The sequence below is a fragment of the Trichosurus vulpecula genome, chromosome 9, assembly GCF_011100635.1.
Source record: "Trichosurus vulpecula isolate mTriVul1 chromosome 9, mTriVul1.pri, whole genome shotgun sequence".
NCBI classification, from domain to species: Eukaryota; Metazoa; Chordata; class Mammalia; order Diprotodontia; family Phalangeridae; genus Trichosurus; species Trichosurus vulpecula.
In genome coordinates, this window is record NC_050581.1 from 151,369,512 (window position 1) to 151,513,690 (window position 144,179).

A 144,179-nucleotide genomic window follows, 5' to 3' on the forward strand; every position below is an offset into this window, starting at 1 on the left:
AAAGAAAGACAGTCTTTGCCCTTAAGGAGCTTACAATCTAACAAAGGTAGTCAGAAATTCTAGCAGGCAAAGGTGAAGAGAGAGTATTCCAAACATGGGAACCGTCAATGCAAAGGCAGGAAGAGAGGAGATGAATTATCCCATTCAGTAGCTGGAGTGCAAAGCTTGTGTAAGAAGACTGGGAAGGTCAGTTCAAAGTTATGCCGTCTAGTTTCTCATCTAGGAATTCTAGATCGGGGGCCTAGAACACAGGCAAAGAAGGGATAGAACTGACCCACCTCCCAGAACAATTGGAGATTTCCAAGGACAGCTCCTACTAGTAACTTGAATGCTTGTGAGATACCATGAGGACTCTAAATACCAGGGGACTGGAGGGTAGGTAAGCAATTGGGCCTCAGATAACTTGCTAGCCGTGTGACCCTGGGCAAGTCACTTAACTCTGCTTGCCTCTGCTTGCCTCATCTATAAAATGAACTGGAAAGGGAAATGGCAAACCACTCTTTGCTAAGAAATCCCCAAATAGGGTCATGAAGAGTTCGATACAACTGAACAACAACTAAAAGGCCATCTGTGCCTGGAAGGATGACTCTTTGTCAAGGTGATTGGGGAAAGGACAGTAAATACTCTGGCTCCCTTTAACCCAAGAGAAGAAGGTTGAGTATTTCTTGGGGAGGACTGGGGAGGGAATTCTGCAGCCACTCCATGATGTCAGTGTCCCCTTTGTCTCATTTTCATAGCGTAGGTGGCAGGCTCAGATGTGGGGGAATGTGAGTGAAGAGGAGAAAAAAAATCTAGAGAGTGGAAAATATACTTGGATTTGGAGTCAAAGGGTTCAAATGCAGCCTCTGTCACTACCTGTGTGACTTTAAACAAGTCACTTAACCTCTATGGGTCTGTTTCCTTCTCTATAAAATAATGGTATTGAACAAGAAGGCCTCTAAGGTGCCTTCCAGTCCTAAATCTGTGATCCTATGATCTCTTCAGTTTCATCTGAAATTACAGATTTAGAAAATGGATAAACATTGCCCTGACATTAACACCCAAACAAGCAAGCTCTGGGGCCCGTCCTGGAAAGTGATGGCTGTGCTGCGTGGGAGGAAGATCAATCAAACAGAAAATAAGTTACATCACTTTTTCCATGGGTTACACCAAACAGAATTCAGAGCTTGGGGAGACTGTAGGAGGGAAAGTCACTTTCAAGTGTAAAACTGAACCTTAGATCAAACAGTAGAACCAGACCCGGGAGTCAGAGAGAGTCATAAAATCCTAGTGCTGGGGGAGGCCCTAGGGATCATTTAGTCCTACCTTCTGTCTGATCTATGAAACCCCCACCCATCACCTGTCTCTAAGCTGCATATTAGAAGAGGAGAAACCCTAAACATCAAGAGGTTCGAGGGTTTTCTCTGTATCACTATAAGGCAGTGGGAGTTTCATTTTCAAAGAATTAATGTATCGGTCTAGATGAGCATTTCCCTTTCAGAGTAGTCACCTTAGGAGGCTTCCTATGAATTCTAGTGATGACATTGTCACTCAAGCCACTGTGGGCATTCATCCAGGTCACTGAGCCTCCTTGGGCCTTAGCTTTCCCATACATAAATGAGGGTGTTGGTATAGGTGGCCCATTAGGTTCAAATCTGACCTCTAACATTGATTCTCTGTGTGACATAGGGCAAGTACTTAATCTACCTGGGTGTCAGTTTCCTAATATGTAAAATGAGGAGGTTGGACCAGAGGGCCTTGGAGGTCCTCTGCAGTTCCGGATCTGTGGATCTAAGTTCAAATCCTGTCTCTGGCTACCTGTGTGACCTCGAGCAAGTCATGTAACTTCACTGAATGTTAGTTATTTCATCTGTAAAATAAGGAAGTTGGAATACAAGTCCCTTCCATCTCCAAATCTATGATCCTAGGATCCTCACTGGGAGCTTCAGAGTTAGTGTACCAGGTATCTTAATTGTTAATTATTGTATATACGTAATTACAACAACATATTACATGTATACATTGTATCTATGTAATTAGTGTATGTATGTAATTGTTAACAAGTCTACCAGCATCTTCAGAGCTAGTCTACCAGGTATCCAAGAAAAGCCATCGCGTTACTTCATAGTTGTACCTTGTTTTGGACAGAAATAGAACCCGACCCCCCAGCATCACCACCTGCCTACTCCACCAGACTCGGCTCCATAGGACTTTGGATTGCTAAAGATAAAATGCCATCTGAGAGGATGGAAATCCACCACCACTAAGGACATTTAAAAGACTGGGCTGTATTAGTGCTGAAGGCCATTCCTGAAGAGGCATTCCTATAAGATCTCTGGCTGTGCTAGAATAAACACAGAGTCTGTCAAGGGACCTATTCTGAAGGGGATAATATTCATTTGAATGTACAAGTTCTGGTGTATTTGGCAAAAAAAAAAGAATCATTGCATTTTATAGTTGGTCTTATCCTATGGTTCATCAGCTCCTGGTGAGGAAACTCCCTTTATCAATGCAGGATCAGCTCTGCATTTTGGAGGGATCAGGTGCACCAAAAAGTTAATTGATTTACCTAGTCACATAGCTTGTATATGTCAAAAGCCAGACAAACCTACAATTATCCTGATTCTAAATCTGGCTCTTTTATCAGTTAACCTCCCCCTGCCCTCCCTGCCACGTATATTTGAGTTATAACTCATGTATTTCCTCCCTTTGGCATTGATGGTGAAAGTGTGTGTGTGTGTGTGTATGCATCTGCTAAGCACATACATGTATATTTACTGCTAACATGGATCACTGGAGAAGAACAGTCTGGAGACAGCTGCTGGGATTTTCTTTCCTGACCATCACAGAGGATCTTTTCTTGGAGGGGACTAACTTAATTTGAGATGACAAATAGTTATATAGACAAAACTCTTTTCTCAGTTGAATAATTAACAATTAAGAACCATAGCCTCAGGGAAAGGTGCTAGGTGGTTTGAAAACTCTCCCTGTAGACCTAGACACAGGAGATAGAGAAAGAGATCACTCTAAGGGAAATCAGCAGTAAGAAAGTATACTTAATGTGGGATATGGCTTTGGATCTGACATTGGTGTTATCTATAGGAGCTGGACCCTAGTTCAGCCCAGTTCCCCTTGAATCATCAGCATATTTCCTCCATCCTATTCCTCCCCTTTCTCATCAAATTCTCATTTCATCCCTTTCACAGAAGCAGTGTATGTATATATGTATGTATGCATGTGCGTACATACATATATATGTATGTTTGTTACACATGTATGTATAGTATATATCATAAAAGGGCACGTGAAAGAAGGTGAAATGGAAGACCTGGGTTCTAGGACAGGCTTTGCAACCAAAGAGCTATGGCATCACTGGGTTAGTCATTTCACCTTTTGGAGGCCTGCTTCTCTGTTTGGGAAAAGTGATGGTCGCGCTAGATAATGTTGCTTCTAGCTGAAACATTCCTGAGCCTGTGAAATTTGTGTTATATCATTCTTCCTGTTGAGAAGCCTCTTACTTATCCTTTCTGCTTATTGAGGAAATGGAAAATGCTCCGTCAGTGCAGAGACTATTTCTTTTTTGCCTTTGAATAGTCCCAGTTTTCAGGGAGGGCAGTGACTTTCTTGAACATAGTAGGCACTTATTAAATGATCATTGAATTGGATACAAATCTTGGCCATCCTTCAAGGCCTAATTTGCATCTCATCTTCTTGGTGATATCAGCTGTGGCCAACCCCACTAGAAGTGAGGATTTCTTCCTCTGTTAAATTTGAGAGGGGCGTATGATGCTATTCGTTTGGCATCTGCACATGCCATCTTGAATTCATGCCAAGAATGATGGTTTCTACATTTAGAGCTGGAAGAGAAATAAGGACTTATTTAGTCCCACCCCCTCACTTTAGAGATAAAGAAACTGAGGCAGAGAGAGAGAGAGAGAGAGAGAGAGAGAGAGAGAGAGAGAGAGAGAGAAAGAGAGATGATGGTTCTGGGATGAAGAAAAATGGTGAATTAAGGAAAGTGAAAATTTCAGAAAGAAAAAAGAAAAGAAAGAAGAAAGTTTTTCCCCTAGACCTTGAAGGTATTGAGTTCAGAAAAAATAATAGATATTCTGGCAAGAACCAGGTAGATACACATGTGCATAAGGACATGTATTTAAATATATACATATAAAAACACCATTTATACATAAACTCGTTGCCAATGTTGTAGAAGTATGTAGGAGTAGTATCAGTCAAATTCCATTCAGTCAAAGAAAGTTCAGTCAACAAACATTTATCTATTGTGAGCAAGGTACTGTAGAGGAAGCAAATAAATAAATAATAATTATTATTATCATTAATACCTTGAACAAATCATTTTCTCTCCCTCTCCCCTTTTTCTCTCTCTCTCTCTCCTCTCTCTCTCTCTCTCTCCTGTTTATCCATTCATTCATTTAACTATCCATTCATCCATCCATTTGTTTATTTGTTTAAAAGCAAATGAGGTCATAGAATCATGGAATCCCCAGATCTTATGTGCCCGCCACAAGGTAGGTGCTTAAAAAATTCTGGTTGATTGATTGAATCATAGACTATTGGTATTGGAAGGGAGACTACAAATTATGTAGTCCATTACTATCATTTTACACATGGACAAACTGAGGTCCAAAGAGATAGAGTGATAGTGCCAGGAACAGAACCCAGGTTTTCTGACTCCTAATCTTTCCATTTTACCATAATAATAAAGACAATCCTTTGGGCTTCTTTTAGTTAGTGGTGTTACTCGCCAGATTCACTTGTGTCAGCACAGTCTCTGGCCTATAGTAAATGTCTGAATAACGCATCTCAATCCATTGATTGTTGAATATCCAGTGTGGTATAACTGTACTGAGAACACCAGAGGAGGCACAGGCTATCATTTGCCCTCTTCCTGCTGCCATCTTCATTTGTTTCTGGATTACTCCTCTTTTGTTTCTTAGGTAGGCCTTTGGCTATCTCCTTAGTTTCTAATACAGTTTCTTGCACAAGATAGGCACAAATACAGTGCCTGATCATGAGAGGAGTTGTTTTTACTTAGTGGTAGGGTAAGGGTTAAAAATAAACAGTCAGGGTAGGGAAGGAACATTTTACATAGTAAAGACAGGGAGCTGCTGGTGGTGGTGAGACAGGGAAGATAGGTAATCTCAATAAGGTAGAGTGATGGGGTAATAGCTGTGGCATCTCACATGGAGATCAACTGGGCAAGGCTTTACAATTGACCCATCTGTCATCATCAACCTGGAGTGGAGTCCTGTTTTCACTCATATTAGTACAACCCTTTGCCTATGGCAGGTGGTTGAAAAAATGCATATTAATCAATTGATTGTTGATTATCTAGTCCCCACAACCATTTCCAATCTGGAACAGTTCTATTTGGGGTCTTGGGTGGTCTTTACATGGAAAGAAGAGGTCTCTTTCCTCTGAGAAATTCTCTGGACTGAATGCCCAGTCCTAACTTCCCTTTCAGCTGCTAGATGGAACTATATTAACCTGTAGCATGGAGTAGAGTTTTACATGTGAGGTTGTTCCTCTCTCCCCTCTCTTCTTTCCCTTCTATCATCCCAGCTAACAGTTTAGGCCTGACTCATTTTTCAAATAAACTACCGTGGTTTTCTGGTCTGACATCACATGTGGCAGGATGAGTAATTCTCTAAGAACCAGTTGGGGATGATTGAAATAGGATGCATAAAGTCTGTTATTCATGGCTGGGGGCATGGGGTCAAAGCCAAGGCTAAGTTTTCTCCTCCATCTTTTACCCTGGAGGCAGGTCTTTGGGAGGCATCCTGGGAAGATCTCTTCTGTTGTCTTGTGCAGTCTTACAGAATGTGAGGTCTTTGAGCAGAGGGGCTGTTTTCACTTTTTATTTGCAGTTATGATATCTGCCTCCTCCCTGCTCCCATGTTCTCCTGGGTTTCTTCTCCCCTTAAGCTCCATGGGGTCATCCTGGCTTCACACAGTGCCTGACATGTGGCAATACCTTAATAAATGCTTGAAGGTTTGCTTGTTGCTTTATTGAATGAATGAAGTAATGAATTGTAGGTTGGTTGAATTCCACTGAACTATTTTTATATGGATAAATCTCATCTCTTCTGATAGCCAGCACAGAAGGGAAGGGACCCTAACGTTAATATTTCTTTCCAGCCTTCACAGCATCTCACTTGGGATGGACACTTATAGGGGCTCAGGATACACTTGTTCAATGAATGAGTGTTTATTTCATAAAATCACAGAATTTTAGAACTGGAAAAGACCTTATCATCAAATCTAACCATGTCATTTACAGATTAAGAAACAGGCCCAGAAAATCTGATAGCCATGGGCTATAAAATTATAGGGAGGGATCTTGGAGGTCACCTAGTCCAATGCCCTTATTCTACAGTTGAGGAAAAAGAGGCCCAGAGAGGTCAGATGAGCTGACCAAGGTCACAACAGATGTGCCAGGCTCTCTCCAGCTAGATGGGTGGTGGGTGGGGGTGAGGACTAGAACCCAGGTCTTCATTTCTATCTCCCAATCTAGGCCTTCCTCTACTCAACCATGTGTCCAGAACCATTGTTGCTTTTCGTGAGCCCAATACCCATTTCATTATGAATCATTGATGAGTAGAGGTTGGTCAACTCTTCTTTCCTCTTTTCTGACCTCTACAACTTTGCCTTCATTTTCCTGTTTTGCCTCTTAAAAAAAAAGAAATGGGATCCTGGGAAGGGGATGTCATAGGTCCTCTACTGAGGTTATTCCTCTGCCTCTGGGAATGATGCCCCCTTTTTTTGACATATTATCCAGATTGAGCGCCTCTATCACCTAGCTCAGTGGACCATTTTTGAGCATCCTGGGGCTCAGCAGAGAACTGGACTGAGAGTTCAGTGATCTTCCCTGAGTCTGAATCTCCATCAGGGTTCATAAATATGAGATCTGCCCCCTCCCACTGCCATGTTCTCATGGATTTCTTCATCTCTTGAGCTCTATGGGGCCATCCTTGCTCTTTTCCCAGTTAGAATTGGTTAGAAAGCACCAGGCCCCTTGGGATCATACACTTAGAGATGGAGGTCATTCAGCCCAATCTCCTCATTTTACAGCTGAAGGAACTGAAGTCTGGGGTGAGGTGTTAATGGCCTTGTCCAAGGTCAGATATTCCTATATGGTTTTTTTTCCTTCAGTGCACAAGGCTGGTCCTATACCAAGTGAGTGTCACCAAGAGGTGAAAAAATGACTTTTCCTTAGCACAGAATATGGCTTCATGATACCCTGATCCCAAGGGCCAGAGCATTCATTCTTTCTCTCTCTCTCTCTCTCTCTCTCCTTCCCTCCTCCTCTCTCTCTCTCTCCTTCTCCCTCCCCACTCTCTCTTCTCTCCCTCCCCACCTTCTCCCTCCTCTCTCTCTCCTCTCCTTTCTTTCCCCTTCTTTCTTTCTCTTCTCTCCCTCCCCCTCTCTCCCTCCCTTCCTCCCCCCTCTCTCTGTCTCTCTCCTCCTCCTCCGTCTCTGTCTTTTTCTCTCTCTCTTTATTTTCTCTCTCTCTCTCTCTCTCTCTCTCTCTCACACACACACACATACACACACACACACACACACGCACGCACGCTTTAATTTCAGACAATCATAGAAATATCCCTTTGGAAGAGACCGCAGTGGTCATCTATTCCAACCTACGACCAATACATGAATTTGTCTCATAGATACGTGTGTGTATCAATCAGTCAAACAGTATTTATTAAATCCTAACTATGTGCCGGTCATTCCGCTAAGCACTGGTGCGTGTGTGTGTGTGTGTGTGTGTGTGTGTGTGTGTGTGCAAAGTGTGAACTTTGCCAGGTACAACCAAGTTGAAGTAATCTTCCCTGTCCTCTGACTTACAGATAAATAGGCAGATCCTGATCATTTTAGATGCTGACGAAACCCTGACACCTGGAGATATTGAATGGTAGATCATAGAATAATAGACTGAAAGGGACAGAGCCTCAGAGATCAGGTCCAAATCCCTCCTTTTTAGGTATGAGAAAGTTGACACTCAGAGGGCTTAAGTGACTTGCCCAAGGCTTCATAGGTAGTACTATAGGATTCAAACTCAGCTCCTCTGATGTCAAATTCAGGGCTCTTTCCATTGAACTTTGTTGCTCTCAACCTTCAGCTTGCGAGTGACAAGTGGTGGTGCTGAAGAGACCACACAGTTACTTGGCTAGGTGAAGGACTATGGATGGACTCTCCCATTTTGATGAGTATGCGGAATGACCACTTGTCAAGTCATTGCTTAGACTCTGTTTGCAGTGTGTCAACTTTGACAACAGATTTGTTGGAGCACGCATCACTGGACACACTCTTTGGTCCCAAGAGTCATGTTAGCCAAGCTTCAGGGGGCTCCTATCCTTGCAGGGCCCTGCCCCAAACAGAGGAGCTCCTTGAAGAAGCCAAGGCAGAGTCACTTGGACTCCCCCTACTCAGCACCAGCCCCCTCTAGCTTCCCTGGACCAGAGGCTCTAGTTTCAGCTAAGGGTCATGACTTGACCCAGGCTAACAGTGAAGGCTAACTCCACTGGCACTGGGGACTTGTAGTGAAAACCAATTTTCTTTTGGCTAGACTGGTTAGGTGGGACTAGGTAGAGTCCCTGAGCTGCTGAGCAGGAACTTTTAAGCTGGCATCTAGGCCTCTTGATGGCAGCAGACAGATTCCTCACCAAGGATCTGGCAGGATGCAAGGGAAAATCCCTTGATAATTAGAGCTCTCCCAAAGTAGAATGAGCTCCCTCAGGTGCTCATGGGTAATCCCCTTCACTGGAAGACTTCAAGCACAGTCTGGATGACTGCTTATCAGGTATGTTGTTCAGGTTCAGGGTGGGCCAGACAGCTTCTGAATTCCCTTCCAGCTCTGAAAGTCAGTGATGCAGCATTCAGGAGGTATGGAGTGAGCAGAATCTGAGGATTTCACAATCACACACATCCGCAAGTACTTGTACACTCAATGCACACACACATCTTCACATTAGAAGCACCTAGGTGATAAGAGTGTGCAGTCTGAAGTCAGTAACACATGAGTTCAAATCCTGCCTCATATATTTACTAGCTGTGTGACCCTTAACTGTGTGACATTTAACTCAGCCTCAGTTTATTCAACTGTATAATGGAGCTAATATCTATCTCCCAGGGTAGTTATGAGGCTCAAATGAGATCATATTTGTCAAATGCTTTGTAATTTTTAAAGGACTATATAAATGCTAGAAATCTTTATTAACATATATATGTTCTTTTTCATATCCCTAGTCACCTATGAATATGCTTCTTTTGTACTCGCATGCCTACGTGTATGTATTCACACATTGTTATTCCTGTGTATCTCTTCAGTCAAACATACATACATATGTTCCCTAATATAAGCATATGTCCTAAAGAAATTAACACAGAATCCCATATCTATATTTTCATAAGTACCTACATACATATACTTATATACACATATGCTGCCTTTCATTCAAAGGCCCGTACATGTGTCCTTATGTGTAGTATGTAGTCAAACACAGGCAAATCTCTCTTCTATCTCCTTCCACTTCTTTTTTCCTTTCTTCTCCCCTTTCCTCTTTCTCTTCCTTTTCCTTCCTTCCTTCTGCTTTTCCCCTTTTCCTTCTTCCCTTTCTTCCTTTTCCCCTTACTTCCTTCTTCCCTCTTCCCTCCCTCCTTCTCTTTCCTGATTCCTTCCCTCCTTCCTTCCTTCCTTCTTTCCTTCCTTCTTTCCTTCCTTCCTTCCTTCCTTTCCTCCCTCCCTCCCTTCCTCCTTCCTTCCTTTCTTCCTTCCTTTCTTCCTCCTCCTTTCTGTCTCTATCTCTCTGTGTCTGTCTGTCACACACACACACTTACACACACACTCACACTCACACACACCCCCAGCACGCATCTTGGCCCTCACCCAAATAAGTCAGAATCTGGGGCACACCTCACTGCTGAAACAGACACTGTTGACTACTGCTTGCTTTTTCAGTTGTTAACCACACGGCTTAGCATTTATTTTGGAGGTGAACACAGAACTAGCCTTGGTGCTATTACACTGCCATGCATTTTTCTTCACAGTGTAGCTTCAAAGCTTGGTTCTCCCAGCACATGGGCCAGGAAAGAAAAAAGGAGAACGTGTAAGCCATGGGTTTTCATTTCAGGAGGCTGATAATGCTTTAGAAACACAACAGGACACTGTAGCTGGTGATAGACACTTAAGGTCACAAGGAAACTGGTTTCTTTTCTTTTTTTCACAATTAAACTGACAGGAGAATTAGGTATGAATGGGTTCCTAAGAATCTGAGGGTAGAATATTTCTGTTTACTCTCCACATATAAAGTATCGACTAAAGTATTGACTAAAACAAAATATAAAGAAAATAAAATTAAAATAAACAACTGAAAAGAAGCATGCAACTATACAGCATCTGAACTAGCTAAAGCCACCCAGAGCCCTCCAGGAAAACTCTCCTGGTATCACAGGGGACAGAGTCAGATATGTTTGAGCAACACAATAAGGCCACCAAAATCACAGCTAACTGGGACCTTGAGATAGAGGTTTCAGGGTAATGGGAAAGGCTGTGCTTTCCTCTCTACTGACATGTGCCTGCCCTCTCAGGGTCCTTTAAAAGCTACATAAATTGCTTGATACAAAGGATGGAACAGAGAAGGGGGGAGGGGCACAGAATGATGGTCATATTATCACTAAGCAGGGCTGGGAGCTGTCGGAGGTGCTAGACACATTGGTTGGGAGAGATCTGGGAATCCAAGGGCTTAATCTGAAAAGAGGCTGGCAAAGGATTTCCTCAAGTTGCGGATGGTCTCGGCTTTGGCTTCGTCCTCATTCGTTGATGACCGGAAGAAGGAGGACTCAGTGAAGCTGAAGGCATTTGTCAAGGACTGGGACTTGCTTGAAGATAAAAAACAGAGAGAATGTGAGAGAGGGGCTGTTCCTCAGGTAGATGGAGGAGCAAGGAAACATGCTGAGCCCCACTAGGGAGCCCGAGAGCCCCTTGTGGGCAGGAACAGAGGGGATGGGAATGATAGGAGAGGCTCCAGGGTCAGGGTTCAGGGGGATGGAACGACAGGAGGACAGGTGGGATGCAGACCCTGGGAGATGCTGTAATAACACGCATCAACTCCACCCCTGACTCGAAGTAGTTTGGGAATGTCGTGGTTCAAGTGTAGACATACAGCCAGAACCTGTGGGAATTAGCGAGGGTGAGTGCAGGGGTGGGAGGGAAGGTCCCTTAGCCAGAGGCAACTGAAGTGTTTACAATGGGTACTTCTTTCCTCCCCTTTCATTTTCTGTGGGCATGTGCCTCTAACTTTGGCCTCTGGCCAGGTCAGGCTCAAGTCAGTCTCCCAATACTTGCTCTGTAACTACTGGCAACTGCTAGACCCTGGGTATCCCTGACATATGGCTGAGAGATCCCTGGATTATTCTCTCTATTCTAATACTGAGGAAACTTCGGGATGTGTTTGGGATAAGAAAGGCTAGGATAAAAAAAGAAGAAAATAGAGGAAGGGAAGGGAAGAGAAGGAAGAGAAGAGAAGAGAAGAGAAGAGAAGAGAAGAGAAGAGAAGAGAAGAGAAGAGAAGAGAAGAGAAGAGAAGAGAAGAAAGAAGTTGTCCTATTGGCCCGGGACAACTGGAGAGGAATGCTAGACTGCCTGAGAGTCCGTCTGAAGGAAATGTCACTTACTAGGCATCAAAAAGTCCATCTACTCTATCTCTGTCCTTTGGGAACCAGTATAGACCATGGATTTCCATCAACTGATAAGAACCAGAAAGTTTAGTACAGTTTCTCATGCCTCAGCCTCAGCTTTCTCATCTGTAAAGTGGATCTGATTATGCTGGCCTCCTCCCTCCAAGTACACCAAGATAACATTTGCAATGTGCTAGGGGCTCATGAGTCACAGTTCTTTTTGTCTTGAGCACACATATTTCAGGATGATATTCATCCCTGGGGTCCTTCTGATTTGGGCTAAGGAGACCTTGAGGGCTAGAAGATTCAATCTGGAAGGACTGGGATGACATTTAACTCAGCCTCTGGGGCTGCCTCATCTTTCTTTCCTTGCAGTTTTCCACCCAATGCACTCCTTAAATGTCTGCTTGCTAGGCCTGCAACCTGGGAAGTTTCCTCTCTCAGAGATCCTTAAAGTTTCTGTCCTTTCGAATAGAGGTGAGCAAAATGCCCTGCCTTCCATTTAGGGTTGGGGAGGAGTCCTCAGCAGCTGCTTGGCCTGGGGATATGTCTCTACATGCCATGCTGACCTCCAGGGGGTGGGGGACTCCTTTGCATGAACATGCAGAGGGTACCAGGAATGGTGACTCCTCCCCACCTGTCAGTGGCTGCCCTGGAAGGCTTCAGCCCAGAGGCAATGAAAACTCACACCAGGGGCTAGCCACAGCCAGAGATGATGGCAACGGAGTGATTAGGAAGCCCAGCATGAGAGAAAGAGCCCCAGAAAGGGGGATGAGGAGAAGAAAGTCCAAGAAGGTAAAAATGATCTAGTTGGTCACCAGTCGGTCTGGAAAGTGTCAAAATCATGTGTTTAGGAGCTCAAACTGGAGACTTATCTCTTGCCACACAGGAGGGGGAGACTGGGAAATGGCAGGCTTGAGGCACTTGGAATTCAAACTCTTTCTCAATACACCATTAGAACCAGGGCTGCTCCTAAAACCACAGTGGCCTAGCACCCAGCCCTGGATTCCGTTCTTAGCCATGCCGCTTAGTGGCTGTGTAACCTGGGTTCAAATTGTTACATGTGTGACATTGGGCAACCAAGTCATCAGTTTCTCTGGGTCTCATTTTTCCATCTATAAAATGAAGTGGTTAAACTAGACAATCTTTTCTAATGTCTATGACATTTTGACCTTGAACAAATAATTTCATTTTTCGGGACCTTAGCTTTCTCATCAGTAAACTAAAGAAGTTTGATGAGATGGTCCATAGGGTTCTTATGACTCCACAGGTCGCCATCTTTCCTTCTCTCCAAAACTCCATCAAACATGTTGGATATCTCCAGAGATTCCCAATCCCCCAACTCAGAAATGAAGTAATAGATTACCCCCAATATATCTGCTGTGTAGAACCACACGGTGCAGCTAAGAGCAGTATGATAGCAAGAGCATTGGACATGGGAGTCAAGAGACTTTGGTCTAAATCCAGACTCTGGCAGTTGCTGTGTGGACCATGGACAAATCACTGACCCTCTCTGTGCCTCAGTTCCTTTATGTGTAAAATGAGGGAGCTGAACTCTGAGACTCCTTAGAGGTCTCCTGACCTCAGCTTTGTCATCTGTTAAATGGCCATAATCATATTAGCCCAGTCTACCTCATGAAGTTTTAACACGCTAAATTACATGAGACATCATTGTCCCTTCCCTCCTTCCTAAGTCTATGGTTGGTCTGCCATGAATCCTTCCAGATTTTGGTTGAGCTCAGAGCTTGATATTTAATGGTGATAGAAGTAGGGAAGGAAGATAATGAGCAGCATCCCTGTACAGAAAAAAAGGCAGCATGGGATGGTCAATAGGATTAGGGCTCAGGAGACCCCACTTCAGATTCATACTGCCTGTGTGACCCTGGACAAATTACTTCTCTGTGCCTGTATCCTCATCTGCAAAATGTGGGAGTAGGACTCTTAGGTTCCCTCAAATATCAAAAAAAGGTCTTCTGAATGTTGTCTCTCTCACCCCTTCCCCACTCCTATCCCAAGTCCAAGGCCTTCACTCCATTACCTTCATTCTTGTTTGTTTTTTTCCTGGGTCAGAGAGTGAGGTGGGGAGTTTGGGGGGGGGGCAGGGTGACTTCTGGATAAGAAAAGCTCTGAGGATAGGGGAGACCAAAAGGTAGGGAGATGAAGCCCATCTTTCTTTTCAAGAATCTTCAGTTGGACTGTCCTTCAGATTCCTACCCCAGAGACTAGCAGCTCATTAAACCACAGAGCTAGAGTAGAAAGAGACCATGGAGGCCTTCCAGCCTACCTTTCACCCATTTTACAGTTGAAGAAACTGAGATGCCAGAAGGCTAAGTGACTCCCCAAAGTCACACAGATGGTATCCAAGGCCAGATTCCTTTGGTCCAGTCTTCCCACTATAAAAAAGCTGAAACTCATCCCACTCCACCTTTTCCCTTTTGGGTAGCCTTACTTTACACCCAAGATCATTAGTCAGAGTTAAAGAGAAAGAGAGAAAAGAAAATGAGCTTGGGAGGCAGGAAAGCATTCACATACACATCAAAATGATCTTAAAACAGGGTGGTTTAAGGTTCTGGAAGAGGCATAAGACTGGCAGTGAGGAAGCCTGGGCTCTGATCTCGGTTCTGTGGAATAATAACTTTGTGATGTTGGCCAGGTCACTTCCCTTCCCTGGTCTCTTTTTCCTCCCTTATGAAATGAAGGGTTTGGACAAGGTGATCTCTGAAGTCCTTTCCAGCTTTGACTGACTGTGGTTTTAGGGAAGGTATTCTGGTGTGGGGCTGGTACTGAGCAGCCTATTTCCCAGGCCCAGGATTCTGATTCTGAAGAAAGAAGGGTATTAGGGGAAGGAGAAGACTAGGAGTTCCTGGGTTTAGTCCTCTTCCTATCCTAGGATTCCTCCTCTTGCTGATAATTCAGTAGAAGGAAGCTTTTAGGAAGATGTTGCTCTAGCAACCCCCAGAACTCAGGCAGGATAAACCAAGGAAAGGGAGGGGGAGGAGGAGAGGGAGGGGATAAGGAATGAAGGGAAGGGTGGGGGTAGGAAAGTGGAAAGTTCAGTGGTCTCTTACTTTAGCTGTGGATGAGGCTGGGATTTCCGAGGCTCCGTCTGGGGTGGCTGGGACTCGGTCAGTGGGCTGGAAGTCGGACTGGCCTGTGCGGCTGGGCCGCCGGGATGAGGAGCCGAGGAAGAGGAGGAGGAAGAGGAGGAGGAAGAGGAAGAGGAGGAGGAGGAGTGTGGTGGTGGTGGTGGTGGTCCCGGGGAATATCGTCGTGAAGGCAGAACCTTGCTTGGGGACTGCATTCCTTGGGGTTGCCCAGGGCCCCCTAGGTTCAGTACAAGAAAAACTTCAGAACTCGACCATCTCAAAAGGGTTTCCTTATTAGACTCTATGCCTTAAAGAGCTTGGCTACCTTCTTACCAAATACACGATATCCCAGACTGAGTGTGGGAGTAGGAGGAAATGAGAGTCAATGCTCACTCCTCACCACCCCCTCCCCAAAACACCTTTCCCTACTTTCCCCTAGAAACAGCAGAAGAAACGGGTTTATCATCAGAAGCTGGGATCAGGGATTGGGTAGAAAAAGGGGGGAAGGGACCCTAAAGTATCCACATACTATCAGAGGGAAACTCCACAGAGAATATGGATAGCCCTCTTCTCCCAAAGCTCCCTGGGGTTTTGTGGACATAGAGGGCAGGACTAGATGTCCTAATGCCCTTGGTGACAAGTTCAAATTTCACCTCTTCTCTCTGGGCATTCTATCCCATCTCCTCCAACAAATTGCCCCTTCTGTCACTTATTTTCAATCTCTCCCTCTCTATTGGCTCATTTTCCGCAGCCTATGAACATTCCCATGTTTCATCCATTCTCAAAAAACCCCTCACTTGATCCTTCCATCCCCAATAACTACCATCCTGTCTCCTTTGCCCTTTGTGGTATAGTTCATCTAAAAGGCCATTTACAGTAGTTGCCTCTACTTTCTCTCCTCCCACTCTCTTCTTAACCCCTTACACTCTGTCTTCTGACCATATCATTCCACTGAAACTGCTCTCTCCAAAGTTACCAATCATCTGTTAGTTGCCAAATCCAATGGACTTTTCTCAATCCTCCATGATATCTCTATACTGTAGAGCTCCCTCTCCTCCTTCATCTTCTCTTCTTTCTAGGTTTTTGGGACACCCTCTCTCCTGGTTCTCCTCTTACCTATCTGACCACTCCTTCTCTGTCTCCTTTGCTGGATCCTCTTCCAGACCGCAGCCTCTAACCATTGGTGTCCCTCAGGGTTCTCTCCTTCTTCTCTTCTCCCTCCATGTTCATTTGGTAATCTTATCAGCTCACATGGATTTAATTACCATCTCTATCATACTGATTCATAAAAACTATGTTATCTTCCCCAAACTCTCTGCTGACCTTCATCTTCTATCTCCAACTGCCTTTCAGACCTCTTGAACTGGATGTCCAGTAGACATCTTTAACTAAAGGCATACAAAACTGAACTCATTAGCCTTCCCTCCAAGCCCTCCCCCTTCTACCTTCCCTGTTACTGTCAATGACAACACTATCCTCCCAGTCTCCCAGGCTTTCAACCTAGGAGCTATCCTCAACTCCTCACTTTCTCTCATCCCCCAAATCCAAGCTGTTCCCAAGGCATTTCCATCTCACCTTTAAAAAATCTCTGGAACATCCCATTCCCCCTTCTCTCCTGTGACACTGCCATCACTCTGGCACAGACTCACATCATCTCCCACCTTGATTATGACAATACCTGCTTCTGGGTCTCTGCCTGTCTCATCTCTCCCTACTCCAGTTCATCCTCCATCAGCCACTAAAGTGATTCCTAAACTGCAGGTCCAAACATGTTGCTTCACTACTCAATAAACTCTAGTGGCTCCCTGTCACCTCCAGGATCAAATATGAAACTCCCCTGTTTGGCATTCAGAGCCCTTCAGAACCTTGGCCCCTCCTTCCTTTCCAGTCTTCTTATACCTTCCCCACTATATACTCTTTGATCCACTGACACTGGCCTCCAGGCTACTCCACAAACAAGACACTCCCATTTCTCAGCTCCAGGAATTTACCTGGCTGTCCCTCATACCTGGAATGCCCTCCTTCCTCATCTCTGCTGACCATCTTCCCTGGCTTTTTTTAAATTCCAACTCAAATCCCACCTTGTACAGGAAGCCTTCCTCAATACCTCTTAATTCCAGTATCTTCTCTTGATTAATTATTTCCTATTAATTCTGAATATAATAACTTGTTTGTTTATATTTGTTTGCTTGTTGGATCCCTCATTAGATTGTAAGCTTCTTGAGGGAAGGGACTGTCTTTTGCCTCTTTTTGTATCCCCACTAAAACTCTCTGGGCTTCAGGTTCCTCATCAGGAAAATGAGGGGCTAGAACCAGATGACTTTCAAGGTCCCTTCCATCTCTAAATGGATGGATCCTGAGATCCAGGAGTTCCACATGCCATGAGTGATGAAGGAATTGCAGAGTATGGGACTGACCTCTAGTCTGTCACTGACTCTCCTTGTGACCTCAGACATATCAGTTAACATCCCTTGTCTCAAACTTACCACCAGTAATATGGGAAGAAAAAAACAAACAAACAACTTCTACTTTCCCTATCTCACAAGGTCATTGTGAAGACGAGGAAATGCTTAGAAAAGCTATCTAAGGATAAGTTATGGTTGTTCACTGTTAGGCTATTTCAGCTGGTAGTCAGAAGGTTTGACAGCCACACTCAATACCCACACTACCATAGCAAGATGATCCCTCTTTCCTAGATACACTCTGGTCTTTTGATACCATACCCAGGTGGTTCATCACAATGGGGTTTTTTGTGTGTGTTTTGAAGGGAGGCCACGGAGAAGCTGGGGTTGGCAGGAGGCAACCCACTCCTCTCCTTTAAGAAACTTAAAATTAATCCTTCCTAAAAGCCAGCAGACCCTTCTCCACTTGGTGGTTGGGAAGATTGTATTTGGCAGAGAAAGGGATCCATTAAAAGAGTTGGACATTTCCCTTCTGGAATGGATCAAGTAAGAATCTAGAAATCCATTTAACCCTATGGAGTGATCTGAAGGGAAAACAGCCTGTCCAGTCACGGAGCCAAAGAGTGCACCCAGCCCTGGGCAGCAGGGGTCATGGCCAGAAGCCTCAGCACTTTCTCTAAAGCTGTTGGAAAGATGATCAGATTTAGAGTCAAGGCAACTGGGCTTGGGGCAAACCCCTTATCTTCTGGGCCTCAGTTTACCCATCCGTAGAATGAAGGGATGGCCTCTAAAGTCCCTTCCAGTTCCAAATCTGATGATTTTACTCTAATCCATGCTCTGAAGTTACAGCCTAGGGTTTAGAGCTAGGAGGAACCCCAGAAATCATGCATGTACCAACCAGGATCAGGGCCACATGACTCTTCGACCCCAGTACCAGCATTTTTATCCACAGGCCCTTTGGAGGAAAGAGCTGGCACTGTAACTTAGGCCTCTTAAAAACAACTGATGCTGTTGGACCAACACTGGGTTAGTTCCATGCCTCTTCTAGCACCCATCATCCATCCTTCTGCTGACCTCCCACCTGCCACAAGGCATGGCTCCCCATTTGTCAATACCTCAAATGGGCACCGAGTCACCACAGATGGCCCTTTGATCCTTCAAAGACGACTCTGGCAAGTTCAAGAAGCTCTAAGTTAAAAACAAATGTTTCCAAAGAGAAAGCTCTACCTTAGTCTCCCAGATAATTAGGAGAACCCTTTGTCTATCAGCAACATAGTCACGTTCATTCTTTTGTTTTCACCTCAAGAAGGTAGGAGAGGCACTTGGCATTCTTCACCTCAATATACTCCCTTTGAAAACAACACGGTTGCCTTCTCAGCCTCCCTTATCCAGCACCAAAAACTCAGAGTCCTCGCACTTGTACAGACATGCTTGAAGGGCCATAAACTGTACAACTTTACACTGAAGACAGATGTAACTTTTTTATTACACATTGAGCTGTACAAGAGATTTCACAGAAGAGAGATGCTGCAGTCACACAGATACTTCCACCATTTAGCTGAGAATCTCTCAGCTGGATCAGTACAAAAGAAAGGGGGACAACAGTCAGAAAGAAATGGTACAAACACCCTGGACAGCAATCCTACACTGTGGACATGATTGTCCCCCGACCCACAGTTATTGGGGTTGTCCCTAAGCATGCTAACTGATGGGCAGAGGACGTCAGGCTGGCCCATCTGCTGGGATTCGGCAGGAGGGGCCGAAATTGCGTCTCCCACCAGCTTTTAAGAGGCTTTCTGCTTACGCCACAATCTGCAGCCTGACCGAGTTCAAATGGCCACTTTATACTTTGCATACACGGCTCACAAATGTCACGTGGAAAGCACCTGTAAATGTTCACACTGACATGCAGACAAGCACCACCCACCGACCATCGCCAGCACCACCATTTAGACAGAAAAGTAAGGAAATCAAAAGATGTACTCCTCCCTCCAGGGCATTTTTTTCTTCACTCCCTTCTATGGTATCTGGAGGTATTTTTGCATCTGATTCTATACTACCCCCCAAAGTGTGTGTGCGTGTGTGTGTGTGTGTCTGTGTGTGTGTGTGTCTGTGTGTCTGTGTGTGTGTATACATATGTACATATACGTATACACACAGAGAGACAAAAGGATGACTATGGTCACCATCTAAGGGAGACAGACCACTGACCATACTGCAATAACACCCAACCCATTTCTCATGGCAAACAGATATACCAAAGAGAAACTAGGGCATGGGCCCCTTATTGGAGAAATGCCTATTGACTACTTGTAGAAAAGTAATGCCAGCAGTCTCAACTCATCCATCAGACTTGGGAATCCAAAGAGGGTGCCCTAAAGTGTAGGTCACTGGCTTTTTGTGGTCCTGGGAGGGGAATGTTAACATGGACCCCAAGGCCAAGGGATTGGCGTGAAGGCCTCAGGGACCAGAGTTTGCTCTGTCAAAGAAGGTTTGGTAGGGGGTCTGCCACTACTGCACCTTGTCCCCAACCCTGTCAGAGGATGGAGTTGGGAACACTGCAGACAAGGCTTAGGTTATCATAATGTTGGTGTCATCCTGTACCTGGAGAAGTAGTAGACTCATTGGTGAAAGCCATGCCAACAACTATTGCTATGGAGAAGGCCACTAAGATTGCTTCTCCCCTTCAGCTTTCCTCTAGAGCTACTGGCCTTAATATGGACCAGTTCATGTTGGAGCAGGAGGAGGTGGTCACTAGGTTGCATCTCCCAATGGAGAAGGTCTCCCCCAGGATAGAACTCTTGGTCCTCCGGACTTCTGAGGGGATGACTGGGAATCCGAGGAGGAAAATGGGGGGCCAAGTCAAGGGCCCTTTCTCAGGCAGTGTAGCCACTCCAAAGAAGTGGGCTTGCTTTAGATTTGGTCTCAGTTGGCAGTGCCCCGAGAGGCAGAGTGAGTGAATGTATGTATGCTGGGTGACTTCCCAGATTTTCAACAATTCTTTTGTTCAGTATCACTAAAGTGCTCATCTCCAAAGACAGGGAGAGCTGGGAGATGGGGTGGGTGTGGGGGAAAATAGATCGGTTCCCAGTTCCACAGAAGCCCAAAGACCATCAACTCAGAAACAATGACAACAAAGAATGACTTAGCGGAACCAAGATCCGCACACAGGAAACACTCATGATTTTACTTTGGATATTGCACGTCAGTTTTTTTGAGTTTGGAGCTATAATTAGGTTAATGAGAGAAAGAAGAGGAAAAGAAACAAAAGAAGAGGGAAAAGGCTGAAGCAGAGAGAGGATATAGAACCAGTTTGTGGAAAGAGTTCTTCTCTTTATATCTCATTTCATCACTTAAAAAAAGGAAAGGAGGAAAAGAAAGAAAGAGAGAAAGAAAGAAAGGAAGGAAGGAAGGAAGGAAGAAAAGGAGAAAGATGGAAAGAAAGGAAAAGAAAGGAAGGAAGGAAGGAAGAAGGAAAGGAGAGGAGAGGAGAGGAGAGGAGAGGAGAGGAGAGGAGGGGAGGGGAGGGAAGGGGAGGGAATGAAGGGAAAGGGAAGGGAAGGAGAGAAGAGGAAGGGAAGGGAAGGGAAGGGAAGGGAAGGAAGGGAAGGGAAAAGGAAAGGGAAAAGGAAAGGGCAAAAGGAAAGGAAAGGAGAGGAGGAAGGGAAGGGAACGGAAGGTGAAGGGGAGGGAATGCAGGGAAAGGAAAGGGAATGTAAGGAAAGGGAAGGAAAGGGAAAAGAAAGGAAAGAAAAGGAACAAACTCAGGGGCACAGATACCCAGGAACTCAAATCATGACAAATGTTTGCAAATGAAAAAAAGAGAATGCCTTTGAAGTCAGTGGACAGAGATAGCGCGATTAGACCCTGAAAGTCTCTGAAACCTCTATCTACACTAGTCATGCAGAAAAAAAGAGAGGAGCAGGGTCACTAAATAGCTCACATACTCACAGAGGTAAGCAAAGGGGTTTAGATCCAAACTGGGCAGAGTGAGTAGGGTCGGGGTGGGGCAAGGTGGGGCTGGACAGTTCATTTGTGTCTCTGCTCCCCACCACTGTCTAGTCTCCCACCACTTCTGTGGCCCCTGATTATCTGGAATTCTTCTTAAGGATATTGTCTATCCCATCCAGAGGATACATCGCACTGGACTTGGGAGAGGGCACAATGTTTTTTTTTTTTGTCATGTTTTTTGTGTCTTTTTTGTACACTGTTGACAAACAGCCCTGAATCACAAGTTATACAGAGAAACGTAAGTAGCATAACACAGCACAGACAGGAACAAGTAAACAACAGACCCAAGAGCTGATACTGCATAGGAAAAAAAAACCCCAGTCCAATCAGAAAGAGAAGAGGAGCACTGAGATTGGGGCATGGGGGAGGGGGGGCTTTTTTTTTCTTTTCACTTTCCTTCTCTTTCATTTTTTCCTTCCTTTTTTTCATTTTTTTTGGCTTGAAAATTTCTGCTTTGAAAGAAGAATGCACTAGCAAACACTTAGGAAGCCCTGGACTTGTTGGGCCCTACTGCAATACCGTTACAGTCGAGAATATACTGGTAACACAACCTTGAGGGTGGGGCGTTGGGGGGGTGTCTTGCTCAAATCCGGATCCTTCAAACTTTCCCACTCTGGAAGACAAAAATTTGAGACAAATTAAAAATCACCACCCCTGAACAGTACCAACATCGCCATCACTGAGAAACCCCCAAAGCTCTCTCCCTCCTCCTTCTCTACCATTTTTCCAAAGGCCTCTGGGATTCTGATGCAACTCAAGTTGAAGAGGTTTATTGGTTTGGGTAACACTATTTCTTCTCACCAACTTTTTAACCTTTTCACTTTCGTACCACTCTAGGGACATTCAGCTCTGCTTAGACCCATCTAACTTACCTTTTCTTCTCTTGAGGGTAATTTTCTCAATTTTGTCTTTGTCAGGAGACCAAATGGACTCTGGGATCTCTTCTGGCTCTAGCTGAGCAATCCTGGGAACCCATGAACCTTCTAATATCTTCATGAAGGGAAAGGAGGGCTACCTGTGCCAAAACCCAAGAATTGGTTGAGCTCCCAGGAAGGGGTTACACAGGGGAGATTCATCATTTCAGAGCACTGCCTGGCTGCCCTGCTCTGGACTCATCTGGGGCAAAGGGAAACGGGTTAGGGATCAAGTCAACCTGTGGATTGACTGGAGACTCCATGGGAAAAGGGACCTGAAGCCTAAGTAAATTATAGGGAATAGCTATTTGCTCCTAGGTTCCTCAGGCTCTTATGTTTGTAAAAAAAATTGCTCAAGGCCATGTTGCTTTATAGGACTATACTCTATGCAACATGGTGACTGAGATCCAGCTGGGATTCTGATTGATGTTGATAGGTGTGAAGGTCATCTGTTACTTTAGTCTTGGTGACTCCAGTCTGTGGAACAGGAAGAAAGGAAGGAAGTAGGAAGGGAGGAAGGAAGGAGGAAGGAAAGAAAGCAAGGAGTGAGGAAGGAGGAAGGAAAGAAGGAAGAGAGGGAGGAGGAAGGAAGGAGGGACGGAAGGAAGGAAGGAAGGAGGAAGGAAGGAAGGAAGGACGGAAGGAAAACAAGGGAGGGAGGGAGGGAGGAAGGAAGGAAGGAAGGAAGGGAGGGAGGAAAAAAGGGGCTTAGGAAGAAGGACAACTCTCTGGATGTACAGATGAATGTTCCAATATGAAGGACAGAGTAATGGTTTTGTACCCTGGACTGAAAGGAAAATGTGGCTTTTTTCCTCCCCCTCTCATCCTAAAGATATTCAGAGCCTGGTACCAACCCAACCACTCTTTCTTATCCAGCTCTTCCCCCTGTGTCTTGAACTTTGGACCAATGCCCATCCCCGCCCCCATCTCTCTCTGTCTCTCTCTCCTTTCCTCTCTCTTCCTATCATAATCTACTCTCAGCTCCTTGGAACCTGGAAAAGTCTGACAAACCAGGCCCACCAAAGTTAATATTTGATTGATGTTCAGCTGAATACGGTACCTCATCTGAAGGGGATGACTTAAAAAGAAATTGTGGCATTTGGTGAATCCACATAGGTCACTCATGGAGCCATCTCAGAAAAAGGGGAGTTTTCTTAATTTAAGTCTTTTCGATGAAAGTTTTCTTCTCAGAACGTAAGGTCTTTGAGGGCAGGGCCTTATTTTTTACGTCTTTCTGTCTCCAGGGTCTGGCACAATATATGGCATAAAGGAGTAGTTAAGGAGTGGCTTCTTGATTGATTGAGGTGGCATAGAGTAGTGGGAGGCATGATGGATGTGGGCTCCATCCCAGCGCTGCCACTTGTCACCTGTGTGACTTTGGGTGTGCCACTTAGCTTTTGTGGGCTTTTCAATCTCTGCGTCTCTAAATCTATGAAATATGGCACTATAAGAAAACACAAAGTCTGTCTTTAAAGCGCTCTACTACATACACCATACCATATATGTGTAATGTGCATATCTATATTTATAAGGCTATACTATGTTATACTTTGTTGCTGCTGTTAGTCATTATTCAGTGGTATCTGACTCTATGACCCCACCTGAGGTTTTCTTGGCAGAGATACTGGAGTGGTTTGCCATTTCCTTCTCCAGCCCATTTTACAGATGAAGAAACTGAGACAAACAGGTGAAGTGACTTGTCCAGGGTCATACTGCTAGTGTGTATCTGAGGCTGGATGTGAATTCAGTCTTCCTGACACCAAGACCTGATGCTCTATCTACAATGCCACTTAGCTGCCCACATTATACCATATTATATTATGCTATGCTATGCTAGACTGTATGGTTTATAGTATATTACTAGACTATTCTATGTTACAGAAACCATACCATACCACTTACCAGTTACCATACCACACCCACCAACAACCATACCATATTATTTATACCATACTGTAAAATCCATACTATTACCACGTACTATACCATATAAGCCAAAGTAATGAAACCAACCGCTCTCTAAGACATGATGAGGATACACAAAACTTGATTCTGGGCTCCTTGGGCTGGAATGAGTTTCTTCTTCCAGTCATTAAGGCCAAGACAATCCTCCTCCCCAATCCCGGGCATCACTCATCCCAATCGATTCTCCCTCAATAAGTCTTTCACACTCACTTTCCCCTCTCCACCACGAGAGGACTAATCCCTTCTCACCTCACAGGTGGGTAAGTTTGGCATCTGTTGTTGGCCTCTCTGCCTCCAGCCTTTCCCCAGCTAAACCATCCCAACAGATCAATCTTCCTTAGATACCTCCTTCATTATGTTGCTCCCCTGTGTTAGGAGCCTATGGTGGTCCCTGAATGCTTTTTCATAATCAATCCAATTCCTGCCTAGCTTTCGAGGCTTTATAAAACCTAACCTGGGTCCCATATCTTCCTGCTTTCCAACACACAACCACACTACGGATGAAATCTTCACTCTCTTGAGGAAGCACGGAACTCTGATATTTTCTGCGTCCTTCTATTCATTTTGGTCCTCCTCGTTGGTTTCATCTCTGAAATGAGGGAATCGGATCAGGAGATTGCTGAGGTCTTCTCCGGCTCTAACATTCTCTGTTCTCTGTTCCAAAGCTCCCTTTATCTTAGGCATTCTAAAGTTCTGTAAGTAGAATGCCCTCTCTTCTCCTTTCTGCTGAGCCAAATTTTATCTTTCCCCAAGACCTCATTCAAGTTCGATGCCCAGGAAGCCTTCCCTCCTAGTTAGTTCAAAACAATTTTTCTATATAGTATCTCCTCTAAATTCCTTGCAGTTCATTACACACACACACACACACAACACCCCAAAATGGATTTAGGGTCCAATATAAGTAAGAATTTTAACTAGTGCTATTCAAGAATAAAATGGCCTGTTTGGGGAGATGGCCCAATGACCAGCCATCAGTACTGAAGGGGATTCCTGCATGCAGAGGAAAGTCAGACTAGATCACTTGAAACATTCCTCTCACCTTTCGGATTCTATAATTTTACATTTTGCGTGAGGTCTGACATCATTTTTATCTCCTGCCCTAGGTCTGATTTCCTCACACTGGATTGTAAGCTCCCTGAGAGCACATGCAGATCGTAGTCCTTTTTCTAGTCTGAAGGAGGAACTACCTATGATCCAGCTGGAAAAGGTTGGGAGAAGTTTTCTGAGCCCTTCTCCTTAACCCTTGTCTCATTAGAATGTCAGCTCTTGGGAGTGGAGATTGTTTCATGCTCTGTATTTTTATCTCCAGGTCCAAGAATATAGTAGGTAGCTTAATAAATATTTGTTGATTGATTATTTTCATGGCTCTCTCAGAGGCTGATGGACTCGGGCCCAGCCGAAGGGACAAAACAGGTTTCCTTGGGTTTCCAATGGCATGAAAGCTCTTTGTGGTTCAGTGGGAAGAGTTCAAATCCTGACTGCCACCTACTAGCTATGTGACCTTGAGCGAATCACGTAACATCTCGGAGCTTCAGTTTCCTCACCGGTAAAATGAGAGGGTACGATTACATGACCACTAAGGTTCTTCCCAGGTCTAGATATATGAGGACACAGACTAAGTTTTTTATTTTTGTATCCCCAGTGAGAATCACCTAACAGATGCCTAATAAATGCTTGTGGATTGATTGATAACAACCCTCAAGACTGTAAGGGGTTAAGCTGAGGGATGGCTATGCGATGAGCTAAGATGCTATTCCTGGGGCTGGCGTAAAGCCCTGAGCTCTTCTCTAAGGCAAGGAGCAAAAAGTCCTTTCTTTACTCTTACCCTCCTAAAGCCTTGGCTGGGTTAATAGATCTAAAAGAAGGAAAAGCCCTTCCTCTCCCCACTCTGCCTCTACCCACTTGAGTTGTTGCAGGAGGTGGTGCCTTAAGGTGGGACCTGCAGACCAGGGCACAAAGGGACAATGGGGTTTTTTGGTTGCTGCTATTTGGGGGTAGGTGAAGGGTAGGGTTAGAAAAAGAAAGAGCATAACAATCTTGTAGGTGGGTTTGTGTCTTCTCTTAATCACAGGTCTAGGGGGTAAGCAGCCAGAACTCAGAGCTCTAAGGTGAAGGGCAGAAAACTCATCCTATCACCCCTAACATCCCGCACAGATGTCCTTGTACCTGTGTTGGGATGACACTGCTCCTTCCTATTTACATCAAGTTTCCATTTATTAGAGTCAGAATTATTAGAATATAAATTCCTTGTGGATAAGTATTACCCCACTCTTGTATTTGCATCACCAAATTTTACCACAAATTCTTGGCACACAGTGAATGTTTAATAAAGGATTTTTCATTTGTTTCGCTCCACTCCAAGGCTTTCAAGGTTATTTGGACTGGAATAGGAGGTCTAGAGGGTATTTTGCAGGCTAATTCACTGGAAGGCTGAAAAGACTTCAGACAGTGGAAGCTGATTGTCTCGGGCTGCAGCCTCTCATTCAAACAAACTTTAGGCATAGGTGAAGGCTAACATGGGGCTCCAGAGAAACTACATGACTTGTCCAAGATCATGCAGCTTGGGTGCTGCCCCACTGGGGTCTCCAGAACACTCAGCTTGCCCTTTCAGCTATGTTGAAGTCAGGTTAGGGAAAGGATACCCCAGTCTGTGAGAACAGACCCTCTGCTATGCAGTCCCAAGCCATTTGAATTCCAGCGCTTCAGACTCTACGTTCCAAGGGCAGTGGTCAACGAGAACGGCTGTGGCCTCTTTCAGGTGGCTTTTTGGTATTTCCCAGAAATGGGGAGGATGTGTGGAGAATACATGGTTAGTCTTCCCACGGCCCTGAGAGGGATGCTGGAGTTCAGTAAAGGTCATGTCCTTGCCTGGGCATACTGACCCTTTCATGGGGTCATGAGTCATCACCAGCACTGGCCTTCTGCCAGCCTGGAGAGTATGGGCTTCTCTCTATGTCTCACCTGCCTTTCCTTTTTGTATCCTTTCTCCCCTCTTGGCATGGTCTCTCCTAGATGTCCATCTTGGTTCTTGTTCTCATCTGGTTCCCAACTGATATCTGTGTTGTCTGATGAGATCTTCAGTTATTTCCCTCCCAGAGAATAAGCATTTTCATGGAGGCAGGGGGAGAAGGTACCAAAAAGCCAGAGGGCAAGACTAATTTCTATTTAACTATGCTGTACACACTTGTATTTATTAATTTTACATTCATGCCATATGTACTATATGTACTCATCTTTGCTCTTAGAATGTAACGAAAAGAACAAGAAGCATGTATTAAGTGCTTACTGTTTGCCATGGATACAAAGAAAGACAAACATGGCCAGTGAGAAGGAATTGTTTTCTTCATTGCTTTTGCATTCCCAGCACTGGGCACTGTTGGTGGTTCTACATCTGGGAGGGATAGGATTTTATCAGTAGAAATGACTGAAGAAGAGGCACGACCATCAGCTCTGCTGCGGCTCCCTAAAGACCATGGGACTTTCCCATCTTTAGCTGAATCTTTCCATGTGTGTTGTGTTGGAGAACAGGGACTGTTTTTTTTTCCTACAGTATCTCCAGTGCTTTGCACATCATAAACACTTAATAAATGCTTTTTTTCTTTCATTTATTCATTAAGGAATACTTCATTGATTGACTGTGGCTCACCATGAGGAAGACCATTCTAACAATTCTGGGCTCATAAGAAGTAGAACAATCTCAGAGCTCCATCTTATTATTTTACTAGGAAATTGAAGGTCAGAGGGGCTAACTGTCAAGGCCACATGGGGATTAAGTATCAGAGCTGTACTGAGGTAGGATGCCTCAGGAAGGTTCTGAGCTCCTCAGTACTCAGAGTCCAAGCTGAGGCAGAATGCTATCCAGAGAGGCTCAGGCACAAGCAGGGGATGAGACTAGAGATTTGAGGGCCACGGATCCTGAGCAGGAGGGCCTTGGAGGTCACTGGTTTGCCTGAGACATCTGTAAGTAAGCCAAGTTTCAAGTTCAGCATTTTTTCCCTGGCAGGCTGTTTCCCTGTTCTAAGGTCCCTTTCACCTAAGAAAGTCTAAGAATCCCGCTTCGTGCCCCAAGGAACGGACTTGTAACAACGAGGCAATGTGTTGTCACTAAATGTTCGGTCTCAATTTCTTCATCTTGAAAGTGAGAGAGCCGAACTAAGTCATCTCTAAAGGTTCTTCCTCTTGCTAGGTCTAAAGCTTTCCCTATTTAGAGGCAAGAGAATTTCAGGTAATAACAGCCCCTCCCTGTTTACAAAGCTGGGATAGGGGTGGGGAGGGTCAGCCATTCTAGAATCCTTTTCTCACAAAAGCCCTAGCATGGAGATAAAGGCAAATCTCTTTAGCTCTGGTTTGGAGATGAGGAATCTTAGGCTCAGAGAGTTTGCGTCCTGCCTGTGGTCACACAGCTATTAAGTGTTAGAGATGAATTCAGACCCAGGACTCCTGATTCCAGGGCAATAGAAATAAGCATTTATTAAACACCTGTTCGCATGACAGAGGCAGCTAGGTGGTTCAGTAGATAGAGTCGGGAAGTCCCGAGTTCAAATGTGACCTCAGACACTATTTAATTGTGTGATCTTGGGCAAGTCACTTAACCCTGTTTGCCTCAGTTTCCTCATCTGTAAAATAAGCTGGAGAAGAAGGAAAAGGCAAACCACTACAGTATCTTTACTGAAAAAAAGCTCATGGGCAGTAGGTGTGCGTGCTATCGTCCACAGACTCACAAAGAGTTGGACACAACTGAACAACAACAACGATATACCAGGGACTGCACAAGGTGCTTTGCAAACGCTTGATCCTCACAACAATCCCATTAAGTGCTATGAAGATCCTCATTTTACAATTGAGGAAACTAAGGCAGAAGAGGTTAAGTGACTTGTCCAGGGACACACAGTTAGTAAATGTCTGAGGCTGGATTTAAACTCGAGTCTTCATAAGTTCAAGTCTGGCACTCTAACCACTGAGCAACCTAGCTGCCTCTCATAGTAGGGAGATGTTATAGAAGTCATTCCAGCACCCCAAAATCACACCAGGTAGGCTACCATCTGGTCCACCTATATGCCAGGCCAGCCTTGTTGTCCCCTATCACAGAACTCCCAGAATGTCAGAATTGTAAGAAACTGGCATAGCTAATAAGTAACAGAGACAGGACGGAAGTACGGGTCTTCCTGGAGCCAAAAAACCTGAGTTCAAATTCTACCACTGCACCTGACTACCTATGTGACCTTGGACAAGTCATTACCTTCCCTCAGCCCTGGCTTCCCTCTCTATAAAATGAGGGAGATGTACTAGAGACACCAGACGGCCCCTAAAGTTCCTTCCAGCTCTCCAGACCCAAGCTCTTCCTAGGACCCCTGGGCTGCTCTGCTCTGTCTTTGGTGCCCTTTCCCTTCGCCCTCTGACACTGAGGACAGGCTTGGAGGTGAGGGGTTGGGAGAGAGAAGGCCCTAAATAAGGGCTAAGATCACCAGCTCCTTTCTAATCCCCAAACGGGAACGTCAGGAGAGCCAGGGAGCCGGAGCCTGGGAATGGCCGGGCTGGGGAGCTGCCGGCCTCCCCTGGGCTCCATCAAGGCTTCCTCCTGGAGGTTTCTGGGGGGGCCGAGAGGGAGGGAGCATTCCTCAGGGGGCCGGTCATTGCCAGGCCGAGACATTCTGGCTCCTTTCGCCTTCTCTCTGCTTCGGGCTTCTTCCCTCTGGGGTTTGGCTTCGTAGAGGATCTATCTTTGGTCCAGGGACGCCTGAGAACATCAATTCTTGGGGAGCACATCATCCCTGCTGGAGACGACAATCAGAGGGTGGTTTGGATGGCAGGAGTGGAGAGTTTCCTCACTGGCTCTGCTCCCCATGCTCTGGACCCAGGACAAAAGGTGGGGCATTGGTTTCAGGGTGTGAATAGTGCCATAATGGGACAAACCAGGAGATATTGAGGCTGGAGATCATGGGATTACAGACTGAGAACTAGAAGGCACCTCAGAGACAGCTTGGTGCAACTCCCTCATTTTACAGGTGAGAAAACAGAAGTCCAGAGAGGGTAAGCAATTTTCCCAAGGTCACACAGCATTGCAGATGGGATTTGAACTCAGTTCCTCTGACTCCAAACCCAATGCTCTTTCCACTGAACCACATCCCATTGGGGAAGGGCAGAGGAGCAACAATTCATTGCCTAGTAGATGCATGATTATCTCAAGTCTAGAGGGCAAAGCTGATGTCAGAGTGTAGTCTACATTCAGAGGTTAATCAAAGCATGGTGTGTCTACAGGTTGAAGGCCAGGACTCAGAGGTCTGAGTCAGGCAGGAAGGCCTAAGGAAGACAGTCTGGAGCCCAGGCAAGCACAGGGGGCCAGGTTGGGGTTCAGATTCCAAGCCAAGGCCCAAGGAAACAGGTGGGCAATGGAATTTAGTATCTCGGGATCTAAACCAGGCAGACCAGGCCATAGACCAGCAGGAGCAGGGTCTGCCTGCGGTTTCCAGGACAGAGGTTGTCTGCCCTCTGGCCCAGCTTTTAAATAGCCTTCCTGATGGGGGCAGCGGCAGAAAACAATTAGGCCGGCAGATTGGTGATGGCCATCAGAGCCAGCAGCATTGTATGAGGTGTAGGGATTGGAGCAGAGGCCTATGGTCTCCAGGGAGTGCTGAACACTCCTGATGGCAGAGGGGAAAGGCAAAACCGGACAGTCAGCAAAGTTTAAATTGGTGCCCTCCCAGGCCCTCTCTAGTATCCTGTATCCCATTCCACAGGGTCTTGCTCTTAGGGGCTCTCAAGATCCCTGGCTGGAGTCTTAGCTCATAATGGCTCAAGGTGTTTCCTCTTCCAACATTGTAAGCATTTTTCAGAAGGCCCCCTAAAGCCTCAGACCCAAAGGAATGAATTTCTAATGGTGGAATTGCAGACCCTTTGAAAGGAAATAGGGGAGATATTTTTGGCTGCTGGGCCTGGAGCTATCTGGTGTAATGCCAACCCTAGCAGGGGGTCCTCAAAAGAGGCAGAGGTAAAGTGTGAGAACTGTCCTACCTACCTTAACAGTTCTCCAGAACTATAATAACCAGAGAGAATTGAGAAGGTGCCCTAAGAGAGAACAGACTATAGACACTCTTAGTGGCAGGGCCTCCTTTCTCATAATAGAGAAGGGCATCTGCCTGGAAATAATATGGTGATATCTTCTTAAGAATGGGGAGGTTGGGGGTCAGGGAAGAAGTGTGCCAGTGAGCAGAGGACCCAAGGGAAGGAGCGGTCACAAACCTTCCTAAAGTGTCCCCCAGAAAGAGGAGGTGGTCCCAAGTCACAGAAGTAAACCTCCCTGACCTGGGTGGAGCTCTGCCTTGTTACCTGAACGATGGCTGGAATAGGTCCCTGAGACCCAGAGCTTCCTCAATACCATAATTAAGTGAGGATTTGAGACCCAGCACCTAGGCCAGGATTTCCAAGGGGTGGGTGGCCTTCCTTGTCTTCCAGCACACAGATCAGAGGACTGGGAAACAGGGAGCTTAGATTCTAGGCCATGAATTCACTGTGTAACATCAGGCAAATTACTTTATTTCTTTATGCCTCAGCTTTCTTATCTGTAAAGTGAGTGGGTTTGGATGAAACAATCTGGTCACAAGACTATGAAAGTTTAGAGGGGAAAGTAGGGAGGGGGAGCTTTGTTTTTTTGTCTTTTCTTGTACACCCAGGGCTTAGTTAAGGGCCCAGCACATAGTAGGTGCTTAATACTAGCACTGACTTTGAGATCACCTTGCTGGACTCCCTTACTTTGTAGGAGGAAACCCAGTGTCTGAGAGGGAGAGCGGCTTGAGAAGGATGTGATCTTGGACATGCTTCAAGTTAGTCGCAGAGCTGGAATTAGAATCCAGGCCTTCTGATTCCCTTGGTTACCACCCATGCTCTGAGGTCCTTCCGGCCTCTAATCATCTAATCTATGATAAGCTCCTGAAGCTGTTCATGGAAACTATGAACTTTTCAGTGGTCCCCAGGGAATCTGGGAGGGGAAGGGGACCCAGCTTCCAGCCAAAGAGATTTGGTAGAAAACAAGTTTCTACCAGCCCACCAGGGAGAGGTGGGGGTTGGGGCACGGGGGACTACAGCAAAGACAGGCCCTTCTTCCCTCAGGTTATCAGCAAACAGGGCCAGGCAGAGGGGAGGCTCAATTGTTGTCTCGATTCTATCTGAGGTCCTGGCAGGACGCAGGGCTCAGCCTCACCTGACAGAGGAAGGAAAGACACCGAGTGAGTCAACTGCTGAGAGTGTGTTAGTCTAAATCCAGATGCCCCCCTCCCCTCACCACCTCCACCCGCTCCCCCTCCATAAAAGGACCCTGTGCTTGCTCAGCAGTATTTGAGACAGGAAATTGGGAAAGGGTCCCAGGGTCTGGCCCCAGGAAAGAGGCCGGGCTCCTGGCCGGACGATGATGCAGTACCTTTCTGATTGGCTGCCTCAGGAGTCCGGCTTCCCCCCAGGTTCAGGACCCCAGGGAGAGGGAGGCAGTGTGAAAGAATGTGGTCTGAAAGGTTGCAGGTTCAGCTCTAGAAAAAGAGGGACAGTGGCTCAACATGTTCTCAGGGCACTTAGCGTCCTTCTGGGCTTCATGCTTTGTGCTGCTGACTCTCGAGAGAGTATATACAACCCCTATTCTCTGGATAAGCCAGTCCCTGTGTGGCCCTGACACTGGCCTCTTCCTCCTCCTTCTCCTCTTCCTCCTCCTCTTCCCCCTCCTTCTCCTCCTCTTCCTCCTCCTTCTCCTCCTCTTCTTTCTCTTCCTCCTCCTCTTTTCTCTTCCTCTTCCTCCTCCTCTTCCGCTTCCTCACCTTCTCTTCCTTCTCCTCTTCCTCTTCCTCCTCCTCTTCCACTTCCTCACCTTCTCTTCCTTCTCTTCTTCCTCCTCTTTTTCTCTTCTTCTTCCTCCTCCTCCTCCTCCTCTTCCTTCTCTTCCTCCTTCTCTTCTTCCTCCTCTTTTTCTCTTCCTCTTCCTCCTCCTTCTCCTCTTCCTTCCCTTCCTCCTTCCTCTTCCTTCCCTTCCCTCCTCTTCCTTCTCCTCTGTTTTTCTCTTCCTCTTCCTCCTTCTCTTCTTCCTCCTCTTCCCCCTCCTTCTCCTCCTCTTCCTCCTCCTCCTCCTCTTCCTCAGGGCTTTGTGACTTCTGAAGTTCCCAGAGCTCCCAACTAAGGGTCCAGCTCAGGACATCTCCCTTGGAGCACTTAGAAGGAGATCTTGCACAGCCAGAGGTCTGGTGGGGACACCCCACCTGTGGTCCTGAGGACAGTCGTTCTCCTCCACCTGAGGCAGAGCAGTTGCTAGCCATGGTGCCCAGAAGTCTTGGCCTGAATCTCGCCTCTGGTACCGGCTCCTGTGATCAGGGGCCTTAACGTGTCTGACCCTTGTTTTCTGATGTGTGAGATGGAATTAATAGTACCTTCTCACAGGGTTATTATGAGGAGGAAATGAGATCATTTAGTACTTTGCAAACATTTGTGGAGTTTACAGGATGTACCAAAAGTCTTGGTTCAGCTTTCAGATATTCAAGATTTGAACTGTACTAAGACTTTTGGGACACCCCATGTAATTGTTAGTGATATTACTCACACATTCTTTGCTGACTTTTATGGGGGGAGGGGTGGATTAGAGCCCCCCCCACATGTGGCACATAAGCGGATACACAGTATGTGGCTGAAGGGTGCCCCCCATCCCTCCAAAAATCTTCTCAAGTTGCTTGTGTCCCTGCCTGAAATTCCAACATTAGCAATTCCTCTCTTTGACTCTTAAATTTTTTTTGGCTCCAGAGAATCCCTTAGGAAAATGAAAATGCTCCCTTGAGAAGGAGAAACAGCATGGGGGGGAAAAGGGCTGGATTTGAGTTCAGAGGACATGTGCTGGAATGTCCCTCTGCTCCTGACTGTGGGGACCCTCGGGACAATCCCTGTACCTCCTGAGAACCCTCAGTTTCTCATCTGTAAAATGAATTACAAAAGCCCATATTCCATATAATGACTAGTAGGGGGGAGGTGATTTCTCTTCTTTCACATAGGAAAGCCACTCAGCTGAGCCAGGAAGAGTGGAATCCAAGGACCCCTTCTCTGCTGTCTTCTAGAGTGACCTTGGGTCTCATTTAACTTCGTTGGGAGGGGGTGGAGCTCCCAAACTGCCCTCCAAGCTCTGAATCCCTGACCTGTGACTCTGCGATGCCATTTGGCAGTTATCTGGAAGCGAGACCGTCGACAGATGAGATGTGATTTTCTAGACCCCAGAGTGGAATGTGGCCGGTATCATAGGAGTTAGATACAAGCACAGCGCTAGGCACACAGCTTGCAGAGGGAGAGATAAAAAGGAGACAGGACAGATGGGAATGCAAGGAGTGGGGGGAAAACAAACCTTCTTAGACTCCAGCTAACTGGGGCTCAGAGAATCATAGCTCCAGAGCTGGGAGGGAACCTCGGAGACCATCAAGACCATCCCCCTTAGAATCTGTGGCCTGGGAATTGAGGTGACTTGACCAAGGCCAGACAGGTGGTGACCATCAAAGGCAAGGTGTGAACCCAGACCCCAGTACACAGAACAAGTCTAGTACAAATCTCTTTCCTGGAAGGGGGACTCTGCCAAGTCTAAAAACCACTGTTCTCTCAGCTAAGAAAACTGAGGGGCAGCTGGTCAGACTGGGAGGTGACTCAAGCCAGAGGGGTAGGGTGAAGGAGAGTCTGGGGAAGGGTGGAACTAGTTACAAGGATGGAAATCTCTTAAGAGCCAGCAAGCTGGGACCAATGTTGGCCACCAGGTGTCACTGTCACATTGAGAATGGGAGGCTCTACATCTACAGCAAGGCTCTGGTACCTGTCCCCCTTCAGAAATGGAGTGTGGGGGGGATCCTTAATCCACACTGAGGTGAGAGCTGATAAGGGATCAGGGATCTGAAAGAGACCTCAGAGGTCATCTGCTCCAGGCTCTCTCTCCCCCTACTCCTAACCCCATCCCCATTTAACAGATGTGGAAACTGAGGTCTAGAGAGATTATATGACTAGTAAGCAGCCGAGTCAGAATTTGAACCTGGGTCCCTTGACTTCACATTCCTTCCTCTGTACCACACTGGCTTACTTAAGATGGACACCCTCCCAGAGGGGTTCAGATTTTATACTAATGATGGTAATTTTGTAATTTGCAAAGTGCTTTGGGGACATTATCTACTTTGAGATGGTTTTACCAGAGGAATCAGGAAAGCCCTCAGAGCCTCCAAGACCCAAAGGAGTGAAGAAGGTAGGATTTCAGGCGCTGTGATAGGCAGCAGTAAGAGGATCTGCCTGGCACCCTCAATATGGAAAAGGAATAATTATTTCTATAACATCTACTATTTGCCAGGCGCTGTGCTTTACAAATATCATCTCGTTTGAGCCTCACAACAACTCTTCGAGGTAGGTGCTCTTATCGCCCCCATTTTACAGATACTGAGTAAACTGAGGCAAACAGCTATTAGGTGACACACCCATAGTAGGGCGAGTTCTGGCCCCGACTCTGCCCTTTACCCAGACGTGGTCGGGAAGAGGTGGTTTTCATTCCAGTCCGAGTAAGAGGCCTATTACAGGTGGTCATTCGAGAGGGGCCAGGAAGACTGAGCCCCCTCAAACATCTCCCAAAGCACCTGCCTCAGGGCCTGACACAGACTCAAAGAACGTTAGAAATGGGTGGAGGTGAGGGAGAGAGGGGAGGAACACTTGGAAGTCTTGGAGTCCAATCCTCTTATTTTAAACATAGCAAAAATAGCAAAAGTAACAGTAATGATAGCGACACTTGTTTGCAAAACACTTTAGATAACATTTCAGGGAACTGAGACTAACCATGAAGAGAGGCTAGTGACCTACCCAAGATCACTGAGGGGTTGGCTAGGCCTCTTCCCAACCCGCGGCTCCAGGATCATCGGATCTAACTCTAGGCCTGCTCTCCCCATCTCCCTCCCCCTCTAAAGCAAGTTTTTCATCACTTCTAGTTAAGTGCAATGCTGTAATGGTAGGCTTGCATCTCTAATAGGCAATTAAGCTTTGTTCTCCTAATTGCCCTGCTCTAATTTTCTAATGACTAATATCTTGAGGAATGGATTTTCAGCTCTTTTGCAAAAGGTGCATTTCTAGGAAGAGGCCAACTAGAAGTTGGTCAAGGTGTAAGTGAGCCTGGTAAGACCTGTGCCAGTGACAGAGAGCCAGGAGGGCCTGCTCACAACATGGCGGCTATTGGGGAGGGAACACCACTGTGGGTATGGGGGGCTGGTTCAGAGGTCTGGAGAACCTGTGCCACTCACTCGAGTCAACGCCGGCCTGCCCTTGGTCGTAGGCCCTCCCTATTGTACTTGACACCTCCTTTGTCCAGGGTCTTGGCCAAAGCCGACAATCCATATAATGGGAGTTTCTAGGACAAATAGGACCAGAGAAGAGCCCATAGAATCCCAGAGCTGGAATGCCAAAACGTGAACCGTAGGTCACAGAGATGTAAGGTCATGGGATGTAGAGGAGAAAGGAGTGTCAGAGAACACTGAATCTCCACTCTCTTCATTTTGCAGAGAAAGAAGCAGTCGTGGAATCTTGGCACAGGAAGGCACCTTGGACATATCTATTCCAAAGTCTTTCATTTTACAGAAGAAGAAACTGAGGGAGCACGAGGATTGTGCTGGATTGGGAATTGCATAGACCTGGGTTTAAATCCCACCTTAGACACTTACCAGCAATATGACCCTGGGCAAGTCATCTAACCTCTTGGGGCCTTAGTCTTTGTAAAATAAAAGGGTTGGAGTCAGTGGCCTCTATGGTCCTTTCCAGGTCCAAATATATGGTCCTATGAAGCCCAGCAAGGGAAGTGACTCAGCCAAAGTTCCATTTAATTTAATTCAATTCAATTAAGCATTTAATCTGGGCAAGGTAAAAGTCAGGGTGGTGTAATGGAGAGAAAGCTGGCTTCAGATCAGGAAGACACCTGTTCGAATCCCACCTCTGACACATAATGGCCAAGAGACATTGTCACTGACTGACCCTTTCAATCCTATAGAAAAGCGCTTAAGATTACAGAACCAGTGGCAATGTGCATGGGTAGAAAGTTTTCTTACTGAGAATCCCCTCCAACAAAGAAGTCATCAAGGTGCTGTCCATAAAAAAGTACCAAAAGATGTATCTACAGACAATGTATCCATGAAATACATACATACATATATGTGCGTATAGATATATGCACATACATACCCACATATATGTCTTTGGAAATACAAAGATGAAACAAAAAAAAATTTCCCTGCCTTCAAGGAGTTTATATTCTATGGGAGGGCTAGAACTTGTGGACAGATAAATAAATATGATAGAACTGGAAGTGCATGAATAACTAACATAAGGTCATATGATATGATAGGATATCACATCACTTCTAAGTTCCATTCTGACACTTGGGTTGGCAGAGCAGAAACTCTCTGAAGACAGGAGTTAGCTCCCAGGGTCTGGCTCACAGTATGGACTTAATGCCTATTGAATAACTGACTGACTGATTGAACCTATGTTGACAGAACTGGTTTTGAAAGGGGACCCTCCCTGCCCTTGACATAAAACAATGTACCCATCTTCTGAATGATACCTGAAACCCCTTTCAAAGGGGATGAGGAGTGACCCAAATACAAACATAGACACACCACAGGCATAACTCAATAGAATAGAGCCTTCCCTACAAGCGTGCTTTGCCAGGGGTACACCAGGTACCTGAGGAAGGGATGGGGGACTGCAGAGGAAGGTAAAGGGGACGCTTTTTAGATATACTTTGGTGACTTCCCAATTGTGTCAGAGCTCAGTGTTGGCTCTTGGGAGTTCAGAGCCAAGTTCTTGGCTGGCCACTAGCAAGCCTTTTTCCTGAAGGTGGTTGACAAGATGATTCCAGCTCCAAAGAGGTGTCATTGTCTCCTAGGGCTGTCCCTTCCAATTGCCTGAGGCTCTGAGAAGGGGGAGGCATCTTAGCGTCAGTGTCTGCAAGCAAGAACCACTCCCAGGGATGTCTCTCCCATGAAGACAGCATCTTTGTGGATACAAAGGTCAGGTATGGGCCACCCAACATTGGCAGCTTCAGAACCGAGAGAAGGTCTTTACTCATGACTCATGGAGGGAGGATTCAGAAAGGGTCAGAGGTGGGAGAACGAGGAGATGCATGGTTTAGATTTCTACTTCCTATCCTCGGGTCCCCAGAGGAACTTTGATGCTTTTTTCAGGAATGTGGCAGGACACCCTCTGGAGAATGTGAACCAACCTAGTCCAGAGATGGTTGTCCTTTCTTTTTAGACCTTGGCAAATCATCTTGATTTGAAGCTGGTGGGAAGGACCCCAGTCAGTGGGAAGTCCAAATCCCCCATGATTCTCTGGGCTAAGTCTAGGAGATTCTCATACCCTAGAATGTGGTCTTTTCAGGGTGTCCAGAACCCCTCAGGGCCAACGGGAACATTATTATTTGATATAACATAACACATGATATGATACATAATATGATATAATGTGATAAAATATAACCATATAATATAATAATACAATATGATATGATGAAGTATGATGTAACAGGACATGACGTAATATGCTATACTATTCTAATATAAATTCTAAGGTGATGGAAAAACCTTCTATACTTGATAGTTCCATTGTTGAACCCTGAATCCACCAATGTGCACCCTCAGTCCCACCAACCCCATATACCAGCTTCCTTGACCTTGTACCTTGTAAGGAATTAGGGTACTCATACAGGACATACCAGAGCCCAACTCCATGGGCTCCCACATTCACAAGTGGCTCTCCAACAACTCTCTGAAGCCAAACTTACCTGAGGTTGCTGGGTAGTTGAAGGTCTCTGGGGAGACAGGGCAGGGGTCCGAGAGAGCTGCTGGTTCATTTTGCTGATGACCAGTTCGGTGATTAGCTGTCTGTCCTCTGCCTGGTGTTCCCCAATTAGAGGCATTGCACAATCCATGACCTGTCACAGAAAAGATCATGTGTTCATGGACTCAGATCAAGGGTTCTTGGCCTGGGGTCTGAGACTGGCTTTAAAAACATTTTGATGTATTTCAGTATAATTGGTTTCTTTTGCAATCTTGTGTATTTCAATGTAGTTGGTTTCCTTTATAATCTTATCTATTTTATTTTATGCATTTAAGAACCTTTTTCTGAGAAGGACTATAGAGGCTTTACCAGACTGCCACGGGGGTCCCTGACACCAAGAAGGTCAAGCTCTCCTGACCTATAGCTAGAAGATCTCTTAGAGGAAATCTAATCCACTCTTTCTCATTTTACAGATGACCCAGGGAGCTTGGTGGAATTTAAACCTAGGTCCTGTGACTACCGAGTAAGTGCTCTTTCTTTAAATTCCCAGACTCATAGAAGGTTAGAGACAGAAGAGACCTAAAAAATGGTCCATTCCAATATCCCAACTTAGGCAGGAATTGCTTCTTGACAAGTGGTTATCCAACCTCTATTTGAACATCTGTAGTAACAGGGAACTCATTGCCTCACAGACCAGTTCAGCTCATAGCTAAATAATTCTTATCATTAGAAATGTCTTCTTTTTTCATCTTAAAATAATTTTTATGGATATTTTTGTCTTTGCATCACCTAGCCTGCGGGGAGGTCCTTAATTTGGGGTCCATGAACTTATTTTTAAAAATTTTGATATTTCAATATAATTATATTCCTTTGTAATTCTATGTATTTTATTTTATGCATTTAGAAATGTTTTCTGAGAGGGGGTTTGTAGACTTTACCAGATTGCCAAATGGGGTCCACGACACACACAAAAAGGCTAAAAACCCTGCATTCTAGAGAAATGTCTTCTTTTTATAGATGGGGCTGAAAACTAACATCTTATAACTGCTACCTCTTGGTGCCCAATTTAAAGAATTCTTGACTTAAGAGTGTAGCTAGGTAGTAGAGTGGATAGAGTGCCAGGCCTGGAGTCAGGAAGATCTGAGTTCAAATGTGATCCCAGACACTTGCAAACTGTGTGGCTCTGGTCAACTCACTCAACCCTGTTTGCCTCAGTTTCCTCATCTGTAAAATGAGCTGGAGAAGGAAATGGCAAACCACGCCTGTATTTTTACAAAGGAAACCCCCAATGGGGTCAAGAAGGGTCAGACAGGACTAAATGACTGAACAACAACTAAAGGCTTAGCAGGGACCTCTGGATCACCTCGCCTAATCCATAAGTGAAAGAAGAGTCTCTATAATGTTCCTGACACATGACTGCCCAGCCTCTGATTAGAAACCTCCATGACAAGGAGCTCCCTAGTCTGTCTTGGGACAGCTCTGATGGTTAGAAAGTTCTTAAACCAAGTTGATATCTGTCTCATGAGAACTTCCTCCTCTTGGTCTGTACCCTGATTAGGGGACTAGGGGCAGCTGGGCATTAAAGGGTCAATGTGTGACAATGTCACCGTTGGCAGCATCCAACAGCGCTGGGTACACAGTCCTGGTTGACCGGACTGTGCTGAGCCAAAGTGGCCTCTCTGTCCTGGGGAGGGATACAATGCGCAGTCAGAAAGGCCTGTCTCTTTGGAGAGCAGCTGGAAGGAGGAGCCTTCACACAAGCCCTCTCTTGGTTCCCCCTAGTGATCGGTCAGCTCGGGTATTCCTGAGATGAAACAGACGAACATTGACACCATCAAGACACTTATTACAGTGTCTGTATCACAGGTTCCAGTCATCAGGGTTCCAGGGTATCTCACCGAAAGGGGAAGCACATTCATAGACTGCCTACTATGCACCAGGTGCTGTGCTAAAGTACTTTATAAATATTAACTCATTTGATCCACACAACAACCCTGCAATGTGGGTACTGGGGACATTATCTCCATTTCACAGTTGAGGCAAACAGAGGTTAATGTTGCAACAATCTGCTAGCGGCTGCTGAAGGGGAGTAAGACCCACCAACAACCAGCACACAGAAAGCTGCCAACACAGGTTCTTCTGATCTGCTTTACTAAGGAAAGCAACGTTAAGGGGTTAACAATCTTACTTTAATCCAGCATACAAATATCATTCACTTAGTTCAGGGGAAAAAGCCAGCACCCCGAACTCCAGAGAAAATACAAACAAATTACAAACATCGACAGACCTTGTGCATAGTTACCAGAGTTTAACCAAGTCCGAACATCCAGGTTTACAAGCTGGAGGGCCCTTAACTACAGCTGCCCAGAGTCTCCACATCAGCACACCTCCAAGAGTGAGAACCCCTGCAAATAGTTCTGTTCTAGCTTTTTAGACACTCTTTAGCCGTCATCAAACGTCATCTGAGCGACCAGAACTTAGGCTCCTACTATTGGCTATGGTCTTAGCAACTCCACTTAGGATCCTGAGGGCTTCATGCCCACATAGGCTTAGCACCTAGTAGATAGGGGTTTGGGCCTGGGGTTTAGCACCTAGTAAGACTCAATCAAAGACACTTAATTAATCATTTTAAGACAGTAAGAAAGTCCCACCTTAATTGATATTACAGTTAAGTGACTTGTTCAGGGTCACACTGTTGATAAGCGTCTGAGGCCTGGATCAGACTTTCTGACTCAAGGCCCCATGCTAAATCCACTGTACCATGCAGCTGCTTCTGAAGTCTCACAGTGGTACCCCCTCTTACACAAGGGCTCCAAAAAGCCTTCCAAGATGGCAAAGGGCCCACGAACCAAGCCCGGACCCCCTGATCAGGCAGGAGCCCCTTGTCATCAATAACACCTCACATTTATATAGCACTAGCAAAGTATAAAGCACTTTCGACTGCACTATCTCTTTAATTTGTGAGAAGTAGCACCTGAATAACCAGACCATCCACAGAACTGGATAATAATGGCTAATATTCATTCTGGGCTTAGTATGGTCATCTCATCTGATCTTCTCAACAGCCCTGGGAGGTAGGAGCTATTATTTTACAGATGACAGAACTAAGGCTGAGTGTTAGGGGCCTGCCCTAGGGCTGGATGGAGCAGTGGATAGAGTGCTGAGCCTGGAGCCAGAATCTTGAATTCAAATTCAGCCTCAGACACCTACCAACTGAGTGCTCCTGGGCAAGTCACTTAACCCTATTTGCCTCAGTTTCCTCATCTGTAAAATGAGCTGAAGAAGGAAATGGCAAATCACTTTAGTATCTCTGCCAAGAAAACCTCAAATAGGGTCATAACAAGTCAGACGTGACTTGAAAGACGACTAAACAACAACATAGCAACCTGCCCAGGGTCACATGCAGGATTTAAACTCAGGTCTCCAGGCCCAACACTTTATCCACTGTGTCATCAACCTGCCTCAAAAAGGGCTAAAAGACCCTAGGGCCAGGTTGCCTACAAAAAAAGGGAAATGGTAGAATTTGAAGGAGATTTGAAGGTAGAAATTGAAGGGGTGCATATGGAAGGAGAAATCAATCTAAAAGCCTCTGATGAGCTGGTGGTATCACAGGTAGTCCTCAGTGCAGATCAGCTTTTCACTGGCTGTCCCACAAGTCTGGAATGTACTTCCTCCTCCGCTCGCCCTATTGGCTTCCCCAGCTTCTCTCTAGGCTCAGCTCAGAACCTGCCTTCTTCAGGAGGCTTTTCTGGTGCAGCCCTAGAGAGCCATCCCTCGGAAAGCACCTTCCATTCTGTATATGCCTTATATGCACAGTGATTCACATGTTACCTCTCCCATTGGACTGTGAACACCCTGAGGGCAGGAGATGTCTTGGTCTTTCTTTGCATCCCCAGCGCTTAGCACAAATGCATGTTTACCAATTGGGAAACTCTTGTGTGTGTTTCTAAGAAAAGGAAATTTAAAGGCTTTCTTGAGGGACATACCTCAAATCTGGCTCTTTATCACATCCTGCCTTATGTTGATACTCAACTGTGTGTGAATGGCGGTGGGGTGGGGCGTGAGGGGTGTCGTGTTTGTCCTAGGGGCTCTGAAGTCTTTGACCCTGTGATCCTAAGTACAAAACCCAGAGCTAGGCACATAGTATAGACTCAATTTTAGAAGGGAGGGAGGAAGGAAGGGAGGAAAGGAGGAAGGGAGGAAGAAAGGAAGGAAGGGAGGAAGGAAAGGAGGGAGGGAGAAAAGAAAAGAGGGAGGAAGGGAGGAAAGAAGAAAGGAAGGAGGGAAAGGAGAAAGGGAAGAAAAAAAGAAGGGAGAAAGGGAGGAAGGAAAGAAAGGAGAGAGGAAGGGAGGAGAGAAGGAAGAAATGGAGGGAGGGGGAAAGAAGGAAGGAAGGAAGGAAGGAAGGAAGGAAGGAAGGAAGGAAGGAAGGCAGAGAAAGAGGGAGGAAAGGAGAGAAGACAGAAAGCAAACCATGGGTCGATTCTCTGCCAAGCTTCTTCTAGGACCCTAACTCTCCGCACCGATGGGTGATGTAGGGTACCACGGGTGTCCCCCACAAACCTGGATGGGACAAGCCTCAGGGGAATAAATGGCTAAGGACTCTGCCAGAAATAGAATTAGGCACCCACTCTGAGGGTGGCCCAACAGCCTTGGGTCACTGGTTGTTTCAGAGCATCTTTGCCTTAGGTCATCTTTCCTCCCCCATCTTTTCTTTCCTGACACTCTGCCTGTCTCCTCATCTCCCCTCCCTTCTTGATGCTCTTATTTCTACATCATTTCTCCCTTCTTTATCTCCCTTTATCTCCCTCCCCCCATCCTCCTTCCTTTGCCTTCCTCTCACCTCTTCATCTTCTCTTCCCCTTTCCTTGCTTCTCTTCCCCGTATCCTTTTCCTTACCCATCTTCTCCTGGAATCTTCCACCAATATTTCCTCAACATTCTAATTTGGGGCAAAATTGTCATTAGTCCTAGTAAGAATTCATGTTCACACACACACATACACACACACACACACACACAGATTCAGACACAAACACACAGACACACAGACACACAGGCACACAGACACACCCACACCCACAACCCCCCCCCCACACACACACACCCGAGAGAAGTAGCCAAAGCAGTGGGCAACGGAGGCAGGGGGAAATGTGGTTAAGGGCCATGGCTGGAAGCAGGGGTGTGGTGAATTCTCAGAAAGGAAGCTATTAGAGGAATCAGCCAAGCAGAGAGTGGTGGTGCCACAAAACTTACTCATCCACCCCCAGTCATGGGGCACATGGTTGTCCAATGTGTGACCCATAGGACATCCACGAGACAGCCCTAGATGTTCGGCTCCCTCCTCCCAGGCCTCCCCACCCCCTGGTTGGCAACAGGTCTTCATGCACATGGCTGTATGTAGAAGCCATGTGTCCTGTCGGTAGGCAGGACTTCTCATGGTAGGATGAGGTGGTCCTTATAGGGGGTGCTTTGAGGGGCTCCCAGAAAATCCAAGTGGATTCTGAAGTCTATGATCCTATGATCCTAAACTCTCTTCAAGTCCAGGAACTACAGAGCCCAGCATTCCACCACTGATAATTTATTCCTTTGGCTTAAGCATTGCTCTCTAATCTCAGAGGCAGCAAGGTGGACCAATGGATAGTGCATTTGATCTGAAGTCAAGGCCTGAGTTCAAATCCAACCTCTGACACTTACTGTGTGACCCTGGGCAAGTCATTTAATCTCTGTTTGCCTTAGTTTCCTCAACTGTAAAATAAGGATAATAACAATAATTAAGAGCATCTACCTGGAGGATCAAAAGAGATAACCTTCGTTTTTTCAAAAAAGTGCTCAGCACAGTGTCTGACACATAGTAGGTGCTTTATAAGTGATTATTCTCTCCCTCCCCCCAACCTGGTTTAAAACACAAATACTAGAAGGACTGAAATATTGTTCTTAATACCCCTAATTATCAGATGCTTTTCTAGCTGGCAGGAAACATGCGAGTGTGTAGAGGAGGAAGACGGTGGCAAGAACACTAAGTACCTTCCAGGTCTAAAGCTACGATCCTGTCATACTAAGCGCCTAGTTATTTCTATTAGAATGCAAGCTCCTTCAGGGGAGGACTTGCTTTTGCCTTTCTTTGCATTCCTAGTGCTTAGCCAGGGTCTGGTATATAGTTCTCTGCTTAATACATCCAGGTCCTGGTTAGTGAGATTAATTAATCCATGAGGTGGTTGCACTGTTAGAATTCATACCATATATTTCCATTCAGCTTGAACCAATAACCATATTTTACACATTTATAACTGTGAATAGCGTGAATTCAAATATGTGGGATCACTCCACAGGATTCATTATCAGCATAGTGATTCTGAGTTAGTTGAGAGGAGAGAGCCTGGCACATTGCAAACACAGTGATATATCCAAGGTCAGACAGCAAGCTAGTAGCAGTAACTAGGATAAGAAACCAGAGTTCCTGACTCCCATTTTCCAGGGGTGGTGGCTTTTTTGTTTGTTTGTTTTCTAATACCACAATATACCTTGTCCCCTTCTCCCAAGGAGGATGACAACTGAGCAGGGGTCCTAGGAGACAGCATGGTGTTGTCTCTGGTTTTTAGAATACAAAAGTCCAATAAGACCTGGAATTTGGGAAACCATCACCCCTTGATAACTGGAGGTGTTGGGGAGGCTCTGCTTCCTAGGACCATAAGACCCAATTGTTTAAAACACTTCTGTATATCAAGGTGCACTTTCTCAGCCTCAGGAACTCCCACCAGGTCACTGAGTCTTCTCTGTGGCTTCTTAACCCAAAGGCGTGTTATGGACCAAGGGATGGCATAATGTCCAACCTACCTGGATGAGTCAGACTTACCTCAAAAATGTAGTCCTTCCCATCCTTGCCATGCACAGCCTTAACAGCACAGATATCCAGGCCTCCAAATATCTCAGAGCAGGAATCCACCCACAGCTTATATCTGTGAAAGGGAAGGGAGGTGAGGAATGGGATGAATCCGAATAGCTCAATGAAAACTCTGCCCTTTCTTCCAACCCCACACCATCCCCTACGTGTGCCCCAAGGTCAGTCCTGAATTGCATCTTTGTGCACACTGTGACTTCAGTCTCGAATACTCACTCTCCCCTCCTCTGTGTCTATCCATATCTCTCCTGTCCTTAAAGGTTCAACTCAAGCCCACTTTATCCATGAAGTTTTCCCTCTAACACCCTCTCAGTGATCTTCTCCTTCTGCTGCTGCCGCTCAGTAGGTATGTGACCATAAGCAAGTCAACCTCTCTGAGTCTCAGTTTTGTCATTTGCAAAATGGGAATAATGGTACACATTACCTCACAAGGTTGTTGTCAGGATCAAATGAAGTAATTTATGTAAAGTGCTTTGCAAATTCTCAAGGGCTGACTAAATGCCAAATACAACTAGCATGTGACACTTAAGAGTCTGTACCTTCTCAATAGCATGTAAATACTGCTTTGTATTGGGAACATAATTAAGTCTTGCCTCTCCAACTAGACCCCAACTAGGCCTTTGAAGGCAAGGACTGTGTCTTATACTTCTTTATATGTCCTGGTACAGAGCTGGATAAAAGCCTAATACATTTTGTTGAATGAATGAATGGATGGATGGACAGATGGATGGATGGATGGATAGATATATAGATGGATGAATAGATGAATGAATGGATAGTTGGATGGATGGACAGATGGATGGATGGGTGAATGGATATATAGATGAGTGAATAGATGAATGGATGGATAGTTGGATGGTTGGACAGATGAATGGATGGATGGATGGATTGATGGATGGATAGATGGATGGCTTGATGGATGGATAGATGGATAGATGGATGGATGGATGGATGGATGGATGGATGGATGGATGGATGAAAAGATAAGTGGATGGACAGATACATGGATGGGTGGGTAGATAAATGTTTCAGTTTGTCCATCTGTTATTTGCCTTCTATTCCTGTATTCATGTTCATCCCTTCTGTTGTCTCCTTTTCAATCTTTGGGGTGCTCAGAAAGTCAAGCTATGGGGTCAAAAGCATGCTTACTCACCTGTCCGACATAGCAATCTGCTCTAGCATCGCAGATCCAGTGTTGGTCTTCCAGTTTCCTGAGATGGATGTCCTCCTAGAACAAGGACCCAGGCCAGACCAGGCCAGGCCAGGCCAGGCCAGGGGGGACAGTGAGTTATTGGCTGGGAGGAGGGCAAGAATGGTCTCACTTCCTGACATTTTTCCTCCCCCCATATCCATTTCCCCTGGGTCTGGGGTCCATCTGTTTGATCTAAAGCCAAGTTCAGGGGACTATTCAAGACTATCTCACTTGGCTAAACTAGTAATGGTCAGTCTTGGTAGGAATTCAGAGGAAAGCTTTATGCTAACTCTCAGGATCATTGATCTAGAGCTGGAAGGGACTTCAGAGGCTAACCCCTCATTTTACAGATGAGGAAACTGAGGACCAGAGAGGTTAAGTGACTGCCTCAGATCTTTCAGAATTCTCTTTATTCAAGGCTTGGGTCATTAACATCCCCTAAAGCCTATCTATTAGGCCCTGCATGGTATAGCATGGAACCACATCCCTCCCCCCAGACATGGAATCTAAGTTTACATCCTGGCCCTACTTATTAGTGGTATGATTTTGGGGGAGTCATTTGAGCTTTCTGAACCTCATCTGTGAAATGGAGATAATGATTCACTGCCTACTTCAAAGGGCTGCTGGAAGGATTAAATAAGTTAACGTATGTACAATTTTTTATAATTATGTTCTAATTATATTATCACAGTAACTAGCATTTACATAGTGCTTATGGCACTTATGGCTTGCAAAGTGCTTTACAAATACAATAGTGACTGAATAACAATAATGGACAATGATTATTGGTTATTAGAGGAGAACATCTAACATTAAATGAGCACCCTAGAATGGGCTGCAATTAATAAATAGTCTTAAAAGCTAATTCCCTACTGTATTCATCTGGGGTCATTGATCCACAAGTTGGATATTCTTTGTGTTTCTTTGCAATTTTTCTTTGGAATACTGGTCTCCCGAAAGCTTGGTTGACTTCTCTTAATGATGGAGAAGCCATTATCTCTACCTGCAAATATCTATTAATGCTTTTTGAAAGGGCAAGAGGTCTTGTCTCTATCAAGGGTGGAAAAATCAGTCGGTGTTGATTGTTCTAGATTTCCATGATACTGCTCTCTCTTGGTTTCCCTCCTTCTGGTGTGACTTCTCAGCCTCCTTTACTGAATTTTCATCCAGATCATGCCCTCTGACTACAGGTGTCCTTCTAAACTCTATCCTCATGCCTCTTCTCTTTTCTCTCTATACTCTCTCACTTAGTGATGTTAGGGCTCTCCTTCATTCAGTTATTATCTCTATGAAGATGACTCCCAGATCAATATATCTAGCTCTAACATCTCTTCTGAACACCAGTTCCCATCACTAACTGCCTTTTTGTGTCCATACAGACTATTTATTCCTGACCCATGGTAGAGCCTTCTGAGAATATATTGGTCTGATCAGCCACAGCCGAACCCACTACAGCTTGACCCCAACATAGGGATGCTACTTTGATCTTCTTCGAGCACAAAGGACAAAAACCACAGTGGCCTTTTGAACACCCCAAATTGGATTTGCTGCAAACATCTCAAATTCCACATGTCTAAAAGAGCTCATTTTATCCCCTACAAATCTTTCCTCCTAAATTTCCCATCACTACCATCGTGCCAGTTTCCTAGGCTCATATCCACGGCGTCATCCTCAACTCCTCTCTTGGGCTCACCCCAAATATCCAATCTGCCGTCAAATCTTCTGGTTTTTACCTTCACAGCATCTCATATGAATGTCCCCTTCTCTCTGATCACACAGCTGCTTTTCTGGTTCAGACCACCATCATCTATTGCCTGGACTAGGTAACAACCTTCTAATACATTTGCTGCTTCAGTTTTCTCCCTACTCCAATCCATCCTCCATTCCGCTACCAAAGTGATTTTTTTAAAACACAAGTCTGACCACATCCCACCCCTAATAAATTAGCTGCAGAGGCTCCCTATTGTTTCCAGGACCAAATATAAAATCCTCTGCTTGACACTGAAAGCTCATTATGGCTGGGCCCCTCCCTCTCCGTGCTTTACTCCCCTCCATGTCTGCTGCCATCCAGTGACGCTGGATTTTTTGCTGCTCCTTCCATAGGACGCTCCAGCTCTGACTCTGCCTGTATACCCTTTCCCTCTGGCCTGAAATGGTCTCCCTCCTCACCCCTTACTCCCAACTTCCATGGCTTCCTTCAAAACTCAGGCAGCTTATATCTCACCTTCTGCAGAGGACCTCCCCCCGCCCCGAACCACCAAGGTTATTCCCTTCCCTCTGAGATTTCCTTGCATTGACCCTGTATATATCCTATATTCTCACTGTTATTCACTCGTTAGAATGATTTCCTTGACAGCAAGGTCATATTTCCACTTTTCTTTATATCCCCAGCCCTAATTAGAGAACCTGGAACATATTTGTTGCTGTTGTTCAGTCATTTCAGTCCTGTCCAATTCTCCATGACCCCATTTGGGGTTTTCTTAGCAGAAATACTCAAGGGGTTTGCCCTTTGCTTCTCCAGTTCATTTTACAGATGAGGAAACTAAGGCAAACAGGGTTAAGTGACTTGCCCAGGGTCACATGGCTAGTAAGTATCTGAGGCTGGATTTGAACTCAGGTCTTCCTGACTCCAAGCCCAGTGCTCTGTGCACTATGGCACCCCCTAACTGCCCCAGAACATAATAAGCACTTAAATGTTTGTCAATTGTTCTAGAAGAGGACCAATGACATCATGAGGGTAATGTCTCAACTTGCAAGTGAATTGGATTTGAGTGAAGCAGAGCCAATGTTTATTTACTGATGGAGGGGGCAAGAGGGGCACTCGGGAAGGGCATTGGCTCTGCAGTCAGAAGATGTGAGATCAAACGTTACCTTTGGCACTTATGTGACTGTGTGACCTTGGGCAAGTCACTTAGCTTGCTGAGCCTTTGTGACCTTCTCTGTGAGAGGAAGAGGCTGGACTGAAAGGTCTCTGAGGCTTAATCCAGCTCTAATCTATGAGCTCCCATTAAAAGTAACTGGCATTGGTTATTTTAAGTGGTAAAAATATGTAAGTTCTGCTTTTCTTCTTGTTAAATGAAGAAAGAAACTATATAGTGCTTCATGAACCATAAACCAAAAAATCCCCCCAAACCCTGTAGTTCAATATTATGGTTGGTTAAGAGATAGAGATAGAGAAGGAAGACAGGTAAGAAAAGAGAGGAAAGAAGAGGAGAGGAAAGGGAAGGAAAGAAAAGGAAAGAGAAAGAACAAGGAGAAACTGAGATTCAGCCTCAACCTTTGCCAAAATCCTATATGTCCCAGATTTAATTAATTTATAAATGTTGCTCTTTTTGTAAAAATAGAACAAAAGAGCAATCCCCTCAAACAAACCCAAGCCCTCCCCCAACCCAATCCTTCAAATCTAAAAAAGGGGTAAACATTGCTAGAATTTGTTACTAAAATTTTAAAAACATTAAAGTTTGAAATTCTTTTCCTCAATTTTAGTGTGTGTGGGGGGGGGGCAAATATCAGATTTTTCTTTTGTCAAATAGCAATTATTGTATTTTCTTTTATGTCATAGAAAAAAGTAATGTGGTTTCATGAATTGAATACACTATCCTATGATTACATCCCACAAACACTCTGATGTCCTTACCCCATCTCCCATTTTCACTGGCAAGCTGGGACCCTAGAGGATGCCTGGCTATGTTTCCCTCTCAGGATTCTGGGATATTTGAAGTGTCTTCTTTTCTTCTAATGATGACCTTTTAAGAGCTTATCCATTAAAGATGTTTAAAGCTATGTTACTCAAAGGGTGGAAATAGCACTTTCAGATCTCATACTATATTATAAAGTAAACCATCTAGTATTGGTTAAAAATAGAGAGGTGTATCAATGGAACAGACTAAATAAAAGATAATTAGAAACAATGGAACTAAATAACCCAATGTTTAATAAACCAGAAAACAGAAGTGAAAAAATTAGGCTTAGACCAAAACCTTGTAACAGATTCCACAATATATGCTAAATAGATACATGACCTTAGTATTTAAGGTCATACTATAAAAAAGGGAAGAAAAGCAGCTAAAGGGTAAGAGATCAATTCTTAACCAAATCAGGGATAGAAGCAATTATGACAGATCAAATAGAAAAACTTTGAGTACATGAAACAGAAAAGTTTCTGCACAAACAAAATCAATGCACCTAGGATGAGAAGAGGAGCAGTCAAATGGGAAAAAAATCTTGATGTAAATTTTTATAATAAGGGTTTAGTATCCAATATACATAAACAATGAACATATATGCACACATTAATGCAATACACATATAACACACATGTGCATGTATATTTATGTGTGTGTATATATACACACACACACGTACGTGTGTGTGTATAACTAAGAGTCATTCACCACTAAATAAGTGGTCAAAAGGTATGAACAAATGGTTCTCAAAAGAAGAATAGTAAATTATTAACAACCACTTGAAAGAATGCACCAAATCACTAATAATAAGAGAAATAAAAGTCAAAACAATCCTGAGGTTTTCACATTCCACAAATTAACAAAGATGACAAAAAATGGGAATAGTCAATGCTAGAGGGGATATGGGAAGATAGGCATTGTTGGTGGAGCTGTAAAATAGTACAATCATTTTGGAAAACAATTTGGAATTGTGCAAATAAAGTGACTGAAATATCCATACCCTTTGACCCAGAGATCTCATTTCTAGGCTTGTACCTCAAGGAGGCCATTGATAAGAAGAAACTCTCTAATATAGCAGAATATTTATAAAAGCTTTTTTGTGACAGCAAAGATTTGAAAACAAAGTAGATGTCCATTGACTGGGGAATGGCTAAACAAATCGTGGCACATGAATATAACAGAATATTACTGTGCTCTAAGAAATAATGAATGTGATGACTACAGAGAATCATGGACAGATAGAGATGAACTGATGCAGAGTAAAGTAATTAGAACCAAGAAAACAATATACACAGTAACTACAACAATGTAAAGAAAAAGAAAAACCATATAACAAATAAAAAGATCAAAAATGAATATTGAAAAATTATAAAGAAAAAGCATGGCTTTAAAGAAGAGATATGAAAAGTCACTCCAACCTCAACCCTTTGATGAGGTAGGAGGTTCACAAATGTTGTACACTGACATTATTCTCAGATTTTTTTAACATATTGATCAGTTATGCTGATTTTCCCTCTCCTTTTTCTTCTTTTTATATTTAAAAACACTATTTATTATATGGGGTGGCTCTCTGGGAAGGAGAGCGATAGAGACACTGGGAAACTGTGGAGATGTAAAAAACAAAATGCATTGACAAACTCTCCCCCTCCTTTAAAAAAAAACTATGTTATTATATAACAAACGGAAGCACAAGTGGGATCTCGTCTTGGTGTTTCCTAGTGGGTTGGATTCAGTTAAGCTAAGAGTCAGATCTCATTTGCAAGGCAGGAACTTCTAACTCCCAGTTTATGAAAAAGAGGGTTGTGGGCCCAAGGGTCCAACTCACATATAAGCTTTGTAGTTGTTGCCGATCTTTTGGATCCGGATGTCATACTTGGCATCAATGAAGGGCTCAGCTGTGGCATAGGTCTGGGTGAGGGCCACCACGCTGGCGATGTCCTGGAAGTCATAGTGATTCTCCACCTTTACCTGGCATTGGAGCAAGTGTGAGAGAGAAGGAGGAACAAGTGTGAGGGAAAGGGAGAAGAATCAAGCAGCCTTCATGAACCAGAACCCCCAAAACCATTTGACTAAAAACCATTCAGATGATCACCTGGCTCCCACACTTTCCCAGAAGTCTCTCTGCTTCTTCTCCTACTTTATATTTCTCTAGGTCCCTGTTTCTGGGTTCAGAAACCATTGGTGGTCTTCTACAACTAACACAGTTCTCTCCTACCCCCAATAATTTTTGAAACAGAAATCTAACCAAAACAGGGAATAGAGCAGAGATTCCAAACCTTTTTGTGTGTGTGGCCTGGGCCCCTTCAGTGGTCTGGTAAAGCCTATGGACCCCTTCTCCACATAATGTTTTTAGATACATTTTAAAAAATACACAGGACACCTACTATACTGAAATATAATTCTCAAAATGGAATACAGAGAGAAGAGAAAGCCTTGGTATTTTATTTCTTACCAGCCCTTCTTTCAGTTTCCCTTAAAGTTCGCTGCCTACATTCTGTTAGCTCATGACTGAAATAGCCTGGCTGAATTTGCTTCCTCACTAGACCTGGAAGAGCCTGGCATGGAAGACTTTCTCCAAGAAAGGCTTTCCGAACATGGCTTCCTTTGATGCTTGGTGGCAAAAAAAAGTTCAGTTCAGGGTAGATATTGCCACCACACTCCATGGCATTAGGGTGAATGCAATCGGTCCACATGCTCAAAGTGGGACAAGGCTATCTGGTATTCTTGGTATAGAACCAGGGCTCTTAGCTGAAGAAATACTCTGACTTTCAGAACTGGTCCTAAGATCTCCAGTTACAGAGAAGCCTGGGGACTCTCTCTCAGGGTGGATGTTCACCTTGAATAGAATAGAGAGGGAAGCAGAGAGTAGGATCTGAGCTGCTCTCAGAAACTTGTCCCTTCTCACATGTTTCTACCCCTCTTTGCAGCCCTCTTGGCTCCTTGTTACTTACCTTCCCCATGCCCGAGTGTGCATGCCCGATCTTTACCACCACGGGGAACGTCGGTAGTGTCAGCTAGAGATAAGAGAGAAAAGAGTAGGACTGACTCAGGACTTTTTGTCCCTCATCCAGCACCCAGGCCCAGGCCAAATCAGCTGCTCTTCCGAGGTTAGGGCTGACCCTGGCTTGGGCCCCATGTTTCTTCTGCCCAGGATTCCACTCTTGGCCAAGCTCACCCTGAACGTGGCTACAGTGAACAGCTGATGAAGGAGAAGTCAGGCTTGCTTCATCAGGACCAGGTCATGCCAGACTAACCTAATTTTCTTTTTTGACAGGGCTATTAGACTGGAATGGAGTGAGTGTTGCATAGGGGAGAGAGAGGGCTGGGCTTAGTATCAGGAAGACCTTGGATCAAAACCTGCCTTAATACTTACTGTATCTGTAAAATTCCACCTACTTCCCAGGGTCGTTGTGAGGATAAAATGAGATATTTGTAAAATATTTTTCAAACCTTAAAGCACTATATAAACCAGCTATCACTGGGCCACCAAAGAGAAAATTAGGAGTAAGAAGTGAAAGCTACAATGAGGCAGGTATAGACTTGGAAGTAGGGCAAGCCGAGGAATTTCCATGTATCTCAGGCCAACTCCTGGTATTTATCCACTAAGTCATAGATAGGGGGACAATCTGCATGGGAGGGAGCTCCCACACTGGGAGTTCCCTGTACTGAACAAATGACAACTCCACCGTGTGTTCCTTCACAAATCTGCATGTTGGATCAGGGAGATGCCATAGATTTAAACTTATCTATTTCACTTACATTATTTTTGGCACTCTTTTTTATTTAGATTTTATTTTCCCCAGTTACATGTGAAAACACTTTTTAACATTCATTTTCAAAACTTTGAGTTCCAAATTCTCTCCCTTCCTCCCCCCCACAGAGAAGGCAAGCAATTTGATGTAGGCTATACATGTGTAGTCATGCCAAACATTTCCACAAAAGTCCTGTTTATTTCACTTCTATTAACTCATTACTATTTAAATTATCTTTTATCAAAGAATTTGAAGCCAATCATAACATTTTTGTATAAAAGTTGGAGAAATGTGGGCTACATGATAGTACAGTAAGATGCTTTTAAAATTGGCTACATGTCTGGACACAAATAAGGACGGAAACAAGCATTTATTAAGTGCCTTCTATGTGCCAGGCACTGTGCCAAGAGCCTTACAAATATTATCTCATCTGATCTTCACAACAACTCTGTGAGGTAGGTGCCCTTATTATGCCCATTTTATGGTTGAGACCACTGAGGCAGAAAGAGGTTAAGAGATTTTTATTAGAATAATTGATATTAAGGAAGATGAATTACAATCTTCTTTGCTGCTTCACCCTAAGGATCATAGGAACTTCCCACCTGACTTTAGCTAAAATCTATTTTGTATTAACTTCCATTAATAAAACATGAACTTCTTGAGATCAGGGACTATCTTGCTTTTCTCTTCGTATCCCTAGACAGAGCACTTCATACATTTGTTATTCAGTCATTTCAGTCATATCTGACTGTCTTTGATTCCATCTAGGGTTTTCTTGGTGGAGACACTGGAGTGGTTTGCCATTTCCTTCTCCAGTCCATTTTACAGATGAGGGAACTGAGGCAAAAAGGGTAAGTGACTTGCCCAAGGTCACACAGCTAATAAGTGTCTAGGGCCAGATTTTAACTCAAGGAGATGAATCTTCCTGACTTCACTTCTGACACTCTATCCACCGCTCCATCTGGCTGCCCGGCTTCATGTAAAGTAAGTGCTTAATATGTTTTTTCATTCATTCATTCATTCATAGAAGGGGAAACTGAAAATCTTCTGGCTCCTGGTAGAGGCCACCTATGGAGGATTGTGTTCAATCCCAGGAGGCACATTTTTAGCAGAACATTGGTAATCTAGAGAAAATCAACACCAGGGTGACCAAGATGGCCGGAGGCATAGAGATTAAGTCATATGAGGGTTGATGAAAGGCACAGAGGAGGTTTTGCCTAAAGAAAAGAAGACTTAGGAGGGGCACAGTTGCTATCTTCAAGTATCTGAAAGGTTGTTATATGGAAGAGAGAGGATCAGCCAGGTGGCACAATGGATTGAGTGCTGGACCTTACGTCAGGAAGACCTGAGTTCAAATCCCACCTCAGACACTTTAGCTATGTGACCTTGGGCAACTCAGCCTCAGTTTCTTTATCTGTAAAATGGCACCTACCTCCCAGGGTTGTGGTGAAGGTAAAATATGATCATATTTGTAAAGCAATTAGCAAACGTTAAAGCGATATATAAACGTGAGTTATTACTCAGTCATGGAAGGCAGAATTAAGAGTAAGAAGAGGAAGCTACAATGAGGAAGACGTGAAAGTCAGGAAAAACTTCCCCAACAATGAGAGTGGTCCAAGAAAGGAATGGGCTGTTTTGGGAGGCAGCGAGTGCTGTTTCACTTGATACCTTCAAACAGAGGCCAGACAGGGATGGCATGGGGAATGTTTTGGATCAGTTACATGTTGGACCAGTTGGCTTCTGAGAGTGTCTCCTCCATAGTCTTTTCCATCAGGCTCTATATGTTTGTTCGATTGTATTTTTGATGTGGTTCCCTGTCTCTGCCCTTTGCCCCTAACCCTACTGTGTCCCCTCTCAAGGGCTCTCTAACCCCTTAGCTATATTTCTCTCCACCCACTCCTGCCTTCCCAACACTCAGGACCTTTTCTCCTCCCTCCTCAAACAAAACTTACCACCCTCATAGAATTTCAGATTCGGAAGGGATCTCCAAGGTCAACTCAAACTTGACTAAGAAACTCCACTCTAGATACATCAAAAGTGGTTGGCCTTTGTGGGATGACCTCCAGTGAGAAGGAACCAGTTCCTGTCTAAGGCAGATCCTTTTTTACTCTAGGATAGTGTTAATTGTTACCATGTTTTTCCTTACCTCAAGTTTTTTGTTTTATTCATTTGTCATCCTGTCTCCTCTTCCCTCCCTCAGTTAGAATCTCCTGAACCAATTCATGCTGAGATGTTTGCTATGTGCCTAGCACTGTGCTTGATACCAAGAAAGTTAAAAAATCCCTGCTCTCAAGAAGCTTATATCCTAATGAAGGATATAACATGTGAATGACTAGGTATATATGAGAAATATACAGAGTATATGTGATAAAATAAAATTTAAATATGAAATATTCATATATATACACATTCATATATGTATATACATATATATATATATATACATACATACAAAATAGGAGGAAGATAGTTTGAGAGGGGAAGGCATCACCAAAAAGGTGGTCAAAAACTACATTGCAAACCTCCCAGAGGTATCAGCATTTAAAAGAGAATTTCTGAATGAAGGCTGGTGATGCTTTAACTGACAAAGAACTGTTCTAAGGTTAAGGCAAGAGAAGTCAACAAGCCTTAGTGGGCACTTACTGTATGCCACACACAGTGCTAAGTACTGGGGATACAAAGAAAGGGAAAGTCAATCCCTGATCTTAAGAAGCTCCAAGCCTAATGAATTAGAAGACATATAAACCACTATGTAAGACAAGACACATAAACCAAATATGTTATAGATAATCTCCAAGGGAAGACATTAAGATTAAGGAGATGTAGGAAAGGCTCCTTGCAGAAAGTAGGACTTCAGCTGAGACTTGAAGGAACTCAGAGAAGCCTGGAAGCAGAGATGAAGAGTGAGAGCATTCCAGGCACAGGGGACAGCCAGTGATAATGCACTGAATCTAGAGATGGAGTGTCTTGCTCTAGGAGTCTAGCATAGTGGCAGAATTAAAGGCACTAAGACTACCAGGTATGACAGAAGGCGGTGAGGTATGATGGAAGGAGCTCTAGACTGGGGATCAGGAGATGAGGGTTCTAGTCCCTGCTCTTCTATTAACTAGTGGTGTGATTATTGGGCAAATTATTCCTTCTCTCTGGGCCTCAGTTTCCCTCTCTGTAAAATTAGGCAGTTGGACAAATTCTAGCTCTATGATCCTCTACAATTCTATGATTTTTACAAACTGTTTATAAACTCAAGATATGGGATACCTGAAGGCCATGAAGGGGTAGCCTTCTATTTTTTCCAAATCAGCCTTAGTCCTTCTGCTTCTCCCCCTGAACTATTGTTTTTCTTTCCTGGACATCATCATCATCAGTCCTATAAAGAGAAATGCTGACAGAAGCAGGTTTTAAAAAGAAAAACATTTTATTTTTTTCTTCCTAGAAAATGTTGTTGCTGCTGATGGAAAGTTAGCCCATATGGGGACCCTGGAGTTAACCACAGGCACTGGGAGTGCCTTCAATGAGGCTTTCCACATTCCTGGTCTGTGGCCAGGGTGGCCTCTGCTTGGTGGGATTGAGGGCAAGATCAGAGAGGGACAGGAGACAAATCTGGGGGCAGGAAGAAGAAGGAAAGATGTCTGCCCTATCCGGAACCCCAGGAGCTCTTTATCTGGCCTCAACCCTCTCAGACCTAGAGGGTAGTGACTCATAGTAGAAACAGAGAGTTTTTAGGCTGGAAAAGGACCTAGAGACCATCAAAATTAACTTAATCTTTTCATAGATTAGGAAACTGAGGCCCAGAGAGAGGGAGAAATTTGCTCAAAGTCACAAATGACAGACATCACTAGAATCAGGTCTCTTGACTCCCCTTTTCCTTTCTTTCCTCTTTTTCTCTCTCTCTTTTCCTCCCTCCCTTTCTCCCTTCCTCCCTCCCTCCCTCCCTTCCTTCCTTCCTTTTTTTCTTCCTTCCTTCTTTCCTTCCTTCCTTTCTCCTTTCTCTCCTTCCTCCCTCTCCCTTCTTCCTTTTCTCTATTTCTCTTTCTTTTCATTTTTATCTTTTTCTCTTCTTTACTTTCTCTTCCTTTTCTTCCTCTCTCCCTCCATTCTTTCTCCCTCTAAATAAATAATGACTATTTTGTTGGTGCTTTTAAAAAATGCTGCCATTACGATCACTTTCCAATACCCCATTCCCATTTCTCCTTTGTAATAAAGAAGTAGAATTAAGCAAAACAAACCAATATATTGGTCATGCCTAACAATAAATATATGCTTCATTCCATACCCATAGTCCATCACTTTTCTATTAAGAGGAGAAAGTCATGCTTTACTATGAGGTCTCTGAAGTTAAGATTGGTTCCTATGATAATGTTCTGATGCCTTACAATGTTGCTTTCCTTCCTATCATTGCAGTCTTGAGTAAATTGTTTTCCTGGTTCTGCTTACTTCATTTTGCATCTGTTCATACAAGTCTTTCCAAATTTCTTCCATTGTGTTTTCTGTTATATCATGATCAATAAGCCAACAGACAACTCCTACTAAAAGTTCTGCCTCATGCAAGGCACTGTGGGTGATGCAGAAACATAGTCCTTATTTTCAAGGATTTTATTGTCTAATTGGGAATATGGGACAAGTGCACTAAAAGACAGCTAACAACACGAGAAAGACAATTCATTGTGTTACTTGGGCAGCATGGCAGAGATAGCACTTGAATACCTATTGCCTGGAAATTCCACCATTAAAGAATCATTCTTTTAGCTTACAACCTTGGCCCCTGTTAAAACTGCAAACTCACACACCTTTCTGACCCCAGTGGCCTCCACTGTAAAATGAGGCAGTTGGTCTAGATTAAGAGACGTAAAGCTTCCTTTTGGTTTTAATGCTATTATCCTATGATTTCTTGAAATCATCTGTGAAGGCTGCTGTAGGGGCTCTGGGGATCCCTGGATTCCATACTGTCTGAGAGAAGGTAAGGGAAGAGAAGAGAGCACGATGATGGGACCAATTTCTCTGGATGGTACCCATCAAAGTTACCGAAAGGTATGAAAGGAGTGGAAGGGAAGGGAAGAGGGGGAACTGGAGATAATCTATCTCTTTCACAATTTTTCTCCCAGTCATTCCTGGGAGAACTGTTAATAAATCTTTTCAATTCATAGATTTAGAGCCAGAAGGGACCTTAAAGATCTGATCTAAGCCATTTTACAGATGGGGAAACTAAGGCCCAGAGAGGTTGTGACTTGACTATGGTCAGATAGGTCTTAAGGAGTAGTGTTAGAATTTGAAAACGGGTCTTCTTACTCCCAAACCAATATTTCTACTATATTTCCCTCTCTGGCCTCAGTTTCCTCATCTGTAAAATGTCTCAGTTCAGATCTAAAGCCTTCTCAGCTTTTTTTATTCTATGTTCCATGACTCCTGTTAGACAAAGGCAAGCACCCACGTCAGATACCTTTCTGGAGTAGGTGGGGAATTATACTGGGTTCTCTGGGGAATGATAAGTCAGAGGAGACAGACTCAATACCTGTTTCAAGAGTGACTTCCTTAACATGTTTCTCCACATGGGCTCAGGAGAAATAGCAAATGGCTTCCAGAGAGAAGCGTTGGCAGGGCCTCCTGGTGAGGGGGACAGCCCCTCTCTCATTAGTCCAGCCACAGGTTTTCCCATGATGCATCAGTGGTGGAATCCTCTGGACACCACAGGGACCAAAAGTAGTCATGTGAGAAAATACAGTGAAACCCAAGACTCCAGATGGGGCCAACTGGCTATCCCATGGGGGAACCGGAAACATGGCCTTATATGGGTTTCTCTAATTGCCCATCGTCAGCCATTTGTGGGAGTTATTCTCAGCCCTTACCAGAGGACCGAGGGCATTTCAAGGAGCTTTCCACAAAGCAATTGAGGAATCAGGGGAAATCCCTGGTGATGGATCCATGTTGGAAGTGGCATGAGCCTGACAAGAGATTCAAATAAGGCTATGGCAGTAAGAACGGAAAGGGAGGGATGGCTGTAAAAAAAACAAAGAACAGCCTTTTCTATTCCTAGACCATGCCATGCCCAAGATTCCTCTTCTCAATTTCATTCCTTGCTCTCAACTGGTTATCACTCATCTCCGCTAAAATGCCAGTTAATATGACGCCCCCCTAATCCCTCATGGTGACATATTTTGAGCTGGAAAGCCAAGGACATAAGAGGCCATAAAGTCCAACTCCCTCACTTTACAGATCAGGAAACCGAGGCATATTTTCCTAGGGTTGCACAGGTAGTAAGTATCCAAGGTGGCATATGAACCCATCTTTCTGACTTCAAGTCCAGTGCCCTTTCTATTATACCACAGGTTCTCAATGACCACGCCAGTGAAGCATATAGCCTTATAAGACTGACTAACCATGAAGACCCACTGCTCTATTTGTGTTTTGTTTGAAGATCTGCCCAGCGAAGTTCGGAAGTGCTCATCACCAGAAGGGTGCTTGCGGGGTAATGAGTTTTCCGTAAAAGACTAGTTACCAAGGTATAGAGAGGTTTTGACATGCATCCTATGATCACAGATCTGGGACTGGAAATGACCTCAAAAGTCCTTCAGTCCAGAGGTATCAAAGATGAGGACTTTCTCAGGCAGCTCAGAGCCAGATTAAAAGGTAATTGGGAAATATTTAACAAAATAAATCACAATATAATAAAATATAGATAATTACAATATAGTAGAACATAGTTAATATGCGGTTTTCCAAGTCAATATGCAGCTAGCACAGATCCTTATGGAAGGGTTGGTGACTGTCATTTCTGTCTCTCTGAGTTTGACTCTGCTGCTCTAGTCCAACCCTCTTTTCCCACAGATCAAGAAATGGCAGCCCAGGGACTTGCCCAATCTCACACAAGTAGTAGGCATTGCAGGCGGGCTTAAACCCAAGTTTTCTGACTCCAGAATCAGCATTCCTTTCCGTGTACCATGCCCACATAATTCACCGGTTCTTATGTTGGCTGCTAAGTTTTACCCTCCAAGGAGTATCTGAATTTTCCTGTTCATCTTTGAAAGACTGGCTGTTTTCGAATAAATCTGTGTTTAATGCTTTCTGTTAGAGATTTGTAACAATCATTAAAGAGGAAAAAAACCCCTACTGGATTTGGAAACAAGACTTGATTTTGAATTGTGGGTCTGCCAGACTTTGAGCAAGTGACTGCTTGGTCTCTGGAGCTCAGTTTGTGGTTGTTCAGTTATGTATGACTCTTCACGACCCCATTTGGGGTTTTCTTGGCAAAGATACCGGAAGTTTGCCATTTCTTCTCCAGATCATTTTACAGATGAGGAAACTGAGGCAAACAGGGTTAAGTGATTTGCCCAGGGTCACACAGCTACTAAGTATCTGAGGCCAGATTTTAACTCAGTTACAGAGAGAGAGAGAGAGAGAGAGAAAGGAAGAAAAAAAGAGAAGGGAGGAAGGAGGGAGGAAAGGAGGGAAGGAAGGAAGGAAGGAAGGAAGGAAGGAAGGAAGGAAGGAAGGAAGGAAAGAAGAAAAGGTAATAAGGCACTAAAATACCTTCTAAGGACACCTTCTCAGCTCTAAATCCTATGATTCCATTACCCAATGAAATAGACTTTCCTGGTGGGCAGCTGAGAAGGTGTCCTTCAGCAAAGATTATCTTCTGTAAGTCACTCCGCACTGGTGGCTGCCTACTTCATCAATTCAAAGTTCTGGGAAATTCATAATGTATCTCCACTGAATTGAAAACAAGGTATGGTATTGACAATTCTAGATCTCAAGGTCTGTGGCATCTTGCCCCAAAGAGGATGCAGCTTGTTCAGTGTTACATGCATGGCTGGGAACTTGATTCTCTGCCCACTGCTCCTCGTCCTCGGCTCACTTTGCCTTAATCCAACACTTTCTACATTAGACCAGTTTAGAAGTCAGCAATCTTTTTGAATCAGTGTGCCAAGTGTTCGTTCTTTCACTTTGGTTGGGATGATGTGGGGGAAGGGGGACTACAGAGGCTAAAGGAGCCTGTCTGGCTCCTCCAAATTTGAGAAAAAGGTGAATCTAGGGATATCCTGGAAGAATTCTCTGAAGCCTGAGTTCCCAAGAATCTTGGTGACCTAGGATGGTCAGGAAGTCATAAGGGGAGGGCTTAAAACAAGTTTCCCCTCATGCCTCTCCCACACCACCAGCCCCTATGGCCTTATAACCCATCTTTTGTGCCACCTTGGGCATGCAAGCCACAGGTTGCCAAGCCCTGGACCAGCCCTGTCAACCACAAGCATCCTCCTCTCTTCCCATCTGGCTAATCCTGTAGTATGCAGCCAATCTGGTTAAGGCCTCAGTGTGGGGTACAGGTCCTCTTCTCCTCTTCCTTTGCCTTGACTCCCCAGGACAAGCTGCTGGAGGAAGGTCAGCAGAGCAGGGTTGAGAGGCCAAAGTTAGAAAGCCAAAGTGAAAGGGACAGACTCTGGGTTCCTGGGTGTCTGAAGCCCAGCTTTATACCCTCCCCCACTCCAGGGAAAATCACAGGAAGGGAGCTGGTTCAGATGCCAACTGTCCGCGGAGCCTGGGACCCTGGGCATGGGAAAAGGATTCAAACGCCGCTGTTGCTGGCGCCTTTCCCTCAGAGAGAAGCAGCCCTCTCTGCCTCTCTGTTTGCTGTTTGTTTGGGGCCTCACAAATAGGGCATTGAAAACACTTCCTGCAGCTGAATGACGCCCTGTGTCGCCTACCGCAGGCGGGCACTGTGGCCCAGCTCGCAGGCTGGCTGACTTTGGGGGGAAGCCTGCAGGGCGGGGCCGGGAAGAGGGGTTCCCGCAATGTCCTCTCCTCTCCCCAGGGAAGGAAGGAATCCTCTCTTCCCTTCAAGTAGTCTTTCTTCCCTCTGGTCAGGGCAGCTTTGCTTAGACCACTACTGGGACAGCAGGTCCCCTTCTTGCCTTAGCAGCCAAAAAAATCTCCCCCAGTCAGGAGAGAGGCTGGGGGATAGCAGGAGGTGGGGAGTGGAGAGCGAGGGAGGGCAGAGGCTTCGGTTATTAATAGTTCTCCTGACTCAGAGCCACCCCGTTATGCGAAACCAAGTAAGGTAACCCCCTCTTTGGAGACAAGATGCCTCTGGCTGTCAGCGATGGGCTGGGAGCTAGGCCCAGAAGGCGGGGTTAGCCCCGAGGGGTCGGGGCCATAAATAAGAGGGTCGCGTGTCAGGGAGATAAACATGAGGGGGTGCTGGGCCTGAACGGAGTCGCCAGGGGCTGTCCGGAGCCGAGGGAGGCGGAGCGCCAGTGCCAAGGCCAGCGCCAGCGTCGGAGAGGCATCGGCATCGGCAGCGCCAGCGGGGGCATAGGCAGTGCCAGCGCCAGCGCCCTCACCAGCGAGCCCCAGTCCAGCCTCAGCCCGAGAGCCCCCGGAGGGCAGCGGGACCAGGTGGGGCGCTCGCCTCTGCCCGGCGCGGCGAGGCCCGGGGTGCGCTCCGGGGCAGGGGGGCGCTGCCAGCATGCTTGCTGCCCTCCGTGCCTGGTGGCTGTCCGGGTTGCTGCTGGGGCTCAGCCTACAGCTCCGGGCCGGGGTGGAGGCGTGCAGCTGCGCCCCCGCGCACCCCCAGCAGCTGCTCTGTGCCTCGGCCATAGGTGAGTGCGCCCTGGGGCAGGCGGCCGGGAGGGGGGGCGGCTCGCGGGACTGGCTGGCACCACTCCAAACTATCTCTGCATGTAAGACTGGAGAGGGTGCGGGCCGTTCTTGTTAAGCTTGTATGATCATAGATTGCCAGAGCTGGGGAGATCATTCCAGTCCAACCCCTGGCCCCCATTTTACAGCTAGGGAAACTGAGGCCCAGAGAGAGGTAGGGATTTGTCCGAGGTGACACAGCGAGTTAATAGCAGAGGCGGGATTAGAAAGGAGGTCTCCTGACTTCCAGACTGGTGCTCTTGGCACTATCCCAGCTGCACTAGGGAGAAGGCGGGGGAGGGGGGCCTCCAGAGTTTGCATATGGGTCATTAATAAGAGTTTGCCCAATGGCTTTTATCTGGAGAAAACACTGCGTCTCCTCCCACCCCCTCTCCCTCCCCCAAAGCCAAACCCAACTCCCCTTCAAACACTCTTACACTGCTTCCTTCTTAACTCTTAAACTAAGGCATTGGGAGAGGACTCATTGCTATAGCAACATTTGACAAGTGGAAAGTCACTGGTTTTTATGGGACAAAGAGATTGTACAAAGAGTCTTCCACAGCACCCAATGACCCATGGCATGGAATCACAGTTCATTAGAGCTGGAAGGCAATCTAGAGATCTAGTACAAATTCTTTATTTTACAGAGGGGGAAACTGAGGTCCAGGGACCGGGAAAGTGCCTCAACATCCATGTAAGAGGGGGGACTAGACCCGAGGTCTTTTTTTTTTTACCTTGGGGGAGGGGGCCCTTTCCACTACATCCTCCACACTGCCTTCTCTGTCCTAGCCTTTACTCATCTAAGAAAGTTCAGCACAGTGTAGAGAATATTGAAAGATCAAGCAGAACCATTATTTCAAAAATGGGTTCTTCCAGCCCAGGACCATAGCTGCTGATGCAGAAAGTCATGGTGGGGTAGGGGAATGAGTACTTGACTTCCAGTAAGTGGTCCTAGGATCCAATTCCTGCTTTAGACAAATCACAACCTCTCTGGGCCTCAGTTTACTCATTTGTAAGATGAAGGAGTTGGACTAGGTGACTTCTAAGATCCCTTTCAGCTCATCCCGTGTGTGTACTGACTCCAGACCCTCCCCCCATTCCACCCCTTGCAAGGTTATTTTTTTTAATTAAGTCATTGAATCCAGATTGATTTCTTGGGATTGCCCTCTTTCTCTTTGAAGTTGAGTGCCAAGGTGGAGGAAAAACCCATTCAAAGTTAGAATCTGAAGAGTTCTCCTAAACAAGAACCCATTCTGTACCCTCCCCCTCATCAGTAGTCATTGTGCCAATGACGGGGAACTCTCTATCCCTGGAGGCTCTCCTTTCTACTTCTGGACTGTTCTATTTTAGGATGGCAATCCTTGACTGGAAAGCTGCCTATGAAACCTTCGTTATAGTTCTGCTCTCTGAGACTGAGTAAAATTAGTCAGATCTCTCTTCTACATGTCACAGTTCACAGAGTTTCCTTACTATGTTTTACCTTCTTTCAGCTAATTCTGTCTCATGGTAGCCTGGGTTTTAGTCCTCTTACCATCATTGCTGGCATTCTCTTGATACCCTCAGGTTTGTCCACGTCCTTCCTAAAATGTGGCACCCAGAACAGATCAAATTTCTAGGTAATAGTCTGATCAGGAAGGGTTAGGAACCCTGGTTCTGGACATTATGATTCCATCAAAGCAGCCTAAGATCACAATGAAGGTGCATGTGACTCTTTCAATGTGAATTTTAGCTAAAAACGCATGTCTTTTTCACATAAATTGTTGTCTAGGTATGGTTTCCTCATTCTGCCCTTATCATTTAGAGCCAGAAGTCACCTCAGAGGTTTGTCCCAACTTCTTCATTTTACAGATAAGAAAACTGATGCCCAGCGAGGTGATTTAGCCAATATCACATAGGTATCAAGTATAAGAGACTTTGGATGCTTGACTTTTTGAACCTGAGTGTAGGATTTTACATTTATTACTATTAGATAAGGACAATTATTTGTCTGTGTAGGTTTTCTGTCAGTCAACAAGCAGTCACTCTACAACCATTTTTAAAAACATCTATTATATGTGGAGTGTTGGAGACACAAAGAAAGGTAGAGGCTAGTCCTTGTTCTCAAGGAGCCCACAGTCTAATGGGGGAGAGAATATGCAAACAACTATGTACAAACAGGATATACACAGGTTAAATTAGAGAGAATCAACAGAGGGAAGGCACTAGTATTAAGGGGGATCAGGAAAGGCTTCTTAAGAAGGTGGGATTTTAGATGAGAATTGACAGAATCTAGGAAGCAGAAATGAGGAGGAAGAAAGTTCAGCTTGGGATAGCAAGTGAAAATACACAAGAGTTGCAAGATGGTTTGTGTAATTCAAGGGACAGCAGAAAGATCAGTACGTGGGGTGGGGGAGGGAATGTAAGGAACAGTAGGAAGGGGCCAGAATATGGAGGGCTTTATACTTGGTACTGGAGGCCATAGGGATCCAGTGAAGGTGATTAACCAGGTGTAGGGAAATGATCAAAAGTTCGCTTTTGGAAGATCACAGCTAAGTGGAAGATGGACTGGAGTGGGAGATACTTGAGATAGGGAAACCAAGCAGTAGGCTATTACATTATTCTAGGTGGGAGGTGATGAGGCCCTGAACCAGAGCAGGGGTAGTGTCAGAAGAAAGAAGGAGGAATATAATGAGCAAGGTTGCCAAGGTTGAAATGACAGGGCCAGCAACTGATTGGAAGGGGAGTGGTGAAAGGGAGTGAGGAGTTGAGAATAATACCTAAGTTTTGAACACAGGTGACTGGGAGGATGGTGATAACCTTGATAGAAATAGGGGAGTTAGAAAGAGGGGAAGATTTGGGGGGAATATAAATTCAGTTCTAAACATGTTGAGGTTCTTTGGGATATCCAATTCAATCCTAAACATGTATGAAGTCTATGGGATGTCCATATGGGATCTATGGGATATCTAATTCAATCCCAAACATATACAAAGCCTATGGGATATCCAATTCAATCCCAAACATATATGAGGTCTATGGGATATCCAATTCAATCCTAAACAGGTATGATGTTTATGGGATATCCAATTCAATCCTAAACAGGTATGAGGTCTATGGGATGTCCAATTCAATCCTAAATATGTATGAGGTCTATGGGATATCCAATTCAATCCTAAACATGTATGAGGTCTATGGGATGTCCAATTCAATCCTAAACATATATGAGGTCTATGGGATATCCAATTCAATCCTAAACATGTATGAGGTCTATGGGATGTCCAATTCAATCCTAAACATGTATGAGGTCTATGGGATGTCCAATTCAATCCTAAACATGTATGAGGTCTATGGGATGTCCAATTCAATCCTAAACATGTATGAAGTCTATGGGATATCCAATTCAAAATGTCCAATAAGCAGTGGGAGACATGAGACTAGAGGTCAGGAAAGAGACTGATGTTGGATAAATGAGTATGAGAATTACCTGCATAGTTAATAGTTGAAATGATGGAAGCTGGTGAGATCACCAAGTAAAACTGCATAGAGGTAGAAAAGAAGGAAACTCAGGACAGAACCTTGGGAGACACCCATCCATCGTTTGCCAGTGCAATCAGATAAAAGTCCATCAAAGGAGACTGAGAAGAAATGGTCAGATAGAAAGGAGGAGAACCAGCAGAGAAGAGTGCCTTGAAAATGTAGACAGAAGAAAGTATCAAGGTGAAGGAGGGTGATCTATGATGTTAAAGGCTGCAGAGAGTTTAAGAAGGATGGATGAGGACTGAAAAAAAGTCATTGAATATGGCGATTGAGATCATTGGTAATTCTGGAGAGAGCAGTTTCAATTGAATGATTAAGTAGAAAGCCAGATCGCAGAGAGTTAAGAAGGGAGGTAGAGAAAAGGGAAGAGGAGACATCAATTACGGATATCCTTCTCTAGGAGTCTGGCCAGAAAAGAGAGAAAAGAGATAGGACGATAGCTAGCAGGGATGCCATCCAGCATGTTATAGACCCCTCTCAATTAGCAACACTTAGTTAATTTTCAACCTCTCACATAGTTTGGTTCCAAGAAATCCAGGTTTTACTGCAGTTCCCACTATATCACTGCCTGGGCTATTTAGAGCCTCCTGACCCTCAGAACTCATGGAAGAGGGGGCTTTTAATGGGTGGTTTCCTTTCTTCCTTCAATGTCCTCTATACAGCTGAGACCCAATCACTCCAAAATCTTTAGGCAAAGAGATATGGAAAAACAAAGTGGGCATGCCGTGATCCCTTCCATTCCCTGGCTCCCCACTCGAGCCAGAGTGTCTATAAACTGCTCATTACCACAGCCAATGTAGAACGTGAATTTCCAACCCTACCGCCAATTAGCATTTCTATGGCCTGAGGAATCCTCTCTGCATACTGAGTAATGGCTTTCTGGACCTGACAGGACATTTTTGTGGTCTCAGCTCTGTTTGTGACTAGCAGTTAGTCCTGTTCAGATGGGCTGCGTTTGGAGCATTTTTCTTGGGTTATCTACTCAAAACACCAGGGATCTAGTGAGGTGGGGGAGGGAGATAGTTAAGGATAATAAATATGGTATTAGTGGAAACCAGTTCCAAATCTGCCTCTTAACACTTAATAGTTGTGTGATCTGGGTCAAGCTTTTCTGAGTCTCAGTTTCCTTATCTGTAAAAGGGGGATAATAATAGCACCTACCTGTTATTGTTGTTCAGTTGTGTCTGACTCTTTGTGACCCCACTTTGGGGTCTTCTTGGCAAAGATACTGGAGTGGTTTGCCATTTTCTTTTCCAGGCGAGGAAACTGAGGCAACCAGGGTGAAGTGACTTGGCTAAGGTCACACAGCTGGAAAGTGTCTGAGGCCAGATTAGAACTCAGGAAGATGAGCCTTCCTGACTCCAGGCCCGGTGCTCTACCCGCCTCACCATCTAGCTGCCAGCATCTACCTAGGATCATATATTTAGAGCTATAAGGGACCTTAGGGTCCATATGGTCATTTTAGAGATGAAGAAACTGAGATTAAGTGACTTGCTCCGGATCACACAGCTAATGTGTCCAACGTGGAATCTGAACCCAGGTCCTCTTGCCTCTAATTCCACCATTCTATCCATTATTTTGCATTGACTCTTAAGTCAACTCGGAATATCGGTTCAATAAAACATTGATTAAGCTTCTACTATATACTCCTCCCCCTCCAAGACAAAAACTGACAGTCCCTACCCTCAAGGAACCTACATGAGAATGGCATGAGCTGATCTATATGAAGCTAGCCACTATATAAATATTAGCTATTATTATTTGGAGTCATTTTCCTGATGAAGCTGCTGATGAGTAGGTAGGAGGCCAGGTGGGGATACTGCTTTGGCTAGGACCCAGCGCCAGAGACAGGGAGGCCCTTGAGATGGGCAAGGTGGTCAGGTTAACTCCTTCATGGGATAGTCCTTGAACTCAAGCTTGAAGGGGCCTGGGAGACTATCCACTCCAACATCTTCATTTTACAAATGGGGAAACCAAGGATTTCCAGGAGATGAATTCTGCGTGGATGCCCTATTGGCATGTCAAATTCAATATGGCTGAATCTGAACTCATCACTTTAGCTAATAAACCTGCCCTTCCTGTAACCCTTGTTATCTGGGTTGGTGGCACCATCATTCACTCAGTGAGCCAAGTTCATAACCTCAGAGATACCTAGTCTATCTGCTGACTTTCTGTACCACCATCTCCCCATTCCATCAGTTACCCGGTCCAGCTAATTCTCCCTCCACTCCACATCTCTAACATCTGCTCCCTGATTGACATTTACATCAATGGTATCAAACTCAAGTAGAAATGGGCCCACTAAGTTATACAAAAGGCTCCCTGATGGCTGTATACTGACTTAGAAAATCACATAGTAACATTATCTATGCTCTGTTTGTGGGGGCAGCTAGGTGGTGCAGTGGATAGAACCCTGTGCCTGGAGTCAGGAAGACCTGAATTCAGATCTGGCTTCAGACACTTTAAGTACTAGCTGTGTGATGCTGGGCAAGTCACTTAACCCTGATGGCCTCAGTTTCTACATCTGTAAAATGAGTTTGAAAAGGAAATGGCAAACCACTCCAGTATCTTTACTAAGAAAACCCCAAGTGGGGTTGCAAAAAGTTAGATATGAGTGAAATAACTGAACAACCCACAAATGCTCTGTTATATTTTTATTTATTTTCTTACATATTTCCCAATTCCATTTTAATCTGACTCTAATATATCAGACCCCAATCCTCCCCAAATGCTCTCCCCGTCCCCTTCTATTCCCCTTCCCTTCCAGCTCTGAGATTCAGAGCTTCCGGTGCCCAGGCGAGCTTCTGGCTGTACTTGTTCTCTTGTCCCTTCCTATGAAGGCTACGAGGACCTGCTAACTCCTCAGGAAGTACCTGGGCTAGACCACCACTGGATCTCACTCTTCCTGCTTTCCTGGTTCCCCGATACCAACAACAACAACAGTCATGATAACTCTATTTGCATAGCACTTGAAGATTTGCAAAGCACTTTCCAGATATTTTCTTACTTTATCCTCACAATGACCCTGGGAGGTAGATGCCGTTATCCCCATTTCACAGTTGAGAAAACTGAGACAGACAAAAATTAAGTGACTTGCCCAGGGTCACACAGCTACTAATAATAATAACAACAATGACGACGATAGATAACATTAATTAAGCACCTACTATGTGCCAGGCACCGTGCTAAGTGCTTTACTATTGTTATCTCATATGATCTTTACAACAACCCTGCAAGACATGATTATCCCAATTTTACAGATGAGGAAATTGAGACAAAAAGAGGATAAGCAGTTTGTCCAGGATCTTCCAGCTAAATGATGGAGGCTACGTTTGAACTTAGTTCTTCTGACTCCAAGTCCAGTGTTCTATCCACTGAACCATCTAGCTACTCAAGGCCACAGGGATGGAGGGGGCAGGGAATGGCGGGGAGAGAACATGAATAAAACAAGAAATTCCAGCTCAAGGCATTAATGAAGTCCCCTAAACTTGCTTAACAGCCAGGGAGAGTCTATAATTATGACGTTATAATTGTAGCTATGACATCATAACTATAATCATGACACCATAAGCATAATCATAATTATAATCATGACATCATAATTATAGCCATGATATAACTACAATCATGACATTATAACTGTAGTTATGGCATCATCTATAATAATGATTTCATAATTGTTATAACTATAATCACAATATCACAATTATACTCATGGCATCATAACCATATCCATGACATCGTAAGTATAATCATGACATCATAAATGTGACCGTGCTAATGTAACGGTGATCATGACATCATAACCAGAATATGACATCATAATTATAATCATAACATAATTAGCTGATTAGCTAATATATCTGATATAATCATGACATCATAACTCTAGTGGTGGCACCACCTATACAATGATGTCATAATTATAGTAACTATAATTACAACATCCTAATTATCCTCGTGGCATCATAACCATATCCATGACATCGTAAGTATAATCATGACATCATAAATGTGACCGTGCTAACGTAACGGTGATCATGACATCATAACTAGGATCATGACCACATATCATGACATAGTAATGATAATCACAACATCATGACATCTTTGTGGTTTTTCAAATTTCTTTTCTGTACTTTATCTCTTTTAACTTTCACAACAAGCCTGAGAGGGAGAAAGAGTGGGTGCTGGAACCCTGATCTTGTAGATGAAGAGAGAAGGGAAACAATTTACCTAAAGTCACACAGCTATTTAGTGGCAGGGCCAGGGCCCTGTTCATCTAATGCCTGCTCTGCTACACCATACCCTTGAAACATCTTGCAGTAAGTAGCCTTTCCTCTAGGCTCCTGGCCTGAAAAATACTTTCACCTGGACCTTTTAAAACTATAATTCAATTTTGAAAACTAAAAATCAATCAATTAATTAAAACAAACTATAGCTCAAATAACCATTCCCTATGTGATCTATTTCAGGTTGGCTTTTCATAGAATAGATTTTAAAAACCTCAGACACCCCAGCTCTGGTTTGGGATTTGATGGATCTTGGCTTGTTCCAGTCTTCCAGGATAACTGACATGGGAGCTTCTGGCTCATCCAATTTCTGGGATCCAGGGGCTGACCATGACAAGCTTCTTAGGCCAGTGAACCTCTACACCGCTAACTGGACCTTTCTCTTCTTTCCCTTGCAGTGATCCGGGCCAAAGTGTCCAGTGAAAAAGTGGTCCCAGCCAGTGAGGACCCAGCTGACACCCAGAAAATGATCCAATATGAAATCAAACAGATAAAGGTACAAGGAGAAGGATTGGAAATTCCCTTCCTTTCGGGTTTCAGCTTGAGATCCATGTTCTGGGAAGGACCAGCCCATGGAAGGGACAGGATGGACTCAGTCCAGGGGAATAGCTGGGTCAATAACAACCCTAAGAGGATGCAGTTAGGGTGTGGGGAGAGCTGCAATGGTCAGCACATTACAACCTTCTCAATCAATAGTGTGACCCTTTCATTTTATGCACAGAGAAACTGAGGCAAGAAGAATGACTTACCCAAGGTCCCAGAGTGAGTCAATTATAGAGAAAGAGACACAACCGAGGCCTCCTACCTCTTTTATGACTCTCCAGTTTTGCCAAAGGCCATCATCTCCTGATCCAAGCTCCTAGCACAGAAGTTCTTAAATCTTTGGTGTAATGAGCCCCTTTGGCAATCTGGTGAAATCTATGGATCCTTTCTCAGAATGATGTTTTTAAATGCATAAAATAAAATTCTTAGGATTGCCAAGGAAACCAATTATACTGAAATACTCATCAAAATATTTTTTTAAAAGCAAATTTTGGGGGGCAGTCAGGTGGTGAATTGGCTAGAGAAATCAGCCCAGAGTCAGGAGGACCTGAGTTCAAATCTGAATTCAGACACTTACTAGATGTGTGATCCTGGGCGAGTCACTTAATTCCAATTGCCTCCAAAAAAATGTTTTTATGCTCAGTGTCACATGGGGGAGTAAAGGAGATGGGATGCTCAGAAGGCCATATAGGTCACTGCCATGGGGGAGTAACAGTGTAAACTGTTACACTTTGAGGTGGCCAGAATGATTTAAAAAAAATAAACAACTAGATTCTTCTCTAAATGCTATTTGGCTCCTCTTTGGGTCCTGGGATCATTTGGTATCTTAAGCTGAGAAACGGGTGACACATTTGTACTTTTAGAGGGATTAAGAAAAGAGGTGCTTGACCATAAAATTTAGAGCAAGAAGAACCATAAAAAGTACAATACCTCATTTTATGGACATGAATATTTAGGCCTAGGGAGACAAAGCAGTTTCCCCAAGATCATACAAATGGTACGTAATGGGACCTATGACTCACTGCGTCCTGTGTGGTTGGTTAGCTGAGATTCTAGGTACTCCATTTCATGGCGCCGAGGCCCACACCGGTGCTTGTCCTGTGTCTCCCGACACAGCTCATCTCCGTAAGGTGAGAGCTGAAAAGGGCTAAAGGTCTTCCCCTGGGTGTTCCAGAGCTAGCCACCTATGATAATACCATGTACAGCCAGGAATATGGACATCAAGGCAAGACTAAGGGAAGAGGGACATTTGCTCAAAGCAAGGAGAAGAAAGGGGTTTTCTGTCTAAGTCTCAGACCTACACATGTTTGCACATAATATCTTACATTTCTCTGAATTTTTTTTAACTAGGCCTTCATTCAATAAAGAATCCTAGTGTGGAAATTCGCTCTATCAAAGCAGATCAGCACATGTTCTGCAAATTACAGTCCCTTTTAAAAATTTTTCTTTTTTCTTATCATGAATTTAACAAATATGATTGTTTCCATATAAACAGGAAAAATAAAACAGAAAAAGGAGGATTCTGCATAAAACTACAAATCTCTGTTTACATACAGCTCTGGGTCAGATAGCCAATATACGTCAGAAGCTGAACCTGAACCCAGGTCTTCCCCACTTTGAAGCCAGGTCTCTGTCCTCTACACTAGCAATGTGAAACTCAAATAGAAATGGAGCCCCCATAAGAATCCCTGTGGGCTGCATGTTGACTTAGAAAACCATATGTATTTTTAAAAAAAATATTTAAAATTCTTTTTACATGTAATTGGGAAAAATAAAATATTAAAATTTTCAGGAAAAAGAAAGTCATATATTAACATCCTCTGTATTCTGGTGTATTTTTATTTATTTTGTTAAGTATTTCCCAATTACATTTTAATCTGGTTCCTGCCTATTTGATACCTTGGGCCTACACCTACACCACTTCTCAACTATTATAATACTGTAATAATAAAATTGTTATTTCCATAGCATTTTCAATTTTTAAAAGTGCTTTTAAGGGATTTTATTTTAGCTGAAGAACTGTCGTCGAATTATAATGACCTAAAATTGTCCTGTAATTGAAGAACGTTATAGATAAGGAAATAGACAGAGAAGTTAAGTGACTTGGCCAAGGCCACACAGCTGATAAATACAAGGCAGGGTTTCCACTCAGGTCTCCCTGCCTCCAAGTCCACTTCTCTAATCACAGCACAATGTACTTTCACATCCATAAAGAGGCAGCTGGTGGTCCAGTAGGTAAATCTCAGAGCCTGGAGTCAGGAAGATCTGAATTCAAATCCACCCTCAGATATTTATTAGTTGTGTGACCCTGGGAAAGTCACTTAGTAATGGCACCAACCTCCCAGGGTGGTTGTGAGAATCAAATGAGAGAATATTTGTAAAGCCCTTCGCAAAACACATGGCACATTTTTATGGTTGCTCAGTCGTTTTTCAATCATATCTGACTCTTTGTGACCCCATTTGGGGTTCTCCTGGCAAAGATACTGCAGTGGGTTGCCATTTCCTTATCCAGCTCATTTTACAGATGAGGAAACTGAGGCAGACAAGGTTAAGCGACTTGCCCAGGATCACACAGCTAGAAAGTATCTGAGGCTGGATTTGAACTCAGAAAGATGAGTCTTCCTGATTCCAGGACTGGCACTCTGTACACTATGGTACCACCTAATTGCCCTACTGGCACATAGTAAATGCTTAATAAGTGCTTGTTTCCTTCCTTCCATATACAGTATCTCCTCTGATCCTCATGACAACCCTATGAAGTAAGTTATGTGTCCCCTGTTTTATAAAGAAATTGAAACTCAGGGAAGGGGAAATGACTTGTTTAAAGTCACCAAACATGTGAATGGCAGATTAGGACCCAAAGTTAGATCTTCAGAATCTAAGGCCATTGATCCTTCAATAGCTGGCTCAATTCAGTCAACATTCAATAAGCATTCACTGAGCAGCTTTTGTGTATAGATCCCTGTGTGGACAGACTCAACAGAGGGCCATAAGAATAATTTTCTTCCATTTTAAATGTAAATTATTAAATTTATTTTAATCTATTTAAATTTATAAAATTTAAATGAAAAATTTTACATTTAAATTTTTAAACTTATAATTTTTTAAAAGTTTGTTCATTTACTTTTTACAAATAGGAACCTTAAAATTTTCAAATTCAAGCTGCCCAAACTAGGCACAGAAATAGGGAGACATATGCATATGCATACACACATACATGTGAGTGCCGCACATGCACATGCACACACATGTTAAACATAAAGACACAGACTTTTATGTAGAACTGCTATAAACTCTTATAATAGCCCCAGTAAAGACTTTTAAGACTGTTGTATTTTTGTATTTAATTATATTTCTTGGAACTGACCTCATGGGCCAGATGACATCAGGTTAAGAGCCAAATTTGGGCTGTGAACTGAAGGCTCCCTAGTCTTACTCTAAAGGCAAATATGACCTCAGAACAAATATTATACTGTAGATTGGAACCCAGATCTGTGCCTGCAAAATAGAAAAAGCTCCTGCTATGTAGGGCAGACCGCTAGAAACTTGTAAAGCACGGGCTGCTTCTGTGATCCTCCTTAGCCATGACTGGCCTTACACATAGGTGAAAGAGGAGGTTGTTTATGTGACTCATTTGGAATCTTGGGAAAGAAAGTCTTCTTTCCCAAATATATCCTCCCCTGTCATTGTTTCCGGATATTCCACTGTTAGATAGTCATTCCTTTTGCTTAAGACATTGTCTCACTTTAAAACGCAAACAACCTTGGCAAAGATAACACATTAAGCCTCCGAAGTTATTTATATCTTATTATGATGAGATTCTCATTTGCTTTCCTGAGAGGTTTAGGGAGGGGGATGAGGAAGGAAGAGGAGTAAAAATATAGGAGCCAACACTAGAAATTGAGGTTGGGCTGAAGCAGTCTCTTTCTTATCCTCTTACAGAAGTGGTTCTTAACCTTCTATGTCATGGGCCCTTTGGCACTTTGGTGATATGTATGGACTCCATCTCAGAATAATGCTTTTAAGTGCATAAAATAATATACAGTATTATAAATGAAGCCTATTACATTAAAATGTGATTATTAAAATAAACAAATGTTCATAGATCTGAGATTAAGGATCCTTACTTACAGCCATTTTCAGAGGGAAGGGGCAAAGAGAACACCTGTAACAGTTCTGTTCCAAGTTGTATCCCTCATCCCACATCAGAGCCCCGAGACTACCTTCCCAGTTTGTGGGATTCTCTTTGCATTAAAATTGGCTTAGCTAGGCCTGGCATACTCCTACAATCCCTGAAATGACCTTTCCAGTTGGTCTTGTTAACGATGTAAAAGTGAGGCATTCGTGCATGCACTTATTTTGCCACAATTGCCATTCACTCCTATTTGCTTTTCTGAACTTGTCTTGCAGATGTTTAAAGGGTTCGATAAGGTGAAGGACGTTCAGTATGTCTACACACCATTAGACTCCTCTCTGTGTGGGGTCAGGCTAGAAGCCGATAAGAAGAAGCAATATCTCCTCACTGGTAAGTGCCTCAGGTCAATGAAAGGGGCCTGGCTGGGGGAGCAGAGCAAAGCCAAGCCTCTCACTCTAGCTTGAGGCCTCTGGCTCCACGGGGTTGGACTGGTTCAATCAATCAATAAACATTATTAAGTGCTTACTATGTGCCAGGCACTGTGCTAAATGCTGGAATGGTTGGGGCCCTCCAAATTATGCTCAGTTGGATTTTCTTAGGAACAGAAAGAACCTGTTCAGTGAGAGGCAAATCATAGAATCTCATGGTTAAGAAAGTACATCCTTCTACAGAAATGTTCTCTATAGCATCTTTGATGGCCATCCAATCTCCATTTGAACACTATTATCGATGGTGAACTCACTACCTCTACAAGAGAGCCTGTGTCATTGTTGGACAACTTATAGCTGCCAGAAAATTCTTTTTTATGTTAAGCCAAAGTCTGCCTTCCAGTAACTCCTATCCGTTGGTACTGGTCCAACCTGCAGGAGTGAAACAGAACAAGTTTACTCCTCCTTTTCCACACGAGGGCCCTTCAACTGTTTGGAGTCTGTGATTATTCTACCCTTGTCCCCGAGTCTTCTCTTTTTCATACTGACCTGGCCCAGGATCTCCAAGCATTCCTTGGTTTTCTGTTCTCCTACCCTCCTCGTTCTCTTCTGGACCTGCTCTAGTTTGCCAGTGTCTCTCTTAAAACGTGATACCTGGTACTGAACACAATATTCTGTATATGGTTCTGATCAGACCAGAAGTGGGTAGGACCATTACTTCTAGACACAACAGAAATCTTTCACAGCCGTCTATGTAATCTAGTCAAACCCCTCCCAGATCTTAGAACCACATTTGGAGTAGGGGGGAGTAGGTTTATTCTGCCTTTGCTCTCATACCATTTGATTGGAAGATCCCACTGTGCATATTGTTGGTTGACCATCAAAAAGCATTTGGTTCATTACCATGGAATGCCATATTAAAGACCCTCTTCCAACAGGATGCCTCTGTGTGTACAAATCACAACGAAAACTAAGATTCCTGGAAAGATGTAACAACACAAAAAACCTTGTTCAGGGAGCTTCTAGTCATCAGTATCAAGTGAGATATGAAATAGAGAGGGGTATTTTCACCCAAAGGTGTTCACCGCTGTCATGGTGGAGATCCATCAGTAAGTCCAAATGGAATAGAGTTAGATCTTCTCTGCCAATATAGATGACACCTTGGTGGAAGCTTATATCTGTAAAATTGCCTGGGTAATGAGAAGTTAAGTGACTTGCCCAAGGCCACACAGATGGTATGAGTCAGAGGTGGGACTTGAAGCCCAATCTTTCTGACTCGAAAAACAGCTCTCTTATGTTATATAGCACTTTAGGGTCTGCAATACCTCATTTGACTCTCCTAACAATCCCATGATGGAGGTGCTATTATTAACCCATTTCATAAACAAGGAAACTGAGGTTTTTGGTTGTTAGGTCCCCTGCCCAGGGTAACACAGATAGCAAGTGTGTGAAGTGGGATTTGAACCTTGGCCTTACTGGCTCCAAGTCCTGTGGCCTGATCCCTGTTCCATATTTACACAGGGTGTAAATATGGTTAGTTCTTGGTTGATCCTCATTGAATGAATGCTCTGAGGGACCCCTGGCATAATAAAGAAGTATAAGACACAGGTCCTGCTCAAACTAGTGGGGAGGAACAGATATGTAAAAATGTAGAATTAAAGAACGACAAAAGAGATGCCATGTGTCAGTATTTACTAAGGACCAAAGAACTAAGTAATCAGGAGCAGAAGTGCCAAATATGGGACCCACAGCCTCCCAAGTGCAGCCTGAACCAGAGCCAAATTAAAATATAATTGGGAAATATTTTACAAAATAAATAAAAAATACAGCAGACCATAGATAATGTTAACATGTGGTTTTCTAAGTCCATCTGCTGTGGCAGGGCCCCTGTTTCTATTTGAGTTTGACCCCAATGGGCTAGGGCAATGGTCCCCATTTAGTGGTTCTCAGCCCCCGTGGAGGGTCACAGTAATGGCCCAAGAAGTTCACGCTACTGATTCTTTAATGGAGCCTTAAGGAGTAAATCATTGTAAAGACTATCACGAGGGGCAGATTAAATTACCCTGGGGGTCACAACGCATTCTTTGTTGGAAAGGGTTCACAGAACAACAAACATGACAAGGCACAAGGATGGTGACACCAGTGGGTATCACAGCAGAACCGAGCAGGGAGGGATGGGTGGAAGCTTGGGTGGCAAGAGAGGGCTTCGTGGTGACAGTGGCGTCTGAGGAAGGCACTAGAAAGCACCCATTACATGGAGCTTTCAGGTCTCCAAAGCACTTTGGCTGAAACCACCCTTGGAAGGACTGCTGCTATTACGAGAACCTGAGGAAGGTTAACACCTTCCCCAAGGTCACATAGCCAGGAAATGGCAACGCCAGTTCTAAGTCCACGACATCCCACCATCTCATCACCCTCTTGAAGCATGGGATAAGTGTTGAGGACTGAGGATGGCATTCCTGGAGGGGAGGTTAGGAGGAATGGAATGATGGAATCTCAGAGGTGGAAGGACTCATGGAAAGTCAAGGGAATCATAAGGACACCATTTTAGTTGGGGTAGAGATATTTCAAATGATAAATTTTAAAAGATAGGCGGGGCTGGATTGCATAGGGCCTTGAATACCAAGCAAAGGAATTTCTATGGTGCTGCATATCCGTGTGTCTTCCCAAGTGGTATAGTTTTTCAAATCTCCTCCTGAATCCAGAGCTTAGGAGGAAGAGAGGAAAGAAGGGAAGGCCAGGGAGGGGCAGCTCCAGCTAATTAGTTCCACTCAACCACTGTTATTAAATGTCTTGAGACTCTGGTCTCCAGGAGGGCAATAGTCCCCCAGGAGCCTTATCTGAAGGGTTGCAGAGGAGCATGGCTGATGACTTTCTCTCCTTCCTACAGGCCAGATTCTAGAGAATGGCAAAGTATTCATCAATATGTGTAATTACATAGAGCCCTGGGATGACCTGTCCTTCCTGCAGAAGAAGAGCCTGAATCATCGATACCACATTGACTGTGGCTGCAAGGTAAATGGGAATAAATGCATGGGGCAGGGAGAAGGGAAGGCTGGAAAGGATGGTTCTGCTCATAGACCCCACCACAGGAGTTAGAAGGGGGAAAAAGCAGGATCAGAGAACATCAGAGCTAACATTATTCGCACTTTTTTCATGAGTAACTGAGGTTCAGAGAAATTGCTTCCCCAAGGCTACTTGTGACTTGCCCAAGGTCACAAATGTAGAGATGGCCACCTTTAGGATCAGGGTACTCTGACATGTATATGTATATATGTATATGTGTATGTACATGCACATGTATGCGTGTGAGGTGTACGCGTATGTGTGTGTGTATGTACATGTGTACGTGAGTATGTACGTGTATGTATATGTGCATGCATGTATCTGTGTGTATGTATAGATGTGTTGCATGTATATTGTGTGAATGTATGTACATGTATGTGTGTGTATATGTATACACACATATATAGACATACACACACACACACACACACACACACACACATATATATATATAAAATTTGCTACCTGTATGGTCTTACTTAACTTATCTGAATATTGGTTCTTTCATCTGTAGAAAAGGGTCGGAGTAGATGCCCCTGAATCTTTGATCCCAAGGTGGTGCAGAGACCTTCTTTAGAAGTTACATTCTCTGCTCCAAGGGACACTGGCCAAGGAACATAGTGTGAAAGGTTCCTACTGGGATCTTTTATTTCCCTCAATAGAGGAAGCAAAAAAAAAGTTTACCAAGTGTGTTTTGCAAGCTAGCCAAGTAAAGAATAGCAGGAGAAAAGAGAAAATAAGAATCCTTTGCAGTTGGGAGATAGAAGACTTGAGTTCCGAATCATGTTCTGCCAAGAATTCACACTCCTGGGTCATGTAAAGTAACCTCCACAGGCCTCAGTTTTGTCAGGTGTAAATGAGGAGGTGGAATCTGATGAGCAGCTGGGTGGTGCAGCGGATAGAACACTGGGTCTGGAGTCAGCAGAACCTGAGTTCAAATCCACCCCTACACATTTCCTAGCTGTATGACCGTAGGCAAGTCACTTAACCCCTATTTGTCTCAGTTTCCTGAAATGGGGATGATAATACCACTTACCTCCCCAGGTTGTTAGGACCAAGTGAGATCATAATTATAAAGCTCTTAGCACAGTGCCTGGCACATAGTAGGCCCACTATATATGTTAGTTATTATTATTGTTGGTGTTATCATTTATTATTATCTCTAAGGTCCCTTCCATGTCTAAGATTCTTTATTCAGTGATTCATGAGTCTAAACACATTCTTATAGGTTCACAGATCCAGAGACCAACCTCTGGATGAGGCAGCCCCTCATTTTATGCAGCTGAGTAACTTGAGGCCCAAAGGGGTTTAGCAACTTGCCCAAGGTCACATAGGCGATAATCATCAGAGTCAGGATTTGAACCCAGGGCCTTTGGTTCAAGAAGTCAGTGAATGTTCTACAGTACCGCCTGACCCCGTATGTTCTGCTCTGTCTAGATCATCACCTGCTACACAGTGCCCTGCTCCATCTCGGCCCCCAACGAGTGTCTCTGGACAGACTGGCTGATTGAGCGGAAGCTCTATGGGCACCAGGCCCAGCATTACGCTTGTGTTAAGCGCAGCGACGGCACCTGTGGCTGGTACCGAGCTGGCCTCCCCCCTGAGAAGGAATTCATCGATGTCAGTGAGCCCTAGAGAGAAGCATTACCACACACTCAGCCCCAGCCCCTGAGTGGCCTGGAGGCCAGATCCATCCATCCATCCATCCATCCATCCACCCATCCATCTATCCATCCATCCATCTGTCCATCTGTCCATCCCTGCACAGCTTCCCACTGCTTAATGTAGCCGCCGCTTAGGAATGCTGCCAACCTCATGGAAGGTACCGATGTGTGTGGAACCAGCGGCTGGGGGAGAAGAGGGCTCACGCTCCTGGCGGTGGCTGTTCTGAGAAGGCCAGTCAGGCTTGGGGTCCAGAGTCCCTCTCTGTGCTGGGAAAAGCAGGACCGCCCCAGCCAAGGGGCCAATGGCCTGTTCCCTCTGCTTTAGTTTTGTTCCTGTTACTGAGCAGGTTCTGAAAAAACAACTCCCATGTAATAATGAATCAATCTTTCTAATTGGGCTGGGGCTTGTTTGTGTCCCTCTCCAAAAACAAAATGTTGAAACAGGAGCAAAAGTGCTTTCCATGTCTGGAGCCGACATGGTGCAGGCCGAATATCATACAGCGTGTGCACAGATTATTAAAAGCCCCGTGTTGTACAAGAATAACCACTGTGGTCACAGCAAGTGGAATGGGTTGATTTGGGGGAATGATTAAAAAGCATCTTGTACCCTTGGTGTGCATGGAGGTGTCTTCTCAATTCATCTCTCCCCTAGCCAGGCCTGGACAGAACCAGCTGCTGCTTACTGATACGGTGTAATTACCGGTGGGCTGGGGAGCCCTGGGAACCCCACATTCCCACCCAATGCAGAAATTCTTTCTCTAATATCCATGACTGACAGTCCGCCAGCCTGTGTACCAAGGTTCCAATCAGCCTGAGTCTACTAACTGTCAGAAACATCTTGTCTATATCAAACCAACCTGGGTTTCCCTGTAACTCTCACCCCCTGGCACTTGTTGGACCCCCTGAAGAAACTCAGAAGTTCAGCCCTTCTATATGAAAGCCTTAATGCTCCTATAATCCCTCCAGCATTTCCTCACATTTCCTAATAGACTTCCCTCCCCACCCCCATAAAAATAGCCCCCCCATTTATTTGCCAATGCCTACATTTCCACTATTTGAGCTTCCGTCCTTTAGCATAACCCAGGGATTCTTAATCTTTCCTGTATCATGGACTTCTTTGGCAGTCCAGTGAAGCCTATAGCCCCCCTACTCAGAATTGTGCTTTTAAATGCAATAAAATAAAATAAAGGAGACTATAAAGGAAAGTAATTCCACTCAAATACAGTTATATTAAAATATAGCTAAAATAAGCTCACAGACCTCAGGTTAAAAACCCTGGAGCCCAAACAAGGGCCATTGTTCACTGTTAAAATATCACCCCTGCCCTAGAAGGTACACTTAAAATCCTCTTTTTTGGTGGAAGGGGGAAGGAATCCAGACTTGTGATTTCATGAGTGTAGGAAACTCCCAGTTAGGACATTCCCCTTGCCAATGCAGGTTAGTTACTGTTCTATAACTTCAGATCTGAAAGAATTGCCAGGAAGGCAGGGGATGCACTAAGAGGTTAAGGGACTTGCCCAGGGTGTCTCATAATCAGAGGCAAGAATTAACTTGAATCCAGGCTCCCCTCACATTAAGGCAGGCCCTCTGTTAACTACATCAGGCTGCTCCTCCTATTAGAATCTCCTATGCATTCATTAGATCCTTTCCCCCACTCAGAAAACAGATTTTGACAGTAAGGAAAGTAATCATACGTTGATTTGACACCTGGAGACCAGATGGTGGGGTGGAAGGGGAGAGGGATGAACAAGGAGTGAATGACATTGAAGGAAGAAAAACCAGTGAAAGGTAAGGTTGGCTGTCCTAAGGACAAACTCTGCTGGTTTCATCATTTTTCCAAGGGTAAGCCTCGCTTGATGTTTATAGGTATAGGGTGTCCCAAAAGACATCATGCAAGATCACAGCTGCATGAAGACTTTTGGGACACCCCCAGGTAGGAACCATTAATAAAAAAGCTCATAATTAGTATCAGCTATAACTTATCCAAGCCTTACTGAGTTCAATGGGTAGAGATAGATAGATGACAGATGCATACATACATACATACATACATACAGAGATGATAGATAGGAGTTAGATGGATGGAAAAAAATGGATAGAGATACATAGATGATACATACATAGATGATAGATAATAGCTAGCTAGATACAAAAAATGAATGGAGGAAAATTGCTAGACAGACTGATAGACACACACACACACACACACACACACACACACACACACACACCTGACTATGACAGGTTTCTACCTCCACCCTCAATGCCACCAGAGAACACAATGCTCTGGCAGCCTCGCCCAAGGTCTACTCACCTCTCTACTACTTACTACCTATGTGACTTTGAACAAATCACTCCAGTTTTCTGGGCCTCAGTATCCACATCTGTGAAATGAGTGGGTTAGACTCATTGGCTTCTGAGGTCCCTTCCATTTGTGCTCCCCATCTTTCTTTTTTTGGCGGGAGGAGGCAATGGGGATTAAGTGACTTGCCCAGGATCATACAGGTAGTAAGTGTCTGAGGCTAGATTTGAATTCATGCCCTCCTGATCCAGGGCTGGTGTTCTATCCATTGCACCACCTAGCTGCCTCATATTCACTATCTTTTGAAATTATCAGAGGTAGAAACTAAAACTTCCCAGGAGTCCCTGGCCAGCCATCACTTCTTCTAACTTTCTGACTCTCCATAGGGCCTGGCAGATGGACAAGGCAGATGTTTTAGCTTTATTTTGTTTTAGGGAGCTTTGTGCTTTTAAAATGCATGTGTTTCTATTTCTCTCTCCCATTTGAGAAGTTCAGATTGCCACTGAGAAGAGAGGGGTGTAGGTAATGTGTGTGTGTATGTGTGTGTGTGTGTGTGTGTTTCCTGGGGGAGAATACTCCATTTCACAGGCACCGAGTGTTCTCTTTTTGGTGCATAGCAAAGAGCAGGAAGGGAGAATAGAGGCCTCCATTGGCCCTGGAGCACCTGACTGGTTGCTGCTTAGTTCCTCAGTATCCAATAAGCCTCAGATAGGGCTTCCAGGTAGGGAAGAGGAGGGTCCTAGGCATAGATCGCTGGAATCTGAAATAGGTCAGGACCACATTCTGGTCTTTTTAAAGACTCAGATTGTGAATTAACTGGATTCTGACTTTGTTAGAAGTAGCTCCGGCCCCTTGAGACAGTTCAAAGAGATTAACGTTGTCCTTCAAAATGGTGGCTTGTTTTAAGTTGAGCATTGGACATTGGAATATCAGAAAGACCAGAAATCTTGGGAGTCCCTCCACTTATCACGCCATCCCCCTGCCAGGTTCAGAGTCATTGCTACTCTTTATGGAGCACAGTCAAATTGGCAAAGCTCTTTGCATAATTAACTCTCCAGCACTGGCACCCTTACAAGGAAGCTACTCAAATGCATCTGTGATTCCCACCAGTTTGGATGCTCCCTCCGACACTATAGATGCTTTGTGAGGGCAGGCACTCTAGTTAGGTGCAGAAAGGCTCTTCACCAGGAATCAGGCCACTTGGTGTTCAATTTTTTGGCTGTGGCAACTCAGAAACAAAGAAAAATACTGAGTGTTCCTCAATCCTGGGCATCCGCAGTCCCGTGTCTATGGTGCAATCAGAAGAGACTAAAGAATCAGTTTTTAGGCCATCTATAAACTTGAACTTGGCTGTTGGCACTCTAAACGTGAGAGTGTTGTCCAATGAGTGGAAATGCTGTTGGAGGAACTGACTGGTACCAGTCAATGTTCTCACTATAAATGAAACATGAAGAAAGAATTGCAGCTAAGTGGAAGGCTGACTTGGAGCTACCTACAGAATCAAAGATTTGGACCTAGAAGAGACCACAGAGGCAATCTGTTCCAACTTCTCCATTTTATAAATGAAGAAATTGAGGCCCAGAGAGGGTGACTTGTCAGAAGGCACAAGACAAAGGCAGAATATGAACCTGTCTCCAAAGTCAGTTCTTTTTTCATCATATCCTGCTGCTTCTCTTGAAGTCTCCTCTCCTTGGGATGTCAAAGAAAGGAGTTGATTTTTTTCACAAGTTGGTATTGCAGGTATTATTGCCTTATTTTTATGGATGACAAAACTGAGGCCCAGGGTGATAAAAGTGACTTGCCCGTAAGTCACATAAGTAGCAAGTGAACCCAGGCCTTCTTGACCCCAAGTTCAGCAGTCTATCCACCATCCTATACTATGTCCCAGGAGGCAGAGGTAGGGTATACAATGATAGGATGGCTGTGATACCTTTAATCCTTTGCTAACGTGAAGTCCAAGTCAGTTATTCCAGAAATACTCATGTGAACAGGATAACAGATGAGCTGGATTTATTAATATTATAGACAGCATGTATCTTCAGTGACCCAATACAGAGTATTCCTCAGCATGCTACTTAGGTGCTCAAAACAATCAATTTCCTCTATTTTCTCCCTACATCCCATCCCATCTTCAAGAGTCAAGAGTTGATAACAGCTAAATTATCTCCTTCCCTTGCTCACAAAGCCTCCTTTAAACCTGTCCCCACATACACACCTGGCCCAAAAAGAAGGAAAGAGACCAGAATCTTGACACATTATTTTTAAAAAGTTGTCAACCCATGGTCAAGAACATCAAAACTCTTACATGGATGCAGGCCTGCCCAGAGACAAGACTTCTCAAGGCCTTCCAGCCCTTGAAATTAAGGGGAAAGAAAAGAGAAGGAACCGGTGGTAAGGGAGTAATGTGGTACCAAGTCAAGAAACCTGGGCTTAACTCTTCAGATTGTCTCTGTGATCTCATGTGAGTTAATCCTCTTCTCCAGGTCTCAGTATCCTCAACTAGAAAAAGGAGGAGGGGAAGCTGAACTATATCATTTCTAAGGTCCCTTCCAACTCTAAAACATTCTTTTCTAAGGTCCTTCCCAGATCTAGCAATCTATGATCCTATGAATTCTAGGACTTGGGCAATATGTCTGCTTCCAAGTACTGTCTTAAAGTCACTTGTTGACTACACAGAGCCAGTAGAGAAAAACCATGCACCTACTCTCTGACTCTGAAAATGGAGAGAAGTGGTTGAGGGGAAGGAGAAAGGATTTGAACACACAGCTGTCATGTAGAAAAAGTCTAGATTCAGTCTAGATAATAGCTTTAGAAGGGGCCTTAGCAGCCATCCAGTTCAACTACTTCAGTCTACAGGTGAGGAAACTCATCTGAGACCCAGAGAAGTGGGAGTAATTTGCCTAAGATCACGCAGAGAGCAAGTGGTAAAGTGAAGATTTGGACCCAAGTCTTCTAATTTCAGATCCAGTCGAGGTTCTTCCCATTGTATCACAAGGCCACATTTCTACCAAGTCATCTTGCACCCTGCCCTTCCAAGAATCCCAGGGTAGCTGCAGTCTAGGGGAAGTGGGAGGTAACCAGAAGAACCAGATACATAGTCATTGTGACAGTAAGAATGCCATCTTACATTTATTGAGTGATGAGGAACTGTTTTGCTTTATTCTTTGTAGCACAGTGTCTTACACATAGAGAGAGATGTAGAGACTGAACCTGTGGTTTTACCGGTACAGGGAACTTGCAAGTGAGGAAATTCCCTCTACCAGTGCAGGCTGATACCTCCTCTACAATTTACAGTCTTTCAAATCTGGCCTCAGACATTTGACATATTTACTAGCTGTGTGACCTTGGGCAAGTCACTTAACCCCAATTGCCCTGCCCTCCCCCCTGCAAAAAAAAACGATTTACAGTCTTAGAGAGTTGCTTAGAACACTAGTAAGTGACTTGCCCAGGGACATATAGTGGCTGAGGCTGGATTTGAATTCAGGTCTTCCTGACTCCAGGCCTAGCATTCTACGTACTGTGTGGCCAAATTGCCTAGTTTCTGTATAACATTGGACAAGTTGTTTAACCTCACTAAACCTCAGTTTCCTGATCTGCCTGATGAAGATAGTAATAGTATTATGAATAAAACATGGTATAATGCCTAAAGCAGCAGAGACATGTATGTTATCATTTTATTTGATATTTAGGATCACTTTGTGAGGTGGGTATTATTATCACCATTTGACATATTGAGAAATTGAATAATGATATAATTTTCCTAATGTAACACCTGTAATAGGATCCAAGTCTTCCAACTCCAAATCTAGGTGTGAGATTCCTGGGTCTATCTGTTCAATTTTGTCCATTCATTTAATAAGCATTTGTTGAATACCTACTAAGTTCCAGGTTCAGTGCTAAATAAAGGAGATTTTCCCCCCTCCAGAAAAAGACTCAGCTTCCTGAAGGAGCATACATTCTCTGACAATGTATTCTTTCTCTTCTGCCTAATTTCATCTTGGCATAACGATGGCAGGAGACAGTTAACTAAAGCTAAGAATCGAAAGCAATTCAGTTTTATGCCTCTCTCCCCCCAATCTGAATTCAGTTCATCACCAAAGGAGTCATCTGTGCCTCAAGTATACTTACTACCCCCCACGTCTCCCCTCAGCCAGATGCCTTCCCCACTACTTACCATCTCCTTGTGGTTGGGGTAGAATGTCTGTTCAATGAGAGGAAATTTCTCTCCTCCAAGATTCTTGTAGATAGCCACCAGTTGGGCAAACTGAAAAAGAAGACAAAATATATAAAACCACTGGAGAGGAGGGTACCCCTGGAATAGCTCAATTGAGCTCCCTCAAAAGGAATTTGAGCCCCAGGTCCAGGCTCATCATTTTAGTCCCAGCTGATCTGAAGACTAGTCAATCAATCAACAGATATTTGTTGTGGGTCTGCTGTGTACAGGGCGCTCCTTTTAGATCCTAGGGATACAAAGGTGTAGTAAAACAGGGCTTGTTACGTTTTAGTCACGTCTGACTCTTCATGACCCCATTTTGGGGTTTTCTTGTCAAAGATACTGGAGCAGTTTGTCACTTCCTTCTCCAGTGCATTTTACAGATGATGAAACTGAGGTAGACAGGATTAAGTGTACATAGCTAGTATCTCAAGGCAGATTTGAACTCAGGGAGCTGAGTCCTCCTGACTTCAGGCCTGGCACTCTATCCACTACTCACCTCACTGCCAGTAAGACAGGGTCCCTATCCTCAAAGAGCTTGCCATCTAGTAGGAAAATTAATCCATGAAAAAAATAAATGAAGTCAGCCAATCAACAAACGTTTATTAAGCACTTACTATATTCCAGGCATTGTGCTAGGTACTGGGATACAAAGAAAGGCAAAAAACATGGTGCCTGCCTCAAGGAGCTCACCTTTTAAAAACACATATATTACCTATATATGTACAGAGTAAATAAAGGCAATTGCAGATAGATGGCAGTGGGGGAGATGGGGAGAGCCCCCTGCAGAAGGTGGGCTTTGAGCTGAGTCTTGAAGGAAGCCAGTAGGTGGAGGTAAGGAGAGAGAGCATTCCAGTCATGGGGGACAGCCAGGGCAAAGTGCAGAGATGAGAGATAGAATGTGGTGTTCAAGGGATGTGCAGAAGGCTGATGTCACTGGCTCATAGAGTAGAGGACTAAACAGTAAAAAAAAATGGAGAAACAGAAAGTGGCCAGGCTGGTAAGGACCTTAATAGCCAAACAGAGGATTTTCTATTTGGTCCTAGAGGTGACGGAGAACCACTGGAGTTTATTGAATAGGGGGTGTCATGGTCAGACCTACATGTTAGGAAAATCATTTGGCAATGGTACAAGGTAAGTAAACGCTAAGTGTCCAGTTCAAATTCAACAAGTATTTATTAAGCACCTACTAGGCACCAGGCACTAGAAATATAAAGACAAAAAAGGCATCAGGGAGTCCCTGCCCTTAATGAATTTATATTCACAGAGGCAGGGGAACTAACACATATACATGTAAGTAAGCATATGAAGGCTATAGTCCATACACAATTATAGAGGTGGGAAGGGATGTTCAATATCGTCTGGTCTAATCTCTACATTTCAGAAATGAGGAGAGAGGCCCAGAGATATGAAGTGATTTCTTTCAAATCACCCAAGTTCTAAGGAGAAGAAATGGGATTCCAAGGTGAAGTCCCCTGATTTTAAACCTAGCACCACAGACATTAAGGGCTCTAGGAGATCAGAGGAGGAAGGCATTCATGTAAGTTAAGGTGAGTAGGGCAGTTAATGAAGGAGGGCTCCATGGAGGAGGCTTGCTTTATGTTGGACTCTGAAGAATGGGTAGATTTGGAGAGGGAAGAGTGAATAGACCACTCTAGTCAGTCACCAAATCCTGACAAGTCTTTCATGATGTCCCTCCTCTCTGTCCTCTCCTTTTCACTCCTGTCACCATCACAAGCTCCACTTTCAACAACTTCCTTGCTGGCTTTTCTGCTTCTAACCTCTCCCCACCCCAATCCAACAGGTACACACCAGGTCCCTTGACCCTAAATCCAGGGTTTTCTCCTATCATATGCTGAAGGAACAAGGTGCTTTTCTATAATTTCACTCTTTAAAAACACCATTTCAAACAAACGTTTAAGGAAGAAAAATTTGCTGTCAGTACTCCTCTTTGCCTCTCTTTTTACTGTACCTCTTCTTCCTCTCACCACCGCCCTATCCTACAGCCAGGACTCCACTGATGCTTCTTCTTCCCCAGGGCCTCCCAGTGTGGGAACTCAGCTGGGACAATGTACCCTCAGTGTCCCCATGGTTGCCTCTGCACCCAAACCTCCCCACACTCAGGCAATCGAACTCCTTAACCAAACTACATGTATCCAGAAGGGCCCCAGGGAATAACCCTAATGGTGGGAATTTCAGGCAGCCTGTCAAAACAGCAAAGTCATCTATTTCTCAAAAATGTGGCGCGGTGCATGATGGGAAGTAACAAGGAAGTGGCTTGTAGGGAGACTCAAGATGCCAGTGAAGAATTCAGACATGGGCTAAGGGTGGGCAGAGGGACAAGAGGCAGGTGGGGGTGGGAGACACCCTTCTTGTGCCCTTCAGAATAGAACAGCTCAGCTTCCACAACCCTATTTCTGATTCCAGGGTTTTGGGGACATTTGGAAGGGACCACAGTTATGTAATGGGAGAAATGAGAGGTTGCCTTCCCAAGTCAGCCTTGTGCCTGACGCTAGTGATCTCTGACCCCTTGGCCTCCTCTTGCCCCTTGCAGCAGGCAGTATGGACAGAGGAAAGAAACAGGGAAGATCTGTGCCAAAGTCAACAGTGAAAAGAAGAGCCAGCACTCCTTGAATTTGTCCACTCCCATTAACAGGAAGAAGAAAACACATGAAATGCTATTAGCGCAGGAGCTTAGCATGGCTAAGCGGAGAACTTGGTGTCCATCCAGCCTTCCCTGCTGTTCCAATCCAGTGCCAAAGGCAATACTATGAGATTATGAATGGGAGACTGAACTCTCACCCAATCCCAGGCATGGCACATTACAGGGTGTAGGGCTTCTTGGGATGCCTGCTCCTGGGACCCTGACCTGGCATAGGCCTGGGACAGGTGGATGAGGAACGAATTGGCTTATGTTGCTGCATTCCACTCTCCCTTCCTCTGGCAGGAGGCACGCAGCCCCTTAAAGAGACCCCAGGATTCACAGAAGATGCCATAATAACTAGGATGACATGTTGAGGGGAAGGGGGAAGCAAGGGGAGAGCAGCAGCAGCGCAGGAGAGATTCCAAACCAAACCAAACCAAACCAAAACAAACCAAAGCACCTTCTTTTCTGTGGCTGGGGCTGTGCAGGGAACTCAGTCTTGGGAAACACGGGGGTGGGGTAGAGAAGGAGGCCATAGGGCAACAGAGCTCCAGGAGCAAGGCGAGGGGCGGAGGGCAGCCTGGGAAGGGCCAAGACTCCCAGGGGAGAAAGGCGAGTGGGAAGGAGCCAGGGCAAGACCTTGTGCCTTGGGGGCTGTCTCTGGACTGCTCTGATTAACTTCATATGCAGAATTGTACACCCTTAGTGCTAGGGAGACCTGAGTGAATAAGGACAAGAAAATTCAGAGTCGGAAATGACAAAAGAGGAAACTGAGGCATGGGAAGGAGAAGTTTCATGCCCAAGGCCACACAGAGTGTTGGTGTCAGAGAGCCACAGATCAACACCAGTCATAGTAACAACAGCAGTAACACTCCTTTATCTGTATGGCACTCCAAGGTTTCTGAAGTGTCTTTCACATACTATGCCCTCTTAACAACCCTGCTGGGTGGGCACAGCAGGTGCTATTATTCCAATCTTACAGATGAGGAAACTGAGGCCCAAGGTGGTTCGGTGACTTGAACAAGGTCACACAGGTCACAAGTGGCAGAGCTGGGGTTTCTACCCAGGTCTACTGATTTCAAATCCAAGGCTCTTTCTCCCATGCCATCGTGGGAAAGGGCAAAAAAGAAGCTCCATATAGTTTAAATACCAGTTTCTGCAATCTTATTGCAACTGAATGAGACTAAAATCATGAACCCTACAGTGTGGTATTGTGGAAGCACTGGACCAATGTCAGGAAAACTAGGGTTCTGGACCCGATGGGGTGCCATGTAGCCACTGACAAGTATTTCTGGTCCTCTTTTCCCTCATCTGTGAAATAAGAGGGTAGATCTGAATGATCTCTAAGCACACTCTAATTTTAAGCCTAACAACAGACAAACAGTTTCATAAGTTTTATAATATTATATAATCTTAAATAATTTTATAATTTAATAGTTTTATAAGACAAACGACAGACAAATAGTTTATATTGGATTAAGATCCTGCCCTCTGGAGGTCTCAACCACAGTAGAAAGGAGGCAGGACATTTTGAGAACTTGGATCCCTGCAAAATGTATCAAATAACAAGTATTTATTAGGAACTTACTGTGTGCTGGGCACTAAGTATTAGGGGTATAAGACAAAAATGAAACAGTGCCTGCCCTCAATCAGCTTATGTTCTATTCAAGACCAAGAGGCTCAGCAACATCATCCTGAAAAGATGCCTATCAGAGTCTATCTGTTATGATAGAAGCTCCCCAGTGGAACATAAGCTGATTGAGGGCAGGGAATGTTTTTCATGTTTGTATGCTCCCAGCAACCACACAGTGCCTTGTATATAGTAACTGCTTAATCAATATCTGTTGGATTGGATTGGACATCCATCCATCCATTCAGTCATCGTCCATTTGTCTAATCCTTATTAACCATCATGGGCTGAGGGAGATGCCTCTTCTCTTTTCTGACTCTTCTCTTTCCTTCATTCCTCATATTCAATCAGTTGCAAGTATTATCAGTTTTACTTCCGATATAGCTATCAAACGTATCCCCTTCTCTTCACTCATATGGTCACCACCCTATCACTCATCACTTTTTGTGAAGACTGATAACAACCTTCTAATTGGTCCTTCCCATTTCTCTTCTTTCTAATACATCCTCCATCTTGGGAGAAGATGGGAAAGAGGGGAGAGAAGAATTTATTAAACTCCTGCTATGTTCCAGGTGGGGCAGCTGGGTGGAGCAGTGGATAGAATTTTGGGTCTGAAGTCAGATGTATCCACTGTGCCATTTAGCTACCTGAATACAAATGTCATCTGTGTTTAAAAATCCTTTCCTAAAGGAGGTATGGTGACAGTTATGGTCTTTTAAAGAAGAAGTGCAACTAAAAGTTACTGTTTTATCATCATTCTATGGGATGCTCCTTCCTGCGGAGTCTAGGAGAGTGTCTATGAGTTTAACATTGTTCTATGAGGATCTATGAGAGAAATTACAGCAAAGACAGAGATAAAGAAGGAGGTGAGAAACTTCTTTGTTGTTAGAACTATTTGAACTGTTATTTTTATGAGGAAACACAGAAAATTTATGAAGGATGGATCTTTGGAGAGACTAATGAAAGTGAAGGTTTAAGAGAAAATGAGATTTCTGTCACAATTGGAGAGAAATTAGAGGAGACAGAAAAAAGACAGAAAGGTCTTCTCTTTCTGTGGAACTGTTTTGACATTTATATTGTGAAAAGAATTAGTAAGAAGAGACTTTGGTAACTTGAGTGAAATGAATGACGGGATTGTATTTGTAGAAGTAGGGAGAGATCCACTGCCATTTTGGTGATGATCGATGGTAATGCTTTCTCACAGCTAAAATACTGTAAATATTTATATCTTTGTTTTATCATGGATTTCATTGTTAATATAATGTATTTTCAGGAATTTTAATCTCTATTCCTAGGAGATAAAAGTATTTAATATAGAGATAAAAGTATTGAGAAAGGAAATTGCTTCAGTTTATTAAAATAATATATAATAATGCAGTATAATAACACTAAGAAGAAAATATTAATATTTGATGAACTATTTTGAAGGCTCTGAGCTTAACTGATTGAGAGATGTTTAAAATGTTTGTTAATTCATAAGGAAAATACAAGCATACCTTTGGATTACCTTAGAGCTTGAGCGGATAAGATTAAATATAGAAAGAAGCTGAGTAGCACAAATGACGTTGGTGACTCCTGTAACACTGTCACACATGAAAGTAATTTGGGGGGAGAATACTAACAGCTTGTGCGATACAAAAGAGTCTCATATAGGAGGTGGAACTTTGAATTAAGCTTTGAAAGAAATCTGAAATTCTAAGAGGTTGTAGTGAAGAGTCAGGGCATTCCAGGAATGGGAAATTGCCTGGGCAAAAGCATGGAGGTGGGAGGCAGCATGCCATATACTGACAATGGCAAGTTCATCAGTTTAGTGGGACCATGGAGGAGATCAAAGTGCAATAAGCCTAGCAAAGTAAGACTCTACACATCAAATGGGGGAGTTTGTATTTTATCCCAGAAGCAATATTAAGTCACTGACAACTCTCAACAGGTGGAGTGACACGGTCAGACCTGTGCTTTAGGAAGGAAGGAAATAGTTATTAAGCACCTACTATGTGCCAGGCATTATGTTGAGTACTTTACAAATATTATCTCATTTGATCCTCACAACACCCCGGGAGGTAAGGACTGTTAATATCCCCATTTTACAGTTGAGGAAACTGAGGCATTCAGAGGTTAAGTTACTTGCCCAGTATCAAAAGCTAGTGAGTATCTAAGGCTGGATTTGAACTCAGATCTTCCTGGCTCCAGACCCAGCACTTTATCCACCGCACCACCTAGCTGCCTCTATGCTTCTCTTAGCTAACTGGGACCCACGTCTTCTGCTGGGCTCTTTCCACTCCATCACACAGCCTCCTTGTTTCATCCCTTACTCTTTTCATTGCACTTGACACTCTCTCTGGGATACAGAAGGGTTGAGGGGTTCACTTTATGGTTTGGGGGTGAAGAAAGGCTTGTTTGCAACTGGATCTGAAAAGGATCTGAAAGCCAAGCAGTTCAGGCCATCAGGACTGGCTGGTGGCATGGAGGATTTGGCAAGACTCACCAATAATAATCGTAATATGATTTTGCTGTCAAGGAAAGAACAGGAAGAAACTGCTGAAATATGTGATTAGGGACAGGTGTTTCCTTCAGTGCCTGAGCTGAGGAGCCAAGGGGCTTAGCCTGCGGGAACAGAATTCATGGGAAATAGGCCAGCTGAAAGCCCAGCTTCCCACATCTCCAACTGAACTGGATGGGAGGGACCCTGAGCCCCGCTGGTCAGCATAGCTTAGCAGATTTTCCACTGAGACACCAGCCCGCACTCTCTTTCACTAAAAAACAGCTGCCTTCCAGGCCCTGGGATCCCAGTGCCCTCTTCCCTAAATGTTTGGAGTCTGATTATGGAGACACCTCCAGAGATGGCTAGGCTGGTACTTATATCAAATGTATATGACTCCACTTTAGTTATCCTCTATTGGCCCACGTAGTGGAGAGGGGGTCACTCACCTCTCTGGCTATGCCATCCTAGAGAACTTTGCCTGCTAAGTCCGTGTTCCTACGAGTCTATGACCATCTTAGCCAAGTGAGAGTCATAAAACATTTGACTACTTCTTTATATGCATTACCTCCATTACTCGAACAGAAATTCCTTTAGGGCAGGAATTCTCTTGCTTTTATATTTGAAATCTCAGCACTTGTCATGATAGGCAGCACACCATAAGTATTTAATAAATGCCATTCATTCATTCATTCATTCATAACCACTCTGGAAGACTCTTCACCAAGTCATAGAGGGGTTGCAATCTGCAGTAAGTCAGCTGTGAGACTCAAAGCAACAGAACCACAGATCTCTAAAGTATTAACATATGAAACCTTGACTTTAAGCCCTACCCCTCACACTATGATTCCTCATTGTCATGTGGAGTTATTTGAGATAATACTGGTATCACTCACCTGTGGTGACAATAACATCCCATGGCTCCCTATTACCTCTAGATCAAACAGAATCTCCTTTGATGGGCATTTAAAGCCTATAATCACCTGACTCCAACTAAACTAGGCCTCTTGCTATTCCCCATGAGCTAGTTTCCATTTCCAGTCTCCATGTCTTTGCATAGACTGTCTCTCATGCCTGGGAGGAACTCCTTTACCTCCACCACTTAGAATCCCTAGTTTTCTTCAAGGCTCAGCTCAAGTGCTGTCTCTTGTATGAGGCCTTTCCTGATCCCCCTAGATGCTAGTACCTTCTGCTGAAATTACTTTGTATTTCTTGTACATCTTTCTCTACTGTTAGATGGGTACATGTTTTCCCCCAATAGAATTTAAGCTTCTTGAGGGCAGGGATGGTTTTATTTTCATCTATTTGTCCTCTGTGCCTTAAGTACAGTGTCTAGTAAGTACCCGTAAATGTTTGTAAATCGAGGCTTCTGCCTAAGGAAGGCTTCCGACTTAAGTCAGACTGTAGGCTTATGGTTTAAGAATCAGGCTAGTGGAGCAAGGCTGGCAGGAAGGTGAGGAAATTTTCAGCAGGAGATCACAAAGACCTTCCAATGAGTCACTGAAGGGTCGCAATCTGTCTGGTGGAGGATATACCCACAGAGATGAAATCATAACTCTTTTAAGCATGTGGGACCAATGAAAAGATTGCAACCACTCCATGACTAACTCTTGTCTGTGTCTGCCCATGGATTTACCAAAGAGGATCTATGCAAAATTTGAGGGATGTTCCTCAAATTCTTTTCATGTTCTACGGATGCAACAGAAATCCCTCAGCTGTCCCTCACTCACTCTCACTATGTGCCTGGTCCATGTGTTTCTTTCTCTATGTGGTACAGAGGATAGAGTCCTAGACATGACTCTAGTAGACCTGAGTTCAAATCCTGCCTCAGACACTTACTAACTCTGTGACCCTGGGCAAGTCCCCCTCTCATTCTTAAGGTCCTCATCTGCAAAATGGGATAATAACACTTACCTCACCATGCTGTAAAGCACTTCGCAAACCTTAAAATGGTATCTGCATGCTAGGGTTTGTTACTATTTTTCTCCTGATAATACCCTTGCATGGAGCTAACATTTGCTGCTTATAACTTTCACCCATCATCGCTCCAACTTGAGCCTTCTGGGATCAAGCTGAACAGGCCTAATCCCTCTCCCACGAAAGAATGAAAAGACATGTATTAATCACTTCCTAGGTACAAAGCGTTGTGCCAAGGGCTGGGGACATGAAGAGAGAAGTAGGACAATCCCAGCTTTCGTGCAGCTCCCTCTAAGGAGGGAGACAAGACAGGAAAGAGACTCAAATAGTGGAAGAGAGAGAGCGCGTGTGTCCCCTCCCCTCCACCCTACTTCAAGGCTGAGCACCCCTAAGTCTTTCATTTCCATGAAGTTACCTCAGGGCACATCAATGACTGGTTTCCCTTCCTCTGGACATTCTCCAGCTTAGATGCAACATAGCAGAGTAAAGAGAGTGCTAAATTTGGAGCCAGAGGCCCTGGGTGCAAATCCTGACAATTCCACTTACTCTCTACGTGACCTCCCCTCTCTAGACCTCAATTTCCAAAAAACATAAAATGAGGGATTGAATGCAATGCCTCCAAGATCCTTTCCAGTTCCGAATCTGTGATCCCATGAGTTATCCTTATTAAATTTCATCTTATTAGGTTTAGCCCAATGTTCTAGCCTAGCAGGATTTTTGGATCTGTGATCCTGTCATTCCAAATGTCAACCATCCCTCCTAGCTTCCTTGTCTTCTGTAGATTTAGAATCGAATTGGCATATCATACAACTGCTGGACCCCATTGTCCCCAAACAGACCCTCAAGAAGCTGAATACTCTACTTACAGGTAAAGGTTGATGCTGCCTGTAATGCAACTGGGTGACCCAGGGGCATCTTCACTAGGTCTAACACTACCAGGCCCACCAGGGCTGCACCCACTCCCCCTTACCTCCTTAGGTCTCTAAAACACACCACTGCTTCTTACACCAACAAGCCTGGGTTTGAACAGAACCCACCAAGAGCAGGAAGGGGAAGCCAAGCTTGAGCAGGGAAGAGAACTAAAGATTTTCTTCTAAAGCCACAGGCATGAAAAACCAGCTCTATCTCCCACTTCCTAGGAAGGGCTGGCCGGTGTCTGCCTGGTTGAGGCCATGGCCCTGGGCCACGTCTCTCTAGTCACCCATGTTTTTAAAATTCAATTCAGCAAATATTTACGAAGTGTCTGCTAGGTGCCCATCCCTGTCCTAGACATTGTAGGGGGTTATAAGGAACTCAGTGTGTCCAAAATAGAACTCATTATCTTTTCCTACACACCCAGGCCTCTTTTGAAATTCTCTATTTCAGTCAAGAACACCATCATCCTCCCAGGCTCTGAGGTTCCCAACCCCGGCTTCATCCTTAACTCTTTCCTCTCCTGCAACCCACATATCCACCAACTGCCAAGTCTTAACAACTCTTCCTTTCCTACAGCTTTCACATCCATCCCCTCAAGCCTCTCTCTTCTCCAGTCTCTCTTCCACACTGCTGTTCAAGTGATCATCCCAGAGCAGAGATCTAACCATATTATTCTCCTGCTCAATAAACCTCACTGGCTCCCTATTACCTCTAGGAACTCCTCTCTTTGGCATTTAAAGCCCTTTACAGCCTGACTCCAGCCTACTCTCCCAGCCCTGTTATCCATATTTCTCTCCTTCAAACACTCTTTGGTCCAACTGCACCATTCCACATCCACTACATTACATCTCCAGCTTTCGCACTAGTAGTCCCCCATACCTAGAATGCCCTTCCTCCTTCCCACTGCCTCTTAGACCTTCAAGTTCCCTTTAAAGCTCAGCTAAAGGACCATCTCTTACATGAGACCCTTCTTGGTCCATCCACCTTCTAGTGCCTTTCCTCCAAATTACCTTGTCTCTCTCTGCAGGGGTGATGCTGGTAAATGTTTAATAACCAACTCACTGGGAAAAAATACTATTGACCCTCTTTTAGGTTTAACTTTTATTATTAAGTTTCTCCATCACCCTCTAAAGACTAGACAATTAAAAAAAACCAGTAAATCAAGCCCTGATTTGTAGTGTTTGCTGATGTCTGCGGTATAAATGCTTACAGTGAAAATTTAACAATCAGCTCTCACAATCTGGTTCAGGCTGGCTCCAGCGCATGTCTGATTTTGGTACATCCGTCCATGTAGTCATGTTATCTCTCCCTATTGAATGTAAGCTCCTTGAAGGCAAGAAGAATTTCTTTTGTGTTTTTGTACTCTCAGTTCCTTAGCACAATGCTTGGCACATAGAGATAGGGACTGGATCTTTGATTTTACTGGCAAGGGGAACTTTGGAGTGAGGAAGCTCCCTCTCCCTTCTCTTCAACATCTAGTCTTGGAAAGTTGGTCATCCCAATGAGAAGCTAAATGTATCCAAAGTCTCACAGTCACTATGTACCAGATGTGGGAGGTGAACCTACATCTTCCAGGCTTCGATTTCAGCTTTCCATTCATTCCACCATGCTGTTTGGTGTAGAGCAGACATCTAATAAATGCTTGGCGATCAACTGGTTAATAAGATAAGAGGAAGACGGGTAAATGACGTTGGCTGGGGAGCACAGGTCTAACTTGGCGAATGCCTCTAATGCCCACAGGAGGAGTTCGAATTTGATCCTGTAAGCCATGGGGGCACCCCTTGCTTTTGTTCTTTGGGACTGGATCCTGGCACATCTCTGTCCCTGTGCCATAGTCAGAGAGTAGCCCTCCTCCTCTGCTGGCCAGGCTCGACCTATCTGAGGTCAGTGAAAAACCAGGCAGGTTATCTGTCATGTCTAACACTCTCCTCAATTTCCCTACATTTCCTCAACATATTCCCTACCTACTCACACCCTTGGAAAGATTCCCACGGGCAGACATACTTGCCGAGTCAGCATCGTGAGATCATGAATGCAGAGTCCGGACATCTGGGCTGAAGCTCCCCTAACTCTGCTACCTGCTAGTTGGTATGACCTTGGGCAAGTGGCTTGACTTTCCCAGTTCTTTGTTTCTTCATGTGTGAAATGAAGGGACTGGATCCACAAATTACAGGTACAGAACTGGAAGGGCCATTTGGTCCAGCTGCTTCATTTTACAGGAGGAGAAGACCCAGAAGTTAAATAACTTGCCCATGGTCCCAAGGCGGTGAGTGGGAAGAGAGAGGGAATAAGCATTTATATAGTACCTACTATGTGCCAGGTGCTATACTAAGTGCTTTATAAATATCTGACTTTGTTTTCACAACAATCCTGTGAGGCAGGTGCTTATTATCCCTGTTTTACGGTTGAGGAAACCAAAGCAAACAGATGATTTGCTTAAAATCATATAGCAAGTAAGCCTCTGGAGATGGATTTGAATTCAGGTCTTCCTGACTCCAGGCTAGCACTATGCCACCAATCTGGAGGAGTTCGGATTTGAATTCAGGTCTTGTGATTCCAAATTTAGCATCCTTTCTACTATATGATAGACTGGGTACTTTCTAAGATCTCTATAAATTCTGTGTTGTGTTGTGGTACGTGTGTGTGTGTGTGTGTGTGTGTCTGTGTGTGTGTGTGTGTACAGAAGAATCTCATTGACATCTTTCACATATACACGCTAGCAGAGATGGCTGTACAATCAGTCAACATGGAGCCAGCCTGCTTTGAGCTGTCCCTTCTGAGCTCTTAATAATTTCATGAAGCTCCCATCCAACAGCTGGGCCATGTTTCAGCGCACATCATGAGTTGTGACATGTGGCATGCATTCTTGCTACCCCTCCAGCCTCCCGTGACGGATGGCAGCTGTTACATGCCCTTCGGGTCATCCTTAAAGAATGGATGCATTGTTTAGATATAATCTTCCAGAACATTCCCTGAGCCAGAGTTGCCTGGATGGCACACACATGCATGGACATGCACATATGGTCAAACATACACACACACACACACACACACACACACACACACATACACACGGCCTTCTTCAGGCGCCTTGTGATCATTCCACTCTGCTCTGCTCCCACCTCCTCACAGCCCAGGTTCCAAGTTCTAGGGTCCTCTCAGGCCCTCTGCTGGCCATGGGGTGGGTGCATATTGGAGGATACAGGTCCCTTGGCATCCTCTATCACTGGGACCCCCTTCCCCAGGGTGCAGGAGAGACACAACCACAGGGACCAATGCAAAGGTGGTTTCCCAGGTCCCACCCGGCCCTCTGTTCACTCACCACCCAGGGCTTGTCGCAGAAGTTGTAGATAGAATCAAGAGAGTTGACGCTGGGGATGCCAGCATACTGCATGCCAATGATCAGGTTTCGGTAGTCCTCATTCTCCGCCATGCCAAAGGAGTGCTGCCGGACAAGCACGAAGTCTGGCCGGAAGGATCTGAAGAGAAGAATAGAGGCAGAGACTGTTTACCCAACTGGATGCCTCTATCTACATCCTATTGTGAGTTGAACTGTATGCAGACCCTTTACATATTCCCCAGGCAGTGAGGTGGCGCCATAGTACATAGAGCACTGGCCATGCAATCAGGAAGACTTGTTATCATGAGTTCAAATCCAGCCTCAGACACTTACTAGCTGTGTGACCCTGGGCAAATCCATGAACATATCCCTAGTCTGAGGCCAATGTAGAGTAATGCCAAGATGGCCCTCTGGTGAAGCCAAGCAGATTAAAATGTAACTGGGAAATGTTTCTACAAATAAGCAAAAATACATTAGAACACAGATAATGTTAATGTGTGGTTTTTGAAGTCACTATGCTGCCACAGGAATCCTTATGTTTAGTCTTGTGGACCCCCTTTCTATCTGAATTTGACATCACTGGTGTAGAGGGAAAAGCACAGAATTTGGAGCCTAAAGACCTGGGTTAAACCCAGGCATTACCAATTATAGGCTTTTTGACTTTAAGTAAGCCATTTCTATTTTCTGGGCCTCACTTTCCACCTGCTTGAAATGAAGGGGTTCAACTAGATCAGGGTTTCTTAACCTGTCCTCTGTGAATTTTTTTTTAATTTCAATAACTGAATTTCAATATTATTGGTTTCCTTTGAATCCGAAGTATTTTATTTCATGGACTTAAAAACATCATTCTGAGAAGGAATGGATGGGCTTTACCACACTGCTGCCAAAGGGAGATACATGACCCATCAAAGGTTAAGAACCCCAGAACCAGATGATCTCAGATATTTTTCCCAACTCTAAATCCTATATACTAAATACTACTCTGCATCACAGACTCACAGAATGGCAATGTGGGGATGGCGCTCAGTCCAACCCATGCTCCAAAGTGGCTGGCCATCCATCTTCTGTTTGAAGACCCCCAACGAGGAGGAGGCCATCACCTCCCATGGGAGCCCATTCCACGGTTGTATTACTTAATAAGGTTTCATTGCCTAGCCTCCTCCTATGGCTAAGAAATTCAGCAAATCTTTACTGTCCACCAGAAATCTTTTAAGTATTAACTCCAACAGCCATTTTCTCGGGCTTCATTCTGCAAGATTTCTTGTACCCCTGGACCACTCTTTCCTTCTGGATATTGTCTCTCCTTAGGTCTTTATGCCACTGCTTTGTCTCTATCCTCCAACCTGTCTGTCTGAAGGTTCCTTTTTAGGCTTATTTGTCAATTCATCAGCCAGCTCTCTCCCATATGTGTGGATGCCCTGCAACACTCTGTCTTGGGCTCTCTTCTCTCTTTCCACATTCTCTCTTGGTGACCTGATCAACTTCCAAGAGTCCAATGATCAACTCTACACAAATGACTTCAAAATTCCTATCCAACCCGAATTTATTTCCTGCACTCCAGTCCCACATCACCAGCCACCTGCTGAATATTTTCAATGCAGTAGGTCCTGATTGGCATTTATAGGAAGGAAAGAAGGAAATAAGCATTTATTAAATGCCTACTATATGCCAGGTACTGTGCTAAGCACTTTACAAATACTATCTTGTTTTATCCTCACAACCCTGGGAGGTAGGTGTTATTAGTATCCCTATTTTACAGTCAAGGAAACTGGGGCAAGAGAGGCTAAGTCACTTGTCCAGGGTCACACAGCTAGTAAGTGTCTGAGCTGGATTTGAACCCAGGTCTTCCCAGCTCCAGGCCCTTTGCTCTGTCCATTGTACCACATAAGTGCCCCATTCTTTACCAAGACTACACCAGTGAAATCATAGGTCCAGTTCCCCGGCTCCCAAATTATAATGATGATGACGATGATGATAAATGACATTTACATAGCACTTTAAAGTTTACAAACTATTTTTACATTTTTTGAGGGGAGAAGGCAGGGCAATTGGGGTTAAGTGACTTGCCCAAAGTCACACAGCTAGTAAGTATGTCAAGTGTCTGAGGCTGCATTTGAACTCAGGTCCTTCTGACTCCAGGGCCGGTGCTCTACTCACTGTGCCACGTAGCTGCCCCAAGTTTACAAACTTTATATACATTATCCACTTTGATCCTCCCAGCAATCCTGAGGAATGGGGGAAGGGAAGGGGTTACGATCCTTATTTCAGAGATGAGGAAGTCATATCGGCTCACAAGGCTCATAGAACTTTACAGCATTACAACTGGCCATCCTGTGAGCAAGGCAGGGTTATGCAGCTACTACAATCATGGAATCATAGGACAAACTAAGCTTATAAAGTTTAGATACCCCCTGACTGAGTACAAGGTTACGTGTTCAGTGCTTTAATCAATGGGTTCAAAACATAAATGACACAGATGGAAGTGATGGAAATGTGCCATGAGAAACAACGAAGCTGAAGAATTAGAGAAACATTAGAGAACTTCAACTAATGCCGAGAGAAGTAAACAGGTATATGACTTACACAATGATGTAAATGGTAAGATTGACCACAATGCAACTGAAACACAATGCTGTGTAATCAATCACAATAACCAAACTTGTCCCGGAAGGAGAGATACAGAAATGCAAAGTTCTCCATTTTTCCCAGAGATTGGGGTGGGGAGGGGTACTATGGGGGGACATTGCATACACTGTCAGACTTGATTGATGTGTGGTTTAGTTTTGCTGAACTGATCTCTCTCTCTCCCCCTCCTTCTCTGTCTGTCTGTCTCTCTCTCTCTCTCTCTCTCTCTCTCTCTCTCTCTCTGTCTCTCTCTTTCTGTCTCTCTGTCTCTGTCTCTTTCTGTCTCTGTCTCTCTCTTTTAAAAAATTCTTCATTATAAAGGCTGGCACTCTGGGAGGGGGAGGGAGAATGATATATTGGAAAATGAAGATGATGTAAAGCCAAAAGAACTCAATAAAGAAAATCTAAGTTTCAGAGGTGTTTAGAGGCAAATAACATTAGAAATCACCTTGGACCAGAGTAGTCCAGAAAGTCTTCATGAAGATGACACTTTAGAGTGGTGGGGATTCTGAGTACCCAGAGGCACACTTCCAAACCATGTAGTATAAATGAATTTAGTTTCTTAGATGCTGAAAAACACCTGATTGTGGGGGCTTGGGGGGTGGGGGGAGAAAGGATCAGTAAAGGAAAATGAAGATAAACTTGGACGCCTTCCCCCCTCTACCCTAGCCCTAGTCCTCAAGCTCAATCTTTAAGGACTTTGGCACCTCTGGAAGTAGCCAGGGAACACTTGGGTCAGGCCCAGCCCAACCTCCTGAGCCAAAGGTCTGGCAGCCTGATGAAAGGCACTAGTTCCCCAATGTTCTCCTTCCTGATGGCTCACCCCAAAACAGAATGTGGGGGGAAGAACAAATATTTTCCATGTAGCTGAGGTTGAGCAACAACAGCGGGAAGCAGAGAGGACAGAACATTCTCTGTCTGGCAGCTAATGTCTGGTACAAATTGGTCCAGGAAAGCATCCCTGCTTCCAGCTGCTGTCCCTCAGGACGTGGGCCTCTTACCCCACGGTCAGGAGCCATACCTAAAAAAAAGAAGCATGTCTTACCAGAGTGGGATGCTGTAAAGTATGCTGGATTCTGAATTAGAGGGCTTGGATTCAAAACCCAGCACTGCTACTGACTACCTGCGTGATCTTGGGCAAGCTCATCTCCTAGGGCTTCAGTTTCCTCATTTGTAAAAATGAGGGAGTCAGACTAGGAGATCCCAAAGGTCCTTTCTGCCTCTCACCTGTGAATATCCATTGGTATGAAAATACTCTCAAATCATCTAATCCAACTCCCTCACTTTACAGCTGAAGAGATTGAGGCCCAGAGAGATTAGGCCCACGGTCAGATGGCTAGTAAGCAAAGGCTCTGGGGCTCAAACCCAAGATTTCTAGTGCCTTCATCTCCAGGGTTCTTCCCATAATCCACTGTTCTTTTTCCTTCTTTTACAGGATGTTCCTAAAGTCTAGACACATAGGCAAAAATGCATATTTCCAGGAAACGAAATGAATGAAATTTTCGGCAACATTTTATTTAATTGGCATATTAACAAATAGCATCTTCAATATGATTTCCATCATTTGTGATGCAAAGGTTGATGTGCTTTGCAAGATTCACGTGAACTCGATGCAATAGCTCCACGTTGCTGTCAATTTTAGCACATTCACTTTATGCATTCAATCAAGTGTGTTGTATCGATGATTTTCACTGAGCAGTCTCCTTTAGCATACCCCAGGAAAAGAAGTCAAAGAGGCTAAGGTCTGTTAATATTCCAAATATGTCAAAATATTTATTTTTGCCTATGTGTCCAGACTTTAGGGACACCCTGTACAATTACCTTCAATGGCTGTGGAACTAAGTCTGACCAGAGGCCTTAAGGTACTCCTGGTAAACAGAATCACAGATTCTCAGACGTCGAAGGAACCTCGGAGTTCACTGAGGGTGACCTTCCATCAAGTTCAGGAATATTCTCTACAATGTCCATGATAGCTGGTCCCATAGTCTCGGCATGAACACCTGGAGTGGCTGACACCTGAGAACCTAAAGCTATTTTGGGATCTTGGCTGGATTTGCATAATAGAAACCAACCAAATATCTAGGAACTTTCTCATTCTAAATTTATCTTTGCTATAATAAAGAACTCATTCCCTTTGCCTGGAATCAACCTATTTGTTTCCCAATGTGCACCTTCTCCTCCACCCAGGCTGGGTGTGCTCACTTTCCTCCACAAACCTTCCTTAGCTGCTTAAGTCTTTGCTCAGGGCATTTCTCCCAGTCCTTACACCAACCTGAAGTGCATCCCTGCTCTGCCTGCCCCAGTTTGCATGTCTATTCTTCAAGACCCAACTCAGGTCCTACCATTCAGTTCCAATCAACTCAACAAACATTTATTAAATTCCTACTATGTGCCAGGTACTATGTTCAGTACAAAGACAAAAACCAAAGAATCTCTGCATTAGAGGAGTTTTTATTCTATTAGAGGGAAATATGTATATACATATATGTATATATATATACTTAAACACACATATGTATATATTTATATGTACATATATTTATATATGTACGTATACACACATACATACACGCACATATATACTTATAAGGATGTGTGTGTGTGTATGTGTGTGTATGTGTATATATTTACATCCGTCTAAGTAAATATAATGTAAGTTCCAAGGAGAAGGCATGGGTCTAACAGGAAGTACAACTTGGTAAGTGGCACAATGGATAAGAACATAGGATTTCTACATCCATCCTTGAAACCTGAGTTCAAATCCCACCTCAGACAATTACTAGCTTGTGATTCTGGGAAAGTTTCTTAACCTTTTTCTGCCTTAGTTTCCCCATCTGAAAAGTGGGAATAGCATCTATCCCCTAGGGTTGTTGTGAAGACAGAAGCTTGCAAACCTTAAAACACACGAATGCTAGCTGTTGTTGTTGACACAGGAATTGTCAGGAACACAATGAAATAGTAAGGAATAATGGAATGGGAGGAATGTGGAACAGTTATTGAATGTATGTGGAGAAGCGGAGCAAGAATACTAGGTGATAAGTCTCAGGGAAGGGGTATCTGGGAATAGAACCCTAGAATCTACTTTGGGTTCAGATCAGTCCTGAGTTGTAGGAGTCTGGGGGAAAATGGATTATAGAATAAGCCATAGGTAGGTGTGTCTGGCCTAAGCAACTGGACCAAAAAATTGTACAACCTTGGTGTCATGCCCTCTCATGAATTCTATCAGGATTTGGGGAATTGTTATAAAAGAACCTTTATAAATTCTCCTCCTCTCTAAGGCAAAGTTCTGAGCCCCTAGTGGTGTGTACCCACAGAGAAAAGTGTTCAAGAAGTCAACAGAGTCAGATCTTGGGCATGAATGTACTTGGGGTGATGGATACATGGGACTCTCTCTCTTCCCTACTTTTGGACTCTGTGCTTCTATTAATATTGCCTAAATTTTCACTACCCTTTTTGGTGGCCACATTACACTGTAGATTTATGTTTGAGCTTGAGGTCCACTAAAAACAGTAGATCTTTTTCACATGAATACTATCTAGCTATTCCTCATCTGTCCTATACTTGCAGAGTTGATTTTTGAAACCCAGGTGTAGGACTTTACATTCATCACTATTAAATTTCAGTTTATTAGATTTGGCTCACCAGTTCTAGCTGTCAAGAGTTCTTTTTGAATCCCAAGAACCCAAAGTATTGTCTATCCCTCCTGGTTTTATGTCATCTGAAAATCTGATAAGCTTATCATCTATGCTTTTATTCAAGCCATCACCAAAAATGTGGATAGGCATAAGCCAAAGACAGACCCCTGGGGTCTTCAATTGCACTCACTGGCATGGTGTTTAATCAGCTACTGCCTGGCAATTATCATAAAGTATCTTTGCACATATGTTGTTGTTGTTCAGTCATTTTTTCACTCATGTCCACCTCTCTGTGACCCACTTTAGGATTTTCTTGGCAGAGATACTGGAGTGGTTTGCCATTTCCTTCTTCAGCTAATTTTACAGACAAGGAAACTGAGGCAAACAAGGTTAAGTGACTTGCCCAGGGTCACACAGCTAGTAAGTGTCTGAAGGCAGATTTGAACTCAGGAAAAGGAGTCTTCCTGACTCTAGGCCTGGTGCTCTATCAACTGAACCATCTAGTTGTTCCTCAACTAGATTTTAAGCTTTCTAAAGGCATGAGCTGTGTGTTAGTTATGCTTCTTTTTATCCTAATTAGACCTTAGCACAAAGCTAGGCCCGGCCCAGTAAATATTTCCTGATTTTTTCGCCTCTAAATGACTGACTTCAGGGAAAGCAGTTTCCCTTCTCCTTCCTGGTCTTTCAACCACACTAGGGATAGAATTCTCCTGAAGGCCATAAAACCTCCAAATTATTCTCAAGGCAGAGACCTGGGGTTGAGAACTTCTCCCCTTCTGAACCAGGCCCGTGCCTTCAATATCCTGCTTAAGGGTCTTACCCCTCCCCCTCCCCTTGATCTAGGAGCCCTGAGTACTCCTGAATATATTTATGTAAGTTCTCATGCGAATATATATGTTTGTAGGTTCTGTTCTAAGTATTGTTGGAAATTTTTGGTGCATTCATGAGTGTATATGTGTGTGTGCATGTATATGTGCATGTGTGTGCGTGCATGTATTATCAAACCCCTCAGAATGGCAATTTCCTAAGACTGAGCACAAGGATTCTCATATTATCTGGGAACTTTCCAGGTGTGGGAAATACATCTCCCATCTGACTCTGGACTTCCTAAGATTAAGGACTCTCTTCCCACTAACCTGGGACTGTAACCTTTCTTATTAGACCAGTAGATCTCTGAGTTTGTCTCTCTTTATATAAAAATGGAAGCACTTCAAGGGCAGGGACTTATTTTGCCTTTCTTCTCCCAGTCACTATCAGAGGGCCTGGCACGTAGTAGGTGCTAAATAAAGGTTTGTTGATTTCAATATCCAATAAACTCCAGGGGCTTCCTATTACGTGAGGATCAAACATAAATCTTCTGTTTGGCCTTGAAAACGCTTCCTAACTTGGTTCCTTCACACTTTTCCAGTCTTGTTACAACCTACGATTTCCCTCTCTGTGCTCTCTGCAATCCAGTGACACGTGCCTCCTTTCTGTACCTCATATAAGACGTTGAATCTCCTGGCTCTGAGCCTTCACTGGCCACCCCTCAAGCCTGGAAAGTTCTCCCTTCTTTCCATCTCCTGCCTTCCCTGACTTCCTTTAAGTCTCAGCTAAAGAGCCACCTTCTCCAAGCAGCCTTTTCTAGGCCTCCTAAATCTTGGTGCCTTCCCTCTGGGACCATTCCCAAATTATCCTGTAAAGAGCTTCTGTCTGTGTAGTTGTTTGCATGTTGTCTAACCGTCAGACTGTGAGCCCCTTGAGGGCAAGGGACTGCCTTTTGTTCTTCTTTGCATTCCCAGAGCTTAGCCCAGTGCCTAGCACACAGTAGGCAATTAATAAATGCTAGTTGCCTGACTCACTGATTGATTAGTTTTGTGAGTCTGGGGACTTCTAGGAAAATACTGTGATTTTACCTCTCCCACCTGACTGAAGGCTCTTACCTTTCCTTGTATCTCAGTGTTTAGCACAATTCCTAGCACATAGTCAGCCCTGAATAAATGCCTGTTGGCTGACTCTCTAAGGATAAGGACTATTTCCCCCCCATCATTCTGGGATACCTTTCTCATAAACAAAGATACCTCTGAAAATGGCATTAGTCTCTTCTAAAGGACAGATTCAATGATTTCCTCTCTCCCATCACGCCTACCAATAAGAGTGGTGTCTTCTTCTCCCTTTGTATCACTTGCCATCACCTAGCATAGAAAGCTCCACATATAATCAAGGGTACTGCCCAACTCGAGCTCCTAGGGCCTCTGAGGTCAGTGAGAACTCTGTCCTCCGTTGCATCATACACAGGTCAGGATGAGAGTGCTCAGGGTCAGAGTTACGTCTGACCTTGAGACAGACACTCACCTGACAACCTTTGTGCCATTTCGGAAGACCTGCATATCCACAGCATAGGTTCCATCAGCGTGGGCCACCAGGTTGAGCTCTGAAAATTCTGCCTGTAAAAACAAGAGGGGAGAGTAAGACCATAGTCCTGTCCAAGACAAGCTCCCAGTGGGAGCCCAAAGATACCATGATATATAGATATATACATATATATATATATATATATACACACACACACACGAATATACATGTACACACGCACATACACACATATATGTATGAATATGTATATATAACATCATACTATACCATTTATCACACTATACTATTATATATACATGCATACATACATACACATGTATATGTATATGTGTATATATATATATAAAATGTATGTGTGTGTGTGTGTGTGTGTGTATAAAATGACCCTGCTATTGCAATGAGTTGCTCAGATAATACAGAAATGAAGCGAATGGGGCGGGGGGGATTAGATCAAATATCCCTCAAAGTCCTTCCATGGGGGAAACTAATAAGTTCTTTGGATGGTTTATATTCATAGGCTCCTGTGAGTAGTTTGTGCCTTACACATTTCTCATGGTTATTGAAATAAAGGCTATCCCATTTCCAATATTCATGGTAAGTATCTATGCTAGCATATGGACCCACTTACCTCCATTGGGAGAAACAGACATGAGCCATTACTAAGCTTTATTTTAGAAATTTCCCAAGAGCAAAATCTAGGGGGTGTGCCTGAGTCAAAAAGAAAGAATAACTCCTTTGGGTTCCTTTCCCAATAATGGACTAAGTCTGTGAGAGACCAGAGATCGTGGGGTGTCCTAGGCCACAGATGACAATAAAAATTTAATGTACCTTTTAAGATGCCAAATTCCCCCTGGGTGTCTTTTTTGTTATATCACGAAGCATGGAGAACCAAAAAAACAAACAAACACCCTCTTCCTCTGCCCCCAGCCTCCAGAATTCATACCCTTGTCCTTGCCTCCAGGAATACGAGTCCTATTTCTAGAGCACTTTCTTTACAACAACCTCCTGAGGCAAGTAAAACATGGATTATTTTTCCCCCTCTCCCATTTTACAGATGAAGAAATTGAGATTTGGAGAGGTAAAATTATTCTCTTGGCATAACATAGCTAATAAGTATTGCAATCAGGTTTTGAACTCAGATGGTCTTATTCCAAATCCAAAGGACATCCTTCCCTTATGCTATGCAGCCTCTCACTGTGCCCCTATGGCCAGTTGTTCCTCTTCCTTTGGTGCCACCAGTGCTATTAATGATGGTGGTGGTAAAACTATAGGGAATCTCTCAGTTAACTACACATATGGGAACCACAGCCTTTAGAACCACATGACCACAGTTCTGACACTATGGCCAGCCATTTAGTGGAAGTGTACATACAGCAATAAATATCCTTATATGCTAGGCTTGCAAACCCCAAACTTTTAATGGAGGGCTGAAATCCTATGAGTAACTTCTCATTCCCCTGAGACTTCTCCTGGGCAGGTAGCAGGAGAGCATCTGAGATGCCAGAGCCATGACCCTTTTAGGCCAGTCCCAGGAAGACTATACACTGAGAAGTATCACTGAGGCTGGAGGACTCATTGTCTATTAGCAAAGCTTTCAAGCGAATAAAAAATAATCCCATAATGGAAGGGAGAATGGATCTAGTACCAGGAATGTACCCTGTTCACCACCCTGTATCTGGTGGCCTGTATGTCCCTACATTCACTTCCACGCCAGTGCCAAAAGATTGAGATTCCAGGAAGGAAAAGTGGTAATATAGCCCCAACTAAAGCTATCAAAAACCGTGCGCACATACAAACACACACCCCATAACATGACCCATCAGGAAGAAACAATTTGCTTCTGGGACAAAACCCTGGCCAGTTGGCAACCCTCCCCTCCCCATCCCCAGCCAGATCTGTCTTAGTTACCTGTTCCACTTTGATGTCGTAATCTCCACAGACCTTTTTGCCCCGAAAACACTTGGCCCTGAGAAAAGAAAAGACAAAAACAAAACAAATGTGAATGAGTTTGTAGCCAGAGCTCAAATGAGTTCAATAGGAAACACAACAAACACACAGGACATGGAGTCAGGGGACCCAGTCCCAGTTCTCACTCAATCACTAATTTGCTGTGTGATCTCAGACACACACGCCCATGGGATTTATGCATCTGTAAAATGGTAATGATACACTTGTTCAGTCAGTCCTGGAGAGTACGGGCTCAAGTGTGATATAATAATGAGACTTTAGCGCTTCCTTAAAGTTTGCAAAGTACATTCCTCGTAACAATCTAGCGAAGTTAGTGAAGTCTTGTTAGCCTCATTTTACCCATAAGAAAGCGGAGATTTAGAGTGGGATGAGTGACTTGCCCAAGGTTACAGAGCTAATACATATCAAAGATGGGATTAAGACCAACATTCTTCCCGCAGCACTCAAGACAACTCTACAGATAAACATAAGAACTCAAATAACCAAGGTCCATACATATTTAAGTTATTATTATTATTGTTTATAATAATAATAAAAAGAGACTGAGTTAAATGATCTCCAAGTCCCCTGCCAGTGCTAAGATTGTATGATTTGATGAAACAGATTCAGATCATGGGAGGGTGGACACAATAATGTATTGTTGGAGCAGCTGTGAATTGTTAACTTGTAACTATGCCCCCAAAGTCACTAAACCACCCATACTCCTTGCATTCTTAGCAATAGGCCCCACAAAGAGAGGAAAGACAGAGAGAAAGGAGCTACGTGTACAAAAATATTTTCATGTTGTAGCAAGGAACTAGAAACAAAGTGACTGCTCATCCATTGGAGAACTTCTGAACAAATTGTGGTACGTGAATGCAATCGAATATTACTGCACCATAAAAAGGGGATGAAACAGACAGAGTCAGAGAACACTGGGAAGGCTTTAATGAACTGCTGCAGAACAGTGGGCAGAACCAGGAGAACCACATATATGAGGACTACACTATAGAAGAACATCACTTAGTCGTTGTTTGCTTGATTGGTTTGTCTTTACAGTCAAGCAAAACATATGTCTGTAAAATATGTCTCAATCTGTACCCTGAGTCAGGAGGTGGATATGATGCTTCATCATTGATCATCTAGAATCATGATGGCCATTGAATTGTTTGTCTTTACGACATTATTTTCATTATATAAATTGTTCTCCTGGTTCTGCTCACTTAATTTTGCATCAATTCAGACAAGCCTTCCCAGGTTTCTCTAAAACTAATTGCAAATTTGTGCTAAAGGAGACTGGAACCCAAACTAAAGTTTGCCATCATACTAAAGAGAGGAGGATTAAAATTTCATCTTGTAAACAATTATAGGCTCCCTTCTGCAAAGGGCATGACATTTTAAAGGGCTTTAGAGGCCCATTTCCATGAGAATTATTGATATTTGAATTACAAATTATTTGTAATCTATTCATTAAAAGAGGACCACTGCTGAGTTACACTTTGTTAGGATGGTGAGATCTTCGAGTTGGAAGGGACCTTCAGGTTCATTTGCAGATGAGCAAACTGAAGGCCTAAAGCTAAGATCAAATCACTTACCCAGAAGCACAGGTGTCAAAGAATAGCAAGGAAGAATTTGAACTGAGGTCTTATTTGAACTATTCTACATACTTGAAAGGGACAGACCAGAATTCCTCTAACAATATTCCTTAAAAGAGATTTTTTTAATGGTTTTAGACTGGTCTGGATAAAGGAGGTATAGACTATATGTGTGGTTATTTCTAGACAGGATGAATAACAGCACAAGAAAGGTAAATTTCTTTGCAATTACTCCCAGGGTCCACATGGCAGTTTTGTATATCAAAAAATTGAACCAGACATGGAGTCAGGAGACTGAAGGCAGCTGTCGGAGCATTCATTTAAAGTTACGAAGAGGCAAATTGAGGCTTGAAGTCAGAAAGAATTTCCAAACAATGCCACTGACTCAAAATGGAATGTGTTGCCTCCAGAGACCATAGGCTCCCCTTTACTAAAGGAATTCACATAAAGCCTCTGAAATTACTTATTACCACTTTGTTAAGTAAAGCAGGGGGGTTTAACTTCTGTGTCATGGGTCCTTTTGGTAGTCTGTTAAAACCTATGAATTCCTCAAACTCATGTGGGTTTTTTTTAACATTCATAATTGAAGGAAATGCTACATTTCAATTAGAGGTTAATGAAAATAATTTTTCCCCATGCAAGCTCATGGGCCCCCTGAAATGCAAGCACAGACCCTTTGGATTAATCACATCTAGTGTAGAAGGTGGGGCATGGGCCAAACTAGGCGACCAATGAAATTTCTTCCACCTTTGGGATCCTGGGATTCATTGTCTGGGGTTCAAGTATGGCCTAACTTGTTAGACCTTGGACAAAGCACATGACCCATCTGAGATGCCTCATTTTCTTGTTCATCGTGAAGATCAAAGGAAGCCGTGCATAGAACATGCTTGTAACCACAAAGCGTTATATAAATGGCAGCTCTCATTCTTATTTACAGCAGGGGAGGGGGCATCCTTGATGTAGTTTTTAATTTCAGTTACTTTTTCCGCTTAGATTCTTCCCAGGAGGAATATAAAATCAGCTCTAAGAGCAAACATTGAAGAGAAAGCCTTGGGCTGTTTTGTTTGTAGACACCTAGGGCCCCAGACTCCTGTCATCTAGGCATCCCTCCCTGGGCCTCTCTGATCACTGAGCACCCCGAACCTCCCAGGCTTGAAACCACAGAGGGATCTTCCTCATCCCCATGTCTAGTCTCTTTCTAAGTAGAGAACTTACTAGACTTGGAGTCTAGGAAGAGCTGAGTTCAAATCTCATCTCTGACACTTACTGTCTGGGTGACTATGGGCAAGTCTCAATCTCTCTGAGACTCAGTTTCGTCATCTGTAAAACCATAGGGCTCAAATGAGAAGACATATGTAAAGTGCTTCACAACCAACAAAATGCTCTACAAACACAAGTTATTACTATCATTACTGTTATGTTTCTCCTTTCTTCTGCCACCAGGCCCTATATTGTCACAATAACTTCCTACCCACTCTTCCTGTCTCCAGGCTCTCCCTGGCTCCCACCGCTCCTGCGCACCCTTGCCAAAACAATCTTCCTAAAGCATTCTTTTTTGGCATGTCACTGGCCTGCTCAAAAACTTCTGTGGGCTATGGGACAAAGTCCAAATTCCTTATCCAGGCATTCATGGCCTTCCCAATCTATACTTCCATACCTATCTCTCATCCCTCCCACACACAATCAGCTACAGGCATCTTAGACTCCTCACTGTCCTCTGAAAATGTCACACTCCTTCCCACCTCCATGACTTTGCTCATGCTACATACTTTGGTCTGTCTTCCCACCATCCCTAACTCCCTCCACTCCAAACTGTCCATAACCTACCCAGCCCAGTATTCCTTAGGTATAGATGTGGTTGGATCATTCTTCAGTGTATTCAGTGGCTTACAGAATCTCATAGCTGGAAGGGAGCTTGGTAGCCATCTAGTCCAACCATACCCCAAAGAAATCCCCTTGACAGCATGTCTGTTAAGTGAGGAGCTCCCTGTTGCTCACTGAGTCAAGTTCAGACTTCTTTGTTTGGCATTCAAAGTCTTTGACAATCTGACACCACCTCATCCTTGGAATCTTAACACTATCCTCTGCCCATTCCACATGATTGCCAAGCTGGATTACTTTCTTTTTACTTAAGGTTCCCTGTGCTTTCCTCCTTCCATAACTTTGTTCAAGCTGTTCCTCCACTTAGAATGCCCTCTCTCCCCTTACCCACTGAAGCTTTACCTCTCCTTTAAAGCCTAACTCCAATGTCACCCTCTCCAGGAAGCCTTCCATGATCCTCACTGTCAGCATCATCCTCCACACACAGTCCTTTCTTTTGTACCTCTTTAATGCACTTAATAGCCAGCAATAGTGTTATCTGTCTATGTCCTCTTCTGTTCCCCTCCTCCACTAGACTATAAGTTCTATGAGAACTGTGACTGTGTAGTGTGGCATGATAAGTGAGTAAAAAGGATTTATTAAGTTCTTAGTATGAGCAAAACACCAAAGATTCCAATACAAGGACAAAGGCAGTCCCTGCTTTCAGAGCTCACATTCTAATGGAAGACAACACAGATAAAAGGTGGAAAGATTCAGATTTGGAGTCCAAAGACCTGAGTTCAAATCCCAATTCTGCTTCTTATTAGCAGTATAACCTCAAGCAAGACACTTAATCTCTTCAGGACTCAGTTTCTTCATCTGTAAAATGAGGGGTTTGGATTAAATCAGGGGTTCTTCAACTGAGGTTCACTAACCCCCAAAGGGGTCCATGGATAGAATTCAAAGGGTCATTGGATTTCAATGGGAAAAACCTTTACTTTCGGTAACCTCTGACTGAAATTTAACATTTCTATTATGACTTTAAATCATTATTCTGAAAGGAGTCTCCTGATTCTCAAAAGGGACCAAGACACAAAAAGGCTAAGATTCCCTGGTCTTTATAATTTGACCTCAAAGCCTTCTGGCTATAAATCTGTGATGTAAACTTTTAATCTCCTGTAGTGCACAATATAGTACTCTACATACTATAGATACTAGGTTTATTGGAATAATGAATAGATAGATAGATGGATGGATAGATGGATGGTTGAATGAATGAAAATAGGTTCTTCTTTCCCAAAATCCATTCTGAACCTTAACTTATCGCACTCTTTCCCCTTCTAAACTTTCAAAATAGTGACTAACTATAAGGCTCTATAGAGATTTATCAGATACTATCTTGGCAATATCTTTAATGTGAGTACATGTAATTCTACCACCAGACCATAAACTCTTCAAGGAAAGGGACTGTGTTGTCTCTTGAATCCCACATACATCTAATACATTCTGGGCATAAAGCTGACATCCAGTAAATGTTTGCCTCTCATTGGCTGACTAGCCAAACAACTGCACCAGAAAACCAGTGAACACACTGTCCCAGACCACGTGAGAGATTTAATTCCTTATGAATGTGAGTTCATGGGGAAGAGGCCTAAGAGGTGTTCTGCCTGCCATTCCCCCAAGGGCTCCCTGTAAGAGAGATTGGAAAAGATTTGTGTAGTTTTCCACTGAAATGTTGAGTTCAATTACATAAATGCCAACTCACTGGATCACTGGAAATGGAATTAAAGTGGTTACACCTCTAGGATGTCATTTCCCAATCTAGTTTGGTGAAGTTACAGCTCTCCTTGATTCCTGGCCAGGGGAGGGAGAAGGAAGGGGGAGCTAAGATCCAGATACAAAGGAACTTCTGAGCCATCGAGTCTTAGGGGGATGAAGTTGAGATAACACAAGTACTTCATAGAACCAGAGCGTTCAGAGCTGGAAAAGATGTTAGCAAACAACTCGGTCACTTTATTCCTTTTATAAAAAAGGGAAACTGAAGTCCAGATATGTGCAGCAAAGGTAGAATTGGGAATGCCTGTACTTTGAGAGAGAGTCCCAGGAGGCTATGATGCTGTGGAGTCTCTATGATGATGATAATAGGATCACAGAACTTAGAGCTGGAGGGGACCTTTGAGGCCTTCTGGTCCAACTTCCTCATTTTGTGGATGAGGGAATTGAAGCCCAGAAGGTTAAGTAGCTGCCCAAGGTCAAATAGGTACCAAGTAGCTGAGGTGAGATGCTCACTTCCCTGACTCCAGAGCCTGCGCTATTTGTCACAGCTGCCATGGTCCTCCTTACTTTCATGGAGCACTTTATACAGGGCAAATCAATTTCAGCTCCACTATAAAGAGACAGATTTAGAGCTGGGGAGTTCTTACAAATCACTTAACCCAATCCCCTCATTTTATAAGATGAGGAACCTGATGCCCAAAAAGGTAAAGTGATTTGTGCAAGGTAATGGAGGTAAGAAAGGAACACAGCTGAGATTTGAACCCACAACCTGACTATAAATCCACCATTATTTCTACAACACTTCTATGTCTCCTCTAGAGTTCCCCAGTACTCTGTTAGCATATGCCCAAGAGTATACATGCATGTATGTGCACACACATACACAGTCTTTCTGTTTCTGTCTCTTTCACTCACACTCAGTCTCTGTCTCTGTCACTCTGTTTCTCTGTGTCTCTCTTTTTTCTTAAGGTCTTGGCCATTGGTATAGAAACATTTGTTCCACTGGCACCTTCTTTTGTTAGATGTTATTGGACCACAAACTCTGAACAGTCATACTAAGCAAGGGAATGTTTGAGCAAGTATGAGACCTGGCAACACAGCTATTGTCCAAATTATCAGTCAAGTTAAATTGGGAGCGGTTAGGATGGGAGGTCAGTACTCACAAGGCTGTCTATAGGGCTTTTTTTCTGACAGCAATTCATGAAGCTGTCTACTAAAATGTGCATGTGTGAGGAAATGGAGTGGGTCATAACGTGTACTCATGGTGGGAGCATCACCAATGACAAAAATCATAGGTCACCTGCATTTTGCATTATATATACGTGTATATGTGAACATAGAGAACACAAATGTGCATATATCCACACATATATACATACACACATGTGTACATACACATTTGTATGTGTGATGTATACATATGTGTTTATATGTTTGCATGTATACATATATGTGTGTGTGTGTGTGTATATATATATATATATATATATATATATATATATATCCTTAATATCCATTGAACTCCAGTACCCCATCACCAATTACCTATTGGATATTTCCAACTGGATGTCTCATAAGCATCTTAAACTCACTATGTCCAAAACAGAGCCTGATATCTTTCTCTTCAAACTTTCTTCTCTTCTAAATTTCCCTCCTACTATCTCAGGTACCAGCATCCTTCCAGGTTCCCAGGTGTGCAGCCTTGAAGTTATCCTGGACTCTTCGGTCTCCCTCACCCCATACATCATTCAGTTGCCAGATCTTTCTATTTCCACCTTTACAACAGGTCTGGCAAATTTCTCCTCCTCTCTACTCATACGGCCACCAGCATAATTCATGTCCTCATCAATTCATAATTGTACAGTCACTTCCTGTTTGGTGTCCCTTTTCTCTTAGTTTCTCTCTACTTCAGTCCATCCTCCAATAAGCTGCCAGTGATTTTCCTAAAGCACAGGCCTCTCCCCTCAATAAATTCCAGTGGTCCCCTCTTGCCTCTAGGATCATGTATAAAGTCCTGCTTGACATTTGAATTTCTTCACAACCTTACCCCATCCTGCCTTTCCCTTCTTCTTACCCATTATATTACTCTCCTCGCATTCCATGACTCAGACATACAGACATACTCAGACATCATATCCACTGATGTCCTGCAAATATAACATTCTATCCCTGCTCTCTGTGCCTGTGCACTGGCTGTCCCCCATGCCTGGAATACATTTTTTTTCTCATCTCTACTTCTTCGTATCCTTCAAGACTCAGCCAAGCACCACCTTCTACATGAAGTCTTTGTTGATTTTCCTTTGGCCCCCAAGCTGCTTTGCATTCATTTTTTTATATATTCCATAACTATTTGTGCCTGACTTGTAGTAGAGACTTCCAAGCTGGTATTGGTCTGATCAGTTCCAGCAGGACACACAGTACCTTGACTCCAACATAGTGATATCATTTTGGTCCTCTTCAAGAACAAAGGACAACAACCAACCAACCTACCAGTTCATGTATATGTCTCCGCCATTAGGATTCAAGCTCCTGGAGGACAGGAATTATTTCATTTTTATCCTCAGTGCTTATTACAGTGACTGGCATACATTAAATACTTAATAAATACTTGTTGGTTGGTTGATAGAAATGTTTCAAAGCCAAGAGACCTGGAGAAAGGCCACCAGCATATTGGTTGGGTCTCCTCTGTGGAATATTTTCATAAATTGACAAGAGTCATGCAGGATGAACAGGCATGAATGGGCTGCAAATCACCCACAATGATGACCTCATGAAAACAACGAAATAATGAAGAAGGATAAACACATGTTGCAGTTGAGCCTCTCGGCCATCTTGATATTCCCTGTCCATGGTCTGATTTGATGCATGTCAACCTTTTTCCACCACCCTCAAGTGTTTTATCCTGATGATTTTCCTTAAGAAATTCATGTAAAAATTAAAAACTGTAAAGTCATAAAGTTCTGATGTTCTGGGGAACCTTTGTCATTGATCTGCAAGCTAAAATTAATCCTATGCAGGGGAGATGACAATGTGTATAGGGAAAGGTAGAATTATAAAGGCTTAGTGGTTTCCCTGAAAACTGCTATATTTGATAGAAATTCTCATTATTGTATTAGCAGTATGTTTTAAGTAGAGTACAGTTTTCCATACAGGTCTCATTATAGTTAGGGCTATTTTACATATGTGTGGTACATGAATATGTCATGAGTGGGAAACCAAGTTGACAATTTCGCAATCCTTAATAAAGTTAGCAGTTTGCTCCATTATTACCAAGTCAATAATGAATTATTCTTCATACCCTTTGGACTTTTTGATGCACCCTTTTTGTTCCTCAGCCGGTATGTTGTTTGTTTTAAGTGATTATAAACATGGCGGGGAATGAATCATGATTTGAATGCTCTGTACATTTTTTAATCTCATTTTAATCTGTTTTAATGAGGTTCAGACAGAACTAGTCCTAGGATAAATTGCTGACCTTTGTCTATTCTTTTATATTTATGTTCTCTAGATTGTTGTGCAGATAGATGAATGACCTTTTTTTGTTGTTGTTATTGAATAAGTATTGTGACGTAAGTTCATCTTCCCTAGATTCGCCGAAAGTATCTTCAGAACAACTCCAGGAGCATAAAGGACACAGGGGATAAGACACAGCTTGTCCTGTTTCCATATGGTTTTGATTTCTTTTGCTACATTAGTGTACTTTGTAAGCTTTTCATTCCATGTTGTTTGGAGATTATTAATATTTGATATGATGACACATATTTAAAACAGTATTTTTAATTTTTTTCAATGTTATGTCCAGACAGTTGTGAGCCACAGGTTTGTCTGTAATGATGCTCTGGCTTCAGTAAAATTTATTTGATGAATTATTAAGGACATTTTGTCAGTTGATCAAGAAGCATTTATTAAGCACATATTATGTGCCAGACACTGTACAAAGTGCCAGGGATATAAAGGAAGGTAAAAGATAGTTCCCGAACTCAAGGAGCTGACAGTCTAATGGAGGAACCAACATACAACAACTATGTACAAACAAGATATCTACATAATAAACTGGAGAAAATTTCAGAGAGAAGGCATTAGAGAGGAATTGGCAAAGGATTTGGGGATTGTTTTTCTAAAATGTGGACTTCTCATCCGTTAGTTCATGAAGGAGAGAGAGCTTCTGATGTAGAATCCTGGCCACCATCCTAAGAAGATGCTAATTTTTTTTTGCAGTCTGCATTGATATATCACACAATTTCTACCATCTTCTTGCATAATCTGCATTGACTGAAAAGAAATTCAACCTTCTTAAGGATAACTTTCTTGTAATTTCTGGTGATAATAATCGTGTCCAGACACATGGTCATACCCTCCCTCCATTTCTGTAAATAAATCTGCACAACATAGCCATTTGCTTGACAATGATTCTGTGTCAACATTGAGTTCAGGTGGATGTCACCGCAGCGGACTTTGTGATTCCATTCTTGGCTCTTTCCCATATCATAGGCTCTGTTTCCAGACAAATCACTTTTACTGATATTTGACAGATTCGCTATTGTTTTTACAGCCCCCATGGTACCCTGAATGGCACCGGGCTTGTAGTTGGCCCTCAGAGGTTGATAGGACAACAGATTGGTATTTTAGTTCTTAAATAATAAACTTATCAAAATGGACCTTATACTTTAGGAAGTTTTCATTTAACAGCGACAAATAAAGTGTAGCTCAGGGATTCTTAGTGGCATGGCCTTTCAAGCCATTTCTTCCACCTCTGAGTCACGAAGGATTCTTGTTCAAGTATGGGGTGGATGAGTTGTCCTCTGGTGGGCAGCTAGGTGGCATAGTAGATAAAGCACCAACCCCGGAGTCAGGAGGACATGAGTTCAAATCTGGCCTCAGACACTTCTTAGCTGTGTGACCCTGGGCAAGTCCTTTCACACTGTTTGCCTCAGTTTCCTCATCTGTAAAATGAACAGGAGAAGGAAATGGCAAACCACTCCAGTATCTATGCCAAGAAAACCCCAAAAGGGGTCATGAAGAGTCGGACACAACTGAATAACAACGACAAGAAGGTAGCCTCTGAAGGTTGCCTTCCAACTCTGAGATTCTGTGATTTAGAACTGGAGATAAACTGTGACTTAAATTTGGCAGGGACAGCAGAGATTATTTAGGACAACACTTTTACTTTATAGAGGAGAAAATCAAGAGCTAGAAAAACCAAATTGTTTCTCCAATGTCATGAAGGAAAGAGGGAGGGAGGGAGGGAGAGAAAGAGGGAAGGAACGAAGGAACGAAGGAACGAAGGAAAGAAGGAAGGAAGGAAGCATTTATTAAGTGCCTACTACATGCCAAACACTGAGCTAAGCATTTTACAGATATTATATCTTGCTACACAGGTAGCAAGTGGCAGAGACAGGATTTGAACCCAGCTCCTCTGATGCCAGAACAGGAATCTTTATCCTCACAGTAACCCTCGTAGTATCATGAGAACAAGCTATTTCTGGCAACATAGGCCACTTAGTAAATAAATGAATATGTCTGCCATTGGCTCCAATGAAAGGCGTGTAGGATTAAAACAAGACAAAACAAAACCAGAAACAAAAAGCAAGCCTTTAACTTGAATTAGGATTTCCAAATCTGCCTACACAAATTACTAACTATGTGACCCTAGGCAGGTAACTTATCCTCTCTCAGTCTCAGCTTCCTCACTTCAAAATGAAATTCAAGCAATCTCATCTTCAGAGGAAATATTGAAAATTTATTCAATAAATCCTTATTGACTGTGATGATCGACTGACTTGTTGATGGTACTCCTGTCAGAATAGATAGGACCACAAAATCATAATGAGCATACATCTGAGAGCTGGAAGAGACCTTAGAAATCATTTAGCCTAACCTCCTCATTTTACGTTTCAAGATTAGACCCCTTATATGGTCACAATCCTGAGCAAAATCCCAGACACAGCATGTGTATTTGCTGCCCAGACTATAAATATCTATGGTGTCTGTGTCATCAATTTCCCTCGATTGTAACATTCTCTTAACAAACCTAACAGCTGAGGGAGGGTCTGTGTGCTCCTAATGGCTTTCAGCTTCCTGGATATGCCAGGTAATGAGCCTCCTCCCCTTGATTGCTGCAACAACCAGGGGCTTCTGGATTTAACATTTCCTGTCCCAGGCAAAAACCTCCATCAAGAGCTGCAGATCTGCCAAGTAGGACGTGTGAAGATGGTGATTCAGATTTCAGTAGCACCTCAGGCCTTAAAGGCTAGAAAAGCCCTCTCCTCCCACCCTCCCATCCCTGATCCAAATTTTACCCCATGTTTAAGCCCCAGATTGTCTCACTCTCCCCCATACATGGGGAAGGGGTAAGAGAACTTTTAGACAATTTTTTAAAAAAATCGTTAACAAGAGGAATCTTTGTTCTTTGGTTCCTCTACAAAGAAGGGGAGCACAATTCTCCCTGTGTTAGAGAAGAACAGACTAGTGGATGTCACCCCAGAGGGCATCCCTAAAGCTTCTGTAATTGTCACCAGAGCCATATCTCCTGGTCTTCTGTGATGCCATTCTCTCCTGTTTCCTCTCCTACTTCACTAGCTACTCAACTCTTCACAATGACCCTCCATCTCCTGCTTCTGAAGTACCTGCTGTTCTTAGCCCTGCCAGAACCCTTCTCTTCTCTTTTTCTGCACCAGGGGCTCTTTTGTGTGCATCATGGACGCCTTGGGCAGTGTGGTAGAGCTGAGGTAACCCTTCTCAGAATAATGGTTTTATATGCATTAAATCAAATACATAGGATAAGGAACCCAATTATATTAAAATACAGCTGTCAAAATATTTATTTTTTAAAAAAATGTTCACAGACAGCTCCCATATAATCTCTGCTTGAATAACTCACATACATACATACATACACATACACACTAGATATATAATATATAGATATAGATAGAAAGTATACATATTATATTATTTAGATAGGTATATTAGATATGTAATAGATATAGATAGATATATAATATATATTATAATAAAATATATAGATTATATTATATATCTATTATATTATAACATACATATTATACTATTTGTTGTTATTCAGTTTTTTCAGATGTATCTAACTCTTCCTGACCCTATTTGGGGTTTTCTTGGCAGAGATACCGAAGTGGTTTGCCATTTCCTTCTCCAGGTCATTTTACAGATGAGGAAATGAGGGCAAATGGGGTTAAGTGACTTGTCCAGGGTCACACAACTAGCAAGAGTCTGAGGCTGGATTTGAACTCAAGAAGATGAGCCTTCCTGACTCCAGGACCAGCATTCTAACCATTGAGCCATCTAGCTGCCCTTTATACATACTATACTATAATATATGAACTGTACTACACACACACACACACTATATATATATATATATATATATATATATATATATATATTATAAACAACATATGTGCATGTGTGTATACACACAGATACAAATATATAATGCATATGTGTATCCTAATCTCTCTCCTAGATTCCATTTATACTGTCACAATCTATCTGTTGGATATAATCTTCTAAATGTCCCATAAGCATCTCCAACTCAATATATTCAAAACTAAACAGAGCCCACCCCACCCCCCAACTTCCCTATTTCTGTTGAGGGAACCACCACCTCCCAGTCAATAAGTAACCTTGTATTCATCCTCACTCTTTCTCTTCCCTAGGTGCCCACCTTCTCTCAGTTGCAAAGTCCTGTCAATACTCTTTCTGCAATGTATCTTGTTCCCTTTTCTTCTCTCCCCCATCACAAGCTACCACCCTAGATCAGGCCCTCTTCACACAGTTAAGGCGCACAGCACACAAATGTCTATTGAATGAAAGCCTCTAGTCCACCATTTCTCAGTACGCTGTGACTTCAGATTTGGCAAATACCAATGATTTGATCGTGATGGAAGAAGAAGAAGGTGGTATGTTGGAAAGGGAAAACCTGAAGACCTAAATTTGAATCTTGTTGCTGCCAAGATTGTGTGGCCTTCTCACCTGAGCCTCTTGGTCCTCAGTTTCCTCATCTATAAAAGGACTGGACTATATGATATCTAAGGTCCCTTTCATCTCTGAAGTTCTGCGGGCCCTAGGATTCTGTCCTCATCATGCCCATTGCTGTCAGAATACCCAGTCTATCAAAGTATCTCACCAGGCTTTCAGTGTCTTTGTGAGTCTTTCACGGTCTCATAGGATGCAGCCTGTAAAAGGGCAGATCAATCTGTTGATTTGTCATTGTGTAATACCAGACAATCATTTGTCATTTACTAAGCTCCTTAAGAGCTAGTGCTGTCTCACCTTTAATTGTATCCACAGTGCCTAGCATGTTTAATAGGTGCTTAATAAATACTTGCAGTATGCCTGATCCATCTTTCAGGTGAAGGTCTCTTCTTTCAACAATCTGCCTTCAGGACATTTGTTGTCCTTGACTGCATGCAGAATTTTTAATTTGTCATGTTCATGCAACAGGAGTCTAAGCATGGTTCTTGCCCTGGGAGCTTGATGATGTGTATGAAATTGCTTTTCATTAGGGCTCAGCAGTACGGGATATAGAGCTACACCTGGGTAAGCTTCACAGATGCCCTCAATCCAGCTTTTGAAGATAAAATCAGGAGAGTGAGAGCATCACAAACCCCAGGACACCACTGCCCAAAGAACCTAATTGACATGCTTGGTGGAAGGAAGCACTAGAATCTCGTAGCTTCCTATTGAATTTTGCTAATTAATTATTATTTAGTAGTTATTTAATTTATTTTTTATTAAGAATAAATTTGTGTTGATATCTTCAGTTATCATATTATTTAATGCATTTCTCTGTCCTTTCCCTTCTCAGAGGGTGTTCTCTTATAGAAGAACAAAAGAACAAAAAATTCAGCAAAACTAATCAATATAATGAAAAAGTCTGACAATGTATGCAGCATTGCACACCCATAGTCCTACACCCCAGCAAAGAAGTAGGCAGAGATAACTTCCCATACCTCTTCTTTGGGCCCAAGCTGGGTCATAATTTTACAGCATTTACTTTCCATTGTTTCAGTACCATTTTCCTCAGTTAAAAGGCCAGCACATGCTACGGGCATGTCTTGTGGTCTCCTACTGCCACCCACTGGCCAGATTTGCTTCCTCCATTGAACATGAATGCTATGTATGATGCCCCGAGGAGTTGCCTTTACTCCTTCAAAAGACGGATGGCAAGTGTGAGTAGGCTGCAACATGTTAACACTTAAAAAATGTTAAGGATGTCATCATGGAAATCTATGCTCAAAAAAAGAGGGTTGGCTGGTCAGGTGAGGTAACCTCAGAATGTCAAATGAGAAAGGCCCCTGGCATGTTGGGTGGTCCCCACTGCGGCAAATTTATGGGAGGCCATAAGGACAAAAGCAACTTAGGATGGGCAGGTAAGGATGGGTGTCAGTTTATATCACTGGAGGGATAATCCACACCAATAAGATCTCAGATCCACCCAAGTATTTGGAAGCAAAGAAGATCCCCATTGTCCGTGCTTTCTTGTCACACCGCATGAAATGACTGCATTCAAGATTCCAGCACATTCTGGGTCCAAACTATTTTTCCAGCCTCATTTCAAGCTACTCCCTTTCACCCACTCCACCCCCGCTCCCCACCCCCCTCCTCCCATCATGCACTTGAATAGGAACTCCATCCTCACCCTCTCCTCCCCAAGCTAGGAACACACTCCCTCCATGACTCTACCTGTAACAAGACATTAGCTACAGAAACCAGCTGATGAATTTCTCAGTCCACAGTACTGGTATTAATTCACATTTCTGTAGCAGCCCAAGGCTTATAAGCGATTTTTTCCACAATAAATGATGCATATAGTAGTAACATCAGCATTTTGCTGATGGAGGAACTGAGGCTGTTACACAGCTGGTATCTGAGGCAGGATGTATTACCAGATCTCCCAGCCCAATATTTTGTCCAGGATACCATGCTGTGTCCCATGTTTGAGTCCATTCTATCTCACATCACACAGTCTCTCCAACCCAAGCCCAGTATCGTAGGCATGACAACCTTTTGCCTACCTAACCTTCTGCCAGCCAAAGGCTTACTTTCTACCTAAGGAAATTTCAGGGACACCACAGACAAACTCAGATACGTTTGGAAAAACCATGGAACAGACATTGCCTAAAATTCTCACTATTCAAAAAAGCAAATTGTTGGGCATACAGAAGTCCAGAAAGAGACCTTCAGCTCCATCCATTTCCTGTGACCATGGAGCAAAGGATGATGTGTACAGACAAAGAAGACAGAGAAGTTTCTAAATAGCTGTGTCTGCGCCTCTCACCGATCAGAATGACAGGGAGAAAGACCTGGAGAAACTTGTCAAAAGTCTTTCAAAATGCTTCATTGTAATTCTAGAAGGAAAATATATTCTTTGTTCCCCCTTACCTCACCTCTCACGCATGTACCTTGGTATGTTTTGTATGCATGTATGTGTATATTTACATATGTACTCACAGTTCTATATGCATATATGTATGTAAAGAGTCTGAATACATATTTTAACATATATATTGAGCAAAACACATATGTTCAAACTTAAACATGTTCAAACTTTTAAAAAGTAGGTATGTTTGAAAGCATATATACAAACATATATACATATGTTCAAACTTTTTTTAAAAATCCCTTTGAAACCTGTTTTTAAAAAAGCCCTCAATTCAGAGTCAAAAGACCTGGGTTTGAATCCCAGCTCTGCCACTAACTTATGACCTTGGACAAATTACTTTTCTTCCCCAAGCTTCAGTTTCCTCATCTGTGAAATGGGGGCTGGTGACATCTGTACTGCCTATCTCCCAGGGTTTTTGTGGGGGTCAAGTGAACTCATCAAGATACACAAATCATTTTATAAACTGTAAAGTGCTATGAAGGGCTGCTAGATGGCACAGTGGATAGAGCACAGGTCAGGACACTAATACTCCTGAGTTCAAATTTCGTCTCAGCCAGAGATCAAAGATGAAGGGATTTTCTGTATCAGGCATTCCATATTTTAATTCATTCAACCTCCTACATATATAGTCTTGTGCTGGGTGCTAGGGAACCATGACAAAAATTAAATTACAGCCTTCAAGGACTTTATCTTCTATAGGGAGAAACAACATGTATAGATATATGTACATACAAAATATATATGAAGTCAAAATGAAATATACAAACTAATTTGGGGGTGGAAGACACTTAGAACTGGGAGGTGTATCAAGAAAGACTCCACGTAGGAAAGGACACTTGAGATGAACATCAATGGAGACTAGGAATTCCAAGACAGGGTAAGAAGAAACACTTTTAAGTTATAGGGGATAGCCTATGCAAAGGTTTGGAGGTGGGAGATGGAATGTTTGTTTATTGATGAAATCAAAAGCTTATATTCTCTCCAAAGTAATAATAATATCATGATAACTAGCATTTATATTGTGCTTTACAAATATGATCTCATTCGATCCTCACAACAACCTTTTAAGGTAGGCACTGTTACTTTCCCCATTTTACAGATGAGGAAACTGAGGCTGAGAAGTTAAGTGACTTGCCCAGGGTCACACAGCTGGTAAATATCTGAGGCAGAATTCCTAGACTCCAGATCCAGCACTCTATCCACTATACTACTTAACCAGCAAAAGTATTATTATTATTATTATTATTATTATTATTATTATTATTATTATTTTTAAGCATTTATCTTTAGCAAATATGTTTATTTAGCCTTAATAATAATAAGCATTTAGCATTTATGTAGGGTTTATCAAGCTCTTTCCGTACTTTATCTCATTTGCTCCTCAAAATACCCTGTACCATGGGTGCTATTATTATCTCAATTTTACAGATAAGGAAACTGAGGCTGGCAAGTTAAGTGACTTACACAAGGTCACATACACAGAAAAGTAATTGTCTGAGGCAACATTCGAACTAAAGTCTTCCTAGACTCCATGTCCAACGTTCTGTCCACTGTACCACCTATCTAGCAAAAGCTTGCTATCCTTATTAGCCAACAATTGTGTAGTGCTGGGATTTATCCAACTCTTTATATGCTCTATCTCATTCTATCCTCATAACCCTGTACAGTAGGGTGCTATTGTTATGTCCATTTTACAGATGAGGAAACTGAGGCTAGCAAATGTCGAGTGACTTGCCCACACAGGTATAATGGAAGAGCTGGGATTCAAATCCAAGTAAGCTGATTCCCAACCCACTTCTCTTTCCCCTCTTCTGCCTGCCTGGCTTGTACATTTAAAAGCCCACTGAGAAGGCTATGATCACTTATCCCTGAACTGGCCCACACCAGGACACTATGTGCTGTGTTTGCAAAGACCCTGCAGACACAGCAGCCTGGAAACAGTTCTCAACTGGAAGTCAGGAGACTTGGGTTCTGATATCAGGTCTGTTAGGGCCCTGTGACTTTAGGCAAGTCACTTCCTCATCTTTGGTTTCAGTTCCTTATCTGCACAATGAGGGGGCCGTATTAAGGTATCTCTGTGGTCCCTTAAAGCACAGACAAACCTGCCTTGCCCATGTACACGTAGAAGGCACTGTGTCCTCTAACATCCTTCTAAGAAGCATGGTTCCCTTGGAGTGTCCCTTTTAATGGACAGAGTTCTATCCTTGCTGAGGCTGGGTTTCAGGATGGCCCTCCCCCTCCTACCACCTCCCAACTGGCAGAAGCAGGGAGCTGGGCCCTTTCCTAATCAGGAAAAGAGTGTCAGAAAAAGTAATCAATGGATATTTACATGTGCCAGACATTATGACCGATGCTGGGGATAGAAAGATAAAGCAAAAAAAAAAAAAAGTACCTCTTGCCTTTAAGAAACTTACATTCTTTTCTATTAAAAATGTATTCTGAATTTAAGAAACATTAAATAAAATAGGCATTTTGATATATGCAGTAGAACAGAATAAAAGGATTGCACATGAAACTACAGGTCTCTATTCTGCAAAGCCTGCTTCATAAGATCAGCCTGTGGCTTTCAGATCTGTCCTGCTTGTCTATGCTTCTTTCTGGTCTTCCCTTTGTTTTCTGCATTAAGAAAAAGAAAGCGTTCTCAAAAACCCTCCTTTTTCTTTTTCTTCTCTGCATCTTTGCCCTCCGACCTAACACTCCCAATGGAAAAGTAAAGAAAAAGAAAAACCAAGCCTTTGTAACAAATAGGCATAGACAAGCAAAACATGTTCTTATGCTTTTTGTGTCTGAGAATATGTCTTACTATGCCTCTTAAATCCCCACCCTCTCTGTCACGAGGTTACAGTCTAATGGGAGGGATGCCTTGTTCATAAGTAGCATAGATGGCTTCACTGTAGAGTGTGTGCAAGATTAGAAAGTGAGGGAGGGCCCGGGTTGGGAAGGGCAGTGATTGTCAAGCCTTTTTGCTCAGAGAACAGTTAGTATCATTTACTATGAGGCATCATCCAGGAGACGTCAAGTATGAGTTCCATACCATTCATGGCACACCTTCCCCCTATTTCTAGCACATTGCATGGGATGCTACAGCACATCCTTTGGGAATGGGAAGATGGATAGGAATGGGTGGGAAGACTCAGAAGTTGTTGGTTTGAATTATATCTCTTAACACTGATCAGTTCCATGACTGCTCCGAGCCTCAGCTTCTTCTGTAACAAGGGAATAATGATACTGGAACTGTTGTTGGGGAGAAAGTGTTGGGTAAACCCAAAGGAACTATATGGGGAGAGTTACTGGGACTTTGCCCTGGGGTGTTGAACTTCTGAGAGAGCTGACAAAACTGGGATTCCTTCAGCATCCAAAGAAATAATCAAGTTTAACATCTAGTTGGCAAGAATGGTTAACATGGGAAGGTACCAGATGGTGTCTTCTTACCCTCCTTCTCCATGCTCCCTAACTTCTCCTTGTCCTAAACTGTCTGCCTATAGGGACCAGCATCCTAGTGATATTGTCTCCCCACCAAGGTCCATTCCGCACACACACCTAAACTGAATTTGTCTTTAAAAGTCAACGTGAGAGGGGCAGCTAGGTGGTGCCGTGGATAGAGTACCAGCCCTGGAGTCAGGAGGACCTGATTTCAAATCTGGCCTCAGACACCTGACACTTACTAGCTGTGTGACTGAGTACTTACTTACACTTAACCCCAAATTCCTTGCCAAAAAAAAAAAAGTCACTGTGAGGGATTATTTGACCTAGGCCCATTTTGTACTCCTCATCCCAGGAGCCAAAATTGCTACTTATGGCTTGTGTTACTTTTTGTCAAAAGATCTATGGCCCATTTTTGGATTAGACCTATGATTTCATTGGTATGGGGAATTGCCATTGAAACAGCTCCTTTCTCCACATAGATTGGCATGTTCTCTGCAACTTACAATTTTGCCATGGCCCAGACCCCCATGCTACTTCCCAGCTATCTCCGGACCGTGGCCCCTTCTCTCCAATCATTATCCTCATCTCCCCCCCCCCATTAGAACCTTGGACTCTGACTCTGGGAGAAATCACCTAGCATACAGTCTGAATAGTTCATTTTGCAGGCAAGGAAACTAAGACCCAATTCAATTCAAATATTTTCTATATACCTACTTTATGGGAAGCGTGTGCTGGGCCCTGGGGGAGCTACATAGATAAGAAACTCCTCCTTTCATTATCATTGTTCAATCATCCAGTCTTATCTGAGTCTTCATGACCCCACGGACCATGACATGCCAATAGTGTCCATGGGGTTTTCTTGGCAAAGAAGCTGGTATGGTCTGCCATTTCCTTCTCCAGCAGATTAAGGTGAACAGAGGTTAAGTGACTTGTCCAGGCGCTCACCCAGCTGGTAAATGTCTGAGGCCACATTCGAACCGAGGTCTTCCTGACTCCAGGCCCAGTGCTCTATCCCCTGAACCACCTTGATGCCTCCACTTTTCCCCTTTCCAGGACTCCTATTATATGTTACTTTCTTCCATTAGAATTTAAGATACTTCTTATCTGTTTAATTTATATTCTCAGTACAGTACCTGACACATGGTAAATACTAAATAAGTTTCTCTCTGTCTCTTCCCCCTAAACCAGGATCCCATAGCTACTTTGTGTCAAAAGTAGTACTAGAACCCAGGTCTTCATGACTCTACAGACAACTTTGTATCCACTAAGCCACACTGCCTTTCAGGATCTCAGCAGCATGCTCCCTGAGCACAGGTTCACTTTCAGAAAGGCTCAGGCAGCCTCTCAGATGTCCATTGTCTACCAGATACACATATATCTGTATTATCTCTGCCTTCAAAGCCAAGTAGCCCTGGGACTCATGTTCTATGGGGCCTGGACACATCTTTAGACATAGGGAGGGAACTGCTGAGGTCTTTCTGGGATGGATGGAAGGAAAAAGAGTAGAAAGGGCAAAGAAAATGGATGTGAGAGATGCTGAAGACTAGTCTTCTACTCTTTTTCCTTCCCTCCATCTCCCACTTAACTCTTCCCAAAACATTAGATGTTCCCTGACTGCTCCCAGTCTCTCTAAGGAAACGAGTCTTAGATAGCTCCTCAGTGTAAATTAGTTTAAGATGTGTTCATGCCCTTTAAGGTGTCTAATAATAATAATAATAATAATAACATTTATATAGTGCCTACCATATGCCAGGCACTCTACAGCAATTATTATCTCATTTTGATACCTTGATCCTCACAACAACCTTCAGAGGTAGGTATTACTATCCCCATTTTAAAGTTGAGGAAGCGGAAGCAAATAGGGTTAAGTGACTTGCCCAGGGTCACATAGCTAGTAATTGTCTGAGGCTGGATTTGAACTCAGGTCTTTCTGAATGATAGAGCCCAGTGTTCTATCTGTTCCAGTATCTAGCTGCTCCATAAATCTTCCCTTTAAAGGGAGAGCCTGGGAAAGGGCAACACTTAATTAGCATGGGGTGGTGGGAATAACACTGCATTTAGAGTCAGATGACCTAACTTTAAAATTCTGGCTTTGTCATTTATAGCACCAGAGCTGAACTAAGGTGCTCCATACATAGTAACTTCTGAGTGCCTGAGTTCATGGATCAGTGTTTATTTTCATGATTTCCTTCAGCTAGAACTTCTGAACTACTTTGAGATCTAAATATGTTCAAATATAAAGGAAAGGAAATTAAAATAATACAAGACTATTGTGCATCCACCAGAAACCATAGGAGGGAATGGAATAATGTGTTCCACAGAGCAAAGGTGCTCAAGATGCAATCCCTCCTCTGCAAACCTCAACCTAATATTAATGAAAAAAGATGGATGTTCAGTAAATAAGAGGTATTCAAAACATCCTCACAAAGAGATACAAATACGGATAGTGAGCTGCAGAGAAATTTCTAATGTCTGACACCCAAAAAATCACTCAGCCATCCCAGAGCCAAAATGCAGGGAGAGGAAAGATGGTGGTTAAAGTAGAGAGTATGAGATCTTTGTTTTTTAGTTATAGCTAGGTGAGTTTCCCAAGAAACAAAGAGCGGGAATAAATGAGTACTACTCTGGATGGAGACTGATCTCACTTAACATATTCAAAAATTATCTGGAAGGAGGAGTGCACAGTGAGACCCACAAGTATGCAGATGGTACTAAGCTCTTCCAGGTGGCACTAACATGCCAAGATGATTAGGGATAAACTGAAGAAAGATTTGGAGAGACTGTGAGCGGGCAGAGAAGTGGCAGATGTGTTTCAGTGTGAGCCAGTAGAGGGCTCATTTGAGGGGGAAAATAACACAATCTATAGTTATAGGATTACAAATCCCAAGCTATAAGTTAATGATCCAGGAAAAGAATCAAAGAATCATGGAAAGATATTCCCTGAAGGAATCAGTCTAACTAAAAAATGTCTGGACATAATCAGGAAGGCTATTGGACACCGAACAGGAATTAGCATCAACTGATATAAAGCCAAGGTGTGTCTTCACCTCTCCAGCCGGATGAAGTAGGAAAAATGGTCTGGGAATCAACATATTTGGACTCTATTCCTGGCTTTGCTACTAATTTGGACACGATATTGGCCAAGTCACTTGACCTCTAGGGCTCAGTATTCTTGCTTGCAACAGAAGGCATTGAACAAGGTTACATTTAAAGTCTCTTCCAGCTTTAGCAATCGATGAGCCTGTGAGTACTGTGCACAGTTCCAACAACCATAACTCAAGAGTAACCCACTAGAGCTTTAAAAAAATGGTCCAGAGAAAAGCAATTAAGATTATCAAGAATGGAGGGACTAGACTTTGACATGAGAAAAGAATGAAAGAATGAGGTCTCTTCAATCTGGAAAGAAAAGGGATCAGCTGAGACATGCTAGGGTTTATGAAATATAAGGGCTATATAGATAGAGAGAACATAGAACTCTAGAACCAGAGGACTCCCCCATTTCCCACTACCTCTCTAAAACATGACAAAGGTGATCTTTGGGCAAATAAAATCAAATCCTATTTTACGAAGTAGGCCATAAATTTATGAAATGTGATAGTTAATAAGTCAGGGATTTGTGATTTTGTCCCATTCTAACTAGTCTATACCTTGGTTGGTAAGTCTTAGAAAGCTGCCTGAGGCTCAGAGAGGTTAAATTATTTGCCCATGGTCAGTCAGTCAACTAGCATTTATGAAGCACCTACTATGTGTCAGGCACTGTGCTAAGTTCTGTGACACACGCAGTAAATGTCAGAGGAGGGATCTGACCTCATGTCCTCTGGACTCTAAGATCAGAATTCCCTTCACTATGACATGCCACCTGCCAAAGGGTGATATTAGCTGAAATATAGATAGGAAGGGTTGAATTAAGCTCCCATGAAATCAGGGACCTGCATGTTGGAGATCACTTAATGCAATTTGCTCATTTTTCAGATAATGAAACTGAGAAGTGACTTGTTTACAGTCACACAGAGAGCTGATGTTTAAACCAGATTCTAGTCATCTTTCCATTACATCGACATGTATGGATTGAGAGCGAAACTGATGTTGCGGAAGACACCCTACAACACATTCCTTTGTGTCCCCATCAGAGAAAGAAGCTTGGATTTAATGTGGCTGATCCAGCATGGCACACAATAGCAAAGTTGGACTCTCTGGACCTCAGTTGCCTCATCTGTTAAAGGAAAGGGCAGGTCTAGATGGCCTCTTCCAGCCCTGACATTCTGTGTTCTAAGGTCCTTTCCAGTGCTAGCATTCTATTTTAACATTCTGAAATATAAGCTCCCTTTCAACCTCAATATTCTATGTTCTAAGATCCCTTCCAGCTCCAAAGTCCTATATTCTAAGGTCCTTTCCAGCTCCAATATTTTATGTTCTAAGTGCTAGCATTCTATGTTCTAATATTTCATATTCTAAGACCCCCTCCATTACCAGCATTCTATGCTCTAAAGACCCTCTGACGTGCTATGTTCTAAGGTCCCTTTAAGGTCTGACATTCTGTTTTCTAAGGTTCTGTCTAACTCTTGATACTCTATGCTCTAACATTATGTGTTCTAAGGTCATTTAAGCACCAACATTCTATGTTCTAAGGTTCCTTCTAGTTCTGACATTCTGTGCTCTAACAGTGTATTCTAAGATCCCTTCCAGCTCCAAAATTCTGTGTTCTAAGGTATGACATTCTGTGTTCTAAGGTCCCTTCCGGCTTCGATATTCTATGTTCTAACATCCTTTCTACTACTAGCATTCTATGCTCCAACATTATGTACTCTAGAGTTGCTCCCAGCTCCAACATTCTATGTTCTGAGGTCCCTTCTAGTGCTAGCATTCTATGTTCTGACAGTCTGGGTTCTAAGGTCCCTTCTAGACCTTATATTCTATATCCCAAGGCCCCTTTCAGCTCTGACAGTCTAAATTCTAAGTTCCCTGTCAGATTCTATTATTCTATAAGACACACAAAAGAAGCCTGTAACTCAGAGGAACATTGCTATGATATTCTCCTACCCTTTAGAAGGCTGAGGTTGGAGATTAGAGTGCCTAGTAGAGGGAGTAACACCAAGACCCTAGGAATGATATCACTGTGCAAATACCCCAGCTGCTCCTTCAGTTCTGCATGGCAGATCACTTTATTCTGAGCTGATTTGCTGAAGAGATCTCTATTTTAGGAAATAATTAAATGATGTGCATGGCACACAATAATGAGATTTTAAAAGGGAGAGAAAAAGAATCCTGTAAGTCTGGGGAACATGTGATGAGGAGATTGGATACACTTGCCTGTAATTATGGTGGGACTAAAAAACAGAATGCTTTTACGAGCCATGGGACAAATTTTCTTTTCCATGGCCAGCACATAAAATTAAATAATGCTGATTCAATATAGGAGCAAAGTGGGTCAGTGATAAAGTTTGCTTTGGAGGAACATCAGGCAAATCTAATTTTCCCAGGACACGCATTAGCCTCATGTTAGATAAACAGTGCTTCCGTCCTTGACGATCTCCTTCAGCAAGCCTGATTACTGAGGAAGCTGCCATTGAGAAGCATTCCAGATTTGCCTACAGGGGGTGTGCCTTTAATTATACCCAAGTCCTATGTCATCATTGCTATACTCATCATTAAGTATTTCTTGAGCATTATCTTGGAGATTAGATATGAGAATTAATCAAAGAGAGCACATTGGTTCCCACTGCCTTAAGGACATAAAGTCCAAACTTCTGAGCCCAATTGTTTCAACAATCCAGCTAGCAGATGTTGTGGGGGTGAAAGACCAACATAAGCCCAACAACAAGAATGCTACCAGGATGCTGCAAAAGCACAGGTTCTTTTGATCTGCTTTAGTAAGGAAAGCAACGTTAAGGGGTTGACAAGCTTACTTTAATTCAGCATACAAATACAATTCACTTAGTTCAGGGGAAAAAGCCAGCACCCTGAACTTCAGAACAAATACAAACAAATTACAAACATCAACAGACAGACCTTGTCTGATTCAAATCCCAATACATAGTTACCAGAGTTTAACAAAGTCCCAACATCTGGGTTTACGAGCTGGAGGGCTTCTTAGCTACAGCTGCCCAGGAGTCTCCAAACGCCACCAAGAGTGAGAGCCCTACACAAATGGCTCTGTCTTCTCTTCTTATAGGATTTCAGACATCATCAAATGTCATCTGAATGACCAGAACTTAGGCTCCTATGGTTGGCTCTTGAGTTAGCCCCTCCCCTTAGGACCCTGGGAGGTTCACATCCACATAGGTTAGGTTAACACCTAATAGGGGTTAGAGCCTGGGGCTTAGCACTTAGTAAGACTCAATGAAACACACTGAATTACTCAAAAGAGACAAATGCCAAACTCTTCAAGGGCACTTGTTGAACTAAGTGCTAAGAGCCCCTTTGCTTACCAAGACACCAGTATTCAAAACTCTCTAACAACCTCTTCCCATTCTGCCATCCCAGACTTATCTCCACATTGCTACCCTACATGCACCCTCCCCTTCAGCAAGGCTGGTCGCAAACTCAAATAGCAATGGATCCCTGCAAACTGCATATTGACTTAGAAAACCACAAATTAGTGTTATCGATGTTTTATTGTATTTTTATTTATTTTGCTAAACATTTTCCAATGAAATTTTAATCTGGTTCAGCCCCACTCTGGAGTGTTGCAGGCCTGGGCAAGTCACAAAACCCTGTTTGCCTCAGTTTCCTCATCTATAAAATGAGCTAGAAAAAGATGGCAAACCACTCCAATATCTTTGCCAAGAAAACACCAAATGGGGTCATGAAGAGTCAGACGCGACTGAAAAAAAACTGAACAACAACAAAATCCACTAAAATTAGCACAGTTTGGTGCTAGTTAGAAAGCCACTTGGCACGTAGTTGGTACTTAATAATTGTCTATTGATTCAGTAAGAAAAGTATCATAAAGGACATGGAAGAGGAGGTAGAAAGAAAAAAAATTGATGTGTGCTGAACATATAATGAGATCCAAGGAGGTCAGCCCAAGTGTTACACATGAAATATTAAAAGATCCAGAAGGAGAGTTCCAGTGTGTTGGATAAATGCTCCAAGAAAGGTTTGCAAAAGGAAACAGTACAAAAATCTCACAGGATGAAAAGAGATAGAAGGGCTGTGACCTGTACTGGTGGATGGTTTACCCAGACTGATGAGATCATGAATTCATGAACATTAAGTATCGATTGATTCTCCAAAGCTGACATCATAGGCTAAATGCAAACACACACACACACACACACACATCAGGGATTGAGGAAACATGATGATATATAATACAGTGACAAGCAATATAGCATTTTGGTCATATGCTAAAAATAAATGATATTTGTCAGCTGATCTAGGGCATCAGTTTTCTAGCTTAAAGCAAAGAAGGGGGGCTCTCCATCTGAGGTTCATGGATTCAGGCCATACTGCAAAACTCACAAAGTGTGGCATAGAATATCATGTTCCTATTGTAGGCCAAGCCTGACACAGGCTGGGCTAGCAGTTTGGGTATGAGATAGGGACGAAATGAGTTACTCACAGGATATCTAACTGTTTAACAAAATGAGGTTTACATAGACATGGCATAAAAAGGCATCAAGGAAAGAACACTGCTTTGATGCCCCTCTTGTTTGTATGGAAATGAGTCTGGTCATCAGGGCATGGTGACTTGCTTGACAATGGGATAGCCATCAAAATTTGGGGGTATTATGCTCTCAGGTAACAGAGAAGCGTTAGCTACTCCCAAACTTTACCAATTGTCTTGACATTTTGAGAAAAAAAAACTAACCCAAACTATATAGTAAAGATTCCGGTAGATATCATTCCTACCATACTGTTGGAACTGGAATCAGGATGATAAGGGTTCAAATCTCATCTCAGACTACGGTCAAGTCACTTAACCTCTGTGAGGTTTGGTTTCCATATCAACAAAATGGTGATGATAACTTGTCTAGTGCTTAATTCCCAGAGTTGTTGTAAGACTCAAATAAAATAATGTATATGAAGTGCTTTATATAAATGTCCATTGTTGTTATTATTATTAATTATTATTACTATTACATGGCATAAACTATACCTTGAATGGGGGTAAGGCAGTGTAGGGAAGGAAATAAGTATTCATATAGAACCTACTACATGCTAGGCACTGTTCTAAGCAGAGGAGAGAGGTAGGTGCTATTATCCCCACTGGTTCCATTTCTTCTCCCTCTATTTGCCTTGAAATGATGGGACCAGTTGCCAAGATCTTAGGGTTTTTTATGTTAAGCTTCAAGACAGCTTTTACACTCTCCTCTTTCACCTTCATCAAAAGACTTCTTACTCTTTTTCAGTTTCTGCCATCAGAGTGGTATCATCTGCCTATCTGAAATTGTTGATATTTCTCCTGGCAACCTTAATTTCAGCTTTTGATTCACCCTGCTAGTGTTTAGCATGATATATTCTGCATATATGTTAAATAAGCAAGGTGACAATATACTGTCTTGTCCTACTCCTTTTCCAATCTTACACCAATCAGTTGTTCCATGTTCAGTTCTTGGCCCAAATACAGGTTCCTCAGTATACAAGCAAGATGATCTGGTACTCCCATCTCTTTGAGGACTTGTCACATTTTGTTGTGGTCCATATAGTCAAAGGTTTTAGTGTAATTAATGACGGCAGAAATAGATATTTTTTCCAGAACTCTCTTGATTTCTCCATGTTCTAGCGAGTGTTGGCAATTTGGTCTCTAGTTCTTCTGTCTCTTTGAAAACCAGCCTGTGCTTCCAGTAATTTTCAGTTCACATATTGCTGAAGCCTAGCTTGCAGAATCTTAAGCGTAATCTTGCTGGCATATGAAATGAGTACACTTGTTCGGTGATTGGTACATTCTTTGGCATTGCCCTTCTAAAAGATTAGGATGTAAACTGACCTTTTCCAACCCTGTGGCCATTGTTGAGTTTTCCAAATTTGTTGGCATACTGAGTGTAGCACTTTAACAACATCATCTTTTAGGATTTTAAAAAACTTAGCTGGAATTCCATCACTTCCACTAGCCTTATTATTAGCAATGCTTTGTAAGGCCCATAACTTCATACGCCAGAATGTCTGGCTCTAGTTCAGTAACCACACCATTGTGGTTATCAGTGATGGTAAGATCTTTCTTGTATAGTTTTTCTATGTATTCTTGCCACCTCCTCTTAATCTCTTCTACTTTTGTTAAGTCCTTTTTCATACCCATTGTTGCATAAAACATCCCCTTAATATCTCTAATTTTCTTGAAGAGATCTCTTTTCTCTCCCAATCTGTTGTTTTCTTTTGTTTCTTTGCATTGCTCATTTAAGAAAACATTGTCGTTGCTTGCTATTTTCTGGAATTCTACATTCAGGTGGATATCTCTTTCTCTTTCTCTTTTAGATTTCACTTTCCTTCTTTCCTCAGGTATTTGTACAGCTTCATCAGACAGCCATTTTGGTTTCTTGCTCTTCTTTGTCTTTGGAATGTTTTTGTTGTTGTTGGTATTGATGCCTCCTGTACAATATTGTGAACCTTTGTCCATAGTTCTTCAGGAACTCTATCTACTCTCTTAAGTTTATTTATCACTTCCACTCCATATTCAAAAGGGATATTATTTAGGTCATACTTTTATTGTCTGATGGTTTTTCCCTACTTTCTTCAATTTAAGTCTGAATTTTGCAATAAGAAGCTCATGATCTGAGTCAAAGACAGCTCCGGGTCTTGCTTTAAATGACTGTATAGAGTTTTTCCACCTTTGGCTGCAAAGTAGATAATCAATTTTATTTCTGTATTGATCATCTGGTGATGTTCATGTGTAGAGTCACTTTTTGGGTTGTCAAAAAATGATTTTTATGACCAGTGAGCTATCCTGACAAAACCCTACTCTTCATTTTGTACTCCAAGGTCAAACTTGCCTGTTTTCCCAATTCTCTTTTGATTTCCTACTTTAGCATTCTAATCTTCTATGGTGAATGTTGAATAGTTTAGGTTGGATTCAAACAGATATCATTCTGTCCTTTTTGATATTATACCCCAGTACTGCTTTTCTTACCCTTTTCTTGACTATGAGGGTCACTCCATTTCTTCCAAGGGATTCTTGCCCATGGCAGAATATGTATTGATCACCTAAATTAAATTCACCCATTCCCATCAATTTAAGTTCACTGACACCAAAGATCTTGACATTTAATCTTTTCATCTCTTGTTTGACCTCATCCAGTTTACCTTGATTCATAGATCTTGCATTCCAGGTTCCTATGAATATTAACGTGTAAATACAGTCTGTTTAAAATGCATATTGAATAAACAACATATCCTCACAGTGTGAATGTTAATTAGGCAAGCTGAAATGGGTAGAGTGGTGGTTGACCAGGATGAATGAGGGCACTTGAAACATAAGGATTAATTAAATTAGTTAAAGAAACTACAAAATGTTTAGTCAGAGAAACAGAAGATTTAAGGTTGCCACGAATGCAATCAATACAGTCTTGAATTATTTGAAGCAATGTCCCATGGAAGAGAGATGAAATCTATCCCATCTGTCCCCTTCTTGCCATTCACATAGACCCCGCTGCAGTTTGGGTCCTCATCACCTTTAGCCCAGACTGCTACAGTAGCCTCCTAATTCATCTCCCTGCCTCACATGTCTTTCTTCTCCAATTCATCTTCTATATAGCTGCCAAAGTAATTTTCCTGTGGTAAGGTCCAACCATGTTACTCTGCCGAATAAAGTCCAGTGGATCCTTATTACCACTAGAATCAAACACAAGCTCCTCCATTTGATTGTCAAAGGCCTTCACAGCTGTTCTTTCCAACTTTATTACTTATAATGCCTGTCCTTCTACGGTCCAACCTAACCCACTGTCTTGCTGGTCCTCATCGATGATGTTCTATTTTACATCTCTCTACTTTTGCCCTGGCTGCCCATGTCTGAAATGGACTCCCGTCTCACCTCCATCTTTTAGAATCTTTTGTTTCCTTCAAAACTCTGCTCAAATGAAACTTTCTCAGATCTTCCTCAGTTGCTAATTCTCTCTAAAGAAAATCTTGTATTTATTTGATATATATACACATACATATATAACATATTGTATATAATTAATGTATTATATAATATACAATTATTATATTATTATATATAATTATAATATATTATATATATTCAACTACATATATACACACACATATATGTCTTGTGTGTGATTATTTATGTACCTGTTGTACATTTCACCAATACCTTGTATTTTCTTGTTAAACACATGCCACTTCACCAACAGAATGTAAGCTCCTTCAAAGCAATGACTGCCCCATTTTTATCTATGTTTCCCTAATACCTAGTAGAGTGCCTGGAGCTTAATAAAGTCTTGTAGATTGATTGATTGATTGAATCTGAGTGATCCCAGAGGGTAGAACTAGGACTAATGAGTAGAAATTATAGGGAAACAGATTTTCAACTCAATGTCACAAAGGAGCTTCCTAACAATTGGATCCATCTACCATGGAATGGGGCTGCCTTGTTCCATTGCGAGTTCCCCATCAAGAGGCTAGATGACTATTTCTCCAGGGTGTTTTACAGGGGATTCATGCGTCAGGTGGGGAGTGATTTCTAAGACTTGGTCAGCCCTGAATGTCTTCAACAAATGTCGAAATCTATACTAATGTGAGATAGATGGCTGGTTAAAATTAATGATGAATAATGAGGTCAGGCTAGTGGTATCATGAAGGGAGATAAAGAACTTCAAAATGGAAGGCTCACACCTGCTGTACCAAGAACAAAAGAGATTTTTAGGATATCACTAGAAAACAGAAAAAGTTACTTGAGTAAAGAAGGGTAGGAGTCAGAAACAAGCATTTATTAAATGCCTACTACATGCCAACCTCTTTACAGATATCATCTCCTTTGATACTCATAACCAATCCTGGGAGGCAGGTGCTGTTAATTGCTCCATTTTACAGATGAAGAAATGGAACCAGCAGAGTTTAAGTCACTTGCTCTGGGTCATACAGCCCACTAAGTGTCAAGAGGTCAAATTTGAACCTGGGTCTCCTTGACTCAAGTCTAGGGGTCTATTGACTGAACCATCTTGCTGCCTCTTCTGGTAATGAGCCTGATTTCAGTTACTCTGGTGCTCAGATGCCAGGCCGATACTCCAAGGCTTTCTAGCTCAGTAGGACCCTCTCAAGCTTGTGTTCCACTCTCAGGGAACCCGGAATAGCCTCTGCATCAAGATGATGTTTCAAGAAGGTGGAGAAAAAAATAAACATATTGATTACTATAGTATGTATACAATTATTGTAATATCTTATCTTCATTCCAGTAGCAGAGCTATTAACAGCAGCTCAGGGTCTAAGGGAAATCATCAATTCAGTCACCAGTTTAGGGTTGGAATGGGGCTTGGAGGCCATCTAAACCAACAGCCTCATTTTACCATGAAGACAACAAAGCTCAAAGAGGGACAGTGCTTTGCCTAGGGTCAGACACAGGTAGGGATTGGACCCCAGGTCCTCTGACTCTAAATCCAACCCCCTTTTCCCATGCACCTTACAGCCTTTCTGATTGTAAAACTGAAAGGATTTCATGTGATTTAGAGCTGAAAGGGGCCTTGGGGAAGATGAGGAAACTGAGGTCTAGCTACACAGGAGAAGCAACTTTCACTAGGCTACAGTGCTAATTAATAGCAGAGCCAAGTAATTCCTGCCTTGACAACTCGACTAGGATTGTTATACGAATCAAATTAGAGAATTTATGGGAAAAGGTTTTGAAGCATTTTAAAGTGCTATATAAATTGAAGGGATCATACTGATTACAATTCACAGTGCTGTGAACATCTAAACGAACTAGGCAATGATTTCCACCACATTTAGCCCTCATTGGCAAGAAACATCCATTCACGTGCCTTGGTCTGGGGTCCACACTGTTCAAACCATTCGGCTCAGATGACTTAGTGAAAAAACAGACGTAGCCCAAAGCTACAATACACCACAGAGATAGCTGATTTCTACATCCAACCCTGGGCAGCTCATTCTATTCTCAGATTTTCCAATTGGAGCCAATTCACAGAAAGATAGAAATCTACACAACAAGAAACAACAATGGATCCTTGGCTGACTGGGAACAAGGCTGGGCCAGTCCATGAAGAATTTGTACTTCAAACTCTTGGACCAGCCTGAACCGAGAATCTTGGAACCACCGAATGTTCATAGCTGCAAGAAACCTTAGAATATAGAATGTCAGAGCTGAAAAGGGCCTTATAGCATCAAATGTTAGATCTGGAAAGGACTTTAGAGCATGAAATAAATGGTAAAGCTTGGAAGAGACAGTGGAGCACAAAATGTAAGCTCAAGCAGGGACCTTTGAAGATAAAATTAGCTGGAAGAGACCATAAAGTGTAGAATGTCAGAGCTGGGAGGGATCTTTGAACATAGAAAATTAAAGCTAGTAGCAACCTCCAAACATAGACTATTAGAGGTGGAAGGACCTTAGAA

At 43.4% G+C, this 144,179-nt stretch overlaps 2 protein-coding genes and 1 long non-coding RNA gene across 3 annotated transcripts; 1 reads left to right on the top strand and 2 right to left on the bottom strand.

Moving 5' to 3' along the window:
- Positions 1–9,949: 9,949 nt before the first annotated feature.
- LOC118830832 lies at positions 9,950–14,865 on the bottom strand. Its single transcript, XR_005009109.1, has 2 exons — positions 14,748–14,865; positions 9,950–10,881 (listed from the first exon to the last, which is right to left on the bottom strand). It is a non-coding gene; the product is annotated as an uncharacterized LOC118830832 (long non-coding RNA).
- Positions 14,866–17,775: 2,910 nt separating this feature from the next.
- Positions 17,776–111,673, bottom strand: SYN2 (synapsin II). The gene is given in 12 exon segments (XM_036739656.1): positions 17,776–17,849; positions 21,698–21,740; positions 21,742–21,789; positions 38,864–39,013; positions 45,715–45,817; positions 46,913–46,987; positions 52,463–52,605; positions 53,589–53,651; positions 88,134–88,223; positions 101,080–101,236; positions 109,692–109,783; positions 111,621–111,673. Coding segments are annotated over 11 exon segments (981 nt in total). The 5' UTR covers positions 109,727–109,783; positions 111,621–111,673.
- TIMP4 (TIMP metallopeptidase inhibitor 4) lies at positions 63,339–82,268 on the top strand. The gene is made up of 5 exons (XM_036737820.1): positions 63,339–63,976; positions 72,220–72,317; positions 76,775–76,889; positions 79,818–79,942; positions 81,431–82,268. Exons 1-5 carry the CDS (start codon positions 63,844–63,846, stop codon positions 81,626–81,628), a joined length of 669 nt encoding a protein of 222 aa, XP_036593715.1. The 5' UTR covers positions 63,339–63,843; the 3' UTR covers positions 81,629–82,268.
- Positions 111,674–144,179: the final 32,506 nt, after the last annotated feature.

What these genes read in the sequence shown, in the direction of transcription:
- TIMP4 (XM_036737820.1), top strand. Translation starts at nt 63,844, where the DNA reads ATGCTTGCTGCCCTCCGTGCCTGGTGGCTGTCCGGGTTGCTGCTGGGG. An exon ending in ATGAAATCAAACAGATAAAG is followed by an intron (nt 72,318 to 76,774) that starts GTACAAGGAGAA and finishes CTTGTCTTGCAG; the next exon opens with ATGTTTAAAGGGTTCGATAA. An exon ending in ACATTGACTGTGGCTGCAAG is followed by an intron (nt 79,943 to 81,430) that starts GTAAATGGGAAT and finishes TGCTCTGTCTAG; the next exon opens with ATCATCACCTGCTACACAGT.